This window comes from Anolis sagrei, chromosome 3 (assembly GCF_037176765.1).
Source record: "Anolis sagrei isolate rAnoSag1 chromosome 3, rAnoSag1.mat, whole genome shotgun sequence".
Lineage (NCBI taxonomy): Eukaryota > Metazoa > Chordata > Lepidosauria > Squamata > Dactyloidae > Anolis > Anolis sagrei.
Genome location: NC_090023.1, coordinates 94,453,362 through 94,584,991, shown reverse-complemented (window position 1 = coordinate 94,584,991; position 131,630 = coordinate 94,453,362). Strand labels below are relative to the sequence as shown.

The window sequence follows — 131,630 nt, the reverse complement described above, 5'->3', positions numbered from 1 at the left end:
GATACAGTTCCATTGTGAGGACCCAGAGGAACATCAGTGGTAACAAAGGACAGTTTCAATCTACTGAAGGAATGTATGAGATCTTAGTCTTTAGATTTTGTTGTTGCACCCTCTGTAGCACCTCTCTGCTAGTCTTGCACCACATTTTGGATTGCTTTCAATTAGAATAATGATAACATTGTAGCCTTCTAGACCTTTTTCAATTGGAATCACTAGCATTTGGCACCATGGGCTATAATGGTGTCTGGAGAACCACAGAATTCCTACCCTCACTTTATTTTGCACAGTTTTTCTAAACTTGTTTTTTAAAATGAGCTCTGTGTATGTTCTGCTCATCTTTTGCATTGTAAACATGAGATGCAAACTGAGATAATTGCTAAGGATATATATACAGTTTTCTTACAAGCATATGGGATAAACAGATTGTTGTGCTTATTATTATAGACATCAAGATGCAGGTAGCTCAACTTGGGAGGCTTCACCTACACACTGGTAATGATTAATTACTGATTGTGTTACATTCACATTGAACTAGATATTCTTAGCAATATGCATTATCTATCAGAAGCAGGAAAAGAAAGCAAATAACAAATGAAAAAAGAACAGGTGTTTTCAAAACTAGTCATGCAACAAAACATTTAAAATTGGATAACAAAAAGACTAGCAACAAGGCTGCAATTAATCACTACAGAATATAAATCCCTACCAGGAAATGTAAATTCACATCTTTTGTTCCATTTTGTTGCCTTTTTAATGCTCTGGCTGCTGGAGCTTATGTAACTGTCCTTTCTGCAATTGTGTGTGATATGTATGTGTGTGTGTTGTTCATTTGGCTCCTGAGTGTACATGTAATCCCATCACTTGTGTCCCCATGGCTGTTCAAATAGTGGATTAATAGCAGCAGCATTCCTCAACATACTCGTCCCATCATCTTTACACAAGTGTCCGTTTTGCTAACCATTTTTTTCCTGGTGATGGCTGCCTTTCTTGACATGGGTCAAGTCCTTCTTGTTCTTTGTCATATTCGGAGATGCTTTTCCTGTTTTCTTTGTCATCTCTCAGTAGGCAGTCAGTGTTTGCTCTCACAGTTTGCCCAACAAACATTTTACCATTGTCTTGCAGCTGATATATAGTCTCTCTGGTAGTTCAATATTTACCGACATTATTTTGAAAACCTCTTCCTTCACACCCCCTATGTTCATGTGATGTTATGTAATAAACAGTACACTTTTGTATAATTGGTCAGAACAAGTGGAATCTCAAGCAAAATGTTGGGGAATGCCAGTTAGATAGACAACCCTGAAGTTCAATATGCTATTTACCTGCAAACCCACTAAATGTATCTCTTCCTAGGGCCGCAGCCAGAAAACAAATTCTGGGGAGGGAGTATTTTAACAAATCATAAACACAAAATGATTTAAATTATATAGTCCATTCTATATTTTTATATAGATATAATTAAGTTTCTATAGATATAAGTTTATATAGATATAATTAAGAAGTTTGAATCGCAAATGCATGAGACTAAATTTCCCCGACACCTTTAGAATTCCGATGAGACTAAACACAGTTATTCAACATCACTTTTCAAGTTGCAGTGGCTCCTTATTCAGACAATGACAAATATGGATAAATACGCAGGGAAGGTAGTATGCTGGGCCCAACCCTCTGGAGGCTCTGGGAGATATAATATGAGGCTCCTTCTCATACCATATCTCTCTGGTTCCTGAAATTGCTCAACATGTAAGAAATAAATCTGTTTGTCCACACCATAACTTCTAAAACAATTGGATATTTCTTTTATCTATTTCATGGTTCACCCTTTCTCAGCACAACAGCTTTGCTTCTTGTTCCCTCTTCTTTGCTTTTCTCTTTGAAACTTCATTTCCCACCAACTTACCCTGCTCCTTCCCTTTAGAGCTCTCTATAGCAAGGTTGTATGACTGCACAGTTGTCAGAACAGACCAGATCTGATGCCTTCTAGTTTGTTAGGCTATGAGCCTCACCAGGCAGAAACTGGAGGGCATCTCAGATACAGGAGAAGACTGTGGGGCCCCTCCAGATTGGCCTCAGCCTGAGGCAACAACAGCCCAAAGGCAAGAATCCTGACATGTGGTCTGAACAGAATGGAGACAGACTTCCAAATGGAGGCTTCCAAATATTTTGGCAAATGCTATAAAGCTGAACACGAGGCCTAGAACAAGATGGATGTATTTCAATATAATGGCAAGATTTAAAGCCTGACATGAGACCTGAAACAAAGGAGAGCCCCCACCCCACCCAATATAATTGCAAGAGCTAAACTTAACATGAGTCTAAAGCTTAACTCCTAACATGAGGCATGCAATAAAGTGTAGGCTCCATGTGATGACACAGGTAATGAGCGGAATTGCCTGTGCTTCTGGTTGCTTCTGGTGGGCCACAAAGTGGGGTCCACGACATGCGAGTGAGCAGAAGAGCAAACCACAGACCACTTATTACAATGCAGTCTGAGCCCTGCCACATGCACAATGGAGGACCTTCTTATAGCAACACCAGGGGCAGTCCAAGTGGCCAACTACTGATAAAAGAACATTTAGTATAATACCAAGGTTTTAAAAGTTTTTGTTTTTTAAAATACATAATAACTGTACCCTCCGTTTGCTTCTGATATGATAAATAAATAAATAGTCTGCTTTCCTGGGGCTGAGAGAGTGTGACTCATCCAGGCAACAACTTATTAAGCGTTTATTCTAAAGGCGGGGAGGGGGGGACCTCTGCTACAGGATGTGCCTTCCTTTAGGCAACCTGAGAGGGAACTCTGCTTAGTGGAACCACCCTAACCTCCAGCCTTTATGTTCTGCTGAGAAATCCCTGCCAACAGGCCCATAGCCAGGATTTCGTTTCGGGGGGGGGGGGCTAATTTTTTTCAGGGGGAGGGTTCGGGGGGGCTGAGTTTCGGGGGGGGGGGGCTGAGTCTGAGTGAAAGAGGGTCTAGTCTAGCAAACCTTTTGTATCATTACCCCAATACCCCCATGCATATGGGATATATTGATTATGGTGATCAGATCATGATATGAATAAACATAACAGTTTAAATAATGCACCAGTAAGGCCTTTTCGCGAACCACCATGAGAATTTCGGGGGGGGGGGCTGAAGCCCCTCAAGCCCCCCCCCCCCCCCCCCCGGCTACATGCCTGCCTGCCAATAAATGCCAAAGCAAAGACATAGTAGTGGGAACCGGACTATCTGGTAAAAGGGAGGTGGGGGAGCAAGAGGGAAAGGCCTAATTTCCCATTAGGAACCTGCCTCCTGCCTCACGCTGAAACAAAGGGCCCAACAGGGGGGTGGACCAGCCTCAAATAGCCTGCAGCTCTTCCCCTGTCAACTTCCCCCACCAAGTCTGGTTTCCTTCTTGAGGGCCTTCAAATCCCCCCCCCCCACACACACACCCATTCCTTAGGCTTTGCCTGCCAGTTATGGGTAGCCAACTTGGTTGCTTCCACTATATTGGCTATTGATGCAAGTAATGACAGTATGAATAAAATATCACAATGTGCTTGAGATCATGGTTGCAGTTCTGGAGGGACTTGTTTATTTTTTTGCTTCTCATAGACTTAGCAAGGGGATTTGATTAACCACTTAAAATTTACAAATAAACCAGGTTGAACCCCTATCCCGCCCCCCCCCCCCACAGGCTACAGCCCTGTCTCTCCCCTTCCAATTTCCCTTCAACAATCATCAATCCATGCCTAGCCTGTTCATGGTCCCTGTTATGATCCTTCCATAAAGGTAAAGGTAAAGGTAGTCCCCTGACATTAAGTCCAGTCATGTCTGACTCTGGGGTGTGGTGCTCATCTCCATTTCTAAGCCGAAGAGCCAGCGCTGTCCGTAGACACCTCCAAGGTCATGTGGCCAGCATGACTGCATGGAGCGCCGTTACCTTCCCGCCGGAGCGGTACCTATTGATCTACTCACATTTGCATGTTTTCGAACTGCTAGGTTGGCAGAAGCTAGAGCTGACAGCGGAAGCTCACGCCGCTCCCCGGAATCAAACCTGCGACCTTTCGATCAACAAGCTCAGCAGCTCAGTGCTTTAACCCACTGCGCCACCGGGGGCTCCCACGATCCTTCCATACTACGATGTAATTCTGCAAGTCTTTTCATGTTCTTGAACCTACAGGTGCTTTTCTCTTCCATACTACGATGTAATTCTGCAAGTCTTTTCATGTTCTTGAACCTACAGGTGCTTTTCTCTTGTTGTATAATCATGACATTTTGGCTACATCTATCTGTAAAAATAACACAGATGGAGGTGTGCTGGAGAGGGTAGTAAAGCATTTCCTTTCAGTGCCACATTCCTCTTCAGAACTGCTTCCCAAATCTTCTAGAAAAATACAGACACATTTTCCTTTGTTTTCACTGTAGCAAGACTGAATCGTTACAGGGGTGGATAATACAGTCACAAAATCTGAATATATGTTGGAGAGGAATTAATGTTTTCATGTTTGAGGGGGGAAAATCCAAATGGTGCTCCTTCATGATGGGTCAGGCTATACTAGATCATCAAGAACTTAATCACATTTTAGCAATGCCTGAAAAAGGCCAGCTCAATTATGCAAAATACATGGCATATCGAGCTGACTATGTAATGCAAACTAAAGTGGAAAACACAAGGAAGCTGATAAGCTTCCTGTCCTCTGCCCAGAGGCAGTTTGCACACCAACACCGGTCAAACAGTTTGAAAGTAAGTTTCCAAATTAATTGTTTGCAGTGACTTAAGATGAGAGAGTTCAAAAACAACTTTAAAATTAGCACGGAGAATTCTCATAACAACATCCTCCTAGGAATTGAGAGAGGCGTCATGCTAATTACCACTTATTCGCAAGTTTGAAGTCAAGGCCTGTTGGCTTCGTAAATGTAAAAAATCTAATTTTAACACTTCCCATGGTACCTAGGGAAGCATAGATTAAAGGCTGCAGTTGCTGCTGCCAAGCATGTTGTTATTTAACAGACAAATTAAAACCCTTGGGGAAAACTACTCCCCCTGCCCCGTTCTGATACTGATTAGATGTAAGTGTATTTAAGAGCTGATTCAGTATGCTGGTGGTTACAGGAGAAGAGGAGGGAAAAACAATAATAACCATCAATATGGAATAACTGTCAGATTGAAGACTTTCGCTGTGTTGAACCAGAGGAACAAGTCATCCTCCAGATCAGCCTAGATATGAAGCCCCATTAATCTTCTAAATACTCTCCTAATATCTTTAGCATATTTAAGACAGTATCAATGAATCCCCCATTCTACCATTTGTTTAGCTGCTTTTAAAATCAAAGGTAAAAAAACCAAATTCCTAACCCAATCGGAAATGGCTAGGAATCTACTTTAGCTGATACCATGCAGTACAGGGATTCTACAAAGTACATAGAAGAGGAATTCCCTCTGCAAGGTTTCTAAGAGAAGAAATTTGCTGTGATGATGATGCCATAAAAAGTCATTGTATAGTATCTCTACACTGTTGACTTAATGAAGTTTGATGCTGTAGTGACTGTCATGGCTCAATGATATGGAATCCTGGGATTTGTAGTTTAGTGAGGCACCAGCATTCTCCAACAGAGAAGGCTAAAGTCCTTGTAAAATTATAACTCCTATTAGGATTGATCTATGGCAGTTAAAATGGTGTCACACTGCATTAATTCTACAGTGTAGATGCATCTGTAGAGAATCTAGAGAAGGTTGGGCTTACAAAAACAGCCTTTGGGGCACACTTTACCCATCTCATCTGTCTGTTTATCTCTCTCTCTCTCTCTCTCTCTCTCTCTCTCATCTCTCCTTATGGATCATGGTGGGAAACAACACATTAAAACACGGCAACAAATAAGCACAACACAGTGAACACTGATTAAAAATACATGATCAGCTTAAAAAGTAGTAAGATCAGTTTAATAAGTATACATGTTTACGACAGTCCATAATTTTATAATTCAGAATTTAAGTAGGCTAGATCTGCTAGAAGAGATTGGTTTTTAATGGTGTTTTAAACTCACAGTCTGTCTAGTGGTCAAATCTTTTCCAGTAGGTCATTCAATTCATTGGGCTGTATGAAGAAAAAGTCTTCTGGTTCCCAGCTGGTCCTGGCTAACTAAAGTACTGTCAGTCCTCTCACACCACAACCACGTCTAAATAATAAAATGTATGGAGGACGTATGGGATAGACTTAAAAGCAGTTGTGAAGTTGAAGAACAACAACATTCAAATCTTTTACTCTCTTTATTTTTGCTAGTCCATTGCATACTCTGTTGGTGACTTCTATGTTAGTGAGTTAGTGAATCAGCTCTGTGTTTTAGTCTGAACTTTAATTGTTTAGTCTTAATTTTAATGGTGCTGTAACTATTTTTCAGCTAGGGTACAGCACCATGGATAGGTCTTTTAAAGTTGAGATTGGAGTCTCCCACTACTCTGGCAGGAAAGGTAAAGTCTCAGTATAAATATTCCTCCATCTTTTCCATCTTTTACCATCAAGGATTTGAAGAAAGTGATGTTTGATTAAACAGAGAGCCCCAAATATTTTGCTGTTTGAAGTAAACTAATAAATTGTACCTTTCTCACCTAAACTAATGTGCATAATACCCAAATTCAGTCAAGTTGTTTCGGCACAAAAAGGAAGACCAAACAACCTACAAGCATTTCTCCCCATTTGTGGCAATAAAAAGACAGTTTGAAATGCAAATGCCAGCAGACAAAGCTTCCCATAGCTTCAAATAATTACTGCTGTTAAAAGTGCATCTGTGGGGCAGGCATAAAGGTGATTTCTGACAAGGTCTCAAATGAATCACTGTTTCTTGTTCTGACAAGAATCAACAAGAACAAAGAGATGAGAGAAAACAAAAAGGGAGTAGAAAGTTTTAGAACTGGCTGCTCAGTAACATGTTATTTTAACTTTTATAGGAGATGGGATGATTTCTGTTTCTTTCTTGTTTGCTTTCTTTCTTTTATGAGGCAGTTAGGCCACTTGAAGTCACATGCATGCATACAAATTATTCAGTTGAGTTTCCACCCTCTATTAAGGCTGCCAACATTTCAGTTGTAAGTCTATAGCCAAGTTTATGTCAATCATGAACTACTGGGGAAAGGTTGTTGATAGTATTAATTATATACTTTACATGGTGTAAATTTGAGAATAACATGCTATTCTAAGGAGCTTCAAGTAATTCAACCAAGAAAGTGGTCCACTATTTCATTATTCTAGATCAGCATTTCTCAACCTGGAGTCAGGACCCCTGGGGGGTTGCAAGGGGGTTTCAAAGGGGTCACCAAAGACCATCAGAAAACACAAATTTCTGATGGTCTTAGGAACTCCTTTTGCAAAGAAGGCTGAAGATTTCTCCACCTGTCCTCTTCTTTTTTGGAAACAGACAGTGAATCCTCCCACCAAAAGCCCTTTTCTGCTGTGATTGGCCAACTTCTCAGCCAAGGGAAGGGCTGTTTCTGAGACTTTAAGCGGGGGAGGAGAGAACAGGCGTGTTTGGTGCATGACAGTGCATGAGACTAGAGAGAGGCTTGTGCCAGTGAATCCCTTCAAGGCATGGGGGTTCTGTGTGGGAAGTTTGGCCCAATTCTATTGTTGTTGGGATTCAGAATGCTCTTTTATTGTAGGTGAACTATAAATCCCAGCAACTGCAACTCCCAAATGTCAAGGTCTATTTTCCCTAAACTCCGCCAGTGTTCACACTTGGGCATACTGAGTATTCATGCCAAGTTTGGTCCAGATCCATCCAGTACTCTCTGGATGTAGGTGGACTACAACTCCAAAACTCAAGATCAATGCCACCAAACCCTTCCAGTATTTTCTGTTGGTCATGTGGGTTCTGTGCGCCAAGTTTGGTTCAATTCCATTGTTGGTGGAGTTCAGAATGCTCTTTGATTGTAGTTGAATTATAAATCTCAGCAACTACAACAAAATCAACACCCCCCAACCCCACCAGTATTCAAATTTGGGTGTATTGGATATTTGTGCTAAATTTTGTCTAGTGAATGAAAATACATCCTGCATATCAGATATTTACATTATGATTCATAGCTGTAGCAAAATCACCACAACATGGAGAAGTATATTAAGGAGTCAAGGCATTAGGATGGTTGAGAAACACTCTTCTAGCTCATCTTTTCCCAGCCTGATACCTTGCAGATGTCTTAGGGTGCATCTACACTGACCAAGTCATGTAGGATGAAAGCAGCAGAGGAGGAAGTGAAGCAAATGTGCAGCTCATCATGTGTAAAGTGCAGGAACCAGGTTGAGGCCTAGGCAGTGCTTATATACCCTGGAAAGTTCTGCTCCAGTCCCAGTTCCAGGTTCTGCAGAATCATGGCTATGGAAGATTTGGATTTTTAAAAGCAATTCCCATGCCCTAATTTGCATGTGCAGATCACCAGCGTACTTGTCCTTTAATTGGCTCTGCTGTGCTATTTGATTTTTACCTATGTGTCCTGATGTGCATTATGGGGCATACTTTGTAGCAGGCATCCTCAAACTGCATCACTCCAGATGTTTGGGCCTCCAACTCCCAGAATTACTGACGATTGAACAAGCTGGCAGGCGGGGCCGTAGCCAGAAAAAAATTTCGGGAGGGGTTGAAATTTTCGGGGGGGGGGGTTGAAAATTTTGCGGGGGGGGGGGGGTTGAAACCTGCCTCCGAGCTCACGCTGAAGCAAAGAGCACAGCAGGGGGCGGAGCAGCCTTCAATAGCCTGCAGCTCCACCCCTGTCAACCACCTCCACCAAGTCTGGCCTCCTTAATGAGAGCATTCAACACACACACCCCACAGTAATAATAATAATAATAATAATAATAATAATAATAATAATAAACCTTTATTTGTACCCCGCTACCATCTCCCGGAGGACTCAGTGCGGCTTACAAGAAGCCGAGCCCAAATACAACAGTAAAAACAACAACAACAATACAGCAAAATAACTCAAATACAAGGCAATAACATTAACAACACACCATGACACAATTAAAATCTGTGGCAGGGCCAAATGTAATAATTAAAATTAAAAAGTGCTGAGCATGACCAGGTGAAAAAGGTAGGTGTTTGGAGGGGTATGGGCATGCCTGATGTCCTTAGGCTGGGGCTTGCCTGATGTCCTTAGGGAGAGAGTTCCAGAGTCGAGGGGCCACCACCGAGAAAGCCCTATCCCTTGTCCCGCCAATTGCGCATGCAATGAAGATGGGATCGTGAGTAGGGCCTCTCCAGATGAACGAAGAGATCGTGTGAGTTCGTACACAGAGATGCGGTCACGCAGGTAGGCGGGGCCCAAACAGTGTGAATAAATTGTCAATATTTGCCCGAGATAGTGCTTGCAGTTCTAGAGGGACTCTTAATTTTTTGCATCTCATAGACTTAGCATGGGGATTTGGTTAACCAGTTAAAATTCATGAGTAAACCAGTTTTTTTTAAAAAAAATCTGAAACCCCCTAAACCCCCCCCCCCCCTTGCTACAGGCCTGCTGGCAGGGGCTTCTGGGAGTTGGAGGCCCAAACAGCTGGAGGGTCGCAGTTTGAGAATGCCTACTTTGGAGTATCCCAGAATTTTGTTTATTTGGTTTAAAAGCTCTAAAACATGTTCCTGTGTGTATTTGTGGCATGTGTGATTGCATTTTCATGATGCTGTCAATCCATGTTAAGTGTTCAGTATAGATGTACACTTAAACTGCAATTCCAACCAGCAACAGCCAATATACTAAATGTATCCTGAGAACGCCATTGTGGATGAAAAATAACATATTCCTCAGATCATGATTTTATATCTTAGAACACTGATTCTATTATCCTGTCTAGCCCTACCATTAAAAACCCATAGGTTTCTTTTAGAAAGTAGTTCATACCATGCTTTTTATTGATAGCCACTTTGTTTCTCTCTCCTTGCAATGCTGTCAAACATATTTCATTTTCATAGTTTCCCATATCTCTGAATAATAAATAATGATGTGATTGGTGATAGCATGGTGAGAATTGATGCAAATGATTTTTTGTGTTTTGTGTTTTTCTTATATTTGGGAGGAAAATACAGATTCCAAGCTAGCATCAAGGAAAAATTAAGAGGTCAATTCTGGATTCTACCTGCAGAGGACACTGTGCTACAATGAAAGAGAACACTGGGGGGAGAAGCAGCCACATTTCCCCAAAGTGATGCAATATAGTTATGTTTATAGCACAAAATTCACTAGAGGTTGGCCTTCAGTTATTTTAATTTTTGCAGTTTTATATTGCTGGCAGAAAACCCCAAATTCTTTCTGTTTTTCATTTTTATTGGAGAGAAACTAGAATTAAATGTGGTGACAGAATAACTGAGAGTTAGGGGAATCGGCTCAAATGTAGAGTGGGGGGGGGGGGGAGATATACAGATGACAAAAGAACTATGGTATTATTATGCTTCATGATTATTATTTTTCAACTGTACAAATTACTGAACAAGATGGAAAGAGAGAAAACATTTTGAACTTAGGTATCAAATGTCTGTTAATTTCAGCTTCTGCTGATTATAAACATAAAGATTTAATTTTTAACTGGAATACGTATTAGATACCAATATACTTACATTTCATGTAGTCACCTATCTGAAATGCTTATATATTTCATTAATTTGGCTAAACAAAATCTTCAACAAATTAATCATATGTTTTTAATCATATGTTTTATGGAAAGAGTAGTTTTTAATCTCTCCTTTGTTTTAAACCTATTCTTTTCCATTTTCAGTTTATTGATATTTTGAAAAATTATTTTCCACTGTTAATAGATAACTGTCTCTATAAACCGTCATCACCCCAATTTATCTTTCTTACTTTTTACCTGACCACACCACTAAATTAAAAAGTGGTCTGTAGGAAGTCCAAAACACCTTTATTCCTCCCATAAGGCCACCCACACTGCAAAATTATAACAGTTTGACTCCATTTTAAATGTTATGTCTCCATCCTACGGAATCCTTTAATTTGTAGTTTGTTTTGGCACGAGAGCTCTCTAACAATGCACATATCATGATAAATCCCAGAATTACACCATGCACCATGGCAGTTAAAGTGGGTTTTTTTTATTGTCAGGAACTACTTGAGAAACTGCAAGTAGCTACTGGTATGAGAGAATTGGCCGTCTGCAAGGATGTTGCCCAGGGGACACCCGGATGTTTGATGTTTTACCATCCTTGTGGGAGGGTTCTCTCATGTCTCCACATGGGGAACTGGAGCTGACAGAGGAAGCTCAACCCACTTTCCCTGGATTCGAACCACTGTCCTGTCGGTCAGCAGTCCTGCCAGCACAAGGGTTTAAGCCATTGCACCACCAGGAGTGCCTATATAGTGTCAGACTGCTATAATTCCGCCCCTAATGATGTTTTACGCCATTTAATGGAAAAATACATTAACACAGCTATATCTTTGAATAGTGATATTAGTTTTTTGGGGAGAGAAGATAGGGAGGTATCAGTGTACTGTCTCAAGTTCCACGAAGAAAGGATGGAATACCATATGATAAACAGAAAATAGAAAAATCCTGGACCTTGAACAATGGATGTGTTTTACCACTCACTCCTTAACCTGCCACGTTATTTTAACCAAGCAGCAAACTGCATTTATATAGTTGCTGACGTGTTCCCTTTGGACTTACAAAAGTCATTTATAAAACAAAGAAAAGAGATAGCCATCTTTTGACATGTATTTATAACCCTGTCTCTCTTGGGCAGGGAACACAGCAGGCCAGAATAATTTGATTTAGTGCATGTCCTAGAAAGTCTATTCCTGAGTGGTGAAGGAGGAAGCTAGAATGCATTTCCAATTTTATCTCTAGATATGGGTTCAGAAGTATTTAAAACAAACTAGAAGAATTTGGTATTTGAATGACTCCTCCCACGTATTGGCTGTTGTGTGCCTTTATTCTACAATATACAAGGTATATTGGTTGTCATACTGAAGATGGAACAAGCTTGAAACTGGGTCAAGGAACAATGGGTTCAAACTACAGGAAAAGTGATTCGACCTAAATTTGAGGAAAATTTCCTGAGAGTAAGAACTGTCCAACAATGGAATATGCTCTGTGTGTATGATGCAGTCTCCTTCCTTAGAATTTTTTTAAACAGAGGCTGGATGACCATCTGTCATGAGAACTTAGTGCATTCCAGCATGGCAGGGGGCTGGACTGGGTCAACCTTGTGGTCTCTTTTAATGCTATGATACTATATTCCCTACATTTTCAACAGTTTTAACAGTTTTATTGAATTTATTAGGCTTGTTTGATCAAGGAAAAAATGGTTCAAAACTCACTTTGGATGTAGGGGGTGCTGACAATTCGATTCAGAAATGATTTCCGGATTTTACCAGAAAAAAAATCGGAATTTTCCAAAATTTTCGAATTACTTTGTTAATGGTGGGCGCGATTGCACAATACGTGAAAAGGGAGCATAATGTACGGTACAGTAGTTAATCCTATTGAACAACTTCCACCAGAGGTTATCATAGAGCTGCCCTGGAAAGTCTACAAAATTCCTAGAGAAGGATTCTTTCTAGGACTTTGCTAGGTCTTTCAGGGTGAGTACCATTTTCTGGTAGAAGCATACCATAGAATTGCCTGAAATACTTTAATAATTCCTAGAAAGGATATTTTTATGGGATACATTTCAAATCGCCAAGGTCCTGCTGGCCAATGAAACTATTTTCTTTGTAATATTGCCTGCATGGGATAGGAGGCAATATCAACATAAAGAACCATTACACAAGTATAATATAAGTACCACCAGGATTCCAGACTTTTTCATTAAAGCAAGAGGTAATGTCATGAATCCATTATAATTCTAGCTCTGGTCACAAGTACAATGTCATTTGTACTAGTGCACCAGGACTGTAGCGCAGCTGGCTGAGTGTCAGCTGCATTAAGATCACTTCTGACCAAAAGGTCATGAGTTCAAAGCCAGCCCGGGTCGGAGTGAGCTTTTGAAAAATTGTGTAGCTTGTTGTCGACCTTTGCAACCTGAAAGACAGTTGCATCTGTCAAGTAGGAAAATTAGGTACCACCTATGTGTGGGGAGGCTAATTTAACTAATTTACGAGGCCATAAAAAAGACTCCAGCAAAGCACTCCAGCAAAGCATGCGGGGAATGCAGAAGTACTTCATCAGTGTTGCAGATGGACGATGAAAGCGACAGCTCCCCTGGCGGCCAGAAAAGTTAAATAGCCTCTGACTGTCTTGTCTATATCTGTTGTGTGTCTTTTGCATTGAATGTTTGTCATATATGTGTACATTGTAATCTGCCCTGAGTCCCCTGTGGGGTGAGAAGGGCATAATATAAATACTGTAAATAAATAAATACATTTCTTTCCCTTTCCTTCTGTAAACTGGCTTGAAGCAGGAAGAATTCCCGCCATTCCTCTGCAGCTTTTAGTGGTGCATAGAGATTGCTCTGAAGAGGATGAATTGGAACCTACCAATTTTGCTGCCAATAGCAGAACTCCCCTTCCATCAGTGCTGTGTACAAGCCAACATTTTCTAGTCAAATAGCTAAAAGGCCTATGCTGAAAGCAAAACAAAGCAAAATGTCTGGCATGGTCGAATAAAAGAAAGCACAGAATATCCAATATTTGGAGATATATATATATATATATGTGTGTGTGTGTGTGTGTGTGTGTGTGTGTGTGTGTCATATATTACTTAACTTGAGTTTATTTGTCTAAGCCTATGAGCCAGAGTCCAATCCTGGGTTAAGCACGTTGAAGTCAATTGATTGCAATGGCTTTAAACATTTTAAGTCTATGCTTGGGTGTGGTTGGGCTTTTCCCCCTACTGATTATGGAGTGGCATTCACTAACAGGAAATTATGTGGTTGTCCTCTCTGTTTATATTTCTTCTGCAAAACTGAATCGTAGTGATTATTTAATTACTGCCAAGGTCCCATCTGTCTGAAGTTGTGTTGGCTCTTCACGGTCTAAAAGCCATTAGTGGTCTAGACAAGGAGTGGCAAATGTAAATAGTTCATCTCAGAGATACAGCGTCATAACACTGAAATTGAAACTCCAAGAATATGAATATAATTCTTAGATTATAAACATTAAAATTACAAACTGAAACAATGATAACCATCTCAAGATTTATAGATTCTAAATAATATCCAGTTACTTTCTGATATCTTCAAAAGACAATTAGTTTACTACTATCTGTCAAAACGTCTACTTATCATTGGTCTTTGTTTGGCAAGAAGGATTGTAATTAATTACTAGAATTTCCTAAATATCATTCTTCTTTCTTTGCAGCCTGAAAGATCATTAATAATCAATGAGGGTTATTTCTATTGAATTCAGTGTGGTTTATCAGAGGTCTTCAATTAATTTAATCTGTGTGCGGTAGTAGCAGCAATGAAGAACATTCCTTCTTGAAATGTCTTTCTGAATCTAAGCACATACATTTTTCCCTCTGTTGAAGGAAAAGTTATAATTATGATTTGCATATCTTTTTGTCTATCTTTCAGAGACTAAAATAGCCATATATTTGAAATACTCTAAATTATTTTAAAGTAAGACCATTTGATACTATAGATTTATGGGTGCAAGAGTCAGTATTTTGAAACAAATTAAACAGAATTTGAACTTTTTTGGAACTAATTTTCTTTTAGCATTCAATAAAATATCATGTCCCCTTTCCTCGTTCTTAGTGTATCTACTCCCAGGTCTGAAATGATTTAGCACTCCAGATATTATTGGACTGAGCATGGGCTATATGGTAACTGGGAGTTGCAGACAACATCTCATCTATATTATGGAGTTATAGCAGTTTCATACTCACTTTAACTGCTATGGGTATAGTCTATGGAATCTTAAGGATTGTGAGGTATTCATTTTTTTTTCTGCTAGGGAGATCTAGTCCTGTTGTGCAGGGATATAGAAGCCCAAATATGCCTATCTCCAAAAAGTCCATAGAACAGTGGCATGATAGGTAAAGTGATATGAAGCTGCTGCAATTATATAGTATAGACACATTATTTTGTTGTTCATTCGTTCAGTCGTCTCCGACTCTTCGTGACCTCATGGACCAGCCCACGCCAGAGCTCCCTGTTGGCCATCACCACCCCCAGCTCCTTCAAGGTCAGTCCAGTCACTTCAAGGATGCCATCCATCCATCTTGCCCTTGGTTGGCCCCTCTTCCTTTTACCTTCCACTTTCCCCAGCATAATTGTCTTCTCTAGGCTTTGCTGTCTCCTCATGATGTGGCCAAAGTACTTCAACTTTGCCTCTATTATCCTTCCCTCCAATGAGCAGTCGAGCTTTATTTCCTGGAGGATGGACTGGTTGGATCTTCTCGCAGTCCAAGGCACTCTCAGAACTTTCCTCCAACACCACAGTTCAAAAGCATCTATCTTCCTTCGCTCAGCCTTCCCTAAGGTCCAGCTCTCACATCCGTAGGTGACTACAGGGAATACCATGGCTTTGACTAGGTGGATCTTTGTTGCCAGTGTGATGTCTCTACTCTTTACTATTTTATCGAGATTGGACATTGCTCTCCTCCCAAGAAGTAAGCATCTTCTGATTTCCTGGCCACAGTCTGCATCTGCAGTAATCTTTGCACCTAGAAATACAAAGTCTGTCACGGCCTCCACATTTTCTCCCTCTATTTTCCAGTTGTCAATCATTCTTGGTTTTGTTGGTTTTTTTGACACATTCTTAGTTTCCTTTAATCGGTTTTAACCCACATTAGGAAAAGTCAGGGGGGCTCTGAATTTGCATGAAACTCCATGGTTTTGGGGCAGTATGAACTGCAGAATCAGGTCCAATCAGGTCCACTGTCCACATGGGGCACTGCTGCCATTGCCTTTCCCCTGTACATATGAACCTATGTCACTGTTTTGTGTGGGCCTCTGTCCATTGTGGGTTCCCTATGCAAACAACTGCAGAAGCACCCTTTCAACAAGGAAATAGTTGGGAAGATTGGATCTCTCTTTTTTGGTGATCCAGGTCTCTCTGTGACCCTCTGGGAGCAGTGCCATCAACATGGATGGTCAGGTGACAGTTCAGGGAGGTGATGTAGTTTTGCCTTGGCTGTACTGTGTGCACTCTGACCTGCAATCACCATGGGTTAGGAATGGTGTACATGGCTTTCCTCTTGGCACATTTCTCTCTTTCACCCTCTATTCGTGCATCTTCAAATTCTGCAGCACTGCTGGACACAGCTAACCTCCAGCTGGAGCGCTCAAGGGCCAGGGCTTCCCAGTTCTCAGTGTCTATGCCAAAGTTTTTAAGGTTGGCTTTGAGGCCATCATTAAATCTCTTTTCCTGTCCACCAACATTTCGTTTTCCATTCTTGGGTTTGGAGTAGAGCAACTGCTTTGGGAGACAGTGGTCGGGCATCCGGACAACGTGGCCGGTCCAGCAGAGTTGATGGCGGAGGACCATCACTTCAGTGCTGGTGGTCTTCTTCCAGCATGCTGACGTTTGTCCGCCTGTCTTTCCAAGAGATTTGCACGATTTTCCGGAGGCAGCACTGATGGAATTGTTCCAGGAGTTGCATGTGATGTCTGTAGACAGTCTATGCTTCGCAGGCATATAACAGGGTTGGGAGGACAATAGCTTTATAAACAAGCACCTTGGTATCCCTATGGATGTCCCAGTCCTCAAATACTCTCTGCTTCATTTGGAAAAATGCTGCGCTCGCAGAGCTCAGGCGGTGTTGTATTTAGGTGTCGATGTTGACTTTGATAGAGAGGTGGCTGCCAAGGTAGTGGAAATGGTCAACATTTTCTAATGTTACACCATTAAGCTGTATCTCTGCCACATTGGCGCTATGGTTCAGGAGGCTTGGGTAGTGTTCTTTCCAACTAGCCATTGTAGACTAGTCCTCTCTCTAAAATGGGGGTTCATAGAAGAAAAAGATTTGAGGCTTTCTGAGGGACCTTCCAAACAGGCTAGATTTTGTGGCGGGGGGGGGGGGGGGTGTCTAGAGATCAGCAGGGATGGGCATGGGCTCTACCAGCCTCCCTTTCCTAGCCCTCTATTTCCCCTCCACTTCTCAGAGGAAGGCTCTGTTTGGGGACTGAAGTCTTTCTTCCTCCCTCCTCCTCAAAAGGGTTTTGGGGAGGGGAAGGGAGGGGGGATTCCTACTCCGAGGTCCTCTGTTGGCTCTTCCAGGGAGGAGAGAAGGGGAAAAGCTCCAAGTCTTTCTGAACCTTCCTTTGGTAAGTTGAAAGGGAAATGAGGGGCAGGAGGGCAGGAAGGGAGGATGTCAGTGCCATCCCTCTTCTCCAAGCTTGTGGTGAAGCAGGATCCTGTAAGTCAGTGGTTCTCAACCTGTGGGTCCCCAGGTGTTTTAGCCTACAACTCCCTGAAATTCCAGCCAGTTTACCAGCTGTTAAAATTTCTTGGACTTGAAGGCTAAAACATCTGGGGACCTACAGTTTGAGAACCACTGCTCTAAGTGAAATAAATATTAAATAAATCCTTATTTACCTTTATTAAATTTGAAGAGCAAATGAAGAGAATATGTAGGTGGCATAATAGCAAACTGTGCTTAGTCACCATCTCAAATTCTTTAGAGGCCACGTGATCTGGTATCACACTAATATTTCAGTAAGTTAATTAATAATAACATCACCAATTAAATTATTCCAGTTATTAACATGTATGTTGGTGAACTAGATTTTGAATGTCTAACTTATATTAATTTTCAATTCTGAAGTTGTGAATAGTTTTTCTTCAAACTTTTAAGAAAACCATTTTTATCTAAAACATTATTTTATTTATTTATTTATCTGAAACATTTATATTCTGCCCTTCTCACCCCGCAGGGGACTCAGAGCGGAGGAAAACATATATACGGCAAACATTTGATGCCGGGACATAAAACTGTAAATGTACACAACCATTAAAATCACTTGTATCTACTTAAATCAGCTGTTTAAAACCATCTCAAGACACCAAGCTGGCTCTGGTCAGCAAAGTAGATTTCCTATTATTGCCTCTTTGCATTGTCCCAAAGGCTTGGTCCCAAAGCCAGGTCTTTAACATCTTTCTGAAGGACAAGAAGGAGGGGGCTGAACTCCAGGAAGGGAGTTCCATAGCTGGGTGGCAATCACTGAGAAGGTCCTCTCTTTCATCCCCACCAAACAAACCTGTGATGATGGCAGGACCGAGAGCAGGGTCTCCCAGAAGGTCTTAGTCTTTGCGGTGTTTGTGTTCGGACAATCCTCCACCATAATAACAATGTTTATTATGTTTATTTATTCCCTACTCTTTCTCTCCATAAGGAGATTCAAAGTGACTTACATTAAAAACATTTTAATACAATTAAAAATCTCAAAATATACAGACATTAAGACAGTATTAAATATAAATAGTATTTTAAAAATTCACAGTTAAAATCCATAAAAACATAATCAAAGCTAAGAACCACAGCACCCCGTCCAGCATTCCTTGACTTGATCTTAAAAACCTTCTTCTTTAAATTGTTCAGAGTCTACGAGATGTTACCACTAATTGCTTGAAATAATATCAAATGTCCAGGAAGAATACATTATAGAAGAATATCAAGGTCATGATAAAAAAAAATAGAGCATGTTTCAGAAACTTCCTATTTGAAAAAGTTATTTCAGATATAATTGGTTACCAATGATCTAGAAGACTGATTATATAGATCAAGGCAGTGGGTGCATATCTAACTGAAGGGAAACAAAATTATAAACACAGATGCTAGATCAATGGAACTTTGATTTTAATCCACCCTTTGGAGATATCAGAAACATCAGCAAATGTTTCCAACAGATCCTTGACCCCAACTAGGCAAATTTGGGGGAGATTTACCATCGACATTGAATAAAGCATACTTGTAAACTATTTCAGTTATTCACTAAATTGTTCTAGCACTTCAAATTCTACTTTTGAAAGTTAATTGACACTCTCCTTCTTGCCTGTTGATCTTTGTAGTGGTTATATCTTCCTTTCGTGTGCTATTCAATACCTATAGGGGCCAGACTGGTTTTTGAAATATTTTTTCCTCATATTGGGATTTCCCCCCCTTCCAATCTGACCCATATTAGTAGTAAGCAGATCTAGCTTTCTTGTTTTCAAACACTATTTGTTGACATGGATCTGAGTGCCAAGACTGCAAATAGTATTTATTCTAACATACTAAATCCAGTTTGTTACAGATATAATATAACTTGTAACTTGGCCAATTTCACACAGTTTGCTGTGCACATCCATTGTAAATTCCTCTGTGGCTTTTTTGCCCTTTCACTGAATGCCCATTCATACATTTGAATGGTGGAATGCAAGCCAGTTCCTGATGCTGAGAAGATCCTGTCAAGTTTGAGGCCAAATTCTGTAAACCCCAAAGCTCTGCAGCAATGGTCATTGTGCTTTTCACATCATCTTCCACTAGCATTGCTAATTCTGTCTTTTGATACTCAGTTCTGTTGATCTCTGGATTGAATGGTGTTATGTTTACACATTTCTCCATATTATATTGTCTTTACCACCATGTTCCATTTTGCCATGGGAGTTCAGACCTGTTGTGTTCGGCTACGAAAATGTGACCCGCAGTCTCTCATTTGTCTGCTTTCTCCTGCTGAGCCTTTGGCTCATTTCATAAAAGTCAGTCAGACTGAGTAAGGTCTGTGAATGATAGCTTGTCAGAGGCTGCTAACCTTGTAGAGTCGCACAGTCCTTCCCCTCAGCAGGTAACATCCTGCAAAGGCAATGAGCATGACGGGTTCAGAAGAGAAAGGGCACCCCATAAATACACTCTTTCTGTAAAAGAGCAATGACAATTTGTTTTGATTCTGTTTATTTTCTTGGGATTGGCCATTAGTAAACAGAACCAATGCTTCTGGTACCTGTATGCCTGGATAATTATTCTGTTTTTGTTTTTTGTTTTTAATATTGATACGGTCAGTGGACTATTCAATAAACTTTGTTTTATTGTTGTTGTAGCAAAAGCCATAGCCTTCATAGCTTCTAAAAGGTATAGATTTCCTGATTTTACAGCTTTAATACATTTTCATCCCAGCCTTTCTCCTATGGGAGTTGGACCAGTATCGCAAACTTTTCCACATTCCACTTTAGGCCACAACAACACTGTCTGAGAAATTATGATAATACTAAGTTAAGGATCCCATGACAGCAGTTCAACTTGTAACTTAGTTTTGGGATTACTGGAACTCTGTGGCTGATTAATAATGTTGTGCCAAAGTTTGGAAAATATGGTTTAGGACTACAGCTCTCATAATCCCTAGTCAAAGTGACCATGCTCTATAGAGCTATCCCTTCAATCATGATCCATAGAACTACCCCTTTCTCCACTATATTGAGAAAGCTGTTGTTAATGGTGCATTCAAAAAACAATTTCCTAGTATTACATGTTTCTTTGAAATCAAACACATCTGTGCTAAAGCATATTTGTGGTTAACTTGTTTGTAAATTGTCACAGGGCTGCAATGTATTTTGCAAGATGCAGAACTTAGGTCAAAAGAACTGATAATATTCTCTTTCTATGGCATTAATGCTTGATGTTTTAAAGTGATATTGCTCTGAATGTTGGGTTTTTAGTACAACACATTAGTGTCAAATATGTCATTGTTTTTCATGCGTTAGGTAACTCTGAGATGATTCAAGGAAATAGCAACACTACTTCTTGCATGCTGAAGGGTACAGTAGAAATTTAAATATATTCTCAAGGGATATAAATATTTGACTATTTCATACTTGCAGGTGAGGAGGGATAATATCTAAGTTGAAACACATTTTTATTTTTATTATTCCAGTCTCTACTCCACTATCACCACCATAACTTTTGCTTTTTAAAAATTATTAAAACCTGTATCTTTTGGGGAAAATTTGTGCACAATACACCAACCTATACAAAGGGCAATTTGGATATTGATTCATTTGTTGTGCCAAATCACCATTTTGTGTGCAAAGACTCTTTTTGTGCAATATTTCTTTTTAGACGATTCCTGCAATTTTGTACTAAACACCCAGGTTTTATGTAAGGTTGTTGTTATTTTAAGGCAACCTCTGGACTGGCTGAAGCTATAGCAGCCAGGACAATCTCTACCACTATAAATTCAAGATCTATCACCAGCCATAAGGAACAGAGATGAGCCCTGTAGCAAGGAAAGTCCATTTTCTGGACCATGAAGAAACTTCATGGAATCCTAACTTTTTTGGTATTTTTTTTTCTTTTTGATTTACTATTTATGGACTACCGTACCACTTTCTTTTACTACTTAATGACAGAGGTATCATTCTGTAGTTGAAACCAAAAGGCCACCAATGCCAAATTTATGGAATTCGCACTTTTTCAGTCATGCAAAGCAACACAGGCACTCATGATTACAAGCCTGAATCATACTGTAACCACAAGAGAATAATAGCTACCCTGTAATGGGGGAGACACAAATGTGTGCAAACAAAGAATAATGTCTTAGGAAAGGTGTTCTGACTTTCAGAGTTCAAATGTGATGTCTTGACAGTTGAAATAGCTTGTGGAAAGTAACTTGGAAATGTTTGATATCAGCAATGAGTATTTTTCCTTCCATATTTCATCAGTGTATTTTGTATAACATTTTACTCTTCAGTAAGTGTCCCAAAGTTAATAAAAACTCCACCACAAGCCATAGAGTAAAGGAAATTGACTGTGTACACACACATCCTTACTGACAGTGAAAATGATTATGCTTGCTCCATTTCATGAAGAAAAATACATGTCTCAGATTTGCTTTAGATTTCTCAGTAAATTGAAGACGTTCTCTCTGAGTGGAAGAGAAGGGAAAGACTGCTGCCTGAGCTAAAAATAGTAGAAGCCACTGAAGAGTACAGCAGTACTCAACAACTTTTGCTATGGCCAGCTGTGATTTTTGGCTGAAACAGGAATCATATACACAAATGTTCATTTATGAACTCAAGATTTATCACAAGAAACCTATTCACAAAATTCCATGTTTCTGCTTTAACCATTTCTCCTGGTGCTCTGAATATCTGGCAACAAAATGATGCCTGGCATAAAAGCTGCTTTGGCAAATTAAATTGGATCTTCTTTCAAGCAATATTCAAAATGAGTGAGCAAATCAGTTCCTGAAGGCAATGAAGACTCAAAAGAAGGTATCTGTAGAGTTACACTGCGATTTAAGTTGTGTCTAAACTGGTGACATTAAGGGAAGTGGGGTAAAAAATATTCTGATTTGTATCCAATATGATAGCACTTTTCAGCTTATTTATTCATTTCATCTATTTGTACCCCATCTGTTGACCACAAAGATTCCCAGCTCTTATGATTCTCTAAAAGAAAAGACAAAATCATTCACTTCCCTAGACTTCTATTTTACAGTGACATTTCATGGCTGGTGAAACTCTGATTATGTTTACACTGGTTAGTACAGTGATACATTGATTTGAATTCATTCTGTGACCATGTTCTTAAATCAAAAAATTCTTATCTCAAAGCAGTTTTTCCCATTGAAATGCTATTAATCCATTCCGGCCCTCTGAAAACCGTGCCATTTTTTGTTACATGTTTTTAAATAAGAAAATTTATTTCATAAATGACAAATAATGTATAAATGCACATTCAGATGCAACAGTAAACAAAGAAAAGCCAACTTTAATATGGTTGAAATGCAAAGATGTGGCAAGGAACGACATTTCAGGCAATAAAATGTGTGTTGGTCAGTGTAACAGCAAGTCAAAATAGCATCATTTTCTTCATACTGCACAGTAGATACAGTACTAATTCCAGTCTCCTTCGCTCTCTCTCTTGCTTTCTCCATCTCTCTCTTCTTGAATGAAACATATAGTAACAAGAATAAAAAGCACACAAAGTGAACTAACCCAAACTTCTTCAGTGGACAGCAATCTCCCAAAATAGAGAAGAGCAGCTGGCAAGCAGGCAAAGGCATGCAGGCGGAGGCTCTGAGCCAAGAGGCACAGAGGCTGCTTGTGTCTGTTGGAGGCCCTGTACTCTTGCGGTTCTTCCAGTGTGAGTGTTCCTTTTGCTGCGATCTGTTTGAAAATATATTTTCAATCATTTGAAAATATGTTTTCTCCATTTAAAGCAAGCATATATACACTCTGGGACAATAAAAGAATTTATTGTGTTGTTGTTATTTTATAGTAATTGTTTGTGGATGCTGCATCAACTAAGACCATTCTATGTCCTATGGCTAATTTTTCCTCACCAAAGAAATCATACATTTTGTAATGTGTTCTTTCCTGACAGTATTAATTATTGCAGCTGAAGAAATGGGTTTATATCAATGAAAGCTTGTGATAGAATAAGTCAGGAGGAGGACTAGCACACCCTAAATCAACTCCATTGGAACACTGACTAACTCATTTGCACTTTATGGTTGCTACAATACATGTAAAAGCACAAAATTGTATAAAACCTCCCAGAACTGATTGGAAAAGTTTCTTAGAATTTATTAAGAAATAATACAAAGAAATTTATATTAATATGCCTTAAATGAATCTTGAGGGACGATCACCAAGAAGCCGCCAACTCAAGAATTTACCTACAAAGCCCTAAATGGTTTGGGACCATCCTACCTGCATGACCGCATCTCCATTTATGAACCCACGCGCTCACTTCGTTCATCTGGAGAGGCCCTGCTCGTGATTCCGCCTGCGTCACAGGCGCGCTTGGTGGAGACGCGAGACAAGACCTTTTCTGTGGTGGCCCCCCGACTCTGGAACACCCTCCCAAAAGATCTTAGACAGACCCCTACATTGGCAGTCTTTAGAAAGAACTTGAAGACCTGGCTGTTCCGATGTGCCTTTCCAGAATAGGAATCTCCAATAACAAGTCCCAGAAGCACTTTATTAGAACTAAGATTGCTGCATTCTGCACACTGCACTTACCCTATAATCCTTACATATCATCTGTCACATCAGCACTTTTAATCTTGTACCCATTACCCTGGCCCGGCCCAGTTTTATAGTGTCATGGTGTATTATTTATTGCTTGTTGTTTAATATTGCTTTAACTGTTTTTAATTTTCTTTAGGTGATGTATTGTTATGTTGTGTTTGAGGCCTTGGGCTTTGTAAGCCACATCGAGTCCTTCGGGAGATGCTAGCGGGGTACAAATAAAGATAATAATAATAATAATAATAATAATAATAATAATAATAAACAATTATGATAATTTTACTAACCTGGAAGATCCTGGAAGTTCTGCACTATTTTTTTTCTCTCTCTTTTATCGGTTCGTTCATTTTTTCATTCACTTTACTATATGGTATTTTTCCCACTCTTCCCATGTATCAATGGGGAATTCTAGTTTTCTCTCTATCTTTCTTTCAGCTCTGCTCTAGGGAGCAATATATTCCAAATAAAAATAACTTTGAAAAAAAACCCAATTCATTCTACTTTTAAACATATTTAAGCAATATTCTGTTTTCACCAAAGTGAAAACAGAAACAGCTCAATGTAATTTTTTGAATCAGCATGCAATTAAAAAGAGCTACCATTTAAAATATTCACATCCCTTTAAACATTAAAAAGTTGTTCTTCAGACAGGAGTTCCTCAAGAGATACAGATGATCCACAATGGGGACAGGTTTCAGTGTCACTGCTACTAGTTGATTGTGTCAGAGTGACCATAATTATAGGATGGCTTATATTGGGCCTAATCTGAAATTTTACACTGAGAATAAAGAAAGAATTTTTCAGCTGGAACCCTGCAGCAAAAAAAAAAAAAAAAAAAAAACCCACCTAGATGGTAAAACCAATAGTTTTTTTCATATGGAAGAATAGGCAAATGAAAATCAATAGGGAAATTAATCTGTTCGTTTACCAATACTGAATACATATTCCACAAAAGTGTGATAAGAATGATGAAACCAGAGAGCAAATTTAGAACTCCCCCAACTCAGAAAAAAACAATCAAAGCATTTTCGGTCTTCTATTATGGAAAAGGTTCCACAAGGCAAAAGACATAAAAGCTAGACCTAAGGATTGTACAATGGTAGCTAAAGACATCAGGTCCTGTGCGATGAAAATTTCTTTTGGAAGGGATCAATGTTCATCCAGGAATTCCAGGCACTGCCTCTTCATGGGCTCACCTTCAGAAGGAGGTCTCACAAAACAGATTCCCCAGATCCCAACCCAGATCTTGTCAGTGCCGGTGCCAGGCAGAGGATGCCAGACTCTCCAATCCTCTATTCCTGTTGTGGTAAGGCACAGGACCCAACCAATCACAGCAAGGACAAAGCCACTCAAAGGGATGTTAGCCAGTTGGATGAGTCGGACCACCCCTGGAAAGTGACCTTCCGCCAAGTCCAATCTCCATCTCTATGCTGAGAAAACTGCAGATAATGAAATAAGGCAACATGTGTTTACTGTTTATGGAGTTATGCACATGCACATTATCTCACATAGGAACTTCCCATCTGTTTCGGAAAAATTATGATACATAGGTAAAACTTTCTCCTCGTTGGAAAAAAAACATTTTCTATTACAAATGGCCCCAAGCCCTACTTGACCCACAGAAATGGGTAACCTGCTGTAACGGATGTCAAGATTAATTTCTTCTGTTGACATTTTGTCTGTTGGCAGGAATGGACTAGATAAGGGCAAAGAAATTGAGATGTGATCCAGACAACATAGAAGTGCTCCTGGTCAGTCACAAGGCAGTCAGGGAACAGGGACTGGACCTGTGCAGGATGGGATTCAACCAGGTGATAGATAGCATCTAGGATAACATTATCATATATGAAATGGAGGATGCCAGAATGTCTTTTAATGAGCTGTGTCACCCTTCTTGGAACTTTGAACACTGAAAGTTGCTTAGGAAATCAGCTTGCCATAGCTTTACGGAGATTTCTTGGTAAATCGACTATGCATAATGGTGTGATTCACTATACTAATAAAAGTTTTTTTTTCTGAATTCCTTCTATAGAAAGACAAACTGTTCAAATAGATATAAAGCCCACAGATGATGTCTTTCCTGAAAATATGGCTTTTTCTAGATGATTGCCACAACTCCTGTGCAAGGAAGGATGTGTTTCTTAGCTCTGGCTTCTCTCATTTTTTTTGTTGTTTTCAATGTTCAGTTTGTTTCTGTCCCATTTCCTTATGGGTAAGAAACAGGCATTGGAAAATGCAGGCACCAATCTCCACATTTTTCTACATAACTTCAAACTACAAGAAAGGAGATTCCATCTGAACATTAGGAAGAACTTCCTGACTCTGAGAGCCGTTCAGCAGTGGAACTCTCTGCCCCAGAGTGTGGTGGAGGCTCCTTCTTTTGAAGCTTTTAAATAGAGACTGGATGGCCATCTGTCAGGGGTGTTTTGAATGCAATGTTCCTGCTTCTTGGCAGGGGGCTGGACTGGATGGCCTATGAGGTCTCTTCCAACTCCATGATTCTATGATTAGAATTTTTCTACTTTTTTCTGTGCAGGCATTTTTGTTATAAAAACTATACTGCAAAATGTTGAAAGTTACAAATTCATAAAATAGCTGTGTTCTGGTTCATTTATCAGTATCGTATTGCAGATTTTGTACAAAAAAAAATCTGCAATTCCTACTACTACAAGACCTACAGGGCTTTTAAAACAGCATTGAAAAACAAGTGAAACCCTGGCATGTGCTTCGATATTCTGCATCTGAAGCCCCTGGACTGGAATACATTTTGGCAGGATATAGTCAAGGAGATCAGAAAGACAAAAATAGCAAACAGCCCAGAGTGAATTCTGGTGTGGCTTCCTTGTATAGCTAGCCTTGATGATCCTTGCAAACCTTAGATGCTATACAAAAGTCCACATGACACAAAATTGTAAGTGGTAATGCTCAGTAATGATGTAGCACAAAACTCTATTTATAATGCTAACAGAAATGGATCCACAATGGAGCCAGAAGACTATGTTTCAATAGTATGACAGTGACTGATGGCATACTGACAATTTCATTGTGATAATGAATATATAAGCTGTTTTAAGAACCCACTGGCTTTTTCCCAGATAAATCTGATGTAATACAGGAGGAGATGTCTCAAGAGTGTGCTGGTCATGCAGGACTGAGATGCCAAGTTCTAGTCGAAAAAGCCTTTTTGTGTTTATGTACAAGAGGTGTCTTTCAGCCAAAATGTTTTCATTTCTAAACAGAATAATAAATACCATGTGTCCTGCTTTCCCAACCACATTTTTGTTAATCTCGTTAAGCAAGTTAGTTGGAAAAATACTGGTTTAATATATCACAGGCAGTGACCTGCCAAAATGACCTATGATGATCAAATGATCACTAGAGGGAAAGCAATAACAATCAAAAGCTTTCCAGCTGGGCCACGTTTTTTTCAAGCTGTGGCATTTCTGAGTATCAGGGGCTAAGGAGTTCAGGTGGACATGTAAATGCCCACCCAGCAGGATTACCCCACAAAGATACTTTGTAGAAATGGCCAAGTGCTCAAGGGCCAAGTAATCATACTAGGATTATGTGTCTAATATACACTTCCTATCCTTAGGCAGCCCAAGCCAAGCAACATTTGTCAGTTTAAAAAATGTTTGAAATCAGGGGTTAGAACCTAGGGTCTGGATAGCTATGTCTCAGGACTAAAAGAGCTGGTCATCCAGGGAGAATCTAGAAAAATGAATGCAAACAGACATTAAGCAAATAATGATACTAGGCAAGACCCAGGCCTGAGATGGAGTAAACGCAAGTAGAACTAAAGCAGAGAAAACAAGGTATTCTTCAAGGCATTTTGAAGGAACTCAAGATTCAATTCAAAACTAGCTGCATTTCTTTTTATTTAACAACAAAAATGCCAACAGTGTTAAATGTCCTCTTGGTGTCCCCAGAGAAAAACATGACAGGGAATTTAATTATTAGTAGTTGCTAGTAGCAACTACTACTTTTATATATAATGTTTCTGAGGTTGTAAGGCTTTTGAATATATCATCCTGCAACTTTCACCAAATCACATTTAACTTGTTTCATGCCCGTTGTGGCACAATGGGTTAAACCCTTGTGCCGGCAGGACTAACAATCGAAAGGTCGGAGGTTCAAATTAAGGAGTGTGCAGATGAGCTCCCTCTGTCAGCTCCAGCTCCCCATGTGGGAATATGAGAGAAGCCTCCCACAAGGATGGGAAAACATCAGAACATCCAGGCGTCCTCTGGGCAACATCCTTGCAGATGGCCAATTCTCTCACACCAGAAGCGACTTGCAGTTTCTCAAGTCACTCCGGATATGAAAAAAATGTTGGGTTCATTCATTCAAAATGTCTTAGTGCATGCATCTTCATGTCATCTGTCAACTTTTGGTGACCTATGAATTTCGTAGATTTTTCTAAAGCAAGGAAGATTCAAATGTTGTTTACCACTTCCTTCCTCTGAAATATAGGCTATAGCACCTGCTATTCATTGGTACTAAGGAATACCCTGCTTAGCTTCCAAGATCAGATAGGATTTTGTGCCTTTAGGGTATTTAGCCTGAGGTCTGAACACTACTTTTCATTTAGCCTTTGTCTTCTTTTTGCGTGAGATAGACAGATAAAGAAATCAACATTTACTTATGGTACTCTGGGATTTAAAATCAAAACCAACTGAGTCCATGTTTTCTCTAACAAGTTATCAAATTTACAAAACACATTTTGTTTTTAGGCATGATTAACTAAAGACCATACTGCACATGATATACTCAGCTAGTTGAAAATGTTTAACATAGGATATCACTGGCTATACATCTAAACCCTGGCAAATAAAAGTGACCTATTTAAAAGTGAAACTGTACTGGTGGTTGCTAGGAGAGGAAATTAATTCATGGAAGGTCTTGGGATTCCAGAGGGGTTGAGGAAATGCTGTGTGTGATTTTAGTGCTGTACTTTCTCCATGCCATTCAATAAGAGAGGAACTTTCCTATAAATATTGGATCCCTTTGAATGAGATTATAAAATAAAAGTGGTTGCAACAATAGACAGTCTATTAGGAGCTGCAGTCTGTAGATGAGAGGGAGACGTGAGCTAATCAAGTTCAAGATCCACCCAGAGGAAAAGTGTTCCTGCCATACATCAAGGGAACCACTGACCGCATAGGGAAGCTGATGAGGAAACACAACATACAAACAATCTACAAACCCACCAAGAAAATCCAACAAATGCTACGTTCAGCAAAGGACAAGAGGGATCCTCTCACCTCTGCAGGAGTCTACCGTATACCATGCAGCTGTGGACAAATCTACATAGGGACCACCAAACGCAGCGCCCAAACAAGAATCCAGGAACATGAAAGGCACTGCAGACTACTCCAACCAGAGAAATCAGCCATAGCAGAGCACCTGATGAACCAACCTGGACACAGCATTTTATTTCAGAACACAAAAATGCTGGACCACTCTCGCAACCACCATGTCAGACTACACAGAGAAGCCATTGAAATCCACAAACATGTGGACAATTTCAACAGAAAGGAAGAAACCATGAAAATGAACAAAATCTGGCTACCAGTATTAAAAAATTCTAAAATTACAACAGCAAAAACAGCAGAGAGAAAAACAGGCAGGGACATCTAATCACCTTTCAAGAAGAGTTTGCTCCAGGCACAGTCAGCCCATTGTATGCTAATCAAGGTGGTCAGTTGAAAGATTCACACCTAGCCCAACTTACAAAAGCCCTTTGTCTCATCCTGGTCATTCCACAGATATATAAAACCTTTTTTCCCAGTCCCAGCAGACCTCACCTCTGAGGATGCTTGCCATAGATACAGGCAAAACGTCAGGAGAAATGCCTCTAGAACATGGCCATATAGCCCGAAAAAACCCACAAGAACTGAGTAATCAAGTTCAATTTGTGAACCTCATTGGAACAGCCTTTAAAACTTATACAGCTTTCCAAAGTCCGAGGGGTTGATCTTTTCCAGCCCTTAGAGCAATGGAGAGTAATCTCAGGGCAACAGCACCTTGAAAAAGTGTGTGTGTGTGCATATGCACACGTGCACATGTATTGTCTCATCCATTCAACTTGGAATGCTATAATCTGTGTAAATGTGGTAAATGATTAATGTCATCCTCATAGGCACTCCCTTGTGACCAAATATGATTGTCCAGAAGTAGTGTCCTAGTGATGGATCCGTAAATGACTGTAGATATCTATTTCCAATCCTTATGGTCTTTCATAGTGACGACATACATTTCCAGGTGGAAAGCAGTCCTTGCAAGGGGTTGCTTGATGTGCCTTCTTGTCACATTTCTCACCCTCTGTTCATGCCTCTTATTTACAGTACTGTTGGTAAAAGCTGACCTCTACCTAGCATGTTCTAGGGCCAGGGCTTCCTAGTGCTCTGTGTTTATTCCATATCTTGTAAGGTTAGTTTTAAGCCCATCTTTAAAAAATCTCTTTTGCTATCCACCAACATTCCATTTTCCATTCTTGAGCTAAGAGGAAAGTAACTACTTTGGGAGATGGTGATCAGGCATTCAGACAATGTGGCTGATCCAATGAAATTGATGGCAGAGGATCAGAGGGAGTTCATCTGCGCTCTCCTGGATTTGTACCTCTGACCTGCCGGCACAAGGCTTTAACCCATTGTGCCACAACGGTTAAATGGGATGGCCTTTGCTTCTTCCAGAACACTGATGTTTTTTCACCTGCCTTCTCAAGAGATTTGCAGGATTTTTCAAAGGCAATACTGATGGAATTGTTCCCGAAGTCAAGAATGATTAATGTGGCCTGACCCTCGTCCCATGACAAGTGGTTGGCTTTAGATCTTAGAGTTCGGTCATGAAATCTCAAGACCTGAGATAGTCCGGACCTTACAATGCTAAATCTCTATTGCTTACTTAAACAGCTCAACCAACACAGTACATCAAATAACACAGTGTGTACCAATGACTATGCTATTCCTACAATTTTTTGATTCCAGCTTCCTAACTAGAATGAAAAACAGGTCTGACATATCTCTCAGTAATTATGATACTGTAAACCTCACTTACAACCAAGTAGTTATTTCATTTCACATTTATGTTCCTCGCATAATTTCAACTTCAAAAGTTCACCCCAAGTCGTAGCTTTGAAAGCTTGCAGTCATTCACCAAAAAACACTCATTTCTCAGATGCTACACTTGTTTATTTGTTCAGTCGCTTCCGACTTTTTATGACTTTATGGACCAGCCCACACCAGAGCTCCCTGTCAGCTGTCACCACCTCCAGCTCCTTCAAGGTCAAGCCAGTCACTTCAAGGATACCATCCATCCAGAACACTTGTCCTTGGTTGGCCTCTCTTCCTTTTTCCTTCCATTGTTCCCAGCATCATTATCTTCTACAAGCTTTCCTTACTTCTCATTATGTGGCCAAAGTACTTCATCTGTGCCTCATATATCCTTCCCTTCAGTGAGCAGCTGGGCATTATTTCCTGGAGTATGAACTGGTTTGATCTTGCGGTCCAAGGCACTCTCAGAATTTTCCTCCAACATCAAAGTCCAAAAGCATCTATCTTCCTTCGCTCAGCCTTCCTTATAGTCCAGCTCTCATATCCATAGGTTACTATGGGGAATACCATTGCTTGAACTATGCAGATCTTTGTTGCCAGTGTGATATCTCTACTCTTCACTCTTTTATCGACATTGGTCATTGCTCTCCTCCCAAGAAGTAAATGTCTTCTGATTTCCTGGCTTCAGTCTGCGTCTGCAGCAATCTTTGCATCTAGAAATACAAAGCCTGTCATTGCCTCCATGTTTTCTCCCTCTATTTGCCACTTATCAATCAGTCTGGTTGCCATAATATTGGGTTTTTTTATATTTAACTGCAATCCAGCTTTTGCACTTTCTTCTTTCACCTTGTTATTACCAAATGTTCATTGCAGTTATTTAGGAAATAACTTGGGGAGAGTTGGGAGGGAGGAATTTCAGAGAAAAGAATGTAAGTTAATTTTGGACTGCCAGAGACAGAATATAATTTCAGACAATAAATGTTGACAGGCAATGTGTAAGAGCCAAGAACTATTGGAGGTTATGAAAGAGCAAAGCAAATGGTGTTTATGAGTGGCTGTGGGGATTGCTATTGATAATCTGCAGGGAACTGCATTATTGCTCACTTATGAATGAAGAAAAGCAAAACTCTTTCCCAAGCATTGGAACTAAACATTTCTTTTTAAGATGAAAAGTTGCCAGAAATCATTCATGTGTTGCCAAAACAAGGAAAGCCAGCAGATTCATAGCACTGTCATTCAGTCTCTCCTAAAGAATTCTATAGTATCATGTGAATCTAAACTATATTAAGTAGACACATAGGATCACTGACTATTACATTTTAGAATGTAAACAACTAAATTTAGCCATTGTTTAGCTATTATCTCTACTATGCTTCATTTTAGCTCATCAATTCATATTCATATTCATATTTTTAATGATAATTTTCCTTTCTTTTACAAGGCAATGACAGTGTGGGCACACTACAATGATTTTTGTGATTTTCTTCTCATCTCTTTGTTTTCTCCACATCACTCTAAAATCTTAAGTTTCTGAAATGAAATGCTATCTATCGAAGAAGCTGGCAAAAGACACACATTCCATTCAGTAGTTAGCATTATTATTGTGTTTCTTGTCACATTTATACTGCAGTACTTTGAGGAAAGTTACAAGTCTAGCAGCTTGAATGAATCAATTCATAGTTCTCTTGGTCTCTGTATACTTTTTGTTGTTATATTTTGTTTGAGTAGCCATTTAGTTCCCACACATGCAATAATTTGCTTAATGAGTTCCAAATAATACTCATTGCTACCCCAAAAGACCAAGGACAGATTTTTAGACATATATAATAAATGCCAAGAGGATTTAGAAATGGTGTCCAGGTGCAGAAATAAAGTCAAATAGAAATTTTAGAAAAAGAAATATAATAATTCACCATACGCAGAAACACAGCCAGACTGTCAGCAACCTAATGAGCCACATCCTAACCCATAGCAACAATGTGGTTGGGTTTAAACAAATAAACCCACAACATGTCATAAACTAGTAGGAACTTTGGAGCTCTTTTGAAATAGCTTAATTCAACTTGGCATAACATTCAAAAGCACAAATCTTGTCTTCACTTCATTTACCCATAATACATCAGTGGATACTGTGAATTTAAGTATCTGCTTCAAAGATTCCACTTCATTATCCAGAACTCTGGTTGATCCTCACAGTACAGCTCTCAAAATTCAGCGTCTGACCGGTGAAGAGGAATGAAATCCACATACCATATCTGTTGGTGTCTAATTGAAAGATACACAATCTGTTTGTTTTTTTAAAGTAAACACTTAAAAATGTGAAATTCCTAAAAGTTATATTTCAGAAATGATTCCATTGCATTTCCAAACTAGGGGTTTTTTTCCTATTTTTTTTTTTAATGTGGCTGCCTAAGGAGTGGCATACACACATCACTCAAATAGAGGCAGAGAGATAGAGCGAATGATGCATCCAGTACAGATATGTTTGTAAGTGCTGCCTTTCACATTATATACTGTTTCCTATAGTAGCTATCATGCAGCCTTGTTTTATGTCATATTTGTTAGTGAAACACAAGGTACATGAGTAAAATCTGGACCATCATGTCATTTTATGTGGCCCTTCAGATGTCAAACTACAACGTCTGCATTCTTCATCATTAGACATCATGACACAAATTGGGTAAAAACTAAAGAGTACTGACCACTATGTAAAATAATTATGGCTGGCCCTCTGGATCCACTGATTATCTGTCAATGGATTCAACTGCCCTTTGAAGGCAACCATAAGGATGATGTGGCCCTTGATTAAAATGAGTTGGGCACACCTGCTTTATATGTTTCATCATCCCTGTCTGTCATTTTTGATGGCGCTTGCAAAAAAAATAAAATCCTGAGATTTAAAACAAGTATATAAAAAAAGATAGGGGAGTAGTATGGGTATATATATATATATATACATGTTATTTTGTCCAAGATTCCTGACATATTTTTCTCTCAACAGAAGCCCCTCAGGGCCAAATGATCTTGCAAATGATATGTGCTCCTTCTTAATTGCTCTCAGGGGTGACCTTTGAAAATGTTTACATCCACTTTATTTATTTATTTATTTATTTACCATATTTGTATACCACCCTTTTCAGTGTCTATCCCATGAAATTATGATGTGCTGGTATGTTTGCGAATTATAGGTATTTCCCCCTCATACCAGTTATCTTCCCCATTCTCCTCCCTTACCCCCTCCTTCCATATTCCAAAGGTCTTATCTGCTGGCAGTACAAGCAAGGAGCATTGGTAGAACCCCAAGTCAGGGAACCAAACAGCCTGTAACTCGTGTTTAAACTTTCCACAGTGCTCCAAATTGTAGGAACAAGGGACATCACAAGGGATTAATCTTGGCTTCTATGATAGACATTTATGCTGGTTAAAGTTCCTGGGGAAAACACCCTTTGCTGTCAGACCTGAGACAGGCCTCAATAGATATTAAAGCTGGAAACTACTGAGAGATGCTGCATTCTAATGTTTGGACTGGTTACCATTTAGAGAGCTTCATGTCTATAAATATAGACACTGATCTCATTTGTGACTAGGTTTCAATTTCAGGAATATGCAGGAACTTGTTCCTAAATGTTTATAGGAAATAATATACAGTTTCCCCCAAGTATTTATTTACCAAATTTACATACATACAATGACTCCACTGGTTTTATCTCATAGCTCTTGCAGGTGTAACTCAATGCACACATTAAAGTTATCATGTTGCAAAATATTTAAATTATAGGAGGAACAGATTTTAGATTAGTCATTATTTTAAAATTCAGTCATGTTTTAAAATTTAACCAAAGTGGAAAAACTATAACTCAAGTGGAAAAACTATAAGTGAATTTATAGATTAGTTAAGGTCTTTTCTGTGGAATCTCTCTTTAATCAATTTCAGCAATATAGTTGGTATTGTGCAGATAGGAAACACATACATTTTCCTGCATATCCCACTGGTCCACCACTTTAAAAAAGTCTTAAAAGCATATTGTAGTTAATTAACACCATTGTATGTTCAAAGCTGTGCTGTTAAAAAGCACAGGTAGCATATTTTCTATGGGTTTATTAAACTGGCATCCAAGAGAATGTAGGAATGACAAAGGTATTCTCTTCCATGTGATGTGAAATGAAACTCATAAACTGATTTTATTCTTTATTTAGTTCTCTACCTTGTTTTCACAAGCAAGTAGCATATTGATTTAATTTCAGCTATATTGTGTTTATTTCTTATAACTCATTCCAAAAGTATAATATAGTACATTTATATCTGAATTATTCAGCCTCTTTCATATCATGAAAATGATACTGGAAAGTGTAAATAAAGCCTTGGATTCCAACTACATATAGGCACAGAATTTATTCAAAGGAATGTCTTAATGGAGGAAGAGAAAGAAGACTCACTAGAATATTGTATAAGGTATCAATGGAATGTGGAGGGAAGAAGAAAATTGGTGTGCAGCATTTCTCCTCTCCTTCAGGGAGAGCATCCATTAGATCTCAATCCATTCTCAGAATGAATAGAAATCTTATTTTTGTAGAGAGCAAGTCGATATCCAGTCCAGTGTGTGTGGCAAGATCACCATCATTGCCAATGTATGTACAGATGGCCACTGCTTCAGAGAGTGAGGACATTCAAAACTTGTAATGTTATTTTTTTTAAAAAGTTTCAAAACTAAATTATTTATTAAGTATTGTCGTTAAAACCACACACCACACTAGCTCTCAAACTTTGATCTTAGAGCACAGAAGATAGAGTGAAAGTATCTTGTTGAAAAATAAAGGTGAGAAAGACAACCATGATCTCATTGTGCATGTATGCTATTCTTACTACCCCAACCAAACAAAAGATTAGGTGATGCCTTTATAAAACAAATGACCAAATATTTTAAAAGGAGAAAAGGAATAGTAATCAGAGCTTCCAATTTATCAACAGATAATTGATATATACAATAAATAGAATAGTAATTATATGAGTTGAAGGATTTTTTTCTTAATGAGTGGGAAGGCTATTAAAATATTTAATGGTAAATGCATTTTAATTCAGATAAAACATTTTAAAATCTTCTAAAAACATAAACTGGAATATGCTGCCTCTGAGTGTGGCGAAGTCTCCTTTCTGGAGGTTTTTAAGCAAAGCTGGATGGCCATCTTTCAGGAATGCTTTGATTGTGCTTTTCCTGTATGGACTGAACAGCCCTTGTGATCTCTTCCAACTCTATGATTCTAATGTATGCAGTGGGCTGGGTCTTGCTTCCAGGAATCCCCCCCCCCCCCCCGGAGGCCCTGTATACCATGTCCAAGTCACATTATATCCAATGGTCTAGTAACATGGTGTCCTTTCTATAAAATGGCTAAATCAAGGGTTGTATTTTGCATTTTTTAAAAAGTTTTGCCAGCTGTAGATGGTTTAATCTATGAATGCAAAAACCATGGATACAGAATCCATTGATATGGAGGACTGACTGCTTGTAGGTTATTCTATGTATTACATTTCAAAAATGTTTGCCTCACTATCCAAAGTATTGTCCTTAAGCTTTTGGCCAACTTCAAAAGAACTATAGTACTTTTCCCCTACTCTAACTATTTGAGATTTGAGGTTATGATGGAAAGCTTACATATCTATCTATCTATCATCTATCTATCTATCTATCTATCTATCTATCTATCTATCTATCTATCTTGAAGTGTAAATATATGTTAATTCACTTCAGGTTTGCCAAGAAAGAAAAACAAAGTGCTACTTTTATTTGCTATGGGAATTTTGAGTTCATCCATCACACTAATAAAATTAGTTGCTTTTGCTATTACAGATATATATTATATTCAGAGACATGCACAGATAATCAAATAACTACTGGGGAAATTTATTGTTTGTTCCTTCTGGCAAATGATAATAATATGATGTGATATGGGGGAGGACATATTTATGCTCTGTATTCCTGGTGTGCTTTGAATGACTTACGTTTACAGAGATGCAGCAGCAATGCAATTATTTTCAGCAGTTTATTCTATGCCAAGTGTAAGGCAAGAACACAGTACTGTCATGTACTGGTGGATGAAGGATAGAAAAAGGAGCTAATGGAACAAGGCATCCCACTTTGAATAGATTACAATTACATGATTTGTCATTGATGCTAGTGTGTATTTTGAGAGTATAGCTAATAGCACGCTTCTCTATTAACTGCAGAGCCCTCCAGATATTATTGAATGGCAGCTCTCAGCATTCCTCAGTACTGGCTATGTAGCTTACAGCTGACTGCAGTAAAAAGAAAAAAAGAAAAAAAATCTGGAAGGTTCGGTATTTTTTTAAACTCTGTTCTAAACCCATTCTTCTTTCTGGTTAATGTAATAATAATTAGCAGGTATTCGGGGCTTGCTATCATTCAGAGACAATGATATTTTATTGTCAAAATTTTAACAAGAACTCAATAGTGCTGCAATACGTATTCTTTTCACTTTCTCTCCTGTTTTCTTTTCTATATTATTAACATTTGTTGGTATTGTTGTTACATGCTTCAGGTTGAATGTACCTTTCCAAAAATACCCATAAGGTTGTTCAGAGGCAGTTTCCTATGTCCTTCCCTTGAGACTAATAGAAATCTAGTGGGTTTCAATGAATGGATGGAGACTTGAATTTTGGTAATAATGTCTATTCATTTTCATGATGGAAGCAAAATAACTGAGGACTTCTCTTCCCATGCAATAATTATATACTATTCTGATCCATTTGCACGATTGCTTCTTTAATAACTACCAGCTTCTAAATTTTCATTGATTTATAAATGTATTGTTTGTAAGGCTGCCATTCTGTTGACTAGATAGTATCATGTGGTTACCACACCCGGGCAGCAAAAGTTCTTCCAAGTATCATATGCTCCTCAGTTCTGAGAGCATATGTACAAATCTCTCTTTTACTAATTCCAGGATAAACAGGGAAGGAGCTTATGCCCAGAAATAATTATACATTTGCTTATATTGGCACATACCGACCTACCATTATTTAAAGTCTTTTCACCTTAGACTTCTCCAGCTATCTATTAATAATTGAACTTCCCAGAAGGAAAATTAACATAGAGGTCCTGCTCTCTGTGCCTGTGAAATCAACAGGAAAAATAATACTTGTTGACCTACATAGATTTCATTTGAAGTTCAGGGGAACTCTTCAAAAATGTAGTAAAAGGCCTTTTTCAATGAAGTTTGTTTAACAAAACTATGGTTTTTTTTAATGTTGTGCTTTCAAAGGTACAAGTCTAGGCAGGAGCCCACTGCTTTAATAGCTGCATGTCGGAAGAAAAGAAGGATTAGTTCTCAAACAGAAGAGGTAGGAGACCATGTTCTAACTGTGGGTGGTGTGATAATTAAAAGTCACAAAAACTACATTCTCTGACAGTTCATTAGACAAAACAGTATGTAGAAAATGTCTTGTCATGTCTAATTACTCCAGCGGCTTGCAAACTGGGACATCAGCTCCTGTGAAACAGCAGGAAGGATTCTTCATAGGAAAGTATTTTGTTCATAGCTTATATTTTATCCTCCTGTGTGAATTAACATATTTGAGTCTGATTTACATCCATAACTTGACAGGAATTAAAATAACCCTTTAAAATCTTATGATATGAATACAGTCTATACCAAGTAAGATAACTGGTCCATCTAGCTAAGTATGTCAATAGTGTCTGGAAGGTTTCTGACAGAAATATGGAAAGCACTATCTAGAAAATGCCAAAAACTCAACCTAGATTCTTGTTCATGCAAAGTATGTGGTCTACCGCTAAACTACAGCCCTTTATCAAAGGGTGTTTACATTCAGTTGACACAGGGCTGAAAGTAAAAACTGGGAAATTATATCTTGAAATGATTTGTAGAAATTACAGATCTCTAGGTGGAATATTTTCCTCAATAGTTCATTCAACATTTAGCTGCAAGCCAGATAGTTTTAACATTATACAAATTATAGTTCATGAAATACCTTAATCACTGCTTCTGTAGTTAGACCAGATTAAAGACCATGTAGGTATTTTTCTAACACTATATTTCTAATGCTATTATTCTGAACAAAGACTTTGTTCAGAATATTTCCTGCTGTGATTTCGACTTTTCAACCGAAACTAGTCCTACATAAATAGCAAGGAACCAATCAGCTATACATCTGAAGATATTAAGTTCATGATAACAGTGATACTGTATTTATGCTTTCCTGGAGCTTTAGTTCGTTGAAAGATATCAAATATGTTATAGAGACTAAGAATGTAAGCAATGACTCAAAAGGTTACTGGTACAAATTTTGCTTCCAATCATGAACTCACTAAGGATTTTGTCTTAGGTAAAGATAGTCCCCTGACATTAAGTCCAGTCATGTCTGACTCTGGGGTGTGGTGCTCATCTCCATTTCTAAGCCGAAGAGCCAGCGTTGTCCGTAGACACCTCCAAGGTCATGTGGCCGGCATGACTGCATGGAGCGCCGTTACCTTCCCGCCGGAGCGGTACCTATTGATCTACTCACATTTGCATGTTTTCGAACTGCTAGGTTGGCAGAAGCTAGGGCTGACAGCGGAAGCTCACGCCGCTCCCCGGAATTGAACCTGCGACCTTTCGATCAACAAGCTCAGCAGCTCAGTGCTTTAACCCACGGCGCCACTGGGGGCTTTTGTCTTATCAACCTATTATTCCACTACAGTAGTTTCATTGATAGTGGAATAATACCATTTTGAGCATCTTTAATATTACACTTCTCTTCAATAGTGTAATGGCATTGATTTGTAATCTCATGATTTCATGCTCATATTGCCACACATGTTCAAAACATATATTCCTACAGTTCCTTAATATTTTTGTATTATTATTTTTATTTTCAATGATTAGTTCAAACAAAAATAAAAATAAAAGGAAAACAGCTAGCTTGGGAATTGTGTTGTTTTGCCCATCAGTAGTTAGAAATTGGAGAATCACTGGGGGGTGGGGGAGGTAAATGTAGTGGTATGCACATGGGGTAGCATGAGAGACAGCAACTAATTGTGATGGTCCAGGTGCAGTGATGCTTTGTTGCTCATGTGATAAAGTCCTAAGTACACCGCCTTATGCAAAAGGCAAACACTTTGAGGCTCTCCACACATTTTTAAACTATAAAATCCTTCAGTCCTTGACTCAAGTGGATCTACACTGACTACTTATCTTGGGGATTATCTGGCATATAGAATGCTGAATCAGCCCTGGGGTGGTTGAGACGTCCCCAGCCACTGCAGAGGTGGAGGGATTCTTGACCATCCCTTCTCATTCTTCTCCTTGAAATTACCAGCAACCACGACATGGGTAGTACCAGATGCTTGTTGCTTGAGTTGTATTGGCTAGGGCACTAGAGCAACAAGAAAGGCAGACTGTGATAGTGCAGTGGGTTAAACCACTAGCTGCATGAAATCTGCTGACCAGAGGGTTAGCAGTTCAAAGCCGCGAGTCGGGATAAGCTCCTGGCTGTCAGTCTTAGTTTCTGCTTACCTAGCAGTGTGAAAACATGTAATGTGAGTACACAGACCTGCCAACCTTCACAGTCCTCACTGACTTCCCTTCTGTGTCTTTGTATAAAATGGAGGGCAGATGGTGGACATGTAAGAAGTGTGTGTGTATGTGTACGGTTATGTGCTGATCTGAATATGTGCACATATAATAAATATAAACATATTCATATGTGCACATATACTGATCAGTGCATAACAGAAGGAATTAAAAAACACCTGCTGGATTTCTCCCTTCCCCAATTATTAAAGCTCTGTTTACAGTGTTTCAGTGTTAAATAAAGAGTTTCAAAGAGTTCTACTGGCTGTCCATCCGTGTTTCCTTTCAATTAACTGTGCATCTGTTTGACAGCCCAATTGTTTGGGGCTTTTTAAAAGAGACAGAAGCCAGCTGTAGCAGTCTTCACAGGAGGGAGGGAAGAAAAACATGAGGGGGGGGGGGGGGGTTGGCATGCAGGGTCACACAGATATAGGAAGATGCACATCTTTCAGCCAGAAAACGGTTTAAATGGGGACCTTTTTATCTCGCAGTTTTCTTCAGTTGGTCTGAATCACCACTCATTTAGAGCTGACATTTTCTAGCCACCCCCTTTGTGTTTAAAGCCTGGTCTGGATGGGCACATTATACAGTTTGTGCACAATGTTTTTTCCCCATTTGTAGCATTTCAGATTTCAAGGCAGCAAGTCAAAAAATAATATATAGTTTGTTTAAGACCAAAAAAAACTTCATGAATGCAGAATAGACTGAATGAACTTAGATGGTCCAATTGTGTGCCTCTGTGTGAGACAGCTTCATACAATATGCACATTTTCCTTGAAGAGTGATATTCGCATACATCTATATGTATAAAAATGCTCTGTGCATAATGAGTTCCTTAAAAACAAAAGAACCAATGAACGAAATCACACCAAATTTGGCAACAAAATGTCTCACAACACAAGGAGTGACCATCACTCAAAAAATTATGATTTTGTCATTTGGGAGTTGTAGTTCCTGGGATTTATAGTTCATTTACAATCAAAAATCATTCTGAACTCCATCAACGATAGAATTGAACCAAACATGGCACACAGAACTCCCATGACCAACAGAAAATACTGGAAGGGTTTGGTGGGCATTGACCTTGAGTTTGGGAGTTGTAGTTCACCTATATCCAGAGAGCACCGTGGACTCAAACAATGATGGATCTGGACCAAACTTGGCACAAGCACTCAATACGCCCAAATATGAACACAGATGGAGTTTGGGGAAAATAGACCTTGACATTTGGGAGTTGTAGTCACTGGGATTCACAGTTCACCTACAATCAAAGGGCATTCTGAACCCCACGAACGACAGAATCGGGGCAAACTTCCCACACAGAACCCCCATGACCAACAGAAAATACTTAAGGCTGTCCAATCCAACTGCCTTCGTCGGGGCAAGAAAACGTAAACAAAGTCCTCCTGACAAAGAGCCATCCAGCCATAGCTATAGGTAGATAGATATGATTCACACACAGAGAGATATAGTATCATAGATTTGAAAGGGACTCCTTAAGGACAATTATATGTTGCATGTTTCACAGTAGGCAAACCAGACAATCTCCACATCAGCACTGACAAAGAAACAACAACAAATACTGTTTACCCACAAGCATAAAGACATTACATATATTAGAAACCAACACTTTCTCATTCCCTTTATTTTCCAGATCAACAGACTGGGCCACAGCAACGCATGGCAGGGGACAGTTAGTCTTTGATATAAACTCATTTTCCTCTTTATGCCTGCAGTTTCCTCTCATTGCTGAGGTTATTGTGTGAATCAATTCTCTTCCAAACTGTGTGAGGATGAGTGTGGGAGCAATAGCATTTACAGGACTATAGAAACATGGAATAATTTCACCAGGATGTCAGTAAATATGGAGAACAAGGCAAGAATATGTAGAACTCTTACCTACTTGTACAATAAGAGTAATTATGTTGTCCAGCACTAGGGGTCTAGAACTTTCTCTTAGACCATGTCTAATCCCTTCTGAATTCTGCAGAAGAATCCATTCTGCACATCACTAGACAGCATGCAGATATACTTGCCTCTTAGTTACAACATACATCTTGTTCAAAGCAATTACTTTTGACACTCCTGTTCCCAAAATGGTATCCCTTGACATTAAGCAGTGAATTACTGCCAAGTTAAAATGAGCATTATCAACAAAACCATGTGGCTAATCCATAATTTCCCATAGCTACCTTAGAATTAATCCCTATATTATTGTGTCAGTAAACTGATTGTTCCCTCTTCGATAGAATTCATGTCCCAAGCAGAGAAATGTATTGAGTGTTTTATAGATCTGGCATTGTAATATACCTAAATCCTTGACCCTATAAACATGTGAATCCATTATAACATAAAATTAACTATCATCACCATTCATTTGCCTGCCCTGACAAAACAGATTGTATAATACTGGCAGAATTGCTATAAGCCTACAGGATTTAACAAAGCTGAAATAGCATGTCATGCTGTTGTTTGGTTTCTCTGGCACTTGAACATAAAATCCCACAGGAAGACATTTAATAGTCATCCCATGTAGCATACAATTCTTGTGCAGTCCTTCACTAGGCTTCCAAAATATTTATCACAAAGTCATGCTGCTAGTTTTCTTGTGAAACCTTGGATTTTCATGGATTACCAAATGTGTGTGTGTGTGTTTCCACAAGAGGAGATAATCAGCATGTGTTGTGAATTCACGGTCTTTTCAATTTTTTCCTCAAGAGGTAATATATGTTGTGACTGTGAGTCATTGCTCCATCAGATGATCCACAGGATGATCAAAGCATAAATGCCCCATGGATGGACACTGGTTACTCAGTTTTTGTAACAACAAACATTACATCTTTTTAAGATGATTATTTTTCATTATTTTTGTCATCTACATTTAACATCAGCTGATATCTCAGGAACTTCTTCTCTGGAACTATATTCCTAATTTTGCAGGGTGTTCCAAACTAGTAGTTCTATGGGACTCATTATTAGCTGACACCTACTGGGTTAATCTGTGAAGGCAGTGGGATACAGAAGTATATAGATCTGAAGCAGAGGAAGACAACATTCTTTTACATGCCATTTCCCTTTTCTTAAGATGGTTTAGAAGATGCATGGCATGTTCCCTTGAAAGACTTACCATTGAGAAATAAATGATATATGCAACATAGGTTTGTTTTTAGACAGCAGCATCTTGGAGATGTGCCTTGGGATTCTGAGAGTTGGGAAGGACAAAGACTTTGTGTGTACATCTGAACCTAAATAGGTTTTGGGGAACAGAACAAGGGTGGGATGTTTTACCAGGAAATGCCAGCTCTAGTAACCCTACTTGAAAAAATGATCTCTTGGATGTTGAGAAGGAAATAGTGATGGCACGTTTATTTTAGATGATTGTAGAGTGTTGGATATTACTCTGCATTTTGGTTGTTCATTCAGTTGTGGTATATGTGTGTAAGTGCCATGAAATCATCCATACATTTCATAGCATTTCTTTAGGCAAGATATATTCAGAGGTGAATTTGTCAGTTTCTTCCTACAGCACCTGGTATTCCTTTACAGACTGCCATCCAAACACTAACCAAAGTTGTCCCTGCTTAGCTTCCAAGATCAGGCAGAGTCTGGTGCCTTTTGGATATTTAGGACATAGTTATTATCTTAATGGGGAAAAAATATTAATTATTGTGTCTCAGTTTAACTCATAATTTCTATCTTGTAAATTTCTTACAAATTGGGAGAGGAATAACAGATACTTAGCTTTTTTCTGTTAAGAAAATGTGGTTTTGTCACTAACACCATTAAAAAAATAAATTATGTATGTTTATAATACACAATTACAGTGATATGCCATTTTTGCTTCACTCCCCATGCAAATTCAATGAAGTGAATATAAATAACTTAAGAACATGCAAATGTTTAAGACAACCTGGACAAACTCTTTGGCAGAAAGGATGTGGTGGTTAAATTTCCACTCTGTAGTGTAATGATATTTATATGAGGATTAATGGTATTAAAATTAGCACCCTGGGATGTCTATACTTGATATTGCGGATGATGGGGATATTGATGAGATAGAATAAGAAAAAGGAAGCTGATTGTGCCCCTCTTTCCAGTTCTCAGTTACTGTAGTCACTTAACCTTAAGCTTGAGAAGGGCAGAAATAATTGACTGCTCTTGGGGGTCTCTTAGGAACAATAAACTCTTAGAAGGTGAAGTGTAATAGAGAACTGCACTTCAATGTCTTTGTTGTAACCTTGTTTTATTCCACATCTGTGATTCATTTCCTTTTAAGCCTATAGTGCCTTTAGAAGATCTGGTAAGATTTTGGACTTGTTTTTGAAGTACTGAATATATTTCTACATTTAATAATTATGGGTTCAGAAAACTTCTAATATTGAATATCTAAGTTAATGTTATTTTAAAGGACTTTACACATCTAAGAAAAGATGTCACATGTTTTCCAACTCATTATCCCTAAATAGTAATGGCATTGTTGCCATGATTGTTAACTGCCCCCAGCCTACTTCACTGCATATCAACCATGCTAAGAGATAGAGACTCACTCTTGTAGATTGCGGCATTGGTAGATGATTTACAGCCTCTTCCCAACAGCTAGCAAAGCAGCAATGATTAGAACCAGGACATTTCTTGCAATTCCATGTCACAGCCTACCTAACTGGTGGGAACGTCATCCATTCATGCCTCAGTTACCAGCAGTATAGATCTACAGGTCTCAGTGTTGCTGCTGTTTGGTGAAGTAGGTTGAAGGGCAGGGTCAGTTTTGGAGCTGCTACTTAGTTGTGCCTATGCAGCTAAATAGTCCATGTAGAATTCTGGCTCATAATAACACAGCCCATTGAATTATTGGGCTGGTTAAATTGGTGTCTTGGTTTTTAAACCTGTTTCTGAGGTTATTTGGGATTTCTTCAATTATATCGAATAAACTGCACCTATGTTTTCACTGCAGTAGCCTCGGCCGAGCCCTCTCAACTGTCTAGGTCCACTTCGAAATTCTGGCCCCTGGTAGCATATTTTGCACAATAAAATAGTGTTTAAACTGGTTTTAATGTATTTGTTTGTGTTACTAATTTGATGTCTATGTTTTGGTTACTCTGTATGTTTTTTGTGTTATTTTGCTTATGTGGAAACCTCCCTGAGTCCCCTAGGGGAGATAGGATAGATAGATTATTATTATTATTATTATTATTATTATTATTATTATTATTATCATCAGCTCTAGTCTCTTAGATATGGTTATCACGATTTTCTATAGGCAAGCAGATGAAGATTGGTATATAACATATATTCTGTATCTCAAAAACTAAAGCTGATGGGAGAAAACTGTTGGAATCACAGACACCTTAAAAGGCAAGACTCAAAAGTGGCTTCAATACAGAGTTTATTAAAACAAAGGAAAAAGGACGCAGAAGCACTTAAATGCAGTGCCACTGGTCAAAACTCAAGAAAAAACGAGTCTTGGTTCAAAAAGGTTAACAGGAATATAATCCAGATTAGTTGGATAAAAGAAACGAATCAAACAAACGTTCTGAGGTGAAACAAAAGGCACAGTCCACAACTGGTTAACAAAAGGAGGAGCCACAGGAAAAGAAGCAATGTCAGCCAAAGTCCAGGGTCGAAGGGGAAGGAATCCAAAACAGCACAGCTCCAGAGTCTGTAGAAGCCGCGCCTTTAGCCAAGCCAGTTCAGGAAGGGAAAAGTCCACACTCACGAGAAGCCAATCCGGGTCAATAACATGTAAACGATCAGGAGATTCAAACTGCAGATCCCAAACCAACGGCAAACATGAAACTGGCAGCAGCAAGTCACACAGCACCCAAAACACGAACGTACACCAACACCTTGCCTTCTGCAAGGACCCCTCACTCCTGAACCCACTTTTATTTACAACTCATTAGAAGATGAACTGACCACCGCCCCATCGTTATCCCCTGCAGCTGCTTCCAGTTCTTCACATGAGCCCCCTTGTCTTCCCCTCCAAGTCCTCCATCTCCTGTCAAGACTTAGATCCCCCCAAGACTCAGTTGGATCCCCTGATTGCCAGTCTTCACCCCCAGAGAACCCCATAAAGGTATCACTAGTTGTTGTCTCCTCACAAATAGCTTGCACTTCTCTTCTCTTAGTCCAATCCTTATCAAGTCTCCTTCTTCTCCTTCACTCATTGACCCATCATCCCCAGAGAATCCTTCAAATGACTCATCTGTAGGTGCTGTAAATATGTCCCGGATCCTCTTCCTCTGCTGCTCATCATCAGATTCCTGCTCCCGAGTAACTCTTTTTCCCCTTCTGGCACCTATACTCATTGACCCATCATCCCCAGAGAATCCCTCAAACGACTCCTCATCTGTAGGTGCTGTAAGTATGTCCCAGATCCTCTTTCTCTGCTGCTCATTGTTAGATTCCTGCTCCCAAATAACCCCTTTTCCCCTTCTGGCATCCACACTACTATTTGTAACGTTACTCACAGGCTCTGCTACAACAAAAACTGTTGCATTTTTTGAATCACAGGTTAAATATACCCATAATAAATATACCCTAACATTTGAGACACCAAAATATGTATTGGCCAGTGTAGTAGTAGTAGTAGTAATTTCCCCAGATAATATTAGTTCTAGTTGGTCTGATTTTAGAGTCTTACTTACACTGACCTTAACTCAAATACTATTACATAATTGTGGCTGCTTTGCTGGTAGCAGAGCTCTTATCCGTCACCTTCTTTTACGATGCTACTACCATACAATCTTAATAGAATGTCACAGAATGTCCCAGAAACTATCCAAAAGGAATGGTGCAGATTACATGCTTGTCTGTAAACAAACACTCATCATCAGTCACATAATGTCACATTCAGCCCTTAGAAACCCATACTTGTCCCACACTCCTGGCATCACAAATACTTTCTAGACTTATACTAGGATTTACATCATCAGTAAGCCCTGTTTGAACTGCAGATTGGTATTGACCCCACCAATTTTCCAGTCTGCCGGACATCTGCAGTAGAAAGAGCCTATTCCCCATGCGACTGATAGATATTGACCTTCACAACTGAGAACTTTAAAAATGTCAGCCTTAAGGTACCTTAAAGGTCATTACACTTTTTTAAAAAAATCCTATCAATCACCACATGTTGTGCACAGTGAACACTGGGTGTGGAATGTGTGGAAAAATGAAAACATATGATAGATATGAACCTAAGGCCTTTGGCCAATCACAGATGTAGGTAGCCTTTCCCAAGCAAGCACTTCCTCAGTATTTTCCCAGTGGTCACAAGTGATTAATGCAGTAGACAAGTGGGCATTGACTTTCCTATATGCAACAGCTAAAGCAGGGCCACTTTCATATTGTACAATTATAACTTTGATACTACTTTAATCCTCATGGTTTCATCCATAGGATTCATCTATCTATCTATCTATCTATCTATCTATCTATCTGTCTGTCTGTCTGTCGGTCTGTCGGTCTGTCGGTCTGTCGGTCTGTCGGTCTGTCGGTCTGTCGGTCTGTCTGTCTGTCTGTCTGTCTGTCTGTCTGTCTGTCGGTCTGTCGGTCTGTCGGTCTGTCGGTCTGTCGGTCTGTCGGTCTGTCGGTCTGTCGGTCTGTCGGTCTGTCTATCTATCTATCTATCTATCTATCTATCTATCTATCTATCTATCTGAACTCACAGAATTCCGGCCTATTCCAGATCAGATTAACTTGGGGTTCTGTGATTCTAGAGACATTGGTAGAGTGAATTTGGGGCACTTTTCATAGGTAGATGGGATTGTGCATAAAGCTGGATGGTACTCCGTTCATCATTACCTGTTTGTAGCATACACACTCCTGAGGACTTTAGAAGTTATGGTTACATTTTCATGATATAATTGTACACTGATACAATTACACAGTGGTGGTGCAACACTACTGATCCGCTGCATTCTGAATTTGTGCAAATAACTTTGTGGCTGGGTTGCTGTGAGTTTTCCAGGCTATATGGCCATGTTTCAAAAGCATTCTGTCCTGATGTTTTCACCCACATCTCTGGCAGGCATCCAGAGATGTGGGTTATGGCTGCCAGTATGCCAGCTTATTGTTCCATTATTCAGTGAGGCACACACAGTGACTGTTTCTGCCACCCCAGTGGTACATTGAAAAATACTAGCTACCAACAAAGAATGTGCAACTGCATGGCTGAAATACTGCTGCAGTTTCTGGTCATTCCAAACTACAGTATGTTCACTGAATCAATTCATGAATAATGAGTTAACATGTAAGCAAATCCTGTTCATTCAATGAATCTGTTCCGATTGGGACAGACAACAAGTCTTAGGTCATTGTGAAATGGTTACAGTATAAATTGGTCATTGAGCAACAATCATAAGGACACTTACACTGGTGTATGATATCAACAGGATTCCAGTCTATAATTCTTGGGTAATAAAGAACAATTCTAATTTCTAATCTTTCATACGTTTACTTTGCAGTTCATATTATTATTATTATTATTATTATTATTATTATTATTATTATCATCATCATCATCAACAACAACAACAACAAACAAACAACATAAACATGATTTATACCCCGCCACCATCTCCCTACGGGGACTTGGGGTGGCTAACATGAGGCGAAAGCCAACAATTACAATAAAGCAAAATAAAATACATAAAACAGGTAATAACTCAAATAAAATACAAGCAATAAAAAGCAATACAATAGGGCAAATACAGGATATGAAATAAAATTAAAAAAAAGTTAAAAACGAGTTGAACACAGTGGGCTGGGTCAAATGCAGGGGTAAAATCATGTACCCCTGGGTGAGATAGGTAAATGAAATAATGTATCTGGTGGGAGATTTCAGATGGGACTATTTGACAATGCAAAATGAGACCACAAGAAAATTTTGAGCTATTTTCTATTGATATAACTATTCCGTCTGCTGGCTGATACGTTATATAGACTACAACCTTAAATAGAAAAAGATTAACAGGCAGGACCAAAGACAAAAATACACCTCTCACCATATAAAATGCATTATCTGTATCAGTGTAAACATCAATATCAATTTATTGTACTTAGCTCTATTTGAAACAAACTTTTGATTTTCATTGTTTCTGGTCTGATTTTTTTAATTCATGTCTTACGTTTTAATTCCAAAATTGTACATTAAGCTATGCTTAAAGGCCATCATTTCAAAATCCATAAATCTCAGTGGTATCACAAAATAAACCACATGAACTCATTTTTCTGTATTCAGCTGTTTTATTCCTCTAATATTATGTTAATTACCAGCACCTTTAATAGCAGCACTTTTTTTAAAGGACCTTCAATTATTCATAAATACAGAAAGGTTACTATAATCTCAGTCAGAAATCTTAGATGGAGAGTTGCAAGTTTGCAAATTGCAACATGGGAGTTTAAGCTACTCAACAAGACTAAAATTTAACCTTCCAATTTGTTCCTAATCTTGTTTCATTCCCCGAGGATATATTTTCCATAAAGATAATTGAGGTTTTTCTGAACTTATCAGCAGGAGGACTTTAAGCAAGCTGTTGGGGAACAAGGTAGAGTAGCCATTGTAAAAATTTTGCCGAGGTTTCAGGTTTAGGAAGAATATCTCATTGTAGTATGTGCCAAAGCTGTCACTCAAATTCTCATTAGTTTCAAGGTCAAATGATTTGACATGAATAATTGTGCACAAATGCCCTTTCTTTTGAACACTACAGGAATTTGACATCTGTATTCTCTTTAAGCTGCCTTTAAAAACAAGGAGAAAGGTGAGGTGACATTTGCAATTTGTAGTAATAAAACTACATTCATTCAGAAAAACAAAAACAAATCATCACACAATCCCCCAGGTTAGTTCTGGAAATTTAGCATTCCAGCACTGCTAAGATAAAGAAACAAAAGAACCTCAGCATAGCTGAAATTGAGCATCATGTGTACACTTCATCAAATATATTTATAAATTTAATGAAATACAAATCATAACAGTGTATTATCTATATCTTCTTTGTGTCTGATAGTTTTAGTGTAAATATTTTATTGGTTCTTAAACTGAGACATGAGAAATAAGTTGATTTCCTCAGGTGGTTGCCTCGCAGCTTCAGGGATTCCTTGATTACACTGATTATCTGGATCGCTCGCAGACTGGCTTAAGGCCTGGGCACAGTACCGAGACAGCTTTGGTTGCCTTGGTGGATGACCTCCTCAGGGAACTGGACAAGGGGAGTGTGACCCTGCTGGTTCTCTTGGATATCTCAGCAGCTTTTGATACCATCGACCATGGTATCCTGCTGGGGAGACTCGCTGGGATGGGACTCGGGGGCATGGTTTTACTGTGGCTCCGGTCCATCCTGGAGGATCGTTCCCAGTTGGTGAAGCTGGGGGACTCCTGCTCGAACCCCTGGCCATTGGCCTGTGGGGTCCCACAAGGTTCTATTCTGTCCCCCATGCTATTTAACATCTACATGAAACCACTGGGAGAGGTCATCTGGAGTTTATGCAGATGACACGCAACTCCACTATTCTTTTCCACCAGATTCCAAGGAAGCCCTTCGGATACTGGACCAGTGCCTGGCTGCTGTGGCAACCTGGATGAGGAAGAACAAGCTGAGGATCAATCCTGACAAGACAGGGGTCCTCCAGGTCAGTCGCTCGGCTGACCGGGGTATTGGGTGGCAACCTGTGCTGGATGGGGTTGCACTCCCCCTGAAATCACAGGTCTGCAGTTTGGGGGTCCTCCTGGACTCAGCACTGACGCTTGATGCACAGGTGTCGGTGGTGGCTGGGAGGGCCTTCGCACAATTAAAACTTGTGTGCCAACTGCGACCTTACCTCGTGAAGTCTGACTTGACCATGGTGGTCCATGCCTTAGTTACCTCTAGACTGGATTACTGTAATGCTCTCTATGTGGGGCTACCCTTGAAGATGGCCCAGAAACTACAACTTGTGCAACATTTGGCAGCCAGATTAATAACTGGGGCGATCTACAGGGAGCGGTCAAGCCTCCTGTTTAAGGAGCTTCACTGGCTGCCATTTATTTTCCGGTCCCAATTCAAGGTGCAGGTTATCACCTATAAAGTCCTAAGTGCTTTGGGACCCGCCTACCTTCATGACCTTATCTCCCTCCATGAACCACCTCGGGCCTTCCGATCCTCTGGGGAGGCCCTGCTCTCACTATTGCCAGTTTCACAAGCTCGCCTGGTAAGTACAAGGGAGAGAGCTTTTTCCGCTGTGGCTCCCTGACTCTGGAACTCATTGCCTGGAGAAATTAGGAAAGCCCCTTCTCTAGAAATTTTTAAAAAGAACCTTAAAACCTGGCTCTTCTGCTGTGCCTTTGATGAGTAGGTATACAATTTCACATGACTGCTCAGCCTCAAAGCTCTGTCATTGGATTAGATGTCCCCCCTTGTGATGAAAGCTTGATTCTACAACCCCTGCCATAATGAGCCCTCCTCTGCAAATTATCTGCTTCTCTCTTTTATCTCGCCCGAGTTTTTTATTAGTTTTAATCATTTTGTCTTTTAATCATTACATGTAGCCCGCCCATTGTTACTGTGCCTGTGTCTATTGTAATTTTTTTCATTGTTATGTATCCATATGTTTTATGTAATTATGATGTTATTGTTTATTGTTCGCGTTTCCAGTTGTGTCTTGGTTTTTCTTTATTGTAATTGTTGTTTTGGGCTTGGCCTCATGTAAGTCTCTCCAAGTTCCCATTGGGGAGATGGTGGCGGGGTATAAATAAAGATTATTATTATTATTATTATTATTATTATTATTATTATTATTATTGATTACTCAAGCATGCAAAGGTAAATCACAATTCATAGGCATGATTCAAAGCATTTTGTATTTAGTACAGCGAATTTCATTGGTTAAATTAAATTAATGTGTAAATCTTTCAATCTATATTTGTCTGTTCAAAAGGAACCATCACTGAAATGACTTGCCACCAGGTAGGTGAGTGCAATGTCATGCTTCATTCCTGTGCATAAACAATATCTAAGATTGTCTTTTAAACCTTCTTTATGAATCAGTGGGAGTTGAAAAGGCAATAACCACAACATTCAATGGTTACTAATAGGCTTGTGCATGCATTTGTTTTGGACATTTGCCTTCAGCTTGTTCGGCTGGTTCAGAAGTCTGTAATGGCATGGGCTCTGCTGCCATTTTTAACTGGCCACAACAGAACAGTGGCTGTCAAAAACTGGCTGCTTTTGGGTTTTTTTCAGTTACATGTTGAGTGTGGGGAGGGAGGCAACTAGAAGGGAAAGGATTCCAGGAAGTGAGGTTTCTTAAGCCCTTTCTTTAAATCCAGGTTTCCTCTAAAGACAGAAGGGAAAGGATCCCAGGAAGCAAGGTTTCTTAAGCCCCTTTAATCCAGGTCTCCTCTAAAGACAGAAGGGAAAGGATCCCAAAAAGAGTGGCATCTTAACTCTGATGCTTTTATTCCAGATCTTTTAATCCTAAAATGTCGGGAAGTCTTGGAAGTGCCCACCCCCTGTTGCTATCAATGGGCTGGATAGGAAACTAATCTTTCAGCTTCCCAGATCAAAAATGGATTTCTGTCCTCCTGAATTTGGGAGGCTGCCGAAAAATGGATTGGGGCCTCCACCAAAATCCAGAACACCAAAACAGATTGCAGTTTACCCAGATTGCACAAGTCTAGTTATCAACAAAATTCAATCCTAAAGTCATTTTGAAGAACACAAAATGGTCAGTTATTATATTGAAATAATGATTAAATATGTAGACAGTGAGTGTATCCGTGAGTGTATGGAGCGTTACAAGACAATTCCAAAAGTATGAATTCAAGTCCATTTTTTCCAGAATTATTAAAGCTTTTTTGTGTTTTAATTGATTTCAATTTTATCACATTTTTCCCTGTCTATCTTTCACACACATATAGAAATCAGAAAACTGATTGCATGGATGAATCTCATGTTGGTGTTTAATATTATATATACATATACATATATATGCTTGAGTATCTTTTCTAGATTTTTCACCATTGTCCTAGGACTAGAAGTCCTTGAGCATAATCTGGATGTCTAGGAGTGACTTCTGACCCAATTCAGAGTTTGAGGCTATTGTAGACACAGCCCTACTCTCCTGATATCTTGCCTACTTTGATTGATGGTTGAGTCAAGATATCAAAAAATATTATTTTCATCTCATAGCAAGGTGTCATATTTGCATGCCATAAATTCTGATGTTTCTATTTCCATCCACCTCCAACATTGGGGTAGTATCTATTAAGGAAAACATGAATGGCTTCCTCTTTGTGCACACTAAGGAGAAAAATTAAAATTATTTACCTATCACATACTTTAATGGTTAGGTTGTAATATAAGTGGCATTTTCTTATGCAGCACCTTCTCACACAATTATATTTCTGTGTTCTTGTGGTCTAATACATTGATTCTTCCATTTTAAAATATTATATATTGTAGGAAGATCAATACTTTATGGGAGAGTCAACAGAAATTTCAGAAATAAGCAAACCGAAGTCCTTCTGTGTTCCACGATTCTCCCAGGAACACTGCCCAGATTTAAGAGTGTGTGTGAGGAAACAGGGAAAAGCATATTGAATTTTGTCTTCAGTAAAGGCTATTGTCTATATATTATTACAGAGTCAAGCCACTCTCTCCATTTTCCACAAGGAATTAAAAACCTGGTTGTTCTGTTGTGCTTTCAATTAGGCAGGTCACCAAAGAAGTTCCCACCTTATCTAAGCTCTTCTAACACTTTAAGAAGGTAAGGGCATTCACCTCCTAGCCCAGCCCTCCATTTGCTGAACTGACCCTTGGTGCTGCATAGGAATAATTGCTTCTAGGAATCCTGAGCCCGAACCCACATTTGTTGTCAGCCTTGATGTTGGTTTATGATGTTTGTCTGATTATAATGTTTTATTGTTTTTAGGTGTTGACTGTATTTTGTGCTTGTTTTTAATCTATAATTGCTGGGCACGTCCCTTGTAAACTGTCCCGAGTCCCTTCAGGGAGATGGAGGTGAGGTATAAAAATAAAGTTATTATTATTATTATTATTATTATTATTATTATTATTAGATGGCAGATACAGTAGAAGCATTTATCTGATCTTCCTGGCTAGAAAATCTTAGTGTTTGGTCTTGATCGCAAGCACTTTCTGCAAAAGATTTCTGAAAATACTAAAAGACATGCAAGCAGAATGTTTGAAACATCACATATTAAGATTAATAAAAAGTAATAAATATCCATGTGTGTGGCATTCATTGTACAATACTTCTTTCTAACCAGTGCTATTAGTCCCTTGTGCACATTAAATTGACTTACAAATATGTAACTGGGAAGGCTAATTGTGAATTTTATATTGAATTGAACTGTGTACACATGTGCAAAAATGCACAATTCATTTATATTCCATATAGAATGCCAACACCATATAACCTTAACCTCAAAGGTCTTATCAACAGAAATGCCAAACTACAAATCCCCCTCCCCCCTTAAGTAACAATATGGGGTGCAGTTTGCATTTGACTTCTACTTCTGCCAGAAGATATAAAACATTATTTCTCTATGTAGGTCCTGTAAACATACTTTCAAAACATCCCACATTGAGTATTAAATTGTTTCTGTAGCTATATTTATTATACAATGTGCCCATTCCAAGCAGGTCAGGATTGTGTCAGGGTTTTTTTTTTGTTTTTTTGTTTTTGGTATTTGCTGCAGCTTTCTCGTTTTTCCATTATAACCTCAGCTTTTATCATTATCATGCTACAAATAACCATATATAATCAAACTCTTGAACAAGCTCTGTTATGCTTACTCACCATTTTCTCTGGTTTTAAAACTTACAACTGCAGTGTTTCAAGATGTTTGAACACTTTCCTATTTAGTATAAGAGATTTTTGTGAATTTCGGCATGCCATATTGTAATGCATTCACCATCTTTCAAACTAACTTGCTATTTCAGCAGAGCAACGGAAATAAATACTATTTCTTTTCCCAAGCACTTGTACAGTTCAAATGGAATTTTGATGACTCCATCTGACAAAGAGCTTTTCAAAACCCCTTTAGTCCTGGAACCACTTATAATGTGTACAACATATTGGTACTGTTTCATTTGCTTGACATTTTCACTGGAGGTCTATATCAAAATGGAAGAATAATGGAGTAAAATAATTTTAACATTTTTTCTATCATGTACAAGACTTGAACATTCAAACTATGATTTATAACGTATCTTAAATTGTGAAATGACATGAGGTACTCCTCCATACAGAGTATCTGGACGTCAGTTCAATAGATTCAGAGTCCCACAATAAAGTGATGGTGTGAAGAATTAAATCAGTCTAAGAAATTCAATCGTGAAAGTGACCATGATGTAGTATAATTAGAGACGGGAAGAAAGCAGGCAGTAAACGAGTGCTGAATCCACATTGCCATATAATGCAGTTTGAGACCGTATTACATGGCAGTATAGATCCAGCCCATGATCTCCTGGCATATCTTGGAGTGATGGATAAGTGAGCATTATATAAAACAATAATATAAAACAGAACTGCAAAATTCTGCCATTTCTAACCCTAATGGATCTACACAAATAAAGCAGTTGGATTCCACTTTATCTGCATCCTGGAGGAACCTGGGATTAGCTTGATTAGAATATTACAATAACAAAATCTACATTCTCTCCTCAAATTACAAAGCTCAAGATTCTATAAAATAAACCCATGACAGTGAAAGTGAGATTAAACAATTACAATAATGTACTATAAGCACAATCTTAGTAACACATTTTGATCATTGTAAACAAAAAAAATGTAAGGGTAATGTTGACAATTCTAGTTGCACCTGTACTTTGGGAAGTCAGACTTGGCCACGAGAGTGCATGCTATGATTACATCCCAAATTGTCACGATGCCAGGGCTCTGTCTTATTCAGGTAGAGATGAACCAAACAAACACCCAGTTTGTGTTAAACAATTTAATTAAAGCAGCACTTTCTGTCTGGCTGTTTTAATAGGCCAAAACATAAAACATAAAGATAGCGCTCAGCCACATAATATAAAACAAAAACTGACAACAAACACTGTTGCAGGTTCAAGATAACACCGTAGTCAAAAGGTCCAGTCCAGTGGTCAAACGCCGAGAGTTCAAATAAACAAAGTCCAGGGATCAAGAGTCTATTCCATAGTCAAAACCGGTCCAGAGAATCAAGGTTCCAGGGTTCCAAGAGGTCAGGATACCAAAAATCCACAAACCTGGGGAAAAACGATCAGCATCTACCACCAAGATAAGACAAATACTTTTCTCCTGAAGATCAGTCCCAAGGCTAGCTCATTATATCCAGAAACACCTAGCTGCAACCTATCTCTTGCATACCTCCAACTTTAATTGCTTCCACCCATGAACTCTTACTTACTCAACCCTTTAGAACTAAGACTTACATTAACCCTTCCATCACCACCTACCTCCATCAACTACAGAAGATAATACATGACATGAATAGACTATTGCAACATGCTCTACTTGGGGTTGCCTTTGAAGACTGTTCTGAAGCTTCAACTGGTCCAATGGGTGGCAGCCAGATTGCTCACTGGAACAGGGAGCACACAACCCCCCTGTTACACCAGTTCCACTGGCTGCCAGTCTGCTACTGAGCACAATTCAAAGTGCTGATTTTGAATGGTTCCGGCCCAGCCTACCTATCTCTCTCTCTCTATGAACCACCTCGGAGGTTAAGATTGTCCAGGGAGGCCCTGCTTTCAGTCCCAGCTCCTTTGCAGGTGCAACTGATGGGAACGAGAGACAGAGCCTTCTCAGTGCTGGTCCCTCATCTCTGGTACTCCCTCCCTAATGAAATTAGATCAGCCGCTTCTCTTCTGAACTTCAGAAAAAAAATTAAGCCATGGCTCTCGGCCCAAGCTGTTGATAAATAAATTGAGCAGTGCAATTAAGTGACTATGATTTAATGTGTTGATAAATGGAACGGCCCTGATTTACGTTTTGGATTATGTGATTTAATTGATGTTTTTAATAAGTTATGTTTTAATTGTAATTATATATTGATACATGTATGTTTGGCATCAAAATGCTGCCTGTTGTAAGGCTGCCTTGAATCCTTCCGGTTTTGAAAGGCAGGATAAAAAAATAGTAAATAAAGAAATAAATCCCTTCATGGGGTCAAAATTTATGCAGATCATGGTGGTAGAGAACATCTGGGTTTCAAGAAAATGTCTGAGAAAATTGTAGTAAAAAAAAAACCCCTTAACTCTATTGGGACCAGTGTAGAACCGCTTATAAACTCTTAATATAAGGTTAGAAACTGGATTATTTTATTCCTTTAATGGCCACTCTTGATATTTTTCTAACTTTCCATCTACTGCAGTGGCTAGGTGACAAAACATGATGGAACTGGGGAAATGGGCCCATTAGGTTTTGGAGTAAGCTCAGACTGTTCTGCTGACAAGTTATTGCATTTCACAGAGGTGAATAATATGAGCTGCCGAAATTACTCACAAAGTGCTTATGAGCAAGTAAACAAGCATTCTGTCCTAAAGAAAGACGATTACTTCGGTGAGAAGTGAAATATCCTAATCTGTTTGGAGAAATATTAGAAGGCTTCAGCAATTTGTTTTTCATTATATAGACCATGTACTCTTGAGTCATCATGGGCAGACTTACCACCTGCTATGCACATGACCCAAACTTTCCATTCTCTGTTTAGTCTTTTTCCAGCTTTGATTCTAAAGATGTATGAAGAAATTGTGTCTGTGGTGAAATGATCCATTGCTGACCAGAGCTTCATCTGGAATACTGGACTTTATGACACAAAACTACTATCCCATGACAGTCTCCAACCATCGATAGCAGCAACACACCCTCACTATTGTACCTGTCTGCATTTGTGTAACTCAGGTAATTCACTGATCTATGGGCTTTCAGCTGTCCTTCAGCTTTACCTTATAATGGCTATTCTGCTGTTCTGTAATTTCTTTTAAATGTGTTTTAAGATATAAAATAAAACTTAAAAAAATAAATTTTCACATGAAGCTTTGGGAATAGTGAGGAGAAGTGGAGAGGGCAGTGTCAGAGAAAGACAATCCCCTCCCCCAATATGATTTCATTGCCAGTATGCTGTCACAGAAGTAGAACAGGCTCATTCCAACAGGTACGTGACAATAATTTAGCATGTGCTGTTATTGCTGGATTTTCCCCATCAATAACAGAGGACGGATTTATTTCAGAGAAGGGGTAGACTGGCATAGCGTTATGTGGCAGCAAAGATCAGGAAAAGATATTCTACCTAAACATTAGGAAGAATGTCCTGATGATAAGAACTTTTTTGGAGTTTATTGCAATGTTTTGAAGTGTTATGGAGCTCAAAGGCTCTGTAACACTCTGAGGCAGTGTATTACACTCTCAAAAAGCTCTTATCATCAGGATATTCTTCCTAATATTTAGGTAGGATCTTTTTTCATGTAGTTTGAATTCATTCAAAAGATAGCCCTTGTGGTCTCTTTCAGTTCTATGATTCAATGATTGCTATTATTTGTATGAAATAGTAGAGCTTGCCTGGAAACTTTGTAGTCAGCTGTGGCTTGTACATTCAGTGTGACATCTAAGATACACATTGCTGAGATACGCTGCAAGAGTCTTCTACAACAATGCAATTAATTTGAGATGCTGATTTATGTTAATACATTTGAAAGTTTGCTTGGGATAGACTTTCTGTGTTTAATAATAATAATAATAATAATAATAATAATAATAATAATAACAACAACAACAACAACAACAACAACAACAACTTTATTTTTATACCCTGCCACCATCTCCCCAAGGGGACTCGGGGCAACTTACATGGGGACAAGCCCAAATCACAAGTAAAAACAACAGCATTAAAATCGATCGATAAAAACAACACAAACACAACAACAGCATCACAGAAACCATAACATGGCTGTAAACAGTCAGAGCTGGGTCTGGGCTCAAGTAAGTGCAATAAATTCCTAAGTAGAGCTAAGGGAAGGTGCAAAAAGTATCAATCTACAGGGAATACCTCTGGCCATAAAGTGTCAAGATTAGTCAGGGTGGGACATGGCTATGGGGTTTTTCAAAATTCACCAACATACACCAAAAGTAGTATTTTTTAAATGTCTGGACAGGAAAATGGAGGCAGCAGTGTCCAGGAGTGCCTGGCCCCTATTGCGGCATTGGTGCTTTCCCTTCTCCATGGAGTGATCTACAGCTTACCACAGGTCATATCAAAAGGCATAATTTTAGCTCCCAAAAATGTAGATGACATACACATGAGCATATTCATGGTATCTTGCGTGAGTGGAAGGAAACCATTTCCCATCCATAATTTTGTATTTGATAATAATCTGCAAGAAGTTGTCTTTTGTGGCTTCTCCCTTTCATGAATAGCACTGACCTTCTGTTACATTTTGGATCACAGTTCTTAGAATGTCACATTTTAGATATTTTATAGCATAACACTGTTTCTAAGCATAATGAATCCCACCAAAATGGACTAGTTTTATGTATTTGATTCTATTTCCTTTTTTTGCAATTGTAAATTCAAATTCTAGAAGTTTCAATGAATTGTATGAAAAGCTGACTCACAGAAACAATTTTGCTAATTATCTGTTTTTCATTGAGCAGTAGAATATATGATCTCACAATAATGACTGAAGTACAGGTAATGCTTCTATAAAACAAACAGTCTCTGAAATTATATCAATTGTGGATCATTAGAACTCACAGCATTAGTGGTTTCCAAGGCTATTATGATATGTAAGTGAAAAATGTGGCAATATATTTACATTCAAATCAAGTATTTCAACATTATGCAGCATTAAGTTTCTGAGCTGTCCACTGCATCACAAACAATAATTTGATCTTCATTTTATGACTTCTCAATTTTCCCCTCTCTCTGGGCACACTTAAGAAGTTTAGCACTGGCAGGAAAATATTTTGCTTTCATATTGAAACTTGGCAAGCTGATCAATTGTGCAGCCAAGAATGATATAAAGAACCTCCAACTGCCTCTGTTTAATTTGTCATTCTTTCATCCATCACATTTCAAGATGATGAATTATTAGGCTTTTGTTTTACATTAGAATCTAGCTGTGATCATTCAAACAGAGAAGTGCCCTTGCAGAACAGCAGCATCCCTATGGTAGGTCATTGGAAAACTTAAATTTCCTGCTTCCATCCAGTGGGAGAATCTGAGTTATTCAAAACAGCACATATTTTAATCATCTGTTGGAATGAACAAAGTTACAAGATACTGATGGTGATTTTTTTAAGTTTTATGCACCACTAGTAGACTTCATCAGGATGTTCATTTAGAATTATGTAATCCTCCCTAAGGGTTACATAGCCAAGTGTCTTTGAACATGGTAGACATATTAATAATTAGGGGTATGTGCTATGGACGGTTTTAAAACAGTTTTGAAACTTTTCAAAAACAAACAAACAGAAAAAATATTTTAAAATCTGCTACAACCCCTGTATCTGCAGGGAATGTGTTCCTGAATTTACTGTGAAAACAGGAAGCCATTGATAATAGCAAATCTATTAATGGATAATTTCTCCTAGAAGTTACTATGAAGTAATGCTAGAAGTATACTCTAGGAAGTTTTCCATTCGGTCCAAGCCCTTGTCATGCAGGAACATACAATCAAAGCACTCCCAACAGATGGCCATCTAGCCTTTGTTCAAAAACCTCCTGAGAAGGAGATTCCACCATACCCTGAAGCAGCAAATTCCATTGTGGAATGGCTCTTTCCATCAAGAAGATCATAGCCAGCATTTTATATTTTGGACAAAACTAAACCAGCACCCATGAAGATTATAAAAAAGAGAGTTCTATGCTGTTTCTGTTTGATCCTAACCCTATCCTGAGCCCTTTCCAAAGATGGTTTTATGTAAAACACATTACATTTATCCAAATGGGATGTTACAAGGACATATAACACTGTGGCAAAATCAGATGGAATGCAGCTGGCAAAGTAGTGTTAACTGTGCAAGTGCATTCCTGCCACCAGAGAAACATGATTCTAGACTGAATCCAGGAATGCATCTCAACTTATGAACCTTTACCTTCAGGAGAAATGTAAAATGGTGGTAATACTTAAACAAAATAACAGTGCAATCAAATGAAGCTTAAAACAGAAAGTCATGTCAACATATGAACTTTAAAACTTAAATATAAGCAGTTCATGGGGAAAGGTTTGGAACATTGCTCTAATTGACCTATGGTTCCATAATAGCACAAGGAATAGGAGATGAAGGTGCATTTTGAGAAACATATTCCCCTTCATTTATTACGTAAGCAAAAATGGTAAGGCTGAGGGTCCACCAGAGTCACACTCCATATTATGGAAAGCCATCTACTAATGGAAAGATGATTTCATGATCCATTTCCATTCACTCCTCAAATGCTGTCTTCTAGTAAGACTGTTCAGGTGCTAAAATACATGGGAGTTTTCATTATCCCTTTAGTTTCTTTTAATTTTTACTGTTGTTGACAGATAGTTTTGTAAATTGGTGTTCATAGTACAGTGTAGTGCCTGACATATTTTATTTCATAACAATACATTTTTAAATGAAAACAATATGTGTATACATAAGAATGGATTTGCCAGTTGGCATTTGGGAACAACACTGCTATTGTCAAATAAGATGATGAATACGACTTCTAGAATTTCAACATTTTTGAGAGTTGTAGAGGGCCAAATGTTTGAAAGCTTTTGTATATAATAATAAAATTTAAAATATATTAAAATATGTTGATTCTTCCCATTGGCCACTTATCAAAAGCTTCAAAATAAGGCCTGGGACTATTGTATGACTTTTTTCCAACCATAAACTCACTAATTACTTACATTACCTTTAAAAGCTAATGATTTAACATTAAAATATCGAGTTCTGTCTAAAGTTCATGGAATGTAGCACATTGCATAGGTGTTTTGGCTGAGTAAAGGGATAATCATCCTAACGTGCCGAGAACCCGATATTTAGCCCTTCCATAGGTGTACTAAATTATTTGACATAGGAGCCAAAAAATAGTGATGCTGACTCCAGTAATCCAGTACATTTTAAACTGAATGCAAAGAAGTTATAAATACAGGGTACCATCTTGTTTCTGATATTAACATAATGCTACATGTATGCATCACATTGCATAAAGAATGTATTTCCTAGTATGGAAACCAGATACACAGCCCCTGCTTTTTTGCATACAGTGAAGTTTTATTTTAACACTGCAGAGCTGAAGCAGGGGAATAGAGATCTCATTATAGCACCATAAGTGAAATGATGCATTCTCAGCACATTAAATAATTCAGTTCACTTGTGCAACTATGAAACTGGCAACATTTACATCATTAGAACAATTTCATCTCACTCCCAATGTGTATGATTATCTGTGATGTCAATTGTAAATATATCTCACTGTATCCTGGCCTGCCAGATGAATTAGTACTTGTAGAGCCACAACACTGACTGCAGTAATGAGAAACTGCCATTTCTCCACTGTTGAAACTAATTAGCTATATTTTGTTTTGACCACAGGGAACTAGATGAATAAGTAAGGACCGTGTAAGCTAGCTATGCAGAATTATTAGCAGAAACTTTATCGGAAACCACAGTAAAATCTTGGGTGACAGACTGCTAGCTAACTTGCCTTGGGTAGTATAAGTGCATTTTAGTTTAATTTAGTGCAATTTAGTTTGTAGAAAAGGCAATGTGATAGCTGCCATTTTGAATCCCAACTGTCATCTGAAAGTCATGGAGTGAGAAGAAAAAAAGAGTAGTATGGCAGGGAGAAGAATGTGTACTGCATGTCTATCTATATGTCATTCATACAGTATATTTGGGCATAATAGAAAGTAAGGAAAATTGTACCCAGTCCAATTTGGAATTTGACCTTACCAACTAATGGCATAAAGTCCTTGATAGGTTTCACACAGTAATGTAGTCATTGGGTGACAACATATTCTCTTCCACACCATCAAGTAGCAGATTGCATAAAATATCTGGATTTATGTAGAAATAATATTTATTTTAAATTGTCAAACATCTTTCTTGCACCTAAAAACAAAAGGTGGCTTGATTTTAATTGTGTTATTCCATATATACCACATTTTTTGTAATTGTCTTATAACAATAATTATAGTAGTAGTAGTGACAGAAATAATTTTATTACCCAACTCTCCTTTCAGCTCCAAGTGGTGTACAACAGGGTTAAAACAGAATGTTAAAACACAACACTATTAAAATACATATAACAAAATACACTCAAGACCACATTAATAAAAGATAGATTAAAATTTTAAAATTGATTGAGTAGCCCTGCAAAAAGAGATAGGTCTTTAATTGCATCTTGAATTCTAACAGTTGATTTAGCTGTCAAATCTCTTCTGGCAGGTCATCCCAAAGTCTTTGGGCAGCCAATGAAAAGGTCCTCTGGGTGACAGTCACCAGTAGGATTCTGCTTGGCTAGAGTAGCCGTACGCAGAGGACCTAAATGTCCAGGGCAGATTGTGCAGGAAAAGGAGATCCTGTAGGTAACCTGGACCCAAACCATGTAGGTCTTTAAAGTTGAAAATCAACACTTTGTACTTTCATGAGAAATTAATTGGCAACCAGTGGAGTGACTTTAGTATGGGTGTAATATGCTTACTCCTAGATGTTCCCATAACCAATCTGGCAGCAAGTTTGCACTAATTGGAGTTTCTGAATTTGGTACAATGTAAAGTGGATTGCAGAAATCCAACCTTAAAGTTACCAATGCATGCATCTTTACGTCCTTCAATTCTAGGAGGGGTGCAGCTGGTCTATCAGCCAAAACTAATAGTACTCCTGACCATTGCATCTACCTTTGTTGACATTTTGTGAAATGAATCTAGGGGCCCTCCCAAGCTGAAAACACAGTCTTTCAGGTGGAGTGTCTATCTAGCACTGGTTAACACACCTTCATTCTCAGGTTAGGATCCTTAATTACCCTTGCTAATTTCTCATTTATCAAATACTTAACATCATTTTCCTAGTATGAGTTAATTAAAAAAAATTATATTCCATCTCATTATTCTCTAATAGTAGAATGCCTTCCTTCCATTGTGTGATACATTAGCTCCATTTATTTTCCATATGACACATTTACAATCCATAGTCAAGTCAACTGAGCTAAAGAATCTCCCATATCGTCTTCACTTTTCCATTGTATCTCTTATTCTTGCTCTTGTCATTCCAGATCTTAGTCTTCCCCCTCCAGTTGTATCTGTTGTTCCTGCTGTTGTTATCTCCTCTGTCTAATGTTCTTCCTGAAATTCTTCCAGTTCCCTTCTACATTTTTGTCCCAAGACTTTTCACTTTCTGATCATGGTCCACTCAAAATGTTTTAAAATAAATCTAATTCCTTCTAAATTATTTGAAATGGGTCCTTTTCTGTTTAAATTTATCTGCCATAAAACTTCAATCCTTTCTCTTACATAGCATTTTACTGGAATTTCCTTCAGGACTACTACCTCTCTGCCATCTGTCTTCAGTTTGGACTCAAAATGCTTCTGTAGATATCTTATCAATTTATTTACCTAGTTATATCTCTAGGTAATTTTCTTTCTCTTTAAATATTTGAATTCACCTGTTTACCCTCCATCAGTTGTATTCCTCTGTCCAAATCATTTGAAAGAGAATTGTCTTTGATGTTTTCACTATCATCCTACAGAACTGATCAGTAGCCCCCTTCGGGGTTGAGAAGGGCAGTATACAAACATCGCAAATAAATAAATAAATCTGAATATAAGGTTTTGGAATCAAAGAAGGCAGAGGGGAGGAGAAGGGTCTGGCCCTGGGCAGCGAGGGAGCTGGGGAGGGGGGAGGGTCTGTTCCCCATGATGACATTGCAGTTGCTACTGCTTCTGCTGCTGTTTCAGCAGCTCCAAATTTTAATTTACCTGCATTTCTCAGGAAGAGGAAAGTAGCATGGTGCCGTGGAGCCCCTCACTATCACTCATGGAGCTCCAAGGGCTCCATGATGCAGAGTTTGAGAACCCTTGCTCTAGAATATCTTCTCGAAGCACAACATTATAGTTTCAGAAATACCTCATGAATCTACAAATTCCTTTATCCTTGAAAGAAAATTGTGCTTGTTGTGATAGAAATTAAGCTGGATTGCTTAATTGTGTGTTATGTAAATTTACACTAGGTAATACTGGACAACTGTGTATGATCCACCTCTAGAAATGTCACAATTTTCAAGTCTATCTCACCCCCCTCCCCCCACCACCACCTCAAATACTTGTCTTCCCACATCTGGGTCTCAAGATTATTTGTTGCCATTAATGTGATTACAAAAAAAATTGTGCATTTCTTTCTGTTTTTCACATTTTTTAAAGATGCAGTATGTGCAAATAATATTTTCACCAATTAGGATGGCATTTTTTACAGTGCCTGTGAATTTTTAATGGAATTACTTGAATGACAGGACGTCAAGACACTCTTTTGTCTTGAAGACAACAACATAGTATCCCTTGCATTTACGCTGCCTATTCACTAGCCTACACCAATAATGAAAGAATGAAAAAAATCTAGAAGAATTAGGCCCACCATCCCTTTTGCACTATGCTTGCCCCCCTAAATAGTTGTGTGGATTGGACACAGAGGTAGGTTTTGTCATGGATGGCCATAGGAAGAAGAGCATAGTCCACAAATAATAAAACAAATCTTGGAAAAATTATTTCCCTGGATTATAACTCTCAGAATATTCCCACTGGCATTAGAGTTGTAGTCCAAAAATTATGTTAAGTTCTGGACAAGGTCCACTAAGGGGTTTTTGCCCAAGTACCTCAGAACCTGGAGGTGGTTCTAGAAGTATGAATGACTGGTCTTATAGCAGTTATAGCAATCTGGATGCACATTTGTATCAAAATGAAAATACTTTTAAAAACTGCAGTTTTGTGTTGTGGAAATTAATCAAGTGTTCCAAGATCAAAGTGGGAAGGTTCATCCTTACTAATCATGAAGGGTTCATTCAAATAATAAAATGACACCTGCTTTCTAAACAACACTTTGGTAGCATCTTCCTTTGAAATAATTTTTAAAAAATCAGTAATGTCACTCTCCAAGCTGAATAATTCTCAGCCGAAACCCAAATAACATGTAATTCCCATATCTCTTTTAACATAAAACAGTCATGCAGTGAAAGACTGTCCTCCTTGTATTTCACATAAACAAAGCAATTTCAGCTCCCAGCTACTGAACTTCTCACACATAAAATATACATCTGGTCTAAAACTGTCACACTCTGGATGTTTCAGTGCCTCTTTTTATATACCTTGATTCCAAAAACACTAAAACAATGTCAAACTCACAGTGAAATAAAATTTACATTCCTCTGTGCATAGATAATTAAATTTCACTCCAGAACAAACAAGACTGACATTTTAAAAAGACCCCTTTCTTTTGAACACATAGATGGATTACACTAATTGGAGTCTTGTGAACCAAATATTCCTTGCAGCCCATCAGTCAACTTGTACACTTTCCTCAATCCATATGCCTTTCCCTTTTACAAATATAGATAATCCAGCTTCCTTTTGCCAGCTCACAAATGAGACTTGCAAAGATAAAAGAAAATATAGACCACTACTGCTCTGCCCTACCATGCAACAGAAAGTTGTAAAAAGTCAGAGTGGTCATGAATTCATGTATTAATATTAGCTACAGTCCACTCAATCCTGAAGGCTAAAAAATCATAGAGTCATAAAATTAAAAGAGATCACATTAGCAATCCAGTCCAGCCCCCTGCTGTGCAGGAAAAGTACAATCACCACCACCACCACCACCACCCACACACACACACACACACCAACAGATGGCCATCCAGTTTCTGTTTGTTTAAAAGTCTCTGAAGAAGGAGCCAGCACTACACTCTGAGGCTGAGAGTTCCACAGTTGAACTGCTCTCACAGTCAGGAAGTTCTTCCTAATGTTCAGTGGAATCTCCTTTCCTGTAATTTGAACCCATTGACCCCAGGCCTAGTTTCTACGGCAGCAGAAAACAAGTCCGCTCTCTCCTCCTTATGACATTCTTTCACATATTTATACATGGTGATCAGGTCTCCTCTGAACCTTTTCTTCTTCAGACTAAGCATACCCTAGATCTTTAAGATGTTCTTCATAGAGCATGGTCTTTAGACCTTTGATCATTTCAGTTGATCTGCTCTGGATACCTGTCAGCTTGTCAATATCTCTTTTAAACTATGGTGCCCAGAATGGGACACAGTATTCCAGGTGAGCTCTAACCAAAGCAGAATAAAGAGGCACCATGACTTCCCTCTATCTAGATACTATACCTCTTTTGAAGCAGCCCAAAATCCTGTTGGCTTTTTAGCTGCTTCATCACATTGTTGGCTCATGTTTAACTTGTTGTCCACTATGGAACTCATAGGGCATGCATTCACTTTAAATCCAGTTTCTGTCTCCTGCAGATTTCTGTGACGTAGTTTAGAAAGGGGCCTTTAAACCGTTCAGCCAGAGAGGTCCTGGGCCTCATTAAACTACAAACTCCAGAATTCTGCAGGAGACAGGAACCAGATTTAAAGTGGAACCATGCTCTAATGCAACGGGGTTGTTTATGCTGAGTCTTTGGTTCCATTTTCAAGATATGTCATTATAAATATGCAAATATTGCAAACACTGAAATACGTCTTCTCAAACATTTTGGATAAAGCATACTGAATCTGTACTTGACAAAGGAGGCCATATACATTTCATCAAGTGTAGAATGATAAAATTTAATTCAGTTCTTCCAAGTGTAGAGTGATCAAAATGACAAGAGCTCCAGTACACGGAGGTACGAGGTTATTGATCACATTAAACATCTTCTCCATGTCTGGACAAATGTGTTTCGAGCTTTGGAAAATTTTAATCTAACAAAGGGTCAGATGAACACCTCTTCTGTAAGAACAGAAAATAATCAAAAGGATTCTTGTAAACTGATGCTTGATTATCACTGTTAGTAATCTTTCTCTTCCTCTAAACTTTTTCCCAAATGGCCCTGTAATTAGAAAAGCAGGCATTAGTTGTTAACAATTTCAAGTAACGGAAGACCCTGAAGTTTAGTGGGACAAAAGATACCAAAAATATTTTCAAGATAGAGGTACAGGGAATGTTCCAGGATACAGGGCAGAAAGGAAAATAATGGGATTCCTCTATATGTAGTGAAAAGATATGACCACTAGATGTCATTGCTTTCCCCACCATGGCAATGCAGGAAACTTTCAGAGGCAAAGATTTATGTTACACACATGAACAAAGCAAGTGAAGCTTGTTGTTATAGTTCAAGTAATCCACTAATCTAGTATTAGTTAAGCATGTGACATGGAACAAAATAGAGATTTATATCATGTTCTCCTATAAGCTTTGCTTTTACCTTTGGGTTTTTTGCCTTTACATTCATTACCCCCCCTCCCCGCCTCTAAATCATTACCTATGTCTGTGGTCATAATCATGTGGCTCGCCCGATATTGTTATATTGTAACCTCTAGCACCTGAAGTCAGTGTAGCTAAGAATTAGAACGTTGGGAGTTGTAGTCGAGCAACAACTAGATGGCTGCATTATTCCTATCCCTCCTAAAGAGTTTGTGGTATGAAGTTTTATTTTTAAGTTGTTCTTTGATTGATTATTTATTTATTTACGACATTTCTACCTCACCCTTCTCAACCCCCGAGGGGGGACTCAGAGCAGCTTACACAGGCAACAATTTGATGCCACAACGTACAAAACAATTATAACAGATATAACAACCATTTAAAGCAGTAAATAAAACAGTAAGTTATAAACAATTTAAAACATTATTATCAGCCATATCACCATTTCCAGTCCAGTTCAACCTCCAAAGTGCTGTCATGCCTGGTTTCCAAAGGCCTGGTCCCAGAACCATGATTTCAGTTTTTTTCCTAAAAGAAAGGAGGGATGAAGCCGACCTAATCTGTCTGGGGGAAGGAGGTCACAACTGAGAAGGCCCTGTCCCTTGTCCCCGCCAAATGCATTTGCACAGCTGGCGGGACCAAGAGCAGGGTCTTCCCGGATGACCTTAGGCTACGAGGTGGAACGTAGAGGGAGATACGGACAAGTAAACTGGGCTGGAACTGTATAGGGCTTTATAGGCCAAGACCAACACTTTGAATTGTGCTCAGAAATAGACCGGCAGCCAGTGGAGCTGACACAATGGGGGTGGGGGGATGCTCCCTGTATGTCACTCCAGTGAGTAGTCTGGCTGCTGCCCATTGGACTAGTTGAAGTTTCCGAACAGTCTTCAATGGCAACCCCACTTCGAGTGCTATTTATTATCAGCTGTTATTTTTTAATTTATTAGTAGCTGTCCTGGTACTCTTAGCAGGAACAATATATAATCATAGAATCATACAACTATAGAGTTTGAAGAGACCATAAGAAGCATCAAGTTCATATAGAAATGATGTCAAAGGTCCAGTTGTGTGAACTAATAACAGTAGTGGCAAAGAGTGACTTCCAGGTAAATTGGTAGATTTTTTTACTGTTCATTAACATGGAAGTGGACACACCACTGCATTTCACTTCATATGATTATGTTAGTGTTATGAAGTGAAGTGCTTTTTATCAACTAAGACACTTTAACTGCCATGGCTGAATCCTAGGGATATAATTCTTCACTAACTTTCATTCCTGAAAGAAACAATGAGTAATTTTAGCAATTTTCTTCTTAGCAATATTTCTCTGAAGATAATACTCTTTATTATGCAAAAAAATCCCATGTGCAGAATAAATCTGAAGCTGTGAACATTTTCAGCAGTCCAAGATTCTTGTCATCAATTTTTCCCTCCAATTGAGAAACATGGTACTGAATATTTTTCAAATATCTTTGAATATATTTTCCATCCTAACTGCATGTTGTGGAATATTGGGTCATGTAGTTTGGCGAGGTATTAAAGCTCTCTCTTTCTGAAAACTTTCATGATCTCTCCCTAAATTTCCTGGATTCCATAAAAAGTTGCTATACTGTGTAAAATGGAATCGTACCATTGTAACTGGGCAGTAGGCCTGTGCGTAAGGAAAAAATGTTTCAACACACATTACAAAATTAGAGTAGGGAAAATCATTTCAAAAGTGTTTACAAAATTGGATGCGGTATGTATCATAACTATAATGAGTTAACTACTTTTTCATTAATTTTTGTTAATGAATTGTGCCAATGTGGAAACTTTCCCTCATTATTAGAGCTATTTGCATGAAACTTGCTATGATTATAGAACACATTTACCATGGTTAGCCCATAAAGTTTCATCCACATGTTTTGGGGGAATTTTCAAAGTTTTTACAAACAATATATATATATATATATTAAAAAAACTACCAGAGCGATCTTCTTGAGTTTTTTATACAATGACAAAAGACAACGGGTGATCATTTTTCAAGTTTCAGAAATATTCATACATCTACTAATTTGTTGATTTTTTTTAGATTATTGACAAAAATGTGTTTTTAAGCCACAACAGTTATCTCATTGACTGTCTTTAACCAATAGAATTTCAATTTAGGGATTTTTTCCCAGCCCAGCCCAGATTTACTTACTAGTATTGAAGTATCAGTCAGTTCTTTTTGCAGAATTGTAAATTGCATGGCTGACAGGCTGTTGCTACAGATGGAAAATAGCTGTCCCCTATTCTGATGCAGAGCTGAATTCTGAGAAATGTAGTGTAGGGCAAGACCTTTTGAAAGTTCTGCCATAGGACTCCTCACCTTCCCAAACTACATTTCTCAGAATTCTCTGCTCTCTCAGTCTCTCGAAGCAACCTATCTCCTTAATTTAAAGAGGAGTGGCAGCATTGCTTGCACTGAAAATGAAAAGTGACTTCTGAGCATTACAGAATTCAATCTAAAAAGTACTAGGTGGGTTTTGATTCCTAAATTTTTGCTTGGGCGCACCTCCCCCCCCCCCCCCGTGATTCTTAATATCTGTTCGTATATACAAAACTTATGAATTAATGAAGACAAGCAAGGCCACCACCACCTCTGTAGAGATGCTACCTCCATCAGGTTCCTTCTTCCATTTCTTGTCACTGTTATCAGCTGTACTATCAGGCTGATCTGAGCAGAAGAGGAGATTATAAACATTTCTTCCTTTTCCCCTTAGAGTAGGTTTTTTTGGTTCTGTTAATTTGCAGCTAACAGCTAATACCTTTTTATTATCCCATTCCCCTTCCGCCCCCCTCCCCCCCCCCCATGTTGCACTGTGCTAGTATTGTTCTTTATAAGCTAGTCTGGAAACCATTTTTAATTGAAGAGCAAGGGTACAAATATATTCAGATAAAACACAAACATCCTTGGCTATTTAAAGGCACCTTTCTTTCAGACTCTACCAATGAAATTCTTTTTAAGAATTATTTATGCTTTTGCATATTATACTAGAATCAGCTTATTAAATCTCATAAGTACTTGGAGGCACCAGCAGATTCCATAATAAGCACAGTTATGTTTCTACTCCTGTTAGCTCTTCTATAGAACTCTTTCAAATTCCCCTGAACTTATAATATCCTACCTGTTCATTTTATACTTATGTTGTATGTATAGAGGTTGGCCTATGGGTGCAACAAAGCTATGTATGCATATTAAAGTCCTCTGTGCATTAAAAACACATTAGATCTGAGATGTCTATCCTTCAATTTCTATTTCAGGCAGGTCACTTGTTGGGCTTTAGTCCGGGGTCCTTCATATGCTAGATCCACATGGGCAACAGATGTTTGACTGGATCAAGTATCCTTCCTTCTGCCTGCTGAAGTGCAAATGGCTTTTCAAACCTGGTGTAGGTTAAAAGATACTTCATGCTTCAGTGCAGGGCAAGAGGCCACTGTGCCTGAAAGTTACCACTGTATCTGAAAGTTAATGAAAGAACTGGAATTCTACACCATTCATTCATTGTATTCCCAGTTCTTTACATCTTTCATTCCATTATTCCTAAGAAATTTTCTAAGATTACATGGGCATCTCTTTATATGATGAGCATCTTTCGTGGTCTTCTGCTCTTTATATCACAGGTTGACTGAAGGGGGGAATGGGGCAGGTTTATTGTAAATAGTCATTCGGATTGTATGTACTTTATATATCATTTCAAGAAGGATTCAGACACACTGGATATAGCTTAGCTGGCTGACCAGGACATGAATCAAGTCTACGATGTAACCATGTTTGGAATAGTATGTACTGTCTACTAAGGATGTACAAATTTTGCTCCTTGTGTGTTTGACAGTTCATCTGTTCCCATTTATTCTGTAAGCCCTACAGCCATTTTTTCTCCTCATGTGGATTTGGTTTGCAAATCATATATAAAATAATATGTATTTGCTACACACATCTGTAGATGGAGAAATTCCCTCACTAACATTCACTCTTCTCTTTTATTTGCATCGCTTTTCTTATCATCCATCATCTTCACATTTTTATCTCCTTCCTTTTGTAAGTACAAGTGGTACAACTATTCACAAATGGTTGGGAATGCAGGGATTTCAGGAAACTTGAATTAAACAACATTTGGAAAATCACATAATTCCCAGTCCTGTCATAAAGCCATGAACACTAAACAGACACAGTTTCCCTCTTGGGCACTTTAAGTGGCACTATAATGAATTCTTTCTTGCCTCCATTGGCTATTGCCTTCAGGCTGCAGCGTCTGACTCTGAGGCAAGTCAAAATTACCACCTGAAGTGGTTTGTCAATCATATGTCTGTTCATATACCTGCTCTTTTTCTGGCAAACATTTTAATGATATTTTCCAGTTACACACAGGAATCTGTCCATGTAGAACATATAGAACACATATGGGTGAAGGCCAATACTCTATCAAATTTGCATGTGTATGAATATATATAGTATATATGAAATGTCAAGGCAGATAAGATGGATGCATTGCTAAAGATATCGAAAAGGTTATCCAACTCCTGTTTATACAGACCTAAATCCTATAGTTAGCCTGACTAGAGTTAAACCATTGAATCAATTAGTCTTACTTTTGTGTTGACTCATCAGTCAACAACTAATTTAATGTGCCTACCTCAGCAAAGACTAAGCAATAGGATTCAAGCCATAGTATGATATTTATTTATTTATTTATTTATTTATTTATTTATTTATTTATTTATTTTCAGTATTTATATTCTGCCCTTCTCACAGGAACTCAGGGCGGATTACAATGTACACATATAAGGCAAACATTCAATGCCAAAGAACACAACAGATATAGACAAACAGTCAGAGGCTATTTAACTTTTTTTCTGGCTGCCAGGGGAGCTGTCACTTTTCATCGTCCATCTGCGACACTGATGAAGTACTTCTGCATTCCCCGCATGCTTTTTGCTGGAGTCTTTTTTATGGCCTCGTAAATTTTGTTACATTAGCCTCCCCACACATAGGTGGTACCTAATTTTCCTACTTGACAGATGCAAATGTCTTTCGGGTTGCAAAGGTCGACAACAAGCTACACAATTGGTTGGAAGCTCACTCTGACCTGAGCTGGCTTCGAACTCATGACCTTCTGGTCAGAGTGATCTTAATGCAGCTGACACTCAGACAGCTGCGCCACAGTCTCGGTGGTATCCTGTTTGTGACTCATTCACACATAAGCACAGTTTCCATGAGCAGAAATATCTATTTGGATGAAACATGAATGACTTCCCTTGCCCTTTCTCCCAAAACCGTCCATATTGGTGGTTACAAAATCCCAGGAGGAAACAAAATAGCAAAGGCAATTAAGGCTCTGAAAATCCAGTTGCTCTGAACTCTGGAGGAAGGAAAAAACAAATCCAGATAAGTGTACACCCTCATTTCTTCTCCCCCATCTGAGCTGAAAATCTTCAGTTTCTCCACAATCTAAATTGGCCTTTCCCCTTTTCACTGATTAGCAGCAGCAACAATGATTCTTACCCTTGGTCTCAACAAGTGGCCAATGGCAAGAAGACTCAGAACTGTGCATGCAGAGTATATGTAGGATCTCAGCCAACGTCTGCAACACATAGACTTGACTACTCTGTACTGTAGCTTCTCTAAGAATGCCCACTGTCCAATGCGATTATTGAATGAAATGGAACATTCATGGTCTAATGGAGTATTTTTCAGAGTTCAAGCCCCATCTAGGCTGTTCACTATAAGCTAAATAAAAACTTCCCAAAACACTCTTTTCTGATGTTCATTCCAATCTTTGCCTGGTAATGACAAATATGGGTAATAAGTTAAATATGTTAAATATGCAAACTATATATTGTAGTTTTGCTGAAGACTCCAGTCCAACATGCCTTCTTGGATGACCTCATTTGATCCCAACCATCCACTTTTTCCCTTAAGCATGAAGTATTCATCATGCTCAGTTTGCATCTTTGAAGATTACCTCCTCTCACCCTTAGCTTTTCCTTCCCCACACAATTTTGTTGTACATCTACAACTTGGATTTCCATGGAATCAGATGGTACTTTCCTCTTGTTTGTGAGTACTATACTCTTAGTTCTTAGAATAGGGCTGCTCCTGTTGTACAGAATTCCCTGGTGCTGTGAAGACATGATATAAAATTGCATTTGGCTGTAGACTGATTTGGGGAATGAATGAGATGGAAATTTAGAGGACTGGAATGTTCCATTCCGCAAAACAATCACATTATCCATCTGTGAGTGCTAAATTTATAGGGTGGGAGAATGAAGGCCAAATCAGTTTCTTTCAAGTGCTGCCAAATATCTACTCTTGCTCCAGGTATGCTTACATTTTTTAAAAGTTTGTTGTTGAGACAGAGCAAGATCCATCTAGCCCAGCATTATTAAGAAAAATCCTGAACTAGGAAAATTGCTCCATTGGTGGGTGAAATTTTCATTTAGTTTGGAATTGAATTCACAGATTTCTTCATTAGCACAATAGAGAAAATAGGAAACTTAAAAAAATGAATTTGGGAGCAAATAGGTTTGATGATGTATTCTATATAGGTTTGAATTTGATTCCTTATGTACATCCCAAACATTCATTTTTCATGGTAGGCAAAAGCCACATGGCTTCTAATTGCACAGAAAAGATTGGTTGGTTGGGTCATTCCCAAACAAGACCTAGCAGACCTAGTAGTGACATTAATTCCTTGGCAGTGGCAATGTTTAGTGGATATAATTCATTGGAAAACTCTTCAAAGCAGCACAAAATGCCACAAAAGTGCAGTATTTTTTTAGTTGAAGTAGTAGTAGTAGTAGTAGTTATTCAGGGCTATTGTATAAACTAGAATAAAGCCCAGTTTTCTATTCCAAACAGATGTAATCTTTATGAACAACTCTTCCAAGGCCACTGCATCAACTAAGTGTATCATAAATGTCCTCTGTATTATTTCCCTTCCAAATTCTGTAATATTCTTAGGAAATAAGTCAGTAAAAGCCACCATTCCATTCATTGTGTTGAGATGTAACAAGCGACCGGAAGCCATAACTGTGGAGTAGGGCTTTTTGGAGACTATAATACTCCTGAAATGGTTTAAATGCAAAATGGTGCATGCATTTCATTTGCATTAGCAAACCTCCATGTGCTAATCTCAAGAGATAAGTGAAATTCCAGTTGATTGCATTGCAACTGGCTGTTATTGTGTGCTGTTTCTCAAACAATCAGGGACTCGGCTGCATAACACAGTCTCGTGCAGAAGCTATACAGGGGTTAGGAAGAAAAGCTTTATGAATTTGGAGAGAGGGGAGAAAAGATTATCAAGGATAAAAGGATAGAAGGATGATCCTTCATATCAGGGTTTATGGTATCATATATTGTATGGATTCAATCTAAAGATTATGTTATTCAGATAGGCAGCATATCAGGAGAAAGCATTAAGACACAATGTGTCTTTCTGTTTCATATAACAGTAAAATATCATTGCATTCTTGAATAAGAACACTTGCTCAATTCTTTCAGAAAGTGACCTATATAATTTAATAAAAGACCTGTGCACAAGCATCCAACCTTTTGGCTTTTCTGGGCCAAACTGAAAGAAGAAAAATGGTCTTGGCCACACATAAAATACACTACCACTAAGGATGACTGATGAACAAAATAAATAAATAAATAAATAAATAAATAAATAAATAAATAGGTCAGTGCATAATTTTCATGATATCTGCCACCAAAGATAAGCAAAAAGAAGTCCTTGCATAATAATCCTTATTATTCACTGCCCCATTTGGAGGGTCTTTTAAAATTGTTGACGTCTTCTGACTGAACTGTTTGCATTTATAAAGTGAATTACAGATAGCTCTCTGATATTTGTAGATGTATCATACATTATTCCATTCCATTTTCATCTACAAAGTTCTCAAGAACCGCACAATTAGGTTATCAGCAAAAAATGTTTTAAGTTTATAATTTTGTGTTGTCACAATCATAGGTATACTGATTTGAGCACTGAATGAAACATCAGGCGAGAATGCTTCTGGAATATGGCCATACAGCCCAGGAAAACTCACAACAACCCACTTCAGATTGTGCTTGGTTTGGTTCCTCCCCTGTGACCTTGCTGCCTTACAAGACCCCCGTGGGAGCACATGACTCTGACAGCTTTGTTTGCAGGTTCACTAGAACACACAAACCCCCTCACCACGACAAGATGACAATCCATCGAGGGGATAACTGGAATGGCACTATCATGACTGAGTCCTCACTAGACTACCTGCTCCAATGGATACCTTAATGTCCAATATTCTGAACATTTAAGGTATCTCTCTAAATTTTTCATTTGTACATGTAAAGTGTTTCAACAGTACGAATAGCAGCTAATCTTGTTGATGAATGCCCTTAAATGCCTGGCTATCCTCACATCATTTGACTCGTTGATGTAAATGAACCATCACTAGAATTTTCATATAATGTTTTTATAAATTATAAACATAAATTAAGCAGTGTTAGACTTATTGGCTCACACTACCCAGTATTGAGCTGTTTGAGAATTATATAAATAGATTCAAGTTCACACAGCTTTTGGGGTTTTGATAGGTTTTGCTAGTTGTTACCTCTGCATCCACTTCTTCTATTCTTTTTTCAATTCAAAAGTCACACTAGAAGATCTAGAGATTCCTAGAGATGTGTTCTCTCTCTTTAAAAAATAGTGATTTTTATTCATGGAGTTTTCACTTTCATGGGGATTCTGTGCCCCTAATCCCAGAAAATGTGGAGGATTGGCTGTAGTGACTTCTGGTAATCTTGTAAGTGCACACCTCCCAGAAATTAGTCTGTTTTATTTGGGAAAAGCAAAGCACAAACTTAATTTTGAACATAACTTGCAATTGAGCATGAAATTACATTGTTGTAGTGAGTAAGAAATAATTCAAAATAACACCTACATATTCAGATGGTTAGCAAGGTGCACTTGTAAATGGACATAGATGCATTCATTTATTTACACAGGAGTGGATGAAGCTGGTGAAAATATGAGTCTATTGAATTCATTAGATAAATCTCACCTGTAAATGGTTTCTCCATTCTACACTTCACTAATTTCATGTGACAATAGTGCTGTTGTCTGGAACCCTCCGTGCTGCAAACTCTTTCCAGTTCATTGGTGTCTGTAACCAGTTTGCTTAATCGCTGTTCTGAGTTTCTGATGTTACACTTGCAGATTTTCTGGAAATAACTTTTGAAAAATGCAGTGGCCTGGAATAGAGCTCTTGTTCACCTGAAAGGGGTAGGGCAACAAAAGTTATTTTACCACTAGTTGTGCCTGCTTGACAACAGCATATTATCATCTACCCACAATGTCTGAAGAAAAAATTTATAGGTCTTTTTGGAAAATTTCCATCCAACTTTTACATGTGAATGATTTTTGTGTGTATGTGATTGATGGATGTCTTTATTTGCCTCTTGCATTTTGACTAGTGTGGGAAACAAATATTTATTTACTTATATCCCACTCTCGTCTCTTTGATTGAGATGCAAAGTGGCTCACAATATTTTAAAAATACCATTTAAAATCTACAACATATAATTTTTTTGTCAGGAGTGACTTGAGAAACTGCAGGTAGCTTCTGGTGTGAGAGAATTGGCCGCCTGCAAGGACGTTGCCCAGGTGACGCCTGGATGTTCTGATGTTTTACCATCCTTGTGGGAGGCTTCTTTCATGTCCCTACATGGGGAGCTGAAGCTGACAGAGGAAGCTCATCCACGCTCTCCTGGATTCGAACCTGTGACCTGTTGGTCTTCAGTCCTGCTGGCACAAGGGTTTAACCCATTGTGCCACTGGGGGCTACATATCTATATATATATATAAATGTTCTGTGTGTAATGAGTACCTTAAAAACAAAAGAATCAATAAACAAAATCACACCAAATTTGGCAACAAAACGTCTCACAACTCAAGGAGTGACCATCACTCAAAAAATTATGATTTTGTCATTTGGGAGTTGTAGTTCCTGGGATTTATAGTTCACTTACAATCAAAGATCATTCTGAACTCCATCAACGATGGAATTGAACCAAACTTGGCACACAGAACTTCCATGACCAACAGAAAATACTGGAAGGGTTTGGTGGACATTGACATTGAGTTTGGGAGTTGTAGTTCACCTACATCCAGAGAACACTATGGACTCAAACAATGATGGATCTAGACCCAACTTGGCACAAGCACTCAATATGCCCAAATATGAACACAGATGGAGTTTATGGAAAATAGACCTTGACATTTGGGATTCACAGTTCACCAGTAGTCACTGGGATTCACAGTTCACCTACAATCAAAAAGCATTCTGAACCCCATGAACAACAGAATCGGGACAAACTTCCCACACAGAACCCCCATGACCAACAGAAAATACTTAAGGCCATCCAATCCAACTCCCTTCATCAGGGCAAGAAAACGTAATCAAAGTCCTCCTGACAAAGAGCCATCCAGCCATAAATATAGATAGATGATAGATAGATAGATAGATAGATAGATAGATAGATAGATAGATAGATAGATATGATTCACACACTCACAGATATAGTATCATAGATTTGAAAGGGACCCTTAAAGAAGGACAATGGTATGTTGCATGTTCCAGGGTGGGCAAACAAGATACTCTCCACATCAACACTGACAAAGAAAAAGCAAGGAATACAGTTTACCCACAAGCATAAAGAAATTACATATATTAGAAACCAACACTTTCTCATTACTTTATTTTCTAGATCAACAGACTGGGCCACAGCAACGCGTGGCAGGGGACAGCTAGTAATTATTAAAATAGAATTAAACATACACATCAGTTGTTTCTCAAGTCGCTCCTGACACGACAAAAAAAGTTATAATCGCTTTAAATACTTAAAATAGTTAAAATAATTGAAATATTATACAGCACCCCCCTGGCTGCAGTGGTTTGGACCATTCAAAATTTCTGAACACTTTTCAAAAGCAGCCCCAAGTAGAATACATTACAATAATCCAAATGGGGTGTAACTAAGACATGTAGCATCCAATATCTTATGGAATGGGTGCAGCTGGCATACATGTTTTAAATGTACAAAGGCACTCCTGGCCCCTGCAGAAATCTGGTTTCCAGGTTCAACACTGAGTTCAGGAGTACCCCCAAACTGCAGACCTGTGTCTGCAGGAGGAGTCAAACTGGATCCTTATTTCCTGATTTGCCTTTCAACTGTGCAGGAGAAACTTTGTCTTATCTGGATTATGTTTAAACTACCCTCATTCAGTTTTTCTAGAAAGCTAAGAAAATGTCAGAAAGTCCATTTCTTTCATGTAGAGAACTACAAGGTGTAGAAATATGAGTTCCTGCCAAAATAACATCTCTAGAGTGATAGATTTAGGAGCATTGTATGTACGTAGCTCCTGCAGATTGTTATACTAATTAGAGCCTTGGGTAATGCATGGTTTTTCAAGTATCAATTTGAATTTTACATCAGTTTTTTTGTAAGTTGTGCCTTTTCAAGTTTTCATTTTCTTCATCTGCTCAAGATCAAAGGCTATTTTGATTCTGAACCAATATCTGTAATGTAATCTTTAGAAAGATTGTGAATCAGTTTTGAATTTGCAGAGTCTAAATGATAACATTAATTTTTCTATTCGGTCTTGCTTATCTTTAGTGAGCATAGCAAATTGTCTATTCCTTTTAAAATATGAACTGATGGCTGGATAAGTTAACCTTTAAAAGCTCTCTAAAAATAACATGATTGCCTACCTGTTTAAAAGAAGTTATTAGTGAATGAGTACTTTCTACTTACAACTCAATACTCTTTATCTAGTTAAGGATATGACAGGTCAAAATCAACATTTTTCAAAAGGCAAGTAACTCCACTAAGGCCACATCTACACTAACTATTTAGGCTGGTGTAGAAGTGGATCAGCTTTATGGTGTCCAAATAGAGTTGATCTGAGATAATGCCGGATAAGACCACCTTATGCGTTTTTGCCCTGTGTTACTCAAAGTCAGTGAAAATTTTGAATTCTGCCACAGAATTCACACTATCTTCTGACTTATGACCTGTGGGAAAAGTTGGGCTCGTTCTGAAATAGAAGCAGCTGCAACTTTACCCACAATCACCCCATGTTTCCCAGGGTTGGCAGGCCTAGGGACATAGGATGGAAGTCCACTTCCCCCTGCCTTGCACTCTGTGTTTTAGCAGTCTCCAGCTGTGACATAAGTTCTATCTGTCTGCTATCACGTGTTGTAAAATCAGATGGGGTGGCACAGTACACAGGGAAGAGAAGAGGATGGGATATCCTTCCCACCTCTTTTGGAGTCCCATCACCCTGGCACATATCACAGCATTCAACACCTCTGGGCAGTGGTGACTCCCTCCCACTTTCACAGTGGCTGAGGGAGTCCCTATGAGGTTCATACTTGGGACTGATCATGTCTTGGGCAAACTAGATTAACCCCATATTAATCTAGATCTGCCCAAAGTATCACAGCAATTGATCCTTATCTACCAGTCATGTAATCCAATATAGTGTGAATCCCATGTAACTCAGTGGGGTTACTTGTGAGTAGACATGTGTAGGATTTCATTGTCAGTCTTGCTAGATATTCATGAAACATTAATAGCAACTAGATGGAGGTAGGCAGGATATTTTTCCCTTCATTTATCCAGACAATGTAACTGTCTTTACAAGATACTAGTTCTCCACTGCTCATAACACAATGAAAGTAGGAAGCAAACTGTAAAAAAGATGATGATGGTGAAGGTGGTGGTGATGGTGGTGGTGATGGTGATGGTGATGACTATGATTATGATTTACTTTATTTCTTCCACTCCTTTCTTCCCATGGAGATACAAAACGTCTCATAATTACATAACACAACCCAGTACATTTTAAAACAGCAAATAAAAAAATTGAAAACAAATATTATGCCATGGATAAAACACAATTAAGATAAGATAAAATGCTTGTAGAAATAAAATTGCATTTAAAACTGCCCACAGTGTCCCCCTCATCCTCCCCAAAAGCCTGCTGGCAGAAGACGGTAAGGAAGGCAAGCAGGAATGGGTCCTTCCTAGTCTCTCCTGAGAGGGAGCTTCAGAGTCTGGGAGCAGACACTGAAAATGGTCTTTCCCTTTTTTTTCCACCTAACTCACTTGAGCAGGGGGTAGGGCAGCAATAAGGCCCTCTCCAGAGGATTGTAGATTTCTAACAGGTTCCTTCAAATAATCTTGACCTAAGCTGTATCATTGAAATAATCTCAGTTCACACATAGAGATGTCATATGGTGAAGGAACAACAAAGATAGAAGTTATTCCAAAACTCTCCAGTAAAAATCATTGAGGCCTCTTCCACACAACCATATACAATCCAGATTATCTGCTTTTGAACTGGATTATATGGCAATGTAGACTCATAAAATCCAGTTCAAAGCAGATAATGTGGATTTTCTGCTTTGGTGGAGTATATGGTGGTGTAGAAGGGGTCTGAGTGAGTTCATCCAGAGAGCCAATCAATAAGAAAAGAGCTTCACCACAGTTAATGTTGTTTTCTCTAGACCAGGGTATAGAGGAGTGTTGCTCATGGTTTTAATTCAGCCCCCAACATCCTTTATTTAACTGGCCAAGTCTCTACATAGACACTAACGCTGTCTACTTGATGAAAATGCCCTACACCAACCAGTGTTATGATATCTTTGCGAAACATATAAACCTATACCCACCTATCTTTTTTACTTGCCTCCCTTTCTGTCCATCTATCCAAGTTCATGGTGGTAGAAGAAAACAATGAAATTGATAGTTACATCAATTATTGAACCAAGTGATAATTTTAGTAGTAAAACTAAATTTTAGTAGTAAAAACAGAGCAGAGATTTAAAGCAAGAATGGTTTAAATAGGTGACAATGACCAGTTTTGTGCTTTTTCCCAGCAGATGTTTTCCTTAACCTAATTATCTTCCTAAATCCAAATTAGGAGGCATGTTTGTGATACTGGTGGAACTGAAAGAAAGGTCTCTCCTGATTATCTTAGGGCCCAGGTAGACTCACACATGGAGATACGGTCTACCAGATAGCCTGCATCTGAGCCATATAGGGTTTTAATAGCACTTTGAACTGTGCCCAATAACAGATTTCCAGCCAGTTAATCTGTTTTAACAGGGGCATAGTATGCACTTTTATTTATTTTTATTTATTCCCTATATTTATACCCCACCCTTCTCACCCCCGAGGGAGACTCAGGGCGGCCTCACAGACACCATATGGTGTCATCATAATAAAACAATCAACAATGCATTAAAATATTTAAAATATTGAAACAATAATTAAAACAATTGATTAACACGTGCCTATTAAAATCAGAATCTAAATTCCAGTCTGGGTCAAATCATTGCCATAAGTGTTAAAATCTTCTTTTACTTGCTGCTCACTAATCGTACACTTGGTCCCAAAGCCAGGTCTTGATTTTTCTTCTAAAAGACAGGAGGGAGATGGCCATTCTGATGTCTCTGGGGAGAGCGTTCCACAGGCAGGGGGCACTGATGAGAAGGCCCTGTCCCTCATCCCCACCAATCGCATTTGCGATGTCAGTAGGGTCAAGAGCAGGGCCTCTCCAGATGATTTTAAGTTTCATGATGGTTCATACCAGGAGATACGTTCGGACAGATAGTCTGGGCCAGAAACGTTTAGGGCTTTAAAGGTTAAGACCAGCACTTTGAATTGTGCTCGGAAGCTGATCGGCAGCCAGTGGATACAGTTAGCAATTCAGCTGTAGCTATTTGGACCAGTGGATTTTTGAACACTCCGAGGCAGCACCGAGGAGAGTGCTCCAAGCAAATGTAAATAACATGTATTACTGTGACCATATCCGATATCTCAAGAAAGAGGAGCAGTCGATGCGCATTCTGCAAAAGTTCTCCTGATCCCCACAGAAACCTGGGTCTCCAGGTTCAAGGCTGAATCCAGGAAGACACCCAAACTATGAACCAATGTCTTCAAGTGGAGTGTAAAACATGCTGAATCCATGTTCCCTAATTTGCCTTTGGGCTATAATGCAATGAAGAATATGGGAAGTTGCTTCTGGTAAGAATATTCAGTGTTCCAATGCTATTGAAAAAATAATGGCATAATGCTTATTAGCTTTAGTTTTACTAATACTTTTTGGAAGCCAAAATGCCATACCATACGTGATATACACTCATGGAATGAAACAGTAGTTGTATAAGACCAGTTTAAGTGTATTGTGACATTATGTCATCAAATGTGCAACCAAATACACATGTACAGTCATATGTCTAATGCAAAATGCAATCTTCACATTATATGTGTACCTCCATGCAAAAATGCACTGTATACATAACCCTAGGTGCATCTACAGTGTAGAGTTAATGTATTTTGGTATCTCTTTAACTGCCATCACTCAATGTTATGGAATCATAGGTGTTGTAGTTTTACAAAATATTTAGCCTTCTCTGCCAAAGAGTTCTCAGTTGTCTCAAACTTTATAGATGCACCCTCTGCTTTCACAAATTTTTAACTAAATTCAAGCAATCCAACTCAGACAAAACTATCTAACTACTATAATAGGAAAACTTTCACATGTATAAGACATTAGTAGGATTCTGACCCTAAATGTTTTGTGTAGAATGAAAAACTATGACAATATCGAGAAAGGACTACTTCAGGAGTTGTATTCTCATCTTACCTTGTTTGAAGTAATTTGCACTTGAATTGTATCCCAACATTACAATCTCTTGGCCCAGCATTTGCGAGAGACAAGTGAGAACTGTAATGCCATACATTCACAAAAGCCTGATGTGTTCAATGGTGATATACTCAAGGCTAAAGTAATTTCATTTCCCCTTTTAACTAGGCAATTGAGAATGATTTAGGTTGGCCAAAAATAATTATTTTAGTAGAAGTCCTGAGGACAGAGTGTTACTTTTGGTTATAGGTGCATTCTGTTCATCCAAAAATAATCTATGGCCAGATGGTGGTGGGGAAAAACCACATAAAAGCTAGAAAAATAAGATTGACATTGTTTCTGTCAGTAGTAGAAGCACAAACAGTGTATGTGCTAGAGTATAAAGGACCCTTTGTTCAACATAGACTATCAAATGTCATTTGAGGGTTTTGAATGGCCAAACAGCTCTGGTTCCTGTAGTTTGGTTTTCAACTTTAATACTCCAGCATTATCACCCATATCTCAAACTCTGTTTCATGACTACTTATTGTCTCTTTTTATCTTACAGATTGAGGCTCCTTCACCCAGAATTCTGAAATCAGAAATACTTCAAAAATTATCCACATGGCAGACTGAGGTAGCTTTCTGGATTATTAAAGTTACTAAAAAATATTGACTAAGCTACCTGTATCAGGTATGTAGAATAAATAAATATTCTGTTTAAACTTGGGTCCCATCTCCAAGATATCATATTATGTACATTTATGCAAATACAGGTATTCCAAAATCCAAAAAACAAACAAACCCTGAAATCCCTGAAATCCCAAACTCTTCTGGTGTCAAGTATTTTGAATATATCATGTTCAATCTATATTCCATTGTTTCATAATTTGTCATGCCTTCATTGTTCAGCAGAATCCATAGAAACCTATGCAATCTACCAATTAACAAGTTGTGATCCCATTTTCTTTCTTTTATTTGTGATTTATACCACAAAATTAAGAGCTGCTCAAGTTCTTCCACTGATTGAAATAGAAGAAGAAATACTACCACCTTCCTCTTCAATGCTATTCACATTGTGGCTGGAACTGTTCTATAACCTCTGCCAACTCTCTTTCTGTTCCTCAAAGCCATGCAGCATACAGACAGAATTCTGTCAAGAGCAGAGCTGCCTGAACTATTCTTCACTTAGATGGCAAGACTTAAATCCCTGGCTTTGAGAAGACCATTTTCAAAACTAGGCACTCTATGTTGGAAATGTAAAAAAAAAGAAGAAAAAGAACCTTGATCTGTTTCATTCTTTTAGATGTAGTGGAAGTGTTTTGTTGTTTATTCGTTCAGTCGCTTCCGACTCTCATGACCTCATGCACCAGCCCATGTCAGAGCTCCCTGTGGAAGTGCAGGAAAGCAAGACAAAATTCTGATTGATGATTAGATAACATTTTTATTAGAAGAAAGTTGGATAGAATTAGAGCCATAATTGTTTTTACTTTGGATTCTTATGGGAATTTCTACATTAGAAAAAGAGCATGGAAGGTTATTGTGGCATTTAGTGGCAGCTGCATGAATAGCTCATACTAAATATTGGGAAAGTATACACATTCTTTCACATGAAGATTGGTTAAGAAAAAAGTATTGGCAGTAATGAAAATTGATAAATTAACATATTTATTAAGGAATAGATCTGATAAATTATTTTGAATTATTTGAATTTATTTACAGAGTATCTGAAAGAATGGAAGGCCATGTAATGGTAACTAGGTTTGAGGAGTGAAATTTGAGTCACTTGATTATAGGGATCGAGTAGATGTATAAAATTGATATTTTGTCTTGTAAATTGGTATTTAGGGTTGGGTATATAAAATATACAAATAATATCTGTGAAAAGGATGTTTTGTTTATCCATGCTATTCTTATCAAAGAGGGTGTGATGTTAATATATAATAGGGAAGCTACTTTTCCGTTGCTAATAGAGTTGAATTTTTATTACCTGTCTCTCATTGCCCTTTGTCCCTGGTCCCCACATGGCAAAGAAGAAAAGTGTTTTTCGATTGAAATCCATCCAAAACAATTGAACAGAAATAACATCTAATGTAGGCCTATGAGTCTACTTTCATGAGCTTACTCCTGTATGATTTTTAACATTTTCTCCTGCATGATTTTTAAATATTTTTTAAAACATCTGATGAAGAAATCCATGGAGCTTTGAAAGTTTGCATGATGGATTTTGTGCACTTCACTTGGCCAATAAAGTTATCATTCTTCTGTGGATTTTCTCACATCAAAATTTTGCATGAATGTTAAAAGTCCCCAAGAAGCAATAACAAAATTCTCTCACTTGCTTTCACGAACATGATTTGTGATGGCTTGTAAAGCAGGCAGTGAAAAAAACATGTTTGCCAGCTGTGACCCAGGCACTGTTTTTCCATTGTTTGCCCCTATACACAACTCCCCAGAAGATTCAGGAAGTGTGAGAAGAACTATGCAAGCCTTGATTGTCAGATGTCTCATCACACCAGCTTCGACAATAGATGAACTCAGAATGACCTTGAAGTTTACAAACTAATGAGATTGGTTATGTAAGTGAGAGCATACAAATGCAACATCCAGCAGTATAGCTGGGTGTGACTTTAGAAGACCAACTGGAGCGAAAAACACATACTTAATTGACTGCAGAGTTCTTGTCAACACTGGGCAAGATGAATAATTTAAGATTACTTTACTCTTCAAATGTAAAATTAGGTTTACCCATTTTGGTTGACTAAGCAGTACTGGATTGTTGTAAGCAGTACTAATTGTGACAGTTTAGTTAATACTTAGACAAATGTATGTATTCTGTCATTTAGGGATTCACTATGATTTCAGTGAAAAAGGATTTCTATTTTAATTTTTCAGTAAAATGTATCAAAATATTTTTTAAAAAATCACAAAACTAAATAAGTACTTACATTTCAGTACACTGTAACTAAAATCAGTTCCCACTGTTTACTAACTGGATATTATTTGCTACATTGAAGATGAATTGCGTTTGTGTAGACCTGCCTGAAATTTTGCAAATGAGATTAATACTGATACAAACATCTAACTTATGGTTTCATAGTTATTTGTATGCAAGTTCCATGGAGAGTCATTGATGAAAACCAATGTGACTAGATCATACACCAGTCAAACATATTAGTGTATTGCTTTCAGTTATTGATTTATCTGTCATTTTATTACATTAGGATGCATAGTGATACTTTGTTGAACATACATTTGTTGAACTTGGCTGTTATTTATTTGGAAGCATATTTATAACAAAAGTCTATAATCTTTTTACACTTACCTGGAAGCTTAGATGGGGAAAAATAAGATTTCCCCATAAATATGCACAGAAGGTGCTGTCAAGCCTAGAATAATCATACAATACAAAATTAATTTATCCAAGCAATTTTAAAAATAGAAATCTTCCTTGCCATTTCTTTTGCCATCTGCTCTCATCTTTTCTTTCTCACCAGTTGTCCTCTGATAGTCACTATGAATTTATTAACTGAAGAATTTTTAAATAGCTATATTTCAGTTTCCTTTAAATCAGATTTGTATTGGGGCAATCTTTCTGCCCTTCTTAAAGAAAATGTCTGGTTTACTGAAGTCAGATATCTTGGGTCATAAACTATGTACCATTGCCCTGAAGAAATAGTTTGAGGCATGATTAAGATAGACATCCACAAACCCATAGTCCAACTGAAGGATCTTTGCAGTTGCTTCAGGGCAGCGGAGTGATATTGCGGCCAATTAAATCCAATTGAGTGCTTTTGTTTTACCATGTAATTATATAAAAGAGGATAGGAAAATAAAACTTATCAATGGAATGTTTCATGAACCCATTGAAACATCATCTTTCTTACATGGCAGTATTTGTCCTAAGCATTTTTATTAAGTGGTATGACTATTACACTGTAAGATCTGCCTGAAAATGTTCTGCAGTCTGCAATGAAATGAATATACTATCCCAATATCTAATTCAAAGTGTCTGTCTCTTTGTGAATTCCAGTATTCAAATCCACATTCTTGATTGTGTAGTCACTAAACCTGTTGTTTCATCTAATGAGAAAAATAATAATAGTAAGGTTTTGGAACCAATCTGTCAACAGCCTTCAGTATCTCTTGAATAAATACTTTGAATTTCTGTAACTTTTCCAGTATGTTGGTGTCATGCACCTTCAATTAATTCTTAAAATATGAAAACCATAAGATGAACCTATTACATGCTTTCTTGACAAGATCTGTTGAGAGCAGGTCTGACTTTGCCTTCATCTGTGACTGAGAAAGTGTGATTTGCCCTGGGCCAATCACTGAGTTTTCATGGCTGAACAGAATCGGATCCTGATTGTCACAGTCCTATGTCAGCATTCAAACTACCACAAAATGTTAGATCTGTTGCCATTAATCTATAGTAATTTCCACTACAGTACATATTTATTAACCAATTTTGACAAAACTTGGTGTTTATTGTCAATCAAGTCCGCAAGCTCAGTACCAATGAACTTTCTCAAAACTTTGGTTCTTTGGGTCCATTTTGCATGGACCTTAGGGTGAAATGTCAAGAACTGTAAGTGCTACTTGTCAAACTTTTATTTCATTCAGGAAAGGGGGTGGGGAGAAGAAAGAGATGATAGTGCCTGTCTTTCCCAAAGCTCAAGGCCTGTAAATCCACCCTGGGTCCCCTCAGGAAGACAGGGCAGAATATAAATATAAAGTTATTTATTTATTTATTTATTTAAATGCTAGAGACCTGAAACTTAGTCTGCATTTCAGAATTGTTTTGTTTTTGGACTAGATTAATTAGTTGAACAGACAAGAGGCCACATCATAATACAGACAACAAAGGGTTTTTCAATAATTAAAACTGATTAATCTTTTTTTAAAGAATATCCTACAGAGTCCCCTATGCAGCCAAGGTCTCTAAGTTTCATGCTGCCCCTATTGTAGGACATCAGGCATAGCAGAAATGCATTCAGTGCTGTGGGAATCTGAAACATATGCTCTCTCTCACCAAGAATTTAATCATTCATTTGAATGTCTTGGGAATATTAGCTGTGGAACCAGCTACATATGCTTGCAAGCCTATTGCATGTAAGATAACAGTTCCCTCCTGAGATCATGATTCCTTGTCTTGTAAATTAGTAGCTGACTTCAGCTACCCAAGGCCTTGGATTCAGGGATGTACTGCACAAACAAAAAGATAGTGCTATTGATGCAATTTTTTCTGTCCTTTAGAAATACATACAGCTCATATCCTATCACACATAATTTCACAGAGTATGTGAAGCTTCAGGTGCAAATTTATAGGACATGAGCATTAAGAAAGAAAGAGCCAAAAATCTTGTATTTTATTGATCTATTTGGATCCAATCAACAACAATGTATGTGTTTTTAACAAATTGCTATTGACACCTATATCTACTAGTATGCACAGGTAACAGACATCTTTCGATAATATCCAAAAGTACTGTATATTGATGCCAACATCCTGTTTGTGGAAAGCATCTTTGTCGGTGAGTACAAATTTGTTCACTCCCTGTTATGAAACATTTGTGTCCCATTAAAGATATCCTAAACATTCTGGAAACCAAACTCACTATTGAATGGGAGTACAAAAAAATTACAAATACAAATTTAGTGAGGTTAGCATAAGACCGCATCTATTAATAGGCTGGTTTGTAACTAGGCATTTTTCAGACAAAAGGCAGAGGCAAACAATTCCCATTTTCTATGGCATAAAGTAATTGTTTTTCTTCTTGTTAGAATTTTCTTGTTCTATCAATTGTATTTCTTTAAAGAGAATGTTTAATAGCTCTTGTACGCTTTGAATTACATTTTATAAAGGGACAAACAAAAGAAATGAAAAGGAAATCTATTTAGTCAGTTTCCTAATTTGCTCTCTAAAACATTTCATTTTGTAAAGTTTAGAATTAATCAAGTTTAGAATTAAAAAATTATCAAGTACTAAGTACACCATATCAAAAAATATTTCAAAGCTTTTTGAATTCATTCTTCAGTGTTTTCCATGCATTAAAAAAAAACAACGCCCACAAAATGTTAGTGTTAAATATAAAAGCTTGGCACATCATCAAACAAAGCAAACATTTTTTTTTGGGGGGGGGGGGTTGTCTGGATTGCTACTACTACTACATTTTCACATTTTTGGAATTAAAATTGTACACAAGTTTTTAAAATGAAATCTTTTTTTTATTAAATGGATCCTGAACTTTGAATATGTCATAAGAAAATTAGTTAACAAAAGGAAGCAGACTTTTGTTATACATAATTATTGTGTTATAAAGATCAGTACAAAAAAGTCTTCGTTTTGAAAGGTTTCTGTAACCACACCTTAATCTGCATTGCTTAAAAATACTGATCAATTGGAATACAAAACCAGATAATACCAGTTGAAGACTTGCCTTCACATTCTTTCCAATATGGTTTGTCAGGTGATGAGTTTATTTGAGGCTATAATTTTTAAGAGGCATTAAACTCAAATGACCCAAACTAGGCCCTTAAGAAGCAAACATGCATGAGCAGAAATGCCCCCCCCCCCCTTTTTTGCAACACTTACACAAGTTTACAAAACTTGACATGCGCTGACAGGACAGCCTTTTGTGAACAAGTAACTTAGTGTAACAAGGATGGATCAAAAGTGATATATTTACCTAAGCAAGGTCAAGCTTTTGCTAACACACCCACAGTGCACTGACATTTGAAAGATAATGAGGACGTGAGCAACTTACTTGAGAAAGAGCTAAAATTCTAATGTGAAGTGGCACAATGTAAGTGCTGAGTGGTGCAAACATGTCTGATTGACAAGATCATTATTTACACTTGATGAAGAACAAAGAGAGAGAGAGAAAAGGGTTATTTTGCTTCAGGAAGCTTCAGGAAACTTCAAGAAGACATGAGAACCTGCTTGACAACTCTACGTGTCTATATGAGCTTGCTCAACATATCACTCCAAGAAGTGCTCTCTCCCTAGAGTTGAAAAGTTTACACAGAAATTGTTTAGCATCCTGTTGAGCAGTTAAAATGTTTAAGTTAGAGTAATGATGCATGCTTCAGTATTCATGCTTGCAATCCCGGTAATATTGCTCACTTCCTAAGGACATCAGGCTTGCTCCAACTCTGGCAGTCTTTAAGAACAGCTTGAAGACATGGTTGTTCCAGTGTGCCTTCCCAGAATAATGATCCAATAGCACTTTATATTGTTTTAGGTCTGCTTGTATGTTCCACAAACGCCCCACCACTTTTTCGCCCATGTCCAGCCTTATTTTTTTAATTTTTAATTACATTCGGCCTACCCATAGATTTTAAAGTGTGTTGTCCTACTGTTAATGCTTATGTTATTGTTTTATTGTTTTTTGTTTGATTTTAATTGTTTGTATTGTTGTTATTGCTTGTATTGTTGTATTTGGGCTCGGCCTCATGTAAGCCGCACCGAGTCCCTTGGGGAGATGGTAGCGGGGTATAAATAAAGTTGATTGATTGATTGATTTATGCTTAAAAATGCAATTCAACTTACCCTAGCAGCTGGCAGCCATGCTGAGTAACAGAGGTCAGGGTAAAGTAGGAATAAATATCCAGTTCCCTTCTGACAATGATTTCTGATGACACAATGGCATCATTTAAACTGCCACATAATGCAGTTCCAAACTGCATCATATGGCAGTGTAAATGGGTCCAATAAGAAATGCAACTCTGGCCATTGCACTGTCCATTATTGGCAGTAGGATGCTGGAAGAATCTTCTCAATGCACATCCATTACCAGCAGACCAGAGCTCTGACATTCAGTGTAACTGCTGGCTGTTCGGAGAGTCTGATTAGAGGACCATGCATTTATAACTGCATATAGGATGTAGGATCTTGGCCATTGTGTATGTTTTCAATTATGATTCAAATCTATTTTAAACTACTTTATCTGCATGGTTTTAATATAACTGTTTTAAATAGTTTTTAACTTCTGCAATATAACATTTAAGCTAAATATTTTTATGTGATTTTAAGCTGCCTTAGTTCCCAATTTATTCAGTAAAATGAATGTTATTTTTGAAATAAGTGGGTTTAAATCTTTCCTTGCTACTTACAGGGTGTGGGGAGACGATGACACAATTTTCTCTCTTATTTTTATATTTGCATTGTTCCATGAATTTGTAAATGTTTTCTTTAATCTCTTTCCAATATAATTGCTAGTTTTAACTCTTGGAAGGCATGAGAGTCAACATTGACAAGTCCAAAGCATTTATTTTTCAGTTTGTAATATACTTTTTAAAGAGAGAGAGAGATTTTTTTAATGATCTAGACTCTGTTATATGGTATTTATGTGAGGAAAGACTGCCTATGTATGCTGGATTGAGATCATATCCCACTTACTCCAGAAATTTCTGTGAACAATTTCTAAAGTATGTTTTCTGGTTATATGTGCTGCTCATCAGATAACCTCTAAGTCAGATCCAATAAGCACAGAATAAATGTTCCAGGTATTTTATTTAAGCAACAAAATAGTTATCCAATATCAGATATGAGGATACAATTATGTCTTTGAAACATAGGCTTGGATCTGTGTTCAAGCTGACAAACTACACAATTCGACAAGCTGACCTTATCTGAAGGAAGCTGACATTCCTTTTTGACATTCAGCATCTTATGTTCTGCTGACATTTCAAAGGCTTTACCCCCAAAAGGGGGGGGGGGGGCTTCTTTGTTTCTAATAGCTATCAAATAACAATATCCAGTACTGTTTTACTATCATACTGTGGTTTTTAAATGACTTGTTGTGATATCTGAATGTGACCATTTACACATTAGTGGAGTCATCTTAGAAGGTTCTGGAGGATAGTTATTGGGCCAAACCATATCAAATTCAACTAATTAGATATAAGTAGACCATTGGCAAGCTTTTGTGAATTTTCGGTATTTTTTCAATATATTCAGGACTTTATTGCTTGTAATAGTTTCCCATTAAAGAAAAGGCTTCATTTATAGCATATCCCTTTCTGTTCTTAATTCAACACTACTGATTGAAGACAGGGGTGGCATATTTTGAAGAATGAAAAATGTCTGATCACTATGATGGGTTTCACTTTAAATCCTCCTATATATATATAAATCTGTTAGGTGGGTTCAATGGGACAGCAAAACTCTAAAAAACCCCAACGAAACTGCACCAAAATTGCCATGCCCCAAGGACAACCCACTCGGTACAAACTAATCCATTCAAAATTGAAAACAACACAACCACACACAGAAAAAACGGCAAAACAACTGAGCATGCGCACTGGCGCAAAGTCCCCAGCGCGCGCGCACACATGGCTGAACGGCCAACGCACCCTCCGCACTTCCCTCCCTCCCTCGCCCTGCCCAGCACGAACACGTAGCCGCCCACACACACACACACACACACAACGCAACTTCCCCCTGCCCCCTTCCCTCCACCCCCTCCTTCATCTGACCCCTCCCATGCTGCCTCCAAGCCCCGCTCCGCACACTCCAAGCTTCGCCGCACCGCATCCCCACCGGAAAGGCACGCCCCCTCCCTTCGCCCCACCCCTTCCCTCCGTGACTTACTCCTTCCCTCCTCCCACCACCTCCGGAAAGACACGCCCCCTCCCTTCACCCCACCCCTTCCCTCCCTGACTCACTCCTTCCCTCCTCCCTCCTCCCTCCCCCTCCAGAAAGACACACCCCCTCCCTTCGCCCCACCCCTTTCCTCCGTGATTCACTCCTGGAAGGAAAGGGGTGGGGCGAAGGGAGGGGGCATGTCTAACCGGAGAGGGAGGGAGGAGGGAAGGAGTGAGTCATGGAGGGAAGGGGTGGGGTGAAGGAAGGGGGCGTGTCTTCAAAGTCGCTCCCTCCCTTCGCCCCACCCCTTCCCTCCCTGACTCACTCCTTCCCTCCTCCCTCCCCCTCCAGAAAGACACGCGCCCTCCCTTTGCCCCACCCCTTCCCTCCCTGACTCACTCCTTCCCTCCTCCCACCCCCTCCAGAAAGACACACCCCCTCCCTTCGCCCCACCCCTTTCCTCCGTGATTCACTCCTGGAAGGAAAGGGGTGGGGCGAAGGGAGGGGGCATGTCTAACCGGAGAGGGAGGGAGGAGGGAAGGAGTGAGTCATGGAGGGAAGGGGTGGGGTGAAGGAAGGGGGCGTGTCTTCAAAGTCGCTCCCTCCCTTCGCCCCACCCCTTCCCTCCCTGACTCACTCCTTCCCTCCTCCCTCCCCCTCCAGAAAGACACGCGCCCTCCCTTTGCCCCACCCCTTCCCTCCCTGACTCACTACTTCCCTCCTCCCACCCCCTCCAGAAAGACACACCCCCTCCCTTCGCCCCCACCCCTTTCCTCTGTGACTCACTCCTGGAGGGAAAGGGGTGGGGCGAAGGGAGGGGCCGTGTCTAACCGGAGGGGGTGGGAGGAGGGAAGGAGTGAGTCATGGAGGGAAGGGGTGGGGCGAAGGGAGGGGGTGACTTTGAAGACATGCCCCTCCCTTCGCCCCACCCCTTCCCTCCATGACTCACTCCTTCCCTCCTCCCACCCCCTCCAGAAAGACACGCCCCCTGCTTCGCCCCACCCCTTCCCTCTGTGACCTTGAGTATGGGAGTTGTAGTTCACCGACATCCAGACAGCACTGTGGACTCAAACAATGATGGATCCAGACCAAACTTGGCATAAGCATTCAATACGCCCAAATATAAACACAGATGGAGTTTAAGGGAAATAGATCTTGACATTTGGGAGTTGTAGTCACTGGGATTCAGAGTTCACCAACACTCAAAGAGCATCCTGAACCCTACCAACGACAGAATTGGGGCACACATGCCACACTGAACCCCCATGACCAACAGAAAATACTCAAGTTTACACACAAGCATAAAGAAGGGGGAGGAAGGAGGGATGCCAGAGGGAGAAAGAGAGAGAGAGAGGGGGGGGGGAAAGGAAGGAGTGTGAGAGAGAGAAAGAGGGAAAGAGAGCGAGGGAAGGAAGGAAGAGAGGCCAGGCAGAGATTTCAAAACTCTTACTAAAGGCCACAGCAACGCGTGGCAGGGCACAGGTAGTTATATGTATAAGCTGTGATCATTGTGACTAGAAGTATTCCTGATCTTATTTATATGTAAACAACAAATGTTAATTTATTGTTTTGCAATATTTCTCTGGGTACTTCAGCAATATCCTAGCACAGACTGTTTATCCACTACCAAGCACTCCAGGCTTCCACAACTGTCCCGCAAGGAAAGGCAACAGCAAGAAAAATAATCAAATGGTCTAAAGAGCTATGGACTGCAGAAGGAACAATAGATAGAAGGTATTGAGAAGAGGAAAGGGGAGATAAACATCCAGGTATTCTACAGGAAGCCCACAATCTCTCCATACTCCATACTTGAGCTTCACCATTCTCCTTTTGCCCCCATGCCCCTCTCTATAGCACACATGTCAAATACAAGTCTGAATCTGGCAAGCCATGGCATTTTATGTGGCCCATGGGCCTTTCAATGATAGGGAAAGATAGTTACATTTATACAGTCTTACAATTACAAATGGCCCTTTGAAGGCAACAACAAGGCTGAGGTCCCCATTGGTGAAAGTGAGTTTGACATTTCTGCTCTTTAGGTATCATTGATACAGAGCTAAATTCTTAAGCTATAATCTGGGCCATCCCTAGTGAGAGGATATTCTCTATACTGGGGGGGGGGGGGGGGGCATGTTGTCCCACAGACTTCCAATAGACTTTTAAAGCCTGCTTGCTTCTAAAGGCCCTATCTACACTACTGCATTTTAAGGCAGTTAAACTGCATTATATGAATCTACGCTGATCATACAATGCAAGTTTTAAACTCCATTATATGGCAACATAGATAGGACCTGAAATTCAGAAATAGAGGACATATCCAGCCATTTAAAAAGCCCCTGGGACAGAAGTTTTAGCTCAGAAAAAGAGGACATGCCTGGGGAAAGAGGACATATAGTAACCCTCTTAAAGTATTATAATTTTATTGTTTGTCCTTATATTAAAACTTTGCCCTTAGTTAATAGCACTGTATTCTTCAAGAATAAATGATAAAGGAAGAAATGTTATTAGTAAATCATTACATAAATCATTCTGTTGAATCAAATTGGAATGTTTATAAAATGGAATATTTTCAGATACTGACAAAAAACATTGTGTGATTCTTCAATGAACAGTCATGACAAAAATGTTTGCAAAGACAATAAAAATGGAATTCCCTGCTCTAAAAAATATAGTACTTCATCCTGAATGGGCATTGCTGTGGAGTGAGCTGTTAATTCCTGACTCCTCTTATAGGTATACAGGAAAGTGAATAATTTCACCAAATATAAAACTAACTGGAACTTTATGAAGTGAAGTTTTTATATGATGAGAGGATTTTCCTTGCAAAATATGCTTACATTATAGTCTCTGCCTTTGTTCAATCCTCTCTGTGAATGTGACCATTATTTTTCTTACCTGCTGTTGCACAGTGCCACGTTCTTTATCTGAATAAGGTTCTTCGCCTATAGCCCAATCAGTGAAGAATCATGAAGTGAACATAAGGCTACCATGGAGTCAATAAGACTTGACTATATGGCTGTCTCATTAATGATAATAAAGTATCTTAGTAGTTCTTACTCTGAAAGTGGAAAAAATAGGTAATGTAATCATATTACCCAGGATCTAGGCTGCCCTGCTGTACAGAACTTGTGGTTCTTTGTCTTCCAGAGAGGACCATACATGTGAAATCTGGTATTATTCATCTGTACTACTTAACTTTCAATGAGATGTGCATTTTTGGATTTGCCGTTTGTAATCTCTTTCAGCCCTGTACATGGCTGAGGCTGCTAAATGATTGATTCATTGTGCTGCTTTGTGATTGTGTACAATTTTATCTTAATTAGATTTTTATCTATTACACATTGTCCAGAAACTATTGGCTATAGTATGAGTAATACATGCTTAAAAAAGCAAGAAAGAATGAATAATGAATAATTTCTGTCCACAGCTATTCATCTGTGAGTCAATATATTAGGATGAAATCATTTGGTCAAATAGCCTTGGAAATAAATATGCATTTTCACCCATTTCCAATGACACATTCTGCCTTTTGCAAATCACTCAAATGGGTTTATATCTATTGGAGCACAAATGTTTGGGAAATACACCCCCAATTTTGGCTTAACTCTAGAATGTTTTCCAGCTCAAATTTCCTGATAATAGAGACTTAAGAGTGAACCTACAGTGTTGTAAGAAGATGGCAGTTCTCCATTAATCTAGGCCTAAATCTAATCGTTAGCATCAAGTTAGCATCAATTTCTAAATCAATGAGATTTTATTAAGTCAATAGGTATATACCATTCAATAGTTCTTCTATAGTTAGGTCTAGCAACTGAATTTAGACCATAATATAGGCGTGGGACTTTAAAGGGTAACCAAAGCACCCCATTTGATTGCCTGCTAGTTTCAGACCTAGAGTCCATGATACCAGGCCAAAATTTCAAAGCAACCTGCAAAATGTGTTTTTTTAAAAATTACATTTAATGTTGATAAGCATAACAAATCCTCCTAAAGCCTAAATGTACTACTATGAACTACTGTATGGTGCATCTATATAACACAGCTTGAAGCTAGCCCAAGTGGAGTCCACCCCCACCCCAGATATTGTCCTGCAGCCAACCAGAGTATATTCCCACGTCAGGCTAGAAATGAGGTTGGGAAAAGGCAAAAATGCTTGTCAAGACACTGCTAGTGCTGGCACACTTGCAAAAAAGATGACCAGAACATAAATAGGTACAGTATTTCCCCGGGAGGGAAACCACATCATTCCAATGAGATTTCTCTCTTTCCATCCCTTGCATGATCCAGCACTGATTCCAAACAGACATGGAGATCTATAGCTCAGCATCAGCACATCTCAGCACACTGGTTAAGAAAGTAATAACAACAACAACAACAACAACAACAACAACAACACACTTTATTTATAGTCCGCTCTGTCTCTCTGAGGGGACTCAGGACAGATACACATATATTGGCAAAAATTCAATGCCTTTTATACAGTGAACAACAATGACATACAATTTCACAAATAAATGCAAAAGTTTCCCTTTCCATGTCCGGCTTGTAGAGGCGATGCTTAACTCTGGCCATGGGGATGTGCTTTTGTTCTATTTTTCCATGCCAAGGAGCCTGTTCTTCATAGGCCCTCCTGGTTGTGTTTCACTGAATGGCTGCATGGTGCCTTTTACCTTCACACCGAAGAGGTACCTATTGATCTACTCACATTTGCATGTTTTTGAACTGTTAGGTTGGCAGAAGCTAGGGTTAACAGCAGAAGCTCACTCTGACTCGTGGCTTTGAAATGCCCACCTTCTTGAAAGTAAGTTTTCTGCAGTTAGCAGTTTAACCCACTGTTCTACTGCTGCTCAAGGTTCTGGTCTGTGAACAGTGAATACCGTGTCAGCCTCAAACTAGTTCCTATGGCTAGTATTTAATGCATAACTCTTAATAATATCACCAGGAGCTGACCTTAGGACTCAGGTTTTGGTATGTAAATCTCAGGGTTTTGACTGATCCTGAATAGCCAACTCTAAATCCACTGTAAATCATCTACAAAATCACTTCTCTTTCTTATCTTATTTCCAGCAACATCTATTCATAATAGTTCTTTTGAATACCACTAGCCTACTGGATTCAATAATGATTGATTTCACCTGGAGTTACTAGAGTAAAATGTTCTGAGGTTTGTAGCTTAAAATAGCATATAGATTGGCTAGCCAGTTTTATGTTACCATTTGTAAATCTACAAGGCCAGAAGTTTTAATGAATGCCTTTTAAAAGTACAGGGTAAAGCTGGCAAGAATATATATGGCTGTAATTTTAGGCAGATGTTTGAAAGTGTGAAAATTCCATTCAAGAGTGAACTTTCTGTTAGATATTGCAAAGAAAGTTTGTATGTGATTTTTCTATTTTTCCCACTAGGAACATCTTTTTTGTGATTTATTTTTCACCCATATCTTTCACTTCTCCCAATTATATACATCCTGCCAACACATGCTGAAAAAGTGATATATTAAAGACTATTGAAGGAGATGTGTGTATGCCTGGAAATATGCATGTAGTAAAACAATGTATTGGCCCCATTTTCACTTTTTGAAAAGCATTGCATTAAGAGAGAACAAAATAAAATTAACTCAAAAACAGAAACAGAAACATTGCACCAGTAAGGACAAACAGAGCCACAGAAGCATTTAGCCTCCTTTTTCTGTCTTTAGACAGTGATAAAGAGGGGTGTACATAAATCCTGTTACTTGTTCAAACACTTTTATGTTATGTATGAAACTGGAAATTGGGATGTAAGAAGAAATACAAAGCTGTTATGGATGAGTATGTATGTATGTATGTATGTATGTATGTATGTATGTATGTGTGTGTGTGTGTGTGTAGGCACTCTCCTAGGGTGCTTCCAGACAGAGAAGTCCATGCCAACCTGAGTTTAAAAACCTGAGATCAGGGCAGCTGTCTCTCCCCACACTGGCTTTCATCTTCTGAAGTGTCTACAACACGTTCAACACTCACAAAGTATTTCAATATTTTAGGACAGTACTATCCGAATGCTGGAGCTGTTTAGGTAATGAAAAAAGGGACTAAAGTGAAGCTATGTCATAAAATTAATAAGATGAAGACAAATCACAAAATTAATATTGGAAAGAAAACGTTTCAACTTCTGTTCATAGCAACTATCTAAATTTATTTTTTAGAAATATCAGTTGATACTGGGAAAGACACCATTCTCAGATATTTAGCAACTAATTCTGGTTGCTTCTTATAGCAACAACAGAGGCACTCCATGTGGCCAGCTTCTGATCAAAGGGCATTTAATATAATACCAAGTTTTTAAACTTTGTGTTTTTAAAATACATTTTCAACTGTACCCTTGGTTTGCTTCTGATACGATAAATAAAGCAACTATTTTTTTCTCTTTGTGCTTCTTCTCTTTGTATCACATTGCCTATAGACAATGTGGGAGAGGTTGATGGTGGACTGTGTGTGAGTTTAGTTATAGTCGTGTTTTAAAACATCAATTCATTCATATATTTATCCATTGGTTCATTATTGATTTTAAGACAATGGATTATTATTGAATTTAATTGGAGGAATTGCTCTGATAAAGTGACATTCATAAGAATAAATAAAATACATTTAAGTAACTAACTAAATAAACCATAAAACAGGAGGGTTTTTTTAAAAGTAGTCATGCATAGGTCAGCAAAATTTAAACATTAATAAAGGCAGCAGCCTAAATTCCCATAAATGTGGTTGCCTTAAAGCAGCTTTTTAAACACTTCCATAATTTTAAACCAGAAGCATGGAAAGACTTGTACTGAAAGCAAGTTACAACAGATACATTTTTAAAGCCCAGTGAAGTGCTTTTAATGACAGGGTTCCCTTTTACACTATAAAATTCTAGCACCAAATTCTGCTTTAATTGGCATGGCAAAAACTTTCATATTCTGGGGCTTCCAGTTTGCTGTGGTGCTTGAAGCCTCTGGCTGAGTATTCTAAATGTCCCTACCCAATCTCCAAATTCCAGGAATTTATAAAAAGTGAAGAAGACAAGAATAAATATTGGCAGAAAAACCCTGTGATAGATTTGCCTGCATGCCTCCAAAGTGCTGATGCACATCTCTGCAGGAAATTGGGGGGGGGGGGAGGATTAGAATCTGCCCAGCAGTTTGAAGCCACCTCCCTGACCTTAAAACAGTTACAGGCATGGCTGTCTAATTAACCACACAGCCAAACCAGTTCATGCCAAACTGCTTCCAAGGCCTCTTCTATACTGTCCTTATACAAAGGGACTCGGGGCGGCTTACAAAGGCACTCCAGAGTGCAGCATATAACATAAAATGGTGCATAAGTATAAAACAATAACACATAAAATTATAACAACAGCCACTACCAACACACATAACATAAAGTAAAACTGCTCAATTTTAAAAAGATGTCACACTGAGAGCGGGGCTTGTTTTCTGCTGGGTTAGGAAGTCAGGAAGAAAGTATATACACATCTTCTTGAAATACATCAATAACACATTATAATCCTAAAGGCAGAATGGCTGAAAACAAATACTTGAAGAGGCAGCAAGGTACAATCCTCACTGATGTTTGATTACCATTTGTCCCCACCTTTTCTAACTGGCATCAGCCAGGTGCTCACCTGAGCGCAGATTGGGCATGGTTGCTGGGTACTCCAGGGTTAATGGGATTGTACGTGGTGACCCCAATTTTGAACTGGATTATATGAGTCTCCACTGCCATATAATTTGAGATAAGCAGCTAATCTGGCATCAGATCCTAGAATATAAGGACACTGTAGAAGGGGCCCAAGCTGCATTATAGTGACAGTGTAGCAGTGCCCTGTATAGCATGAATGGGCTCAGGGTGAAATGGAGGTGGCAGACAAGGGGACTCCACAACTTGGATGATACTATTGAGAGCTAAACTACATATTTCTCTCCTTATATACATGGTGGCTTCATCTGGATTTGTTCACACTACACAGATATAGTACTACAATTCAACTTTGACTGTCATGTGAATATCCCATGGAATCCTGGGTTTTGCATTATAGGGAAGGTCACTGAGAATTATCTGCCAGAATGGTCAAATCGGGTATCAATTTAATTTGGAACAAAGCAGAGTTTACCTGCTTTGAACTGAATTAATTCTTGTTTCCTGGAGGTGTCATTTGAATGCATCCATTTTGGGCACAGTCTGGAAGGGACCTCAGTCAGTATAGGTTAATACATTAACTGGTGGATTCCTGAAGCAGTAGATCCAAAAAGTAACTGTTTTCAACTCTGGACCATCTTTACTATAAAGATGATTTGCAAACACTAAAGTTGTTTTTGAACTATATCATAACAGTTGCTGCAAAAGTGGAACATTTTGGGTCTGTTACAGCTGCTAGAAGAAGGCTGGAAGATTCTTTGCTTCCTAGCATTTGAGAAAACCCTTGTGGATGGGAGAGATTCCAGGCTTATATGTTAAATTTTTAGTAGCACTTTTGGGCATCGTACTGGAGCGAGACCATAAATGGGAATTCTAAAAAGATATGGGTTTGTAAGTCTATGAATTCATAAATGCTGAACAGGATGTCATCCAGCATACATAACTCAGAGCAGCTGTGTCCAATAAAAAGGCTTAAATGTACACACACACACACACACACAAAAATGCACACACACAAATGCACAAATAATAATCATCCATTTATCTATCTATGTTCTTTCTATGATGTAAGATCTAGATGTGATTTATATGAGTGTTGTGTGTCTTCAAGTTGTTTCTGACTTACAGAGATCCTAAGGCTAATCTATCACAGAGTTTTATGTGGATGAGCATGTCTGACTCACCCAGGGTTACCCAGTGGTTTCCATGGCCAAATAGGGAAATGGACCCTGATCTCCAGTTTTAGTCCAACACACAAATCACTACACCATGATGGTTCTCATCTAAAGATAAATATATAGTTGATATACTTAACTTATAGATAAAATTATAAATTGTTATTATAGATACTCTATCTAAAGAGGAAGAGAATTGATTGTATATTTCTCACTGTCATCACTAAAGTACAACTATGTTGTTGTTCATTATGATGTAATATCTCAGGTTCACAGAGAGCGCATTGGAAAGCTATCGAGTAAGTACCCAGACAGAGGAAATATGCCAAAAGTTGTGTCAAAATGTCATCCTTATGTAACATTTCCAGAGACGATCCCACAAAAAGAGACTGAACAGAATATAAAAATGCAGGCCAGAAAACTGGAACAAAATCTGGAATGTATCATATTCCTTCAGGGGGCAAAGCCATTTATAAGGTGTCTCTTCATAGCAAGGGCTCTGCTTTACATCAGATTGATAGAACAGCTCATTTTTAAAAGTTGTGACCATATGTTGTTAAATGTCTGCCATCTTAGAGTTTCCTGCCTGACAATTATTTGTGTGGCACTGCCAGAACATCTTATAAGAATTTTCCTTTTTCTTGTTAGTAGCTTTTTAAGGTTCTTTACTTTTTGGCTTTATGTTTGCAATATACTTTTTTGTTCAAGTCAGAGTTGTTTTTACTAAAGCCCTGGCACTTTCTAGATTGAACGTTATTTTTATACATTGCTGTTAGAATTCCATTAGCCTGGAGCTTTTAGGTCCTACTACACTCAGGAGGTCTCATTAGGATCTGAAAACCATCAATCAGTTCAAGAGGGACTGCTTGCAGCAGTGCCCCAAGTGTGCATTTGGACAGAAGGCAGAAACTAAGTTGTCTGCTTGGAAAACTGCATAATCCAAGCAAATGTGTTGTCTTTTAAGTGTCCTACAGAGCACAAAATCTAACCTTTATATAAGACAGTTTTACAAAGATTGGTGAATGTACCAATCACTGCTGCCAGAAAAAAAAAAAAGAAATACCCCCAAATCCCAACATATGGTTGTGGTTACCAATGTTTAAAGACTGCCTAATGGAGAAATAAGTTTTAAACAGAATCAGAAAATGGCAATCGCAACATTGAAGCTTGGCAGCCAAAATTATGACCCCCCCCCCCCACTATTATATATTGCCAAACAAAATAATGTTGCCTGAGTGAGACAATAATGTTAAAAAGGACAGTTGAGATATAAATGCGATCTATCAGTGTTTGGGGAAGGTTCTGTGTGGATTTTATTTGAAATTTTGTTTAGGTTTGTGTTGTTGTTTCTGTTGCTGTTTGTATACAACCAACTAGTCATTGTGTACAAAATGTTATGTAAAGCAACCTGGAATAATATCTGCAAATAGATGCCTTCTTTGCTTTGAATAAAACTATCAATATGGAAGCATCTCACTGAGTATCACAGAGTAAAATTCTGAGTTCTTGCTACTTGTTGAATAATATCTTTTGGGCACAGATAATTCCAAGCACTGATAATTCCAGGTTATTATCACATATTTCCATTGATTGTACCTCAGCTATATTTTTTTCCTCAGCTATATTATTCTTATGTTGTTTATAATTGTGTGGCATTGCTTTTATCTGATGTTTTTAATTGTAGTGTTTTATTTCTGTGTTTTAATTGTAAATTTTGAGTTTGTCCCTTGTAAGCCGCCCCGAGTCCCCTACAGGAGATGGTTGGTGGGGTATAAAAATAAAGTAGTAGTAGTAGTAGTAGTTGTTGTTATTATTATTATTATTATTATTATTATTATTATTATTATTGAGGATTAAGAATTTTGGCAGAAAAGTTATGGGTATAACTGTGCATTACTTCTTGTTTCTAATAATGCTTCTATGCTTTCCCTATTGTTATGAGGAGCAATAAGGCTTCAGTTACAGGCAGTTGCAGTATCTATGCAGACCACCAACTGCAGTGGCTCTAGAAATAATTGGTCAATTTTCTTTATCTTTGTAAGAACTATACCTCTATTTAGTAAAAATAAATATTTGAAAGGCTTAACTGAGTCATCAGGCAAATAAGAAAAATGAGAGTTTGATACCTGATTGCAATTAGAACCTCTTGTGAAACCTTCTTGTTTTATTTAAAGAGAAGGGGAAAGGATTCTGTATGGTAGTTATCTGGGTTAATAAGGAACTAGAATTTGTCTTGGTAAGCTGTGAAATAAAAGAACTGGGAAACTAAATGGAAAAGTCAACATTTGGCTCATGTTCCAAGCTGCTTTAAGCTGCTTTATGTTTTTCCAAAATGCGTTTCTTTTGGTGAGAAAAGACAGGCTGGAATGTCCAAGTTACATCAGTTATCAACGTTATGAAAACCATGGGGAACACTGTTATCATGACATGGACCTCTGGAATATGAGATAAATCACTATCTGTGAATGGAAAACTATTTTAAATAATCAGAGAACAACCCAGCTGTTGGGTTTGCACAATTTTGTGGGTTTTTAAAAATATAATGACATACACTATATATACATAGATGCAAATATTTTAAAATAACAACTATTTAAGGACTGGGTCCTCTCCAGACACAGGCCTCTTCTACACTGCAATATAATCCAGATTATCAAAGCAGATAATCCATTGTGTGTGTGTGTGTGTCAGGAACGACTTGAGAAACTGCAAGTCACTTCTGGTGTAACAGAATTAGCCATGTGCAAGGACATTGCTGAGGGGACATGCGGATGTTTGCTGTTTTACCATCCTTGTGGGAGGCTTCTCTCATGTCCCTGCATAGAGAGCTGGAGCTGACCGAGGGAGTTAAACTCACTCTCCCCGAATTTGAACCACTGACCTGTCCATTATCTGCTTTGAACTGGATTATATGAGTCTCACTTTTTGTGTCCCACTTTTAAAACCCACATTTTGGCACTGTCTGTAAGAGCCCTAAGAAGAATTACAGTTTGAATATTCCTTATTCAAACTCCTTGAAGTGTTTTGAATTTCTCATTTCTTTTGTTTATTTTGAAATGTCTGCATATATAAATGTGGTGTCTTGGAGATGGGACCCACGTCTAAAGATAAAATTTAATATATACCTTATACACAGAGGGTGCTTCTATAATGCCAAATAATGCAGTGGTTAGTTGCTAGACCTGTGCAATCAATGAAACAAATGTTTTGATACTCATTACTAAATTGGGGGGGGGGGGTCATTTCTAAAGTATTTCTAAAATACTGTTATGGGACCATATCATAACTATAACAATATAATGAATTTTTGTTACTTTTTCGTTAAGTAATTGGGCAAGTGGGGAAGCTTCCGGGGCTCCTTTCTCCCTCATTTTTAGAGCTATCAGGATGAAACTTGCTACAATGGTAGAATACATTTACCACTGTCCCCCCTCCCCATTTTAATAATGTTTCACTCATTAAAAGGTTTTTATGAAAAACATTAGCAAAATTACAAGAGCTATTTCCTTGAATTTCTATTTTCAATTATAAAACATAACCAGGGCATCATTCCCCACAAGTTTCAGAAAGATTTGCACATCCACTGATTGTTTAGGAAATTTTAACCAACATAAACTTAACAGTATTATTTCACTGGAAGACCCTAGAGATAATCCGGTCCAACCACCTTTTGCCAGGCAGAAAAGGCACCCCCATCTGATGCCCATCCAGCCTTTGAAATAATAATAATAATAATAATAATAATAATAATAATAATAATAATAATAGGTAAATTTTGGCATTACCGCCTCTTGACTTTGCCTAGCCCACAGGATTGATTCAACTTCCAACAATCCCCTTTTATCTCACAATCTTTTTAGAGAATGAACACAGAATTTTCCCCACCAAAACTTTCAGGGGGGAGGAGGAGGAGGAGGAGGCACAAGGCAGTAAGCAGAATTCTGGTAAAATGTAGTTTGAGAAGGAGAGGACCCCTGTGGCAGAAAATTCAAAAGCCCCCACTCTAAACTACATTTCCCAGAATTCTGTTCGCTTCCTGCGTTAAAGCCTCAATGTGATGGTCTTTGTCTGTCTTTCCCTCTCCCTGTCTCTCCCTACTAGGCAAACTTTCGAGTTACTGCCTCTCAGGTTTGCCTGCTCAAAGGGTTGGTTCAACTCCCAACAATCGCTTTGATCTCAAAATCCCTTAGAGAATGGACATGAGTTTTCCCTACCAATACATTTGGGGTGGAGGAGGAGTCACAAGGTGGTAAACAGAATTCTGGGAAATGTAGTTTGGGAAGGTGAGGGAAGGTGAATTCACTGTGTCAGTGAATTCAAAAGGTTCCACCCTAAACTACATTACTCAGAATTCTTCTTACTTCAGAATACTAGGACTGCCCTTGTCAAAGCCTCAATGCGATGGTCTCTGCCTATCTCTCTGGCCCAACCATATACTGGAGGGATTTCTTTCTTGGCCATCCAACCCTAACCCTATCCAGAATTGTATCCACATAGCCACTGTGTAATCCCTGAGCTCAGGCAGCCTGGGGAGGTGAGTTGACCATCCCCACTGTCCCTAGCTCCCCCACCCAAAAAGACAGAAAATGGCACTTACTGTGATCTGTCTACTCTCCATTTTCTAGCTCCTCTCCAATTCAGTAAACCTAGAAGCTTCAGAGGAGGGTGGGGGCTTTGGCCCCCAAGCCAATTTTCTCAGTTACACGAGACTGTGTGTCCATTGTCCAAAGCAATTGAGAGCAATTCTGTGCAGGCATAATGCAGCTCCAAACCAGTATTTTTTAATGCCAATTTGGAACTTCATTATATAGCACCAATGAACCACCCAAAGTTTTGTTGTACTGAAACATCAGAAAGTAAAGGTGTCACTATCTCAGCCATCCATGTCAAAAATTCTGGATTTAGGAGTATTTTGGATTTTGGAAGTCCAGATAAAGGATGCTCAGCCTTTACACATAGCAACTAAAGATATTATTTGATAAATTTCTTTTTGAAGGAAGTAACACATAATTGAAGCAAGTTAGCTTCTGCTATAAGAAAGTCTTTGAAAACTGTACAACTTTAACTTATTCTGTGCAAAAATTGTACATGTTTTTTCACAGAAAGCTGCTTTTTCTATGCAAGCAACAGTACTCAAAATGCTGTGAATTTTACAAGGAGTACACTCCCAACTATGATTGGATCTACGCTGCCATATAATGCAGTTTGAACTGCATTGATTTACATTATATGAGTCTATACCAACCATGTAATGAAGTTCAAACTGCATTATATGGCAGTGTAGAAACAGCCTATAACTGTCTAAGCCTCTTCTCATCAGGATTTGTTGAAACATTGAAGAAACATGTTCATGTTTTTAATAATGTTCAACTATTCTATCATTGTTAACAACATTACGTATACTTTGGCCTTAGTTAAAAATTAAACAGTTGTCAGTAATGATCAGGACCAGCTGAATCTAAATTAAGAAGGACATTTTTTTCACTCAAGATTCCAGTCTAAACAGGAAATCTATCATAGTCCTTCTTATCCAGGAAAGCCAATGGCTACCTGACCAATCTTGAGACAAAAAACCCCCCTTCATTTCCAAATACTTCAAGTCTAATTTCTCAACACTTAGCATGCCGGATTATTTCATATGGACCTTAGGATTCCCTGATTTTAGTCTACTTTTTCAAACAATTTTTTGCAAAGTCCTATTTTGCCTACTGAAAAAAAAATATTTTAAGTGGTGGAAACAACCTACTAGCTTCAGGTAGTAAAGAATTATGTGACTTGTTTCTTGACAAGGAGGATTACTATTAGGTTTAAACTCAAAGGGCCCGGGGGGGGGGGGTAGATGCTATCCCAGGTCAAACAAAGTCCCCCTCCAACCCGCATGTTCCCCTCAAAAATGTAACCAAGGTGCCTCCCTGCAGCACACACCCCACCAGAGAATTCTCCTGACATGTGAAAATGCATGTCAGGAAAGGAGTAGGGAAATCCTTCCCCCACACACACCTCCTGATGCATCATGTTCATGCATCGGGTGAACTCTCCAAAGGGGCTTGTGCTATCACAGATAAGTTTTTGTGGGGGAAATGGGGGTTGGGGTGAGAGAGGGTGGGCACCATTATGCTCCTTTTGGCTCCAGGAGCCCAAAGAACCAGGATAGCTGTGGGGATTGATTCCCAGAACTAAAGAAGCTTAAGGTCTGGATCGTTGCAGGTGTCAAATTAATGCACATAAAAGTTTTTTCCAAATTAATCCAGGTTTATCTGAGAAGTTGTTTGGCCACCTCAGGTAAACCCGTTATGTATCATAGGCTTTAGGTCATGTGTAGAAGGGCCCAAACTTTACTTTTCATCAAAGGTCAGAATACAAATCTTCAAGTTTAGAACCTGCACCATTTTAGCAAGAACTCTATCTTATGCTCCTAGCAGTCACTCTGCCAAAATTCACAATTCCCACTACCATATTATGATGGGATTTTATCAGATGCCTTGTTGTTTGTAGTAAGCAGAGATTAATCCTTTTGCTAACTTTACTTAGCCATGGAAGTAAAGTACAATTTTTGGATATGTTTTTCAAAAGCATGGGTGTGAACGTGGAGGTGACCACATTCCAAGCACGTAAATAAGCCAAAGAGAAAAACTTTGGGATGAGCACAACATTGAGCAGTGCATTGAGGCCAGGGCCATTTTGTCCCCAGTGAACAGCTGTCTATCTGAATAAAAGTCATGGAACCTTGCCTTCTCAATTGGGAAGATTTGGAAAGTGTAACCTCTCAGTTTCAGGGATAAAATTTTGGAAATAAATAAGGCTAGACTCTTTGCAGGCTAAATCTGCACCTTCATGGACCAGATTAAGCCTATGAACTAGAGGTGACTATAACTAAATAGTGAAATAAGAGTATACCAAATAGTATTAGGGGATGGAACAATATGTTTTTTGGTTTACTAAGGACAGAAATGGAATTTGTGAATGGGAATGGAGGTGCTTGTGTTCTGCCTTATCCGAGGGCAAGTGGAAATAAATTTCTCAGCTGAGGGCCAGTGGGAATAAATTCAGCCATGAACTTTGATTCTGTCAGAAGCATACTTTTAATGACCTCCACTGAATGACCAATATATGTATCTGATGGTCCTAGCCACAAAAACCCCAGACAAATTTGTATTCCTGTGAATTCATCTTAAAAACCCATAGAATGAGGGGAATAGGATTCCATCTTATTTCTCAAAGTAAAGGACATTGTATCACATGAACTTTCTTATAGATTACTAAGGCCCCTTATAGATTACTAAGGCTGGGGAAAATGGAAGGAAAAAGAAAGAGGGGCCAACCAAGGGCAAGGTGGATGGATGGTATCCTTGAAGTAGCTGGCTTGACTCTGAAGGAGCTGGGGTGATGATGGCTGGCAGAGAGCTCTGATGTGGGCTGTTCCATGAGGTCATAAAGAGTCAGAAGCAACTAAAGGAATAAACAACAAGGCCCCTTCTACACTGCCATATAAAATCCATATTATTTTTTTGTACTGGATTATATTGCAGTGTAGACTCATATAATCTAGTTCAAAGCAGATAATGTGGATTATCTGCTTTGATAATCTAGATTATATGGTAGTGTAGAAGGACTCTCAGATGTGGTTTTGCCATTGCCTTCTTTTGAAATATAGCCCACAGCACCTGGGGTGTATTGGCAGTCTTTCATCAAGTTACTATGAAGGGCTGACTCTAGGCCCATCCTGACAGGTCCAACAACTGGGACCTGTCTCTGTTTTACTTGAGGTGTCCAAACGAAAGCTATGCTCTCCCAACCTCAACAAAAAGCCATGATAAACCTTCACTTAGCAAATTTTGTGGAGAAAATCCTGTAATACGTTCACCTCAAAATTTCCAGAAATGACTTCAAAGCACACAACAATAAAACATATATGCAAGGGGCAAACTATGTTAGAAATATCAATTTAGTTGTAGTTTTTAACGGAAGAGGCCATCTGTACAAGCTGGATTTAATTCAAAAGAGGTCTTCTCTAAACTTTCCTGGAAAATCCCAAAGCACAAGAAAATGTTTCAATAAACTTCAGAATGAGTTCTATTATTATTTTCTCATTGCATCATCTGTCTTACAGCCAAGGCCAAAGAGAAACGGCTGCTAGCAAAGCTGGGATTAATTTCTTGTGCTTTTTATCGTATAGGCCAATGCAACATGACTAGAGGCAGTTGGCTGTGGCAATGACCTTTCCAACATTTTTTTTTCCTGTGGTTTGCAGTGCTCAAGGCAATAAGTTCCCCCTACATATTATGAAGTACTGAAATGTAACAACAGAGCAAGTGAAGCATTGGCCAATCCAGCTGTTTTATCTATGTGTGATTGTGAGCAGAACTGGCAGTGAATGCAGTTTCAGTTAAAAAAAAAAAAAAAAGCTTTAACCAGCAGCTCCTGAATAAATCTCTCTGTAAAAGAACTGAGTTAGCCTCTTTAGTATATGTTGTTCGATCATGCACTTTTTTCTGATTATAGGCAGATGTTGAATTAGAGTCTAATACAGAAGTTCATTATATCTAGGAAAGCAATCGAAGGCCCCTTCTACACTGCCATATAATCCAGATTATCAAATCAAATTATCCAGATTATCTGCTTTGAACTGGATTATATGAGCCTACACTGCCACATATTCCAGTTCAAAGCAGATAATCTGGATTTTATATAGCAGGGTAAATGCCACCAAGGCAGCTAGTATTCATAAGACTATGGACCCTCATGCCACACGGTTAGTTATTAATGTTCTCTAGAAAGTCATTTCTCTAAATATGCTTAATTATCTGAGGATATGAGCATATCCCAAAGAGAAGTGGTTCTTGTACTGATACTTCCACATCCTCAGTTATTTTGTGACTTCTCTGTTGGAAATGTGCCAGAATGGCTCTAATAATTTTAACCAAGGCCTGGCAGTAACCCACCACAGGCAGTCCCTGAGTTACAAGCATCTGACTTACAAACAACTCATAGCTAAGAATGAGGCTGAGACAACAGGAAGTGAGAGAAATCTACATGCAGGAAGGGAAATTCACTCCTGAAAAAGCTGTCTTTGGGAAAAGTTGTCTCCACCGAAGCTTTATCACCAGTGCTTGGTTCCACAACAAGCCAAATGTTTCAAAAGCCCATTAACACAGGGACAGAAAGCGAAGTGAAATCATATGAACAGGAGCACAGATGGCAATACAAACACCACAAGGGTTTTACCCTTCCCTATGCTATCCAAAGCTTACACACACACACACACACACACACACACACAGAGAGACATACTGGAGTTATACTTTAAAAAGTACCTATTCCAACTTAAAAACATGTTCAGCTTAAGAACAAACCTACAGAACTTATGTCCATAACTTGGGGACTGCCTTTACTTGTAATTAGTTCCCTTTCTTATTGTAATGTAATTTTAACCTTTTAACTATTTTTACAGTTACAGCTGTACTGCCACATTACGTTATGTAAGGAGAATATCACATTATTCAAACACTTCTTTTTTCTGGGCTTTGAGACAATAACGAGATAGACAGGAGGAATATATATATATTTATTTGTTTGTTTCATGCACTTTTATCCTGTCCTTCTCCCCCCGAAGGGGGACTCAGGGTGGCCTCACACAAGCACCATATTATGCTGTCAACAAGTAAACAATTTGAGTACAATTAAAGCATCAAAAACCATTAGAACATTAAAATCATTAAAACACATTATACAATTCATTAGACAGTAGATTATACATGCCAGTAAAACTAACTCCAAGTCCAGGCAAATTTAATGTCGTAAATATCCTGTCTTTTTTCCAATTGCCGCTATCCAATTAATCAAACAAGAGCCAAGTCTTCACTTGTCTTCTAAAGGACAGGAGGGAGGTGGCCAACCTGATGTCCCTAGGGAGAGAGTTCCACAAACGGGGGGCCACTGCCGAGAAAGAGAAAGAGAGAGAGGGGGGGGGTCTACATAGTGCTTTGTAGAGTTGATTAATTAATTTTTTAATCCATTTATGAAGGCACATCTTTCTACAATATCTAGTATGGGTAGGTAGTGTTATTTTCACCAAGTAAAATTTGTCCCCCATCGCATGTAGCTATTAAAGACAATGAAACTGTTAAAACATTAAAATGTGGCAAAACAGTTCATCAACCCAAATGCATTTTTAATATCCAGGGTTCAAAACCAGACTTCTGAGAGCTTCAAAACCAAAAAGCTAAGTTGACTTTGTTTTGCATTCTTATTTAATCACTAATTCTTTCTGTTGAACTTATCAACATAGGCCACATTCAGACAGGCCTTAAAACCGAGATTGAGGTTGGGGGGAGAACAAGGTTGGGCATGTTTTCAACACACCTCCAGGCAGAGCCTCTTCTTCCTGAAACTCATGGGTCTTCCGACAGGCTGAGCAGTGGCCTTCTTGACAGCTCAAGCAGGAAGACCGCCTCCTTTGACACCTAGCTTCACACTACTTCCCTGCGATAATTGCCACAGAAAATTATTCTACAATGACATTTCGCCTGGAAATTTTCAGTGGCACTTACTCATTCTGTGAACTTTTTCCCTAAAGGGTCTGGAGTTCTTTGTGTGACAAGAGCAGGATGACTGCTTTCCCCCAGATACACTCCTTAAAGCCTTCTGTGTTTCTTTTCTGCTTATTAAGAAGAGGAAAGGCATTCTATAACCAGTTTAGGACTGGACTACATAAACCTTCATGATCAATCTTACATCTGTTTTTGCCTGGACGTAAAATATTTTTTTTCTTTAAAATCATTAGTTTAGTCTTTCCTATAGTTGATTTGTAGCTAATAAGCAGAGATCTATAGTTCACTGGCTAATAAGCAGGGATATATTTTATCGCAATGCTTCTACTCTATTCTTTACACCAATGTTTTCATTAATCACTTAAGTCTTATTCACTTAATCCCACATAACTGTATAAAATATTTATTCCATCTTGGCTATATTTAGCATACTAAATTGAGATTCAATATCATTCTACATTCTGATACACAACTGATTTTAATGAATATTTCATTAAAAGAGTGAATAATGTGGCAAGCTCTGGACAGGGGTCAACCATATGTGCACAAACTGAAGCAATGAGGCTCATGATATATTGAGACCTATGTCAAATACACTTGGGCTGCCTCTACATAGCCAGTGCCACATAGATCTGAAGCTCTTTAGTGCTACTAAGTTGCATTACTTGTTTAGTTATGCAAATCATTACAGTGTAACAGGCTTTCACCACCCACAACAATTTTGCAGAACAAGCTATCTTTTTTGTTGCTTTGCTTTCTGGGCAGTCATGAGCTAGTCCTTTTATCTCTGTGAAATGGCGTGGATTACTGTCAAAGGATGATGCTTCTACAGTTCTAACATTCATGAATTTTAGGCCAAGAAGATATAAGTACTAGGTTCTCCTGATATAGCATCGTTCTTTATTCTGGGTGTTGCTTCTGTGTCCTCTCATGACCTGTAAGTGGACTCCTTTTTGTTATTTAAGGGGAGGATGTTTTTCCTGGACACATCAATTTATTGGATCTTACTAGAAGGGTTGTTTTTAATGGAGAGTGGTATGGTTTGCTACAATATTGTGGCAAAGAGTCATTAAGTCTGCATACAGCCATTGAGCTCAGTTTAGGACTGGGAAGACCCAGCTCAACTACCTTAACACTGGCCCTGCAAATATAAAAGTTACCTTAAATATATAGAATTGAGTAAAATAAGGCAGTTCTACACAGGTACATACTGCAACTCAGAACTGGCATGAAAAATGCAGATTCTGGGCTGCATTGCTGCCATCAACTTCAGCAACAAGACACCAGCCCCACAGCCCATCTGTGCAAAACCACATTCAGCACACCTAAGCATGGACTAAATTCCCACTCTCACTGTCCTCCTATTTTTCCTGAAAACAAAGAAAATATGGATGTACCTGAGCAGCCTTTTTTCCCTTGGTCCCTCACCATGTGACTAGCAACAAACCACCCTCCTGCTCCTCTCAACATTCTATGCTAGTCACATGATGACGGGCAAGTAAGTCGAGATGCAGGAACATCCTTTTTTTACTCTATTATGAGGGCAAGGGATAGGATGGGAGATGACAGGAAGGAACAGCCACTCCATGTCCCCAGGCTGCCTTAGCCCAACACACACACACACACACACACACACTTCCACAATGGATTAAGTGGTGGGTTTTGAACTGCCTAGACACAGGGAAAGCCCACATCCTCCTGCAGGCTTCAGACATTGTGCAGTCACATTAAGCAGCTTCCCCATAGGTTAAATTGCATCAGCAATTAAAAATGCTGATGCAGCCCCACACCCACCTACATAGTCAGTGTAGAAGTGACCTAAGCTATTAAAACTCAAGGTTAGAATGTATAGAAAGTTGGATGTTTACTTCATTGCAAAGCTTAAACCTACATTGCAATGGATGGGCAAGTAGAATTAATACCTTAGAGCTCCCTTCCTTGTTCACCCCATGAAGACTTCTGGAAGGCCTCCAGCCTCATAGTGTCATCCCACAATAGAGTGAGATCAAGTCACTCACCATATGGGGCAAGGGTGGAAGACAAGTCATTATAACATTTTTCTCTCTTTTATAGTCCCCATAAAAATGTTGTGAGATTTAGCAGCACATTTTTTTAAGATTACAATTGTCTTATTTTAAATCCACTCTCCAAACAAATGGAAAAAAAAAACCCCTATTTGTTTATATATTGTTAACCAAGGCCTAGATTGAAACTTTCTGGTTTCACTCTTGACAAATAATTATACCAGAAGAAGGATGGTGGGAAATATCATAATATTGATTCTGTGAGGAGCTTCTAATTCTATAGTATTCTTATGGATCTTCCTGATGAAATGGTACTTTTTATGGGACAATGTTATGATTGCGTCAGAACTTTTGGAGTGATGGACCCAACATGTATTGCTGGGCAGATTTTGCTTTATCTCATGACTCTTGATTTCTAGACTTTAATTTGTACTTCACTGCTTTTTTATGAAAACACTGGAAGGCCCCAATAGGTTTCTGTTAACATGTTATCAATAAGTGAACGCTATTCAGCTCAGTGACTCATTTCATTCTACTGAAACAAGAGATGAACAAAAAGAATTCCTGAATATAGATGACCTGTGAAATGCAGTAGAGTAAAGCAAGCTAAAATGTAGGTGGAGTTGTTGTAGGTCAATAAATGAGATGAATTAGAAGTTTATAGTCTGCTGAAACACCAGTTGCTTGACTTTGGGTCCTCTTAGCCTAAATTCTGCCACTGAAGATAACATTGAATGGTAGAAGTGACTTTTACTACTTTAGCTTGACTTAGCTGTGATCCTTTCTAGACTAAATGACAGGTGATTCAGTAGTATGGTTTCATGAGGGTATGCATCAGGTTTTGGGAGGAATATTGGCCTATGATCTACAAAACCCGATTTATAGAGACACAATTGTCTCCTTCATTCTAAGCTTTAGTTAGAATGTGCCATTAGTTTGATCTACAGATTTAGACCAAAACAGTCGTTTCCTTTCAGTTTGTATGATAAGGACTAGGAATTAAAAGACCATGGAGATTTTCTTTAAAGTGTTAATTAGAAGTAAAGATGTTAAACTGTTAAAGATGGCGTTAAAGAGCAAGTAATTGGTTCCAATTAGAGGAGGGGTTAAAACAAGGAATGCCTGGTAATCTCTCAGATGTACAAGTAAGGTTGCATTCTACTGTTCGACTGCATGTAATGGGTACTTCATTTTGTTTTTGAACTCCTACCACCATAAAAGGAAACATGATTTTTAAAAATGTTTTTTGAAAGCCAATTCAAAATAAGAATAGTCACTTGGCAAATTTGGTTGACAAATTTCTTCCAAGTTTGTCTTATTCACTCATTTCAACCTATGTCTTTTGCTGGTGGTAAGACATTTTGGAGAAGGATCTGGAAGTAGAGAAATGAGAAGAGGCTGGGTGGTGGAAACCAACATTTCTATCAGAAGACCAGCATAAGCATCACTTGAACTGAGTGATAATAAGGCAGACAACTGTTGGTGGAAATTGATATTAAAGTGAAAGGAATTTATTTTCCTAATTTCCAAATTGTTTTTATTTTGATCTCATATGCTCAGCAAACAATCACATTGTGTAGTCAATTTGTTTTAGTATTCCTGTTTACAATAATGGATTATCTGTGTGGATTCCCTCCCTTGTTTTAGTGCCCCACTCCCAATTAACATGTCTTCCATTGTTCTAAACAGATTGCAATACTCGCAGGCATAAACATTTAGAAGAAATATAAAAGTATCAATATTTTCTTCAGCGTATGCTGATACATAGATTAAAATGAATAATAGGTCATTTTCAGTATTTTTCAATTGCAAAGATTAGTAACTATTATTGCATCCCTTGGCACTATCATTCCTGTTTATTTTCTTAGTAACATTTAGGAGATTTCCCCCTCAGAATTGTTCAGCCTTAAACCATTTTCAACAAATATGCACTTCCTGCAAATAACATGCTTTGTACTACATAATTACTTCATATAGATTTAAAAATTAAGTCTCACAGACTACTTGTTCTCAAAAACTAATACATCTTTCATCAAACGGAAAAATTTACAACTCACAAAATCAGTTCCAATTTCATAATGTAGATAAGGCTATTTAACCCATGGTTAATTTTTGTGAGTGTGTGTCAGGAACGACTTGACACACAGACACAAAAGTCCCTTCTGGTGTGAGAGAATTGGCCATCTGCAAGGATGTTGCCCAGGGGACACCTGGATATTTGAAGTTTTACCATTCTTGTGGGAAGCTTCCTTCATGTTCCTGCATGTCTAATGATAACTTGGAAGAAGAGATCAGTTCCATTAGGTTTTTAAAAGTCTCTTTTATTTAGTGGAACATTGTTGAATGAATAGCTTTATGGACTGCTGGATTAGATCATAATCCAAAAGTTTAAAATTAGTGCAAATGAAATGATAGACACATTAGCCATTATACTATGTTGTAAAGTTAACATAAGGAATATATTGGGATATATAGATAGATAGATAGATAGATAGATAGATAGATAGATAGCTATGGTTTAACTGCATTCCTACACCCCAGAGCAGTTGGAAGCCCTGCATGGTCCAGTAGTTTGAGTAGTTTGACTAGGGGTTGTCTGCAGTAGCCCTATACCCTGTTTCAATCAGAAATCTTCCTAGACATCCACATGATTTCTGACTGGTAATTTGGGGCAAAAACATTTAATCCAGTTTTACCCCACATTAGAAGAAGTCAAGATAAGTTTCAGAGTTTTGCTGAAATTTCTGGAGCAGCCTTGAATTAGTGCAGACAGCTGAGCCAGCTCTAATTCAAACCAGCCCACTGTCCACATGGCCAGGCGCTACCATCCCTTGTTCCCTGTTCTCTAATGCAGGGAAAAGTGGACAGATCAAGACCACATCATTCCTGTCACCATGGCAGATGGCTGAGAGTGCCATAGAGTTAATGGATGTTGCTTTTCCCCACACAGGCAAAATCTTATACATGGCAATGGCAGGGAGTTTTCCTGGGATTATGTGCAGGCTGCTGTGGTAACAGAAATAACAGTCCAGGTAACAACTGGGTTCTGCCCAAATGGATGGTCTGGACCCCACTCCCAATGCTGTTGTGACTTGGAATCCAGGGCCAGTCTAAAGCAGCAAAATCAAGACTACCCACAGATTTAAGTTACCTTGTAGATAAGACTTCAGATGGGACTGGAGTTTGAATTCCCGCTCAACCATGGAAGCCTACTGTGTGACCTTGGTCAAGTCACATTCTCCCAACCATTCAGGAAGGCAGTGGCAATTTTTTCAGTCCCCCCCCACCACCACCACCACCACCACTCCAAATCCAGACAAACCAACCAATGATGGGATTACCATATGTCTGAGTGAACTTGAAGAAATGTAACAACAGCAATGATGGAAGCCTAAAAACTTATCAGCATGAAACCAAAACAATGAAATAATATAAAAAATCTTTCAAACCTGCAAATGTCATATAATGATTTATCTTTAAAAAGAAAACTGTTAAAATCCAAATATATTCTTAGCTGTGCTACAAAGCAAATACCAATTACAATTGTTATGACAAAATAGAAGAGAAGAAGTCAAGTGATGTCAAACTTTGTCAGGAAGGCAAGTTGAAGTAGGAATATAAATGTGTCATTAATTAAAAGCATCAAATAATGATGGGAAGGAGATCTCATGTCAGAATTTCAGCACCAACGTGGGGATGGCAGAGGTGAGAGTGGCAGGATGTGTGATGGAGGGACTGGTCTGGTGCACTTAGTCCTGCTCCCTCTTGTATGTGATTTTGGCCACATGGGAAAAAGCAACCAAAGAGACCTTAAATGATTATTCTGAAGAACCACCAATGTATACTATATAGGCCCTCTGCAAAAGTGGAATACCTGTAGATTAAAAAACACTTTTTTAAAAAATGGGATAATACCTAGGAACCTCGAGGTCATCCAGTACAATTATGTGGTAACTTCTGATGGAGTTATACATGAGGACCTAAAGATTTCTAGGGATAACATTTTAATCAAATCATTTTAATCAAAATCATATCATATTCACGAAAGTTAAATCTCCAGATATGCTATACTACATCAATTTTCTCATTTGATAAAAAAATTACAGTCATAGTCCCATATTGCTTTTCCTTTGCTTTTGTTTCTTTTGCAATTTCCAGCCAACCATCACAACATCTGATTACCTGTCACCACCAGGAGCAATATCTATAAAATGGCTTGCCCTTGGTGTTATAACTTAAACATCTTTTGGGGTGCCTCAATTTCAAAGTTACAAATTAAAGGGTGGCCATCCTATTAGTTTTAGAAATAAATACAGATGTTTTGCATCAACCATAACTTCTATTTTGCCTGAGGTCTGAGCTGGGTATGCCAAAGACAAGGAGGCACTGAAGAGGAGAAAATGTGTATCTCACTGTCCAGACCTAGGTAGGACAAGTAATTCATCATGGGAATAAGGATGGAGACATTTAGATTGGCTATACTTCAATCCAAATGTCCAAAATGAAACACCAAACTGGCAAAATGATTCATTCCTTCATGCATGTTTGTGGTTGCTGTTGATGTATTTGCTTGCAGGCAATGTCATAACTGTGCAATGAGGCACATTACCCGTTAATACCAAAGGAAAATCAATAGATTCCAGAGGGGATTCACATAATCATTGGACAGAGTCAGAGACTGTAAGATGTGGTTTCATATGTTATGAAAAGTATTTCCCTTGATTATCATGTTTAAACTGTTAGACAAAGTCTAACAAGGCTGTATTTGCAATTAAACACTGTGTACTGTAAGTTTTCTCTTTCTGAAAGCCTACCATTGTTTTATTCTTTGATTCCTGTGACTGCATGATATTAGGATTCCAACAGATAAAAGCAAGCCAAGTATTTAATCAACAAACTGCATCGTATTTGTATCCCTTCCATGTTCTTATCTCTACCCCATGAAAATAACAGATGTAGGCTCAGTCGGAGTCAGACAGGAAGGAAGAAATCTACAGAGACATGCAGAACTTAAGCAGAACAACTTTCTGTTTTTTCCTCAACCATGCTTTTCTAGCTCTAGGTTTTTTCGGTATATAATTTTATTTAACTATGTAGGTATTCAATTATTTTAATAATAAAATAATTAAAGTATAACTAAATGACCTTATGTTATGATGGCAACATAACTAAGATAATATTATTATTATTATTATTATTAATAATAATAATAATAATCTTTATTTATACTCCGCCGCCTCTTCTCGGATAACGTTACTCCTTTCCAGTGCAACTGCCTTAGCTATTTTGAGGGTTACATGGCCCATGTACTTCAAAGATTATGTTTAAAGAAACAATTAGCTATAGATAGTAGTTAAATCCTTGAATATTTCATCTCACACCATCAGGGTTATATACTTTAGAAGCAAAAAAAAAAGGTCTGTAATGGGTCTTTAAAAATTATTATCTGAGAATAAAACAGATCTCTTTGTATTTTATTATAGGTGTTGTTTTTGCCAATATTAGGCCCAGAAGATTAGAAATCAACAGTGCAATTCTTTGATTTTGAAGTATTTTTGCACATGTTAACAAATGCTGCATATATAGGTTAAAACAGAGTTAGTTTTCTTCAGAGACACTGTGAACTACAGCTGTCTGGGCAATGGGCATAGAAACTATAAGCAACTGACATTACTACAATCAAAGGCATTAATGTTTTTTTTTGGGGGGGGGGGCAATTTTGATGTTTTATACTGTTTTATCGATGGCATTGAATTGTTGCCAACACTGTGAACCACCCTGAGTCCCCTTCAGGGTTGAAAAGGGTGGTATACATATATGACAGATAAATAAATAAATAATAAATACATTATATATATATATATATATATATATATATATATATATATGTCAGGAACCGGTTTCTAGGCCTTGAACCTTGGCGCAAAAAACCAGGATCCTGACATGGGATGCTGATAAGGATGTGCAGCTGGTGGCCTTGGGGGGAAGCAGTTGGCATTTGGCGGGGAACATTGCGCGGGATTCTCGGTTGGCGGGAAAGTGGAATTCAATTGTGAGGGAGGGTATATAAGGGTTGAACCGTGGCTGCCGGCCAATCCTGGCTTTCTTCGTGTATGAATGTCCAGTAGTAAAAGTTCCTGATTGATTACGGATTGGCGTCCTGTGTCGTTATTGGGAGCAGCTGCTGTGAGCTTACATTAAGCCAGGATTTTCAGTACCGTCCCGTGGCTGCGGTGAGGTACCCTTATGGAACGAGAGGAAAATCCAGCAGCAGAGGGAGAGCCGGACTCCCCTTTCGAGAATGCGGAGGAGGAGCTGGAGAGAGTGGCTGCCCTGGCTTCATCGACCGCTTATGCCCGGCCCAACGGGGTGACCCAGAGGCGAGTGAAGGGGGCAGAGGCGGCAGCAAGAGAAAGCAGTGGGCTAAACTTCCCCTCCCCGCAGAGGATGGAATATCTGGAGGAAAAGGTGGCAGCCATGGAAACCACCCTCGCAGTGATGTCGAGGGTGATGGAGCGGCTGGCCCCCTTAATAGAGGAACCACAACCCCGAGGGGAATCGGTGTGGAGTGCAGGGGAGATGAGCGACTGGGGCCCCGGAGCACGGCCTAAAACACAGGCGAGTTGGAGAGCCAGGGCAGAGAGTGATGAGGAGGAAAGACAACCGAGGGGCCTAACGCTAACGTCCCAGCAGACGCTTCTGGTGCCCCCGGCCGGAGCCGGGTGCGGCACAGGGTGATAAGGATTGCCCCCGGAGCAGCATGGGCTCCAGGGAGGGCCACCGCGAGCAGAGAGCCGGGAGATGCAGCCCCTTCTCCACCACCAGAGAAGGGAGGAGCTGAGAGTCGAATTTGGAGGTGAAGCCGGGAGCCTCGATTATTTCCTGACCATGGTGAAGGGTTATTTGGAGGACCATGCACTCACCTTCAGATCGGAGTGCGGGCAGTGGGCGCGGCACTGAGGAGAGGAGCGGCAGAGTGGTATGTCCAGCTCCATGCCAGACATGACCCATGCTTGGGATCCATGAGGCGATTCCTAGCAGCGATGGAAGCACGCTTCAGGGACCCACTTGAGAGAGTCCGAGCGAGAGAGAAGTTGCAGACAATAACCCAAGGCCAGCGTTCCGTATCCGAATACGTGAAAGAATTCCAGTTGCGGGCAGAAAGGGTGCCTGAGTGGTCCGGTACCACTAAGGTCCAGATATTTAAGGAAGGCCTGCGGAAGGAAATCTTGGCTTGGGCGCTTCATCGCGATGATCTGGAGGAGATAGGCGGATGGATTGAGCTGGCTGGCCGCATCGAGACGACCCTGGCCCAGGTCAGGAGACATCGAGGGGTGGCACCGCAGCAGACGAGAGCCAGGGAGGAGAGTCGGAGGACGGAGAGAGGCACGATCGGGAAAGGCCCAGCCGGAGGACCCAAGGAGCAGAAAGGCGGCTGTTTTGTATGCGGCCGTTTGGGGCATCGGGCCGCAAATTGTGAGCAGCGAAAAGGGGGGGAATCCCCCTCAGACAAGGTTTAAACCGGCCGCTGGGAAGAGAGCGGAAGAGAGCCTCCCTCACAGGGCCCCAGAGGGGGATCTGGTGAGTCACAACCCAGGAATGCTAGTGTTCTCGATAAGGCTAGAAGGGGAGGGGAAGTGGGCCAAGTCCTCATGGATTGTGGCTGTTCCAGGAACATTATAACCCCTGAATTGGCAGATGAACTGAAATATGAGAAAGCCATCTTGCCAGCCCCTGTAGTATTTTCACAGCTGGATGGATCAGTGGCGGCTGGAGCCCCAGCGCGATTCGAGGTGAAGGAAGTGCAATGCAAGATAGGGAACTGGGAAGGTGCCATAACATTTGTAGTATCCCCTATGGCAACTTATAATGTAATATTGGGGATGCCGTGGTTGAGGGAGGCAAACCCACAGATCAATTGGAGGAAGGGCAGCCTGAGCTTCCAAGACGAAGAAAAAGGGGAGTGTTGTAAGGGGGAGGGATGCACGACAGACGGGGTGCCAGAGATCCCTCCCGAATATAGAGACTTTGAGGACGTGTTTGATGAGAAGGAAGCAGATCAGCTCCCTCCCCCAAGAAGGGTCGAAGTGAAAATTGAACTCAATAAAGATGCTAAGCTGCCTAGGAGTAGGCTATACCCCATGTTGGCAAGGGAGATGGAGGAGCTGAGGAAGTACATTGATAAGAACTTAGCACGAGAGTTCATAGTACCGTCGGAATCCCCATTGGGGGCCCCAGTGCTATTTAGGCACAAAAAGGACGGCTCGTTGAGGTTATGTGTGGACTATAGGGGGCTGAACGCAGTAAGCACGACCAACAATTACCCATTGCCTCTGACCAAGGACTTATTGTCGAGACTGTCGGAGGCACGGGTGTTTACGAAAATCGACTTGATTGAGGCCTATCATAAGTTGCGAATACGGCCTGAGGACAGATGGAAAACGGCTTTCTCATGTGCACTGGGGCATTTTGAGTATTCCGTGTGCCCCTTCGTACTAAAAGGCTCGGGAGGGGCATTTATGCAAATGATTAACGAGGTGCTGCACCCGTTACTGTACCGGGGGGTGTACTGTTTTGTGGATGATGTAATTATATTCAGCCGTGATAAGCAATCCCATATTCAATTGGTGAGGGAGGTGCTCCAGAAATTGAAGGAAGCAAAGCTGTTTGCAAAGCTGCCAAAGTGCGAATTTAATAAGGAACAAATAGACTTCCTCGGATACAGGATCTCCCAGGGAGGGGTGGCAACGGATCCTTCAAAGGTGGAGGATGTCAGGGGATGGGGACCTCCCAAAACACGCAAACAGTTACAGTCTTTCTTAGGATTTGCAAACTTTTATCGAGTGTTCATAAAAGACTTTGCTCAGGTGGCGCTGCCCCTCACCGAATTGCTGAAGACAAAGGGGAGGGGGGAGACGGTAAGGGTGTGGTCCCCGGGAGCAAAATTGAATTGGTCAGCAGAATGCCGGAGGGCTTTCGAGGAACTGAAATGCAGATTCACAGAAGAACCTGTCCTAATCCACCCCGATCTGACTAAGCAATTTGTAATCCATTGTGACGCATCGGATTGGGCCTATGGGGCAGCGTTGATGCAAAGGGATCCAGAGGGGAGGTTGAAGCCACGTGGGTTCATTTCAAAAAAGTTCAGCGAAGCTGAGCGAAACTGGCCAGTGTGGGAGAAGGAAGCCCTGTCAATCCTAAGAGCTCTGGAGACATGGATGCATTTGTTAGAGGGAAGCGGCATACCCTTTGAGGTATGGACCGACCATAAAAACCTACAATATATCACTTCACCCAGGAAATTGTCAGCAAAACAAATAAGATGGGGGCAGTTCTTCAGCAGATTCGATTTCCAGCTGAAGTTTCACAAGGGGAGACAAAATGTGGTGGCAGACACGTTGTCACATATGCCGGAGGATGAAGGGAGGGGGCAAGACCCAAAGGGGAGTATTTTCTCGGAGTGGCAGTGGGGCATGGCGGTGCAGACCAGGGCACAAGCGGAACGCAGTCAAAGACTGGTGGGGGTAGAGAGCAAGGACGGGGGATGGGCGGAGGAGATAAGACAGGCATGCAAGGAGGATGAGTGGCTGGAGAGGAACAAGGAAAAGGTGGAATGGAAGGGTGGATTGGGGTTTGTAAACAAGAAGGCATACATCCCAGTCAGCCTACGGGAAAAAATGATGATCAGATGCCATGACAATAAGGGGGCAGGACACTTGGGAGTTACGAAAACTCTGAAATTACTGGCACGCCAATGTTGGTGGCCCGGGATGAGGGGTGACACAAAATCATATGTATCCCGATGTAACACATGTGCAAAGAACAAAGTACCCACACAAAAGCCAACAGGGTTGTTGCAGAGGGTAGCAGAGCCGTCAAAGCCATGGAGTGTGATTGCTATGGATTTCGTAGGCGAACTCCCGAATAGCCGGGGTCTGCGCTACATATGGACAGTGATGGACTTGTTCTCAAAACAGGCGCATTTCGTGGCGCTGCCTAAATTGCCATCTGCGGAAAATTTGGCTGAGCTGTTTATCAAACACATATATCGGTTGCATGGATGTCCCGATCAGGTGATTAGCGACCGAGGGGTGCAGTTTACGGCACGTTTCTGGGAAAAGTTAATGCAACTGATGGGGGTGGAAAGGACCCTGAGTTCAGCGTTCCATCCCATGACCAATGGGGGGGGGGGGGTCGAGCGCACTCAGCAGACGTTGGGATTATTCCTAAGGACATACACAAATCATTGCCAGAACGACTGGGCAGACCTTATCGCATTTGCAGAAGTCGCATATAATGGGGCTTGTCACGCATCCACAGGGAAATCCCCCTTTGAAATAGTCTACGGTATGGAGGTAGCCCCTTTGCCTAAGCTGCCAAGTTGGGAGGAGGAGGAACCATGGGGAAAGGAGGGGTGGCCAGACAAGGTGAGGGTGAGTTGGGAGGAGGTAGTGAAATCACTCAGAGAAGCCCAACGGAGGTATAAGTTATTTGCGGATAGAAAAAGGAGGGAAGGAGACAGATTGGAGGAAGGGGATTTAGTATGGTTGAGCACCAAAAATCTCAAGTTAGATGCCCCGTCCAGGAAATTATCTCCCAAATACATCGGGCCATTTAGAATCTCCAGTAAAATCAATGATGTCACATATACGTTGCAACTACCGAAGGTTTTGGGGAAGATACACCCAACGTTTCACTGTAGCTTGTTGAAAAAGTATCAAGGTTCGCTGGATGAAGAAGGGATATAGTAGTGACATGTATTTCCATTCCAGGAAGAAGAGGAGGAGGAGGAGGACGTCATGTCAGGAACCGGTTTCCAGGCCTTGAATCTTGGCGCAAAAAACCAGGATCCTGACATGGGATGCTGATAAGGATGTGCAGCTGGTGGCCTTGGGGGGAAGCAGTTGGCATTTGGTGGGGAACATTGCGCGGGATTCTCGGTTGGCGGGAAGGGGGAATTCAATTGTGAGGGAGGGTATATAAGGGTTGAACTGCGGCTGCCGGCCAATCCTGGCTTTCTTCGTGTACGAATGTCCAACAGTAAAAGTTCCTGATTGATTATGGATTGGCGTCCTGTGTCGTTATTGGGAGCGGCTGCTGTGAGCTTACATATATATATATATATATATATATATATATATATATATATATATATAATGGTAAACCTAGACAGATATAATCCATCATTATAATAAGATCTGTGCCATTTTGTAAGCCAGACTGAGTCCCTTGCAGGGTTGAGAAGGACTGGATATAAATGAAGTAAGTAAAGAAAGAAATAATAGCCAAATTCAGAGCAGGTAGCCAAATAAAAGCAACTAACTCATTATTCTAGTTCTTTTCACAAGTAGTAAACTTGTCTTTTTAGTGACCAATGATCAGATAAGGAGATTAGCCATGGGCATAAAACTGACCTCAGGCTAGATAAAGACAAGCAGTCTTAATGATTGTTTCCAATAGTTTTTCATATAGTTTCTTTCTTTGTGGTTTCTGGAAGGAGTACCAAACTCTGACATGTGGGATAAAGTGCTACATTTAAGGTTTCCAGTCATGTTATTTTGATAATAATATATTTATGAGAATGTGATGTTAATATAAACTACCTAGATGTGTTTAGACACTGTAACACACATACACACACACACACACACACACATTAAACCAGAAAAGGTTTGTATAACAACTGTCTACACAATATAAAATCTATGTGATGAATCACTTCAGGGAACCATATAAATATATGAGCTAATTTTTATCCTTAAATAATAGTTAGAAGGATTGCAGAGCTGCTTGCTTATTGTCACATAATAAAATATCCTGAAATTCCAAAATTTAAGATAGTTTTAAGGGAAGGGTTGATGTAAATCTGCCTACAGGACAATATTGTTACTTACAATCTTGGGAGCTCAGGTAACTAGAACAATAACTAAAAAGGAACTCCATCTAGATATAGCTTGGCAGAGATAGAAAGGGTTGCTGAGTTTGGGTGTTGTTTGTATACAAAGCAAATAAATAGTATTTTTGATGTGCTGTGAAAATAATAATCTTCAGGAGCGACAGTTCAACAAGGCAAGGTGCAATACAGTGAAATTCGGTGTCACAGGAAGCCAAGAAAGGACTTTCCATTCTTTTTAACTCACTATCTCACTCCATATTTGCAACTGTTCCTGTCTCAAGAGAAGAATATCTTAGAGGATTACCTGGAAGATGGGGATTTTCTTTGTCATTCTGATATATAAATATGATCCACAAAAGCTTCAGGGTTCTAAAGGTTTGTGTCCTTACAATTTGCCAAACATCTACCGTTATTTTCAAGCATGAGTCAGGAGAATCTTTTTGGATCAATGCCAGGAAGCTGTAAGGTATAGATGTTCATTATGTCAAACTACTAATAACTAAATAATGGCTGGCATCCTGTTGAGCAGCTGCAAACACATAAGCTAGATATACACAGTTATAACTATTTGGTATTAATGTTTATGACTATGGTGTTATTGCCGCAATTGCAAATGACCCCCTCCCCAATTATTTTAATAGCCAATGGTTTCACTGAATGATAGAGGTCTGTTGTTCTTGTCACTGGGACATTTCAGGATCATGTTTCCATCCTTCTCAAAGCAGTGAGCTGTAGTGTGACAAGGAGTTGTGGCATGAGACCTGTTTCACAGTTCACCGGTTGAAGAGAGGTCTAACAACATCCTGCAGCACCCTGATTGCCAGCATAAGAGAGTTATATTGCATAATGCAGCTGCTGGCTATTGAGGTAGGTTAGATAAAACAGACCAGGAGACAATACATTAGTAATAATAATAATAATAATAATAATAATAATAATAATAATAATAACAACAATAACAATACCCCACTTATCTCTCCAACAAGGAGACTCAAAGCAGTTTACATTAAAGACATATTTACATAACGACTGCAGGATATCAGTATATTTATATTTATCATATCAGAAGCGAACCAAGGGTACAGTTATAATGTATTTCAAAACACAAACAAAGTTTAAAAACTTGGCATTATACTAAATATCCTTTGAGCAGTCAGTGAACCTAAGTCATAATAAGGTCTGTGTCTTTGTTTTGTTGTATTTGCCTATCTCTTTGTCATTTGAGTTCATATCAATACAAATATATGGAAAATATGGATAGCATTACTAACCATGTGATATCAGCTTAATTAATTAATTAATTAGTTAATTAACTTCCTTAATTTTTATCCTGCCTTGCTCCTGATATAGGAACTCAAGAAGGCCATACAACCTTTTATCATAGCAGGTGGCTAGAGACCAGTTTAGTATAAATGGACCAGATTTATTTAGGAGTAACAAGTAAGCATATACAACATGGTCATTCCTAGGTTTGTAGTTCCAAATGTAGAACATACCAGTATTTCCAGAATAATACCTCATATGAATTGTGCTACTTGCATCAATGCATTTTTTTCTTAACCTTCTATATCTACTGGTGGGGGGTTGTCTTGATTAGAGATCAGTACAGATATTCTGTATTGGTGACAGCCGACAGGGAGCTCTGGCGTGGGCTGGTCCATGAGGTCACGAAGAGTTGGAGATGACTGAACAAATGAACAACAACAGATATTCTGTAGTGCAAAAACACTGAAGATGTCTAGAAGATATCAAAAGCCAAAATTCTATGGAAATCAGTTATTTCCTGCAGCTATTACATGAATATTTTACATTTATGAGAGAGTTGATACTGAAAACAGTCAGCTCTCTATTTACCACAAGCACTATTACTTGAAGGAGAAAAAAACGGTTCTTTTAACCTTGACAAGATTCAAGAATACATATTATTTTACAAGAAAAGAAAGCTAAGGATAGACTGCCAGTAGTAATCAAGAATTCACTACTCAGCAATTGTATTCAACTAGACATTCAGGAGGAAAGTTCAGCTTGCAAAAAATAAATAATCTGACTCTTCTTCTATGTGGTTATATCTCTATAGATCTCTGTAGATTTGTACCTTAAAGAACAGAATACAACTTTAAATCATTTAGAGGGCCCTAGTTCTCCTAACTGTTCTGAATTAAACACCATATTCTTAAGGTGATCAGTGTGGGTGGTCTTGGCATGCAGTTTCTGACTAATTGGGTAGATGTTAGCAATATTTGTCGTGACCCACAGAACTCAAAAAGTCTAAAACAGCAGTTGAAGTACAAACTGAAGGTATTTTAATGTAAAACAAACTTAATATGGCACTTAAAAGTCAGTGCAAGCAGTTCAAGGAGCGTAATCAAACAGGAACACAAAACGCTAGATAAGCAGGCTTGAGTTGAGCCAAAAAATAACAGAAGATACGAAGAGCAAGAAGCAAAATACAAAACAGACAGTCTTTAGACGTTGCAAGGCATGAAGTTGAATCCAGGAATACAAACGCGTAGTCAATCAGTCCAGATGGTCAAGAAGCCAGAAGTACACTCACGGACGAAGGTTCCAAGGTCCGAAGCACGGCAGGGAAGCAGGATACTGGAATCCAAAACAAGATTAACGGCAGACAAGAACACCCAAACAACGCTTTGTCGTCTGCAAAGGAGTAGGTCCCAGAGAGCTTGTTTTATTCACTATCCGAAGAATGAGATTCATTGCTCGCATCTGATTCTGCTCCCGCAGCTGAATCATCTATACCACGCCAAGCCTGCCACCTTTGATCTAGTGCCTGATCCTGCCAGTCAGTACCCTCATTCCCATTATCCCTAAAACCTTCAAAGTCATCGCTTGATGTTGCTTCATTACAAATGTCTCTGATGTTCTGAACTAAGGTCCAGTCCACAGCCTCCTCCATCTCATCCTCACTGTCACTGGAGTTATCTGCTGTGTCCCTAAGTCTCTTGGACATAGTGTCACTCTCACTGCCAGAGTCACTAGCCACTCTCTTCATTCCCCTGTAATCTACTTGCAAAGCCTCCTCTGGCCTGAACCCTGCGAAGCTTTCTTCATCAGAGGAAGCCAGAAAGATGTCTCGAATACGTTTCAGCTGGCGCTGATTCTCCTCTGATTCTGCCTCACTCCTTCTTCTCCTTCTACTATCAGTAGTAGGTAAGGTCTCAGGAAGCTGACTCACAACAATATTAGCTTGAACGTATTTGTAAATAGATGTATTAATTGTATTGTGTGGGATTTTTTAAATTATCTGATGTTTATATTTAAGATGTTTTCAAGGCTTAATTTCTCAGTTGCTAGTTATAGTCAGCTTTCAACTCAGTATGTTCCTTCTCTGACATGCTTTTCAATTTCCAATCTAACAAAAAAAAAAACCCCTGAACCAGCATTATAACCAGACTTTTCAATAATTACTGCGGAGTTGAGATGCTATCTTTTGGAAACCTAGGAAACTGAGCCTCTTTGTTGCTTCTTTGTCAAAGAAGGAATGTGACTAGGAAAAAGTTTGAGGTTCTGTACAGTTTCCCTTTATGCTACTACACCCTTAGCTGAAACCATATATTGCAGTAAATATAAGACTTCAATCAAAAGTGCCTAGATAAAGCTGAGCCTCAGACAAAGTCAAAAACACAAAACAATTTTAATTTCAATTCTGGGTTATTTATTAAAGAAACAATTAAGGATGACTTCTGAAATTATCTGTTTCCTTTAAATAAGATGAACTCACACATTTCGCTAACTTAGCACTTTCCAAGAGCATAAGGCTAAGTCTGCAAAGCAACTTTTGCAGAGTTAGCCTTATGATATTCTGATAGTCAAAGGGCTACGCTTGTCAATGTTTCATGCAAAAGGAAGATAAATATCTTTCACAAAGGTATGGGATTGTGTCCTGCAATGCTTTCAGAGAAAGACATTCTGACTCACCAATCTGTAAGTGCCAGACAGGACCATGCATTACTCAGGATGCCCCTCTAACCTCATAAAAGAGCTTGGGGAGGGAACAGCTGCTGTAGAAAAAAAGATACTCTGGGGGCCTGTCTACATAGACAAAAAAATGTTCTCATGTATGGACACGTAATGCATGATCCTTTGGCAGGGA

General features: G+C 39.0%; 1 pseudogene; it reads right to left on the bottom strand.

Annotated features, from left to right (window-relative positions):
• Positions 1 to 24,497: 24,497 nt before the first annotated feature.
• Positions 24,498 to 101,879, bottom strand: LOC137096567 (claudin-34-like; annotated as a pseudogene).
• Between the last annotated feature and the right edge of the window lie 29,751 nt (positions 101,880 to 131,630).